Source organism: Giraffa tippelskirchi, chromosome 4 (assembly GCF_054371585.1).
Source record: "Giraffa tippelskirchi isolate mGirTip1 chromosome 4, T2T-mGirTip1v1.2.pri, whole genome shotgun sequence".
Classification (NCBI taxonomy): domain Eukaryota; kingdom Metazoa; phylum Chordata; class Mammalia; order Artiodactyla; family Giraffidae; genus Giraffa; species Giraffa tippelskirchi.
Window position 1 is genome coordinate 154,485,161 of NC_137278.1, and position 144,179 is coordinate 154,629,339.

Genomic DNA, 144,179 nt, shown 5'->3' on the forward strand with positions numbered 1-144,179 from the left:
CTCTTCTGTTTGCTGCTAAGTTGCGTCAGTCGTGTCCGACTCTGTGCGACCCCATAGACGGCAGCCCACCAGGCTCCCCCGTCCCTGGGATTCTCCAGGCAAGAGTACTGGAGTGGGTTGCCATTTCCTCCTCCAGTGCATGAAAGTGAAAAGTGAAAGTGAAGTCGCTCAGTCATGTCCGACTCTTCGCGACCCCATGGGCTGCAGCCTACCAGGCTCCTCCGTCCATGGGGTTTCCCAGGCAAGAGTACTGGAGTGGGGTGCCATTGCCCTCTCCGACTCTTCTGTTTATCTGTTTTAAATTGGTCAGAATTCAATTGAATGTCTTCTGTCCCAAGACATTCTGGAATTAGGATATAAAATTGTGCACCCATATGTAGGCAAGTAGTAGTAGTGCTAGTCACTCAGTCATGTCTGACTCTCTGCAACCCCATGGACTGTAGCCTGCCCGACTCCTCTGTCCATGGGATTCTCCAGGCAAGAATTCTGAAATGGGTTGCCATTCCTTTCTGTAGGGGATCTTCCCAACCCAGGGATCGAACCCAGGTCTCCTGCATTGCAGGCAGATTCTTTACCATCTGAGCTACAGGGAAGCCCAGTAGCTTATGTAGCCCTATGTAGGCAAACAGCTTCATAATTCCCCAGGTCAATAGAGCGCTCTGGTGTTCTCTTTGTAACTGACAATTCTCCTACAGACTCCAGAATTGGTGCAAAAGTGATTTTACTGAAAATTGATTATAATTATGTACTTCAGCATATTCAGAACTTATTTCAACCAGAGAGTTTCAAAAATCATTGTGCCTCTTCTTTTTACTTTTCAAAATATACATATTAGACTACATTTTATTCAATGCTTTTAAGCATAAAGTTCAAACAGAAAAATACACTGGTTTCCCAGAATAAGCCATTAACACAGTCCTTAAATGTCTAGGTAATACTACTGGGCCTATATTTACATATAAATTAGGCCCAGCACATCAAACAAAAATGTCTTGGCTTTTAGATACTATCATTAAATCCTGCACAAAAACTTTATATTATTCACTTTAATAATTAATATGCCTGAATCTGCATTTAATTCAATAAGTCATTTTTCAAAGTGTTTCTTTATTTTTTATGGAATATGGCCCCTCATACTAGCTTAAGGTATTTTCCCAATATTTAAGATATTCTTATATTGTTGCTATTAATAAATTTAAGGGTTTTTTTTCAAACATGGTCAGAATGAAGTTTGGTGACTTGCCTGCATTAAGTAGCACCAGATACTTACAAGCACAAGTTCATCTCTATTTTACAAAGAAGGAAACTAAGGATCAGAGAGAAGAAATGATTTCTCTACCATTACATGGCTAAGAAAGACAGAAAATATCTCCTAATTTACTCAATTTAGTCAAGCAAAACAGCCAAAAGTATGGAAATACAAAAACATAATAACTATTTCTAAAAGAAACTTGGAATTCTGAACTTTGTCAAAATCAAAATTGATTACACTAGATGTGAATAAATATAGTATCTAAAATGGTATCAAAAGGGTCATCATTAAACTGTTATTACAAGATATTGTAATATCTAATTGATTTCTTTCTTGCTAAGAAAAACCATTTAATTATAGCCACCCTCACAGTGTGGTTAAAAATTAAATAATCTCTCAATATCATTCTTAATTATATTTGACTATCCTAATGGCAATATTTATTTTGACACGAATGTTAAAAACAAGGTTGGCCAAAAAACAATATAGCATAGAAGTGGGAACATGAAGATTGAGTAAAACATTCTTAAATCTATATCTTAATGATAGCTCACAGTGAACAGTGTCAGATTCATGATCTCTGAAGAAAATTAATTTAAGTACCAGGGACCAGGCTTGATCACTCGAGAGCTTTTGTACAGCAGAGTTTTATTAAAGTGAAAGGGGACAGAGAAAGCTTCTGACATAGACAGCAGAGGGGGACAGAGAATGCCCCCCTCGCTAGTGTTAGCAAGGGAGTTATATACCTTTTAATTAATTATTACAATAAATCAAAAGAATGTCTCAAGTTTGTGAAAATTTTACCAGACCCACTCCCACAATTTACATTTTAGGATAACAGGCTTAGAACTTAACAATAGAAAGATCCTACCAGACCCACTCCCATAATATACATTCTAAGATTTGAGGATTAGTCAGAAGGTTTTCAGGGAGGAGAAACTGTCCTCAAGCAGGATACATTGCTGTTATATAATCCCTAGTACAGAGTTCAAACTGAGTTGTTTGTTGTTTAATCATCAGTTCCAGGCTTAAAGAAAAAAACCATTTTATGTGACTAAGACTAAGGAATGTAGAGAAAAAAAAAGTTTGTCCTTTCCTCCTCTTCCAGAACCCCAGACCCCTCTCTCCTCGGGGACCCCCAGATTTCTTATCAACCTGCCTAGGAATTGACTCATTAGTAAAAGTAATTTAGAAGTCTTAAATATATGCAGGCCCTTGACCCAGCAATTCAACTTCTAAAAATGCATCCTAAATTAATCATTCTGAGACAAAATAATTGAGCACAAATATATTTACTAATGTTTTATTTATAAGAGTAAAAATTGAATACAACCTAAATGGCAAAACATAGACAATGGTTCTATAAAGTGATGTAGTATATTTATTGTGCAGATCATGCAGTTAGCAATATGGTAATTAAATATACTTCATAATAGTGAACAAGTCCATATGGTATATATTAAGTTTTTAAAAGATATAAAAATAGATATATAAAATGCAATATAATATAAGCAATGAAATGTAAAAAAATCATGGAGAACAGATTGGGAGGAAATTGACAAATACAAGGAAGGAGTGAATTTATGAGAGATTTTCTATTCTTTGGATTTTTAGGCATTTAAAATTTTTTAATAATGATTATTTGAAAATTATAAACCTTCTTTAAAAAAGAAAAAAGAAAAGGTCAACTTTTAGTTCTAATAATGGAGAATTCAGTAATTAGAACCAATCCCTTTGCTGTGGACAATAAAAAGGCTAAGTGAAATATAAAAATATCTGCTGGAAGGCATCTGAGACCTAAAAAAATAGCAAAGAATAACTGAGCTCAGTTCAGTTCAGTCACTCAGTCGTGTCCGACTCTTTGTGACCCCATGGACTGCAGCATGCCAAGCCTCCCTGTCCATCACCAACTCCCGGAGTCTACCCAAACCCATGTCCATCGAGTCGGTGATGCCATCCAACCATCTCATCCTCTGTCGTCCCCTTCTCCTCCCGCCCCCAATCTTACCCAGCATTAGGGTCTTTTCGAGTACATGACAAAAAAACAGCAAACAAGTGAAACAGATCTATAGGAGCTCTAGATAGCTGAACATTTAAAATAAATCTGCTTACCCTGTTCAAGGAGCTAAGAGACAATGTTTCATTTTCAGCGGAAAAAAACTCAAAAGATGCAGAGAAAATTTTAAACCAATACCAAAATTATGAACTAACAGATTTAACAGCCCATTGAATGCAATCAAACAAAAATAAGTGAACTAAAAATCAGAAGAAACTAACCAGAATAAAGAATAGAACACAAAGGAATAGAAAATACAGAGGAGACTGTAACAAATATAGAGAATACATATACCTAACATGCATTTAGTGGGAGCCCTAGAAAGAGGGGAAATGGCAAAGCAATTTTAAAATATAATGACAAAAAATTTCCAAAACTGATGAAAAATATCCATTCATAGATTTAAGAATCCTGTCAAAAAACAAAATGAAGGAAGGCTCAGTATTTTGACGATTCAACTCATACCAGTGAGCTCTATGACCACGGACAAGGCATTTTAATCTCCCTGGATATCTGTTTCATCATATCAATGTGGGGGGGTGGGGTGGCGCGGAATCACTGGATTATATAATTTCTAAAAATTTATCAAATATGTTCCTAATAACAGCTACTATGTTCAAATATAGTTTTTATTATATTATAATCTTACAGGCTTTTTAAAACCCCTGCACAAAAACATATCCCATATCAATCAGCAATGTCATAAGCTTACATTTCTACTAGTCTGTAAAATTCTACTACAGTTATCTTTTGAACTATCAAACAAAGCCAGGTTATTTTATCTTAAAGGATATTATTTAAATGTCCATATGCTATTTGATATCTGAGATGAGTGAAAAGCAACTCTTGGACTTTAACAGAGTAACATAAATTGGATTTATTTATTATACTGTATTACTATCAATTGACAAAGAATTAAGATAAGGTACGCAAAACAAGTAAGTTTCAAGGAAAGAAATCACCAGATAAAGTAAACAATAAAGCTAGCAACATAGATAGAAAAGTAGAAATATTATTATTAAATGCTCCAAATATATCTAAATTCTGATAGTCAATTTAATATAAAATTAAAATATTTAGCAGTGTTAGTTTAAGAGTACCAAGTTATAAACACAAAAACAAAAATTGAAATTACAAGAATAGCAATGTTTTACCACCAAATTATTTAGAACAACTTCTATAATCCCTAAATTACCTCTTATATCTTAAAATAGAGGGAACAGAAAAGAAAAAATAACAGGAAGAAAGCAAATAAATGATATTAATTAATATTCTACTATCATGCTACAGGCAACATGGCTTTTTCAACGTGCCTATTTAAATAAGAAATGTGAACAATGAATCCACCATGTTCTTGAGCTAAAGATAGGGTATATAATATTTCTATTGCCATTAATAAAAGCTGAATAACTTTCCACTAAGCTAGTTCTAACACGTACTGATCTTTTTTAATCAATTCTTTGAGTGTTATAAATAAGAAACTTATTATGTTTAGTGTTGTTCAGTCCCCAGGTCATGTCCAACCCTTTGCGACCCCATGGGCTACAGTACACCAGGCTCCTCTGTCTTTCACTATCTCCCTGAGTTTGCTCAGATTGATGTCCATTGAGTCAGTGATGTCATCCAATAATCTCATCCTTTGTCATCCCCTTCTCCTTTTGCCCTCAATCTTTCTCAGCATCAGGGTCTTTTCCAATGAGTCAGCTCTTCACATCAGGTGGCCAAAGTACTGGAGCTTCAGCTTTAGCATCAGTCTTTCCAATATTCAGGGTTGATTTCCTTCAGGATTGACTGGTTTGGTCTCTTTGCAGTCCAAAGGACTCTCAAGAGTCTTCTCCAGCACCACAATTCGAAAACATGAATTCTTTGGCCTTCTTTAGGGTCCAACTCTCACATTCATACATGACTATTGGAAAAATCATAGCTTTGACTAGATGGACCTTTGTTGGCAAAGTAATGTCTCTGCTTTTTAATACACTGTCTATGTTTGTCATAGCTTTCCTTCCAAGGAGCAAGTGTCTTCTGATTTCAAGGCTACAGTCACTGTCCACAGTGATTTTGGAGTCCAAGAAAATAAAATTTGTCACTGCTTCCACTTTTCCCCTTTCTATTCACCATGAAGTGATGGGACTGGATGCCATTACTTTAGTTTTTTTAATGTTGAGTTTCCACCTAGCTTTTTCACTCTCCTCTTTCACCCTCATCAAGAGGCTCTTTAGTTCCTCTTTGCTTTCTGCTATTAGAGTGATATCATCTGCATATCTGAGGTTGTTGATATTTCTCCTGGCAGTGTTGATTCCAGCTTGTGATTCATCCAGCCCAGTGTTTCTCATGATGTACTCTGCATATAAGTTAAATAAACAGGGTGACAATATACAGCCTTGATGTACTCCTTTCCCAATTTGAAACCAGTCTGTTGTCCCATGTCCAGTTCTGACTGTTACTTCTTGACCAGCATACAGATTTCTCAGGAAACAGGTAAAGTGGTCTTGCACTCCCATCTCTAAGAATTTTCCAGAGTTTGTTTTGATCCACACAGAGAAAGGCTTTAGGGTAGTCAATGAAGCAGAAATAGAGGTTTTACTGAAACTTCCTTGCTTTCTCTATGATCCAGAGAACGTTGGCAATTTGATCTCTGGTTCCTCTGCCTTTTCTAAACCTAGATTGTACATCTGGAAGTTCTCAGTTATGTACTGCTAAAGCCTAACTTGAAGGATTTGGGGCATAACCTTGCTAACATGTGAAATGAGCACAACTGTATGGTAGTTTGAACATTCTCTGGCATCACCCTCCTTTGGGAATACAATGCAATGCAAGAACATTTTCCAGTCCTGTGGCCACTGCTGAGTTTTCCAAATTTGCTGACATATTGCATGCAGCATTTTAACAGCATCATCTTTTAGGATCTGAAATAGCTCAGCTTGAATTCCATTACCTCCACTAACTTTGTTTGTAGTAATGATTCCTAAGGCCCACTTGACTTCACACTCCAGGATGTCTGATTTTAGGTAAGTGACCACACCATCACGGTTATCCAAGTCATTAAGACCTTTTTTGTGTAGTTCTTCTGTGTATTCTTGTCACCTCTCCTTAATATCTTCTGCTTCTGTAGGTCCATACCATCTCTGTCCTTTATTGTGCCCATCCTTGCATGAAATAGTCCCTTGATATTTCCAATTTTCTTAAAGAGAGCTCTACTATTTCCCATTCTATTGTTTTCCTCTATTTCTTTGCATTTTTCATTAAAGAAGGCCTTCTTATCTCTCCTTGCTATTCTCTGGAATTTTGCATTCAGTTGATTGTATCTTTCCCTTTCACCTGTGCCTTTTACTCCTCTTCTTTTCTCAGCTATTTGTAAATCCTCCTCAGACAACCACTTGCCTTCTTGCATTTCTTTTTCTTTGGGATAGTTTTGGTCACAGCCTTCTGTACAATGTAATGAACCTCCATCCATAGTTCTTCCCCCTGTCTACCAGATCTAATCCCTTGAACCTATTCATAACCTCCACTGTTTAACCATAAGGAATTTGATTTAGGTCATAGCTGAATGGACTACTGGTTCTCCCTACTTCCATTAAAGCCTGAATTTTGCAATGAAGAGCTCATGATAATTTCTTAAATTAATGACTCAAATGTAATTTGGTAAGAGTTTTTTTTTTTAATTAGAAACAACAGAAATCCTATCTGATTTCCAACATTTAATGAAATGCAAATTGAATGCTTTACTCTGTTAAACATCAGAAGGGTCAATATATAAGTTATTCTCTAATATTCAAATTCATGCTGTGAATTTTAAATTCTAATTCCATAGTTCATTTCTCTCTTGCCTCACCACTGACAATATCTGTTCAGCCCATCCCTGGGATAAGGTTCATTCTCCCTGGTGATAAAGACATTGAAATCTGGCTTTTTCTAGCTTTCCTGAAGCACTACATTTGTCATTTCCATTGAAGGTCCAGTAGGTCTTACAAATCATGCAAATTTGCAGAAATTAAAAAGCTCTACAAAATTTTTGCAGTATTTTCAAGAAAACTGAGTAAGCTCAAGCTAACATTGAAGGGGAGAGGAAAGCACTGAACAGGATTATGGTCTTTTAAAGTTATGTATGTAGAAGATGGTTTACAACGAAATATCATCCATGAAAATCCAAATGTAACCCTGCAAGATTAGCAATGCAAGCAGTTGATATACAGCAGATACAAATCCAACACAGTTGTTATGCTGTTCTAATTACACGCTTCATACTAGAATGCAAGAGACGAAACATTGCCAAGTAATACACTTCAGGAAAAAAAGTCAGGGGTGGGTCGTCTCACTTAAGAACATTTTACATATAAAATGAATGGCAACAAGTTCAAAGCACTACAGGTAAACCCTATAACAATAGTCTGGACTTAAAAGCTGGGGCACCATATATGTGATCCAAACTCTTCACTCCTCAGGGGGAAGCTGGGATTTGTTGGTTCCCTCCTAACCATAAGGCAACATTCCTGGAGGTGAGGTTTATGCTGAGAGAGTCTCAGCCTTTCTTACCTGTTTCAATGTGGGTGCTTTCTCGGCTGCCCATTGTGTAGGAGTCACTCAAACTATTTCTGAATTTCTCTCAGGGGAAACTGATCATTGTGTGGCTTATATTCAGAGAACATTGGGAGGAAGGAAATTCGTGTTCCTTTTACAGTGACATCTTGGTAACTTCTCTCACTCATCTCTTTATCCCTCTAACCACCCAGTGCAGTTCATGAAAACAGCAGGTGTCCCATGAACATTTATTTAATTAGAAGAGAAGGATATTATAAAATGTACTCAAAACAGAGCTTCAGTAGTGAAAAATCAAACTGGTCACCTTATCAAACAATCTTCTAATTTTACAGATATAAATCTAAACAAAAATAGCTGTAGATATACAAACATAGGTCAGGTTCCTAGAAAACTCATTTGCATGGAAGAATTCTTTCCCCAATATTGATGAATAAATAAAGTATTTCTCTATTTTAGAAAACTGAAGGCAAAAATCCTCAAAAAATTTTAGTAAACAGAATCCAACAACACATTAAAAGGATCATACATTATGATCAAGTGAGCTTTCTCCCAGGGATGCAAGGATTCTTCAACATATGCAAATCAAGCAATGTTATATACCATATTAACAAATTGAAAGATAAAAATCATATGATCATCTCACTAGATGCATAGAAAGATTTTGACAAAATTCAATACTCATTTATGATAGAAAACTGAAATTTGACAAACTCTTTTTTTAAAATTTATACAGAGTTTTAGGGAAAATAGTATAACAGCAATTATATGTAGAGCAGTATACTCAAATAGTTGCAACTATCAAAATAGTGAGAAGTTAATAATTGAATATTTGGATTATACCTATTTTTAATGTGTTTTAAGGGCTAAGCAGGGGTAAGTAAATTAGCTAAGGGCAATAGAATGGGAAAATCCACTATCTAAAAGAAATGCATATATATGGAATTATGTGAGACAGAATAAGAGACACAGATGCATAGAACAATTTTATGGACTCTGAGGGAGAAGGTGAGGGTGGGACGTTCTGGGAGAATAGCATTGAAACATGTATATTATCATATGTGAAACAGAACACCATTCCTTGTTCGATGCATGAGACAAGGGCTCAGGGCCGGGGCAATGGGATGACCCAGAGGGATGGCATGGGGAGGGAGGTGGGTGGGGGGTCCAGGAAGGGGAACACATGTAAACCCATGGCTGATTCATGTCAATGTATGGCAGAAACTATTACAATATTGTAAAGTAGTTAGCCCCCAACTAAAATTAAAAAAAAATAAAAATAAAAAATAAATGCACAATGAAGGAAGATTTTTAAAGTATTATTCAAAAAATAAAAAATAAATAAAAATAAAAAAATAAAAATAAAAAAATAAAAAAAAAAAGAAAGACCCTGAACTTTCACCTCAACTATTAAAACTTGCCTTATAAAGAGACATTATTTCTTACAAAATATAATTTTACTTTCTTTATTGGACTTTTCACCATGAGATTTTAGTAAAAAGTATCTGTGAAGAAGTTATAAGGAGCAGAAGTATTAGTAACATTAAAATGATATTGTTTTCACTGAACTATTTATGACAATATGAAAAATAGCTTTTGTCAGTAATTCTGAAGTAGAAACTAAAATTCAAAGAGGGAAGAGTTATCCTATTTAGTTTTTTACTTTGTTTTATTATTATTTTAATATCTTCCATGTAAGTTCTCAAACTTCAGAGGTCATCAAATCACCTAAAGAGATTTTTGAAATGTGGATTATTGGACTTCACTCCCAGAGTTTCTAATTTCCCTGGTGGCTCAGATGGTAAAGAATCTGCCTGCAATGCAGGAGACCCAAGTTCCATCCCTGGGTTGGGAAGATCTCCCGGAGAAGGAAATAGCAACCCACTCCAGCATTCTTATCTGGAGAATTCCATGGACAGAGAAGCCCCAGTGTGCTATACAGTCCATTGGGTCACAAAGAGTCAGACATGACTGAACAACCAGCACTTTCCCTTTCAGATCTCAGGTGGGACCCTAGAATCTGCATTTCTAACAAGTTTCCAGGTGGTATCTATACTGCTTACTGGGACCACATGGTTGAGGACCACTGTTTTGTCGAGTCGCTAACAAGTTATTATAATAAAGTAGTTTTCTGAAATATTTTCCAAACTAGGAACACTGAGAAAGAACCTACATTTACTTTACACAAGATATTTGTTTAGATTGGTCTACAACATCCATTTGTGTATTTCAAATTCTATGGTACAGTGCCTAGAGAGGACAATGTTTATTATTTTAGAAAACTTGTGATGTATTCTGGCACAAAGTGAAAAATACTTTGGTAAATCAAAAAATTGGGTGGTAGAGCTTTTAGTGGAATGAAGTATACTTTAATTGGTTTAATCACCCACAGGATCTCACACATTTGTGGACATGTAGCTATGGCTCAACAAACACATGTTGACTGATTAAATAATCCCCTGCTGTATGGAGTATACAAGTCTAGGTTTTTATAAATAGAGTTCATTTTAAACATACTTTCCTAAAGCATTTTCTCATGTCCATTACATGGAATCTCTTGAACTCCAAAGTCATCTCTAAACCACCATCTCCTGCATCCAGCCCTCCCCTTCTCCCTCTAGTTTTACCTTCACTTCAGTTAAGTTCCTTGATCTCTCCATTTTCTCACGTCTTTCAGCTACCTATGGCTTCATGTCCTTCCTCTCAGCCCCATGATGAATTATCTCAATCACTCTCATAACATTTTCCACAAGTATCTTGTCTTCTTTTGCCTCAATACCATTCTTTAAACAAAAGCCACATGCTGGATCGCACCAATCATCCAGCATCACCATTTCTGTGTCTCTGCATCTGAAGGAGAAAAATCACACAATCAGGCAAGCTGGTGCATCTGCACGTTTTTTATTTTCTATTTCATCAGAACGAGCTCTCAACCCAACCTGAACTGACCATTCTACACATGGAAGGGGCTGCCTTTCCCATTCTCCTGAGGAGTGATTCCAAACCTCAACCCCCGCCTCCAAACTCCCTCTTCCACCCTCTCACCCTCAGAAAATGATGTTGCCTCCTGCTTCATTGAGAAAACTGAAGCCATGGGTCAGTCTCTTTCTCAGTTTTCTCCCCTTTCTCTCACACTGCCCTTTTACAGAGCAGAGGTACAATTGAGTTCTGTGGTAGCCATCCTCTAAGATGGACCCCAGTGATCCCTACCTGCTGGTGTTCACACCGTTTGTAGTTCCTCCCACATTACACCGGGATTAATATGTACGAACAGAAGTGATAGCAAATGATGGTATTACACCAATGTTAGCTTACAAAAGACACAGCAGCATCTATTTGGGCTTTTACTTTCTTCAACTCTCTTGGATCACTTGCCCTAGAAATCTTGTCATAAGCAGCCCTATGGGGAGGCCTATGTGGTGAGAAACATAAGCTTCTTGTCAACAGTTCAGACACAGCTGCTCCAGCTCTAGTCAAATCTTCAGAGACTGTAACTCTGGCCGCCAGCTTAACTGCACCCTCCCCCAAGACATCTGGAGCCAGAACTACCCAGCTAAAGCAGCTCTCAGATTTCTGACCTTCAGAAATTATGTAAGATATTAAATATTTATCATATAAGCTGCTAAATTTCCAGGTAATCTGTTACTTAGCAACCGATAACTAGTGTAGAGTCTAAGACTAAATCACCCACTTCTCCTTGCCCCTTCAGAGGCATTATTCTGTCATCTTTTCACCTTATATTTCGAGCTTTTCTATTCTGCCTCCTTCCCTGTATGAGACTGCTCCAAGTCTTCCTTTTCTCAGAAAACAAACAAACAAAAAAGCCACTCCTTGGGAATTCCCTGGTAGTCCAGGGGTTAGGACTCCAAGCTCTCACTGCTGTGGTCCAGATTTAGTTCCTGGTCAGGGAACTAAGATCCCATGAGCTGTGCAGTGTGGCCAAGGAAAAAAAGAAGGAAAAAAAAAAAAGAACACTCTTCTATCCCTTATGCTGTCTTTTGTTGCCCCCTTACCTCTCCCCTCATCTTCATATCAAAATTCCCAAAATGATGACGGTTTAGCCACAGTTTCTAAACTGCCGCTGGCTCCTCCACCCTCAGTAGACTGCTATTCACAGGCACAGCTTCACTCAAGTTTCTCACAGAAGCCGTTAATGCTCTCCATGTTGCCAAGGGCAGTGGGAATGGTAAGGAGTTTGGATTTTATTCTAACGGCAGAAAGAAGCAGACAGGAGGCAGCCAAGTGCAGTGGTTAGAAGCACACACCTCATAGCCAAACTGCCTGGGAAGCAGAAACAGCAGTTAGAGAAAGGGCTATATAGTAGCAGCCAGGAGGGAAAAGATGATGACTTACTCCAAGGTTGTGGCAGAGGAACTGGAAAGAAAGACTATGTTTTTGGAGACTGAAACAATAGAACTTGCTGATGGATTGCTTATGGGAGGAAAGAGAAAAGAATAAATTGAAAATGACTTCCAAGTTTGAGGCTGGAATGACTGGTGACAACTGATGATTTTATTAAGATGTAAGGCTAGGGGAAAATAGGTTGGGGAAGGAGAGGTAAATGTGAAGAGTTTTGGCATTATGTTGGAGATGCCTAGCAGACATCCAGATAGAAATACCATGAAAGAAAAATGTGTGGAATAGTATCCTGACCACTAATAACTCCTGACCATTTTTAAAATATGACAAGTGAATTCAAAAACATCTATCAGAAACAGCTCATTATTTGTATATTTCAGCAAGTGTAAAGAAACTACTTTCCATAGGTTCAGCAGTACTTGAAATCCTCGTTTGGTTCATATTTCTTGAAATTAAGGCTCAACTAGGGTTTAATATTACATGAGCAATCAAACACAGAGACAGAGTTCAAAATTGGTGACTTTCAGAATCAAACTCTGCAGGGATTTTAGGCTTCTGATTAAAATATATTGACAACACATAATTTAGGGTTAAGTTTATCTCAGTTCTGGTACTGTAACTTTAATCCCAGAGGAGAAATAAGACCTAGCATATTAAGGCATCCATCAGGGAGTCTGAAAACCAAGATCTAATTTGAGTAAGTCTTTTATTGGATCACCATGTCCTAACACTCATGAAAATAATTTAAACTCTCTCTTTCAGAATGAGAAAAGCAAACACAGAAAAAAATAGAAGAAATAAAGTTAAAATAATAAATAATAAGTAATGTCAGAAGAAATTACAGTAATAAGAAATAAAGAAAAAGAAAAATAAATTATTGTGATCATAAATTCATTTAAAAATAAAAATTATCTTGATATTTGATGGGCACCTAGCTAATACTACCAAACATTTAAAGAACTAACACATGTTTTTCTCAAATTATTTCAAAAATTTAAGAGGAGGGAATATTTCTGAACTTATTCTACAAAGCCAGTATTATCCTAATACCAAAGCCAGGAAAAGACATCACAAAAAGAAAAAAATTAGAGGCCACTGATTAACATAGATGCAAAAATCCTCCACAAAATATTAGCAAACCAAACTTAACAATACATTAAAAGAATCATAAACTATGATCAAATGGAATTAGTCCCAGAGATCCAAAGATAGTACATCTGCAAATCAATCAACTTGATATACATGACTAACAAATTAAAGAACAAAAATCATTGATCATCTCAAGATAACAGAAAAAGTATTTGACAAAATTCAACATTCATTTGTGATAAGAACTCTCAGCAAGATGTGTATAGATGGAACATACCTCAATATAATAAAGGCCATTTATGATCAACTCACAGCTAACATCATAACCAATGGTGAAAAGCTGAAAGGTTTTCCTCTAAGGTCAGGAACAAGACAAAGATGCCCACTCTCATCACTTTTATTCAACATGGTATTGGAAGTCCTAGCCACAACAATTATACAAGAAAAAAAAAAAAAATAGAGGCATCTAAATTAGAAAAAGAGCAGTAAAATTGTCAGTCTTTGCAGATGGCGTATTATATACAGAAAATTCTAAAGATGTCACCAAAATCTATTAGAACTAATAAATGAATTCTGTAAAGTAGGACACAAAAAGTTAGTATATACAAATCTGTTCAGAAATCTGAACTATCAGAAAGAGAATTGAAGAAAACAATCCCATGTACAACTACATCAAAAAAGAATAAAATAACTGGAACTAAATCTAACAAAGGAGGAAAAGATATCTACTCAGAAAATTCTAAGACATCGATGAACGAATTGAAGATGACACAAACACATGGAAAGATATATATCATGTTGGGTCTTCCTGGGTGGTCCAGTGGGTAAGACTCTGTGTTTCCAATGCAGGAGGTCAGGGTTCAATCCCTGGTCAGGGAACTAGATTCCCACATGCCACAACTAAAGATCCAGCATGCCTTAACTAAGACCTGGTACAGCCAAATCAATAATTAAAAAAAAAAAAACATATGCCATATTTATGGGTTGGAAGAATTAATATTGTTAAAGTGATCATACAACCCAAAGCAATCTACAAATTCATACAAGTTCTATCAAAATACCAGTGGCATTTTTCACAGAATAAATCTAAACTTTGTGTGAAAACCCAAAAACATCTCAACTAGCCAAAACAATCTTGAAAAAGAAAAACAAATTTGGAAGTACCACACACTCTCTGATTTAAAACTATACTACAAAGCTACAGTAGTATAATAAAAGCAGTGTGGTATGGGCACAAACTAATCAAACCAGTATGGTATTAGCACAAAAACAAGACACAAAGATCAACAGAAAAGAATACAGAGCACGGAAGTGAACCATACTCGTTGTTTTTGTTCAGCGGCTAAGTTGTGTCTGATTCTTTGCAACCCCATGGACTGCAGCATGCCAGGCTCCTCTGTCTTCCACTATCTCCCAGAGTTTGCTCAAATTCATGTCCATTGAGTCAGTGATGTTATCTAACCTTCTCATCCTCTGCCACCTCCCTCTCCTTTTGCTTTCAGTCTTTCCCAGCATCAAGGTCTTTTCCAATGAGTCGGCTCTTCGCATCAGGTAGCGCAAGTATTCGAGCTTCAGCTTCAGCATCAGTCACTTCAATGAATATTAAGGGTTAATTTCTTTTCGGATTGACTGGTTTGATCTCCTTGCAGTCTAAGAGACTCTTAAGAGTCTCATCCATCACCACAATTCAAAAGCATCAATTCTTTGGTGCTCAGCCTTCTTTATGGTACAACTCTTACATGGTCAATTAAGGTATAACAAAGGAGGCAAGAACATACAATGGGAAAAATATAGCCTCTTCACTAAATAATGTTGGGAAAACTAGACAACTACATACAGAAAAATCAAACTGGACTGTTTTCTCACATCATACATAACACACACACACACACACAAAACCTCTATATGGGCAAAGACTTGAATATAAGACCAGAAACCATAAAACTTCTAGAAGAAACCATAAGCAGCACACTTCTTTGACTTCAGTCTTAGCAATATTTTTTTGGATGTGTCTCCTTGGGGAAGGAAAACAAAAGCAAAAATAAACAAATGGAGCAAATGAAACCAAAAAGTTTTACACAGTGAAGAAAACTATCAACAAAATGCAAAGGCAGTCAACTGAATGGGAGAAAATATTTGCAACTAATATATCTGATAAGAGATTAATATCCAAAATACACAAAGAGTTCATAAACTCAACATCAAAAAAACAAACAACTTTATTTAAAATGGGTTGAGGATCTGAATGGACATTTTTCCAAAGAAAACATGGTTAACTGGCACACAAAAAGCTGCTCAATATAACTAATAACAGGACTTTCTCAGTGGCTCAGAAGGTAAAGAAACTGCCTACAACACAGGAGATTCGCAGGAGACATGGGTTCAATCCCTGAGTCAAGAAGATGCCCTGGAGGAGGAAATGGCAACCCACTCCAATATTCTTGCCTGTAAAATCCCATGGACAGAGGAGCCTGGTAGGCTACAGTCCAAAGGGTACCAAAGAGTCAGACATGACTGAGCATGCACAGAGGCACAAACCACTAATAATCAGGGACATATAAATCAAAACCACAATGAAATTTCACTTCACACCTGTCACAATGGCTATTATCAAAAAGACAAGAAATAACAAGTGTTGGCAAGGTTGGAGAAAAAGGGAAACCCTCATACTGTTGGTAGTATTATAAACTGGTACAGCCACTGTGGAAAACAGTATGGAAATTCCTCAGAAAATTAAAAATAGAACTACCATCAGATTCAGCTATTCCATTTCTAGATATTTACATGAAGAAAACAAATTCCAATTTAATTCTAAATTCTAAAAAAAAAAACAACACTAATTCAAAAAGATGCATGCACCCCTGTGTTCATCAGGTCATTATTTACAATAGCCAAGATATGAAACAACCTGTGTCCACTGATAGATAAACAGTTAAAGAAGGTATGGGGAATATAATATATATACCATACCTCCTATACTACATATATATATATGTATATGTGTGTGTATATATATATATATACACATTGTATACATATATATGTATATGTATATATGTGTATATTATATATATATATATACACACACACATATATAAAATAGAGTATTACTTAGCCATAAAAAATAAAATCTTGCCATTTGTAAAAGCATGGATGAACTTAGAAGATATTATGCTAAGTGAAATAAATCAGATAAAGACAGATACTGTTTAATCTCACTTACATATGGTATCTAAAAACAAAACAAGCAAGTGTTTTATAGAAATAAAATAGAAATAAAGTCATAGATACAGAGTACAAACTGGTAGATGTCAAAGGGGAAATAGTAGGGAAATGGTTAAGGAAGATTAAAAAGTCTGAACTTCCCACTATAAAATATATAAATCACAGAACTGTGATATAGAGCCTAGGGAATGTAGTCAAATCATATTGTAATAACTGTATGATGACAGATGGCAACTAGACTTCTCATGGTGATTATTTTGTAATGTATAAAAATATCAAATCACTATTCTGTATACCTGAAACTACTATAATACTCTAAGTCAATTATACTTTAATAAAAAAGAAAACAAGGAAGTCCACAGTTAGAATTTTCTTTTTGGCACTGCAGTAGTTGAAAGATATAAAAAATATGTTAAGCATAATCTAAGGAAAAGACTTATAAAATAATAAATTAGACTGAAAATTCATAACAATAGATGCTAGAGATAATATTGCAAAAGCACTCATGGAAAATAGCTCAACCTAAAGTGCTATTTCCATCTAAATTAGGATAGAGGAATTCATGAAAAATAAAAACATCTTTAGAACATCAGAGACTGAGAGATTTACACTCATAGACCCTCTCTGAGAGAACTACTGAAGAACATACTTCAGCAAAAAGGAAATTAAACCCAGGAGGAAGGAAAAAAGAGTATGAAGCAACAGTGAGGAAAAAAATTTATATATATGTGGGCAAATATAAGTAAGCAATGACTTATTTATAATAATAATTGACTAATTTGGGCAGGGTATGAAAAACAAGTTTTAACTAACTTAATAGACAAAATTTAAATTCAACAAGGTTGCCACTTTATGGCAAACAGATGGGGAGGAAATGGAAACAGTGACAGGCTTTATTTTCTTGGGTTCCAAAATCACAGCAAACGGTGACTGCAGCCATGAAATTAAAAGAAGCTTGCTCCTTGGAAGAAAAGATATAACAAACCTAGACAGCATATTAAAAAGCAGAGACATTACTTTGCTAACAAAGGTCCATCTAGTCAAAGTTATGGTTTTTCCAGTAGTCATGTATGGATGTGAGAGTTAAACCATAAAGAAGGCTGAGCATCGAAGAATTGATATTTTCTAACTGTGGTCCTGGATAAGATTCTTGAGAGTTCCTTGTACAGCAAGGAGATCAAACCAGTCAATTCTAAAGAAAATCAGTCCTGAATATTCATTGGAAGGACTGATGCTGAAGCTGAAGCTCCAATACTTTGGCCACCTAGTTCAAAGAGCCGACTCATTGGAAAAGAACTTAATGCTGGGAAAGATTGAGGACAGAAGGAGAATGAGGCAACAGAGGATGAGATAGTTGGATGGTATCATTGACTGAATGGACACGAGTTGGAGCAAGCTCCGGGAGATAGTGAAGGACAGGGAAGACTGGTGTGCTGCAGTGCATGGGTCGCAAAGAGTCAGACACAACTGAGCAACTGAACAACAAGGTTGTTGGAAGAGGCTGAGGAACAGAGTTAAACTTTCTAAACCCCTCCCCCAAAATTGTTCCAGAGGAGAATAAAGAGACTGATAAATTTTAAATATTATAAAGTTTAGGATAAATGTCAATTTTAGGGGAAATTGGTATGAAAATAGAATACATAACTTCCAAAACAGCAAATGGAGAAAAAGGAATAAAGAAATCTGGATCATGCTACAGAAGGGGAAAGTGAAAGTGAAAGTTGCTCAGTCATGTCTGACTCTGCAACCCCATGGACTATACAGTCAAGGAATTCTCCAGGCCAGAATACTGGAGTGGGTAGCCTTTCCTTTCTCCAGGGGATCTTCCCAATCCAGGTCTCCCATGTTGCAGGCAGATTCTTTACCAGCTGAGCCAAAAGGGATGCCCATGAACACTGGAGTGGGTAGCCTTTCCCTCCTCCAGGGGATCTTCCCCACCCAGGAATCGAACCCAGGTCTCCTGTATTGCATGCGGATTCTTTACCAACTGAGCTATCAGGGAAGCCCTACAGAAGGGAGAGGGAGTAAGCAAGGAAAAAGCAAAGTAAAATCCATGTAATAAATAAGTACAAATATAGCATTAATAAAAACTAACACAACTGGATTAAATTATCTATTAAAAGGTAATAAATTTAAAACACAAACAAAGCCAGTCATAAACTTCTCAAAGATATTTTTAAAGTAAAATTAACAGAAAAGGGGAAAGTACATACCAGGCAAATACTAATAGCCAAAAGAAATATAGGCTAAAATGTCAATATTAACAAGAAAAAAAAACACTAATAAGAAAAAGAAGGGACACTATAATGATAAAAGTAAAAACTGTGAACCAATAAGTACCTAACATCATATCTTTCTAATATACTCCTTATAGAAAGCAAAAGACTAAGCAGAAAAAGTTAAGGAATATAGAAACAACACAGAAAACTACTTGAACTTACATCTACAAAGAATCTTTTCTCCACAGATATCAAATATGTATTCTTTTCAGGGATACATGATGCATTTACATAAATTGACCAGGTAATAAAAATCAAACGAAGTATTAAAAAAGTTTAAAAAACTGATGACAGAAAAAAATTGATCTGAACACAGGGCTATTAAAGTAGAAACAAATACTTAATGGAGTGCTCACTAATGCATCTTTACAATGTCATAAAATTTGCAAACAAAAGTCCAAAATAGAAAAATAAATAAATAAAATGTGGTGTGTGTATATATATGTGTGTGTATATATATATATATATATATATATACATATATATATAATAGAATATATGGAAATATGACAGATCTCCAAAATACAATAATGAGTAACAAAAGCAAGAGGATGAATGGTAAGGTAAGTTTCATAAATTTATGTTTGTTTATGTAAATATTGAAAACACATGAGAAAACTTCACAGTTGGATATATACGCCTTAAAGTATCAAAACATAAATTGAAAGGATTACTTGCCAAAATAATGATAATGATGGCCTCAGAATGAAGGAAGATGTTGAGGACTGCGAAGAGACTTTATAAGTATGTTCTATTTCTAGAGAGGCAGTAATGGATCATGATTAAGAGTGCAGGTTCAGGGGCTGGACTGCCTGGGCTTAAATCCTAATTATGCCACTCTCTGTGTCCCAGTGTCCTCACCTGTTAATTTTAGTTAATAATATTCCCTACCTAGTAGGGCTGTATGGGTTTAGACAAGCTAATGTATTCAAAACACTAGAACAGTGCTTGGTACATTGTAGCCACTCAAGAAATAAATGTTAATTTTTCTTTTCTTTTTTTTTTAGCTGAGAATTTGTAAAGATGAGAAATTAGAGAGAGAGTGTAGAAAAAACTCTTTGGAGAAGTCTGGCTACAAAAAGCAAAGAAATATAGCTTTACAGCTAAAGCAGTATGTGGAGTCCAGAAGAGTTTATTTAAAATGGGAGATAATTGAGTGTGTTTGTAAACAAATGAAAATGAATCAAATGAAGGGGAAAGATTGATGGTACAAAAAACAGAGGAAAGAGCCTAAGTGACTGTCTTTAACAAGGATAGGGCTTTGATAAGGAATAAGGGTTCACAGCACATGTGGAAAAATAATTCCTTGTGGGAAGGAGAAACAAACTTCCATTATTTCAGAAAAGGAGAAAATGATACAGACAAGGAAGTTTAAGAGGAAAGGCTGATGAAAGTCCCTTCTGTTGATTTTTGTTTTCTCAATGAATTTGAGGCGCAGTCTTCAGTGGAAGTCTAAGAAATTGGAAGATGTAAATCCATGCAGAAATGAAAGATTGAACTTACTAGAGAGAAGCAGCAAGAGAGTGTGCAGAATTGAACTGGCACCGAAGGTAGTAATCATGAAGTGACACTTTTTCCAACCTGCCTGTCAAGCAGCAACACTTGGCTGTGTGGGCATATGCATGGAGATGGTAGAAGGCTGGACCTACATGGAGTGTAGATTTGTCAGGAGCTAAAGTGACGATTCCATTATACTAAATATTATATGATTAAAATTATCATGGATTCAAAGTGGATGAAGAAGAAGGGAACAAAGACAAAAGAGGGCTGAAGGATAGAGAGAATATGGGTTAAAGCTCTCAGGATCTTCTTAGAACTGTTTCTATAGGTAACTAAGGAGGTAAACACAGAGGAGCCTGGTAGGCTGCAGTCCATGGGGTCGCAAAGAGTCGGACACGACTGAGCGACTTCACTTTCACTTTTCACTTTCATGCACTGGAGGAGGAAATGGCAACCCACTCCAGTGTTCTTGCCTGGAGAATCCCGGGGACGGAGGAGCCTGGTGGGCTGCCTTCTACGGGGTCGCACAGAGTCGGACAGGACTGACGCGACTTAGCAGCAGCAGCAGCAGCAGCAGCAGCAAGGAGGTAAACAGGAAAGACAACACTCAGGGAATGAGATGCATGAATTTACTGTGAAATTTTGATTTTAAAATTGAAGCAGTGAGAGAATACATAGCTGACTTGGAGTAAAAGGAATAATAACTGGGGATTAGATGACCAAGACACTGAGTGGTCAGAGTATTGGTTAAGTCAGCTACAGGACACTGACAGTGCTCAAAACTGAGAAGCAGATAAAACACCGTGATCAGGTTTGTGTTTTATCAATAGAAACATCCCAGCTACAACAAGGATGATGGATCTGAAAGGATCAAGACTGGAGAAAGGGAAACCATTCCTGCAAACCTGTAAGATCATGGCAGTTCAGATTAAGATGGTGGGAAAGCGGGAAAGAAATGGACATTTTCAAGAGATGCTGAGATGGCAGAAGGGCTCTGTGTTTTGTGGCAGGAGGTCGGAGTGAAGAAGGAGTCAAGACACCAAGATAAGGTAAATGAGACAGATGCTAACACCATTCTCTGGTAAAGGGGAAAGAGAACGGTGTTAGCCATCTGCCTCCGTTACCTTATCTTACTGCTCTGGGGACCACCTAAACTGGAGAGAAATCACCTAATCAGTATGAATATAAAAATAGCACAGCAAAGACAACAATTACTATCTAGAGGTCAAAATTCCAGCTAAGATTTAGAGTTCAAATGTTGATAATACATTTCAGTGGTTTGATAGAGTTTCTATATAATAGCAGCACACAGTGAAGTCGTTTAAGTCTAGAAGAAAATTTAAATTATTAATAAATTTGGTCTGGACATAATTGCTTTGCCTGAAGATTAAAGGACTCCCAAACATCATAAAGATTAAATATTAAAATAAGTTACTTCCATTTCTTGATAGATGGGTCAATATCTGGTTTTTAAATTTGCATTTAAAAAATCAGTTAAGAAGCATAGCATCAGTGCAACTTGATTGGACTAATATTTTGAAACTCTCACTAATGAAATTAACATGGTGCCCCACAATACACAACTTAAATATTTAAAAAATGAATATATAACTTTGTTACATGCTATGTTTTCTCAATGACAAGTTGATGTTGTGAGCACAGGTTTTAGAAAGAGCTGTGTTTCTAAAAAGTTACTTTCATACATCTTTCATTTGCTGAATCTTAACCTTCTGAATATAATGGAAAAGTCAACCTGCATAGTAAGAACTTCTGATTCATTCAAATAATAACCCAATATCCATGTTAATTACTGTGATTTAATTATGGCATCTTCCCCTTTTCCAGAATATTTATGAATTATTCTTTGTGTAATCCCAAGGTACGTTATTAATGCAAATGAAAGGACAGTTTAGTTATAAATATTAATGACCTGGGCAAAGTAACTTTGGGCCTGGAATTTTATAACACAGTCAATTTTTGTCTTTAATTCCTCATACTGCTTGATTATAGATGTTTCAATCAGGCACAGGTTTTGTTTTATTCTCTTTGATGGAAGGTTAGAAATAATAGTATTATAATAATCAAATTTTTTAAAATACAGCATAATGTAATCCGTGGTAGCTTTTGAAATTTCCATTTGGTTGTAAAATATGTTCTCCTGTAATAATTAAGTACATAATGAGTTTAAGGGCTAAATGCTTTATAACATTTACAAGAAGTAATTTACATTTCTGAGAGGAAGTAAGAAATTTTTAACGTAAATGTAATTAGAATCCGCTAGACCCCTTTTCTATTAGTCTTTCAAAGACAGGTTTCTCTGATACACATTTTTCAATAGCTATTAAAGAAATTCAGTACTTTCTTTCTCCACTTGTAATATAAGTGTTTAAGGGTATATGAAATTCTTCAGGCACTTAACTTTCAGGTTTACATGACAAATTATCAGGATGACTATAACTACTGTAGCTTCAATAATTCATAACTAATTCTCAATTATTATTTTATGCAGCTTTAAACACGGAAGTATATTCCAGGAAAGTCTGCAAATAAATATTTCATTTACCATTTGGAGTGCTAAAATTTAATAGAGATGTCAAAGTCTTGAAGAGCTCTCTATTTAAGGCTAGAAATAACTAATATTTAGTAAATATTTTGGGTAAACAGGATTGCCAGATTCTGAATTAATTTCTCCCCAAATAATTAGAAAGTTGTTAATAACAGTAACAAGTACTTGAAGTTGTATTAAAATTGTCAACCATCTGTGTCATTCTTACCATGACAGAGCATGAGAAATGGGTAAAAGCCAATTATAACAGCAGTGTTCATTCAGTTCAGTTCAGTCTTTCAGTCTTATCTGACTCTTCGCAATGCCATGGACTACAGCCCACCAGGCCTCCATGTCCATCACCAACTCCTGGAGCTTGCTCAAACTCATGTCCACTGAGTCAGTGAGGCCATCCAACCATCTCATCCTCTGTCATCCCCTCATCCTGCCTTCAGTCTTTCCCATCATCAGGGTCTTTTCAAATGAGTCAGTTCTTCACATCAGGTAGCCAAAGTATTGGAGCTTTAGCTTTAGCATCAGTCCTTTCAATGAATATTCACGACTGATTTCCTTTAGGATTGATTGGTTTTATCTCCTTGCGGTCCAAGGGACTCTCAAGAGTCTTCTCCAACACCACAGTTCAAAAGCATCAATTCTTCAGTTCTCAGCTTTCTTTATAGTCCAACTCTCACATACATACATGACTACTGGAAAAACCATAGCTTTGACTAGACAGACCTTTGTTGACAAAGTAATATCTCTGCTTTTTAATATGCTGTCTAGGTTGGTCATAGCTTTTCTTCCAAGGAGCAAGCGCCTTTTAATTTCATGGCTGCAGTCACCATCTGCAGTGATTTTGGAGCCTAAGAAAATAAAGTCTGTCACTGTTTCCATTGTTTCCCCATCTATTTGCCATGAAGGGATGGGACTGGATGCCATGACCTTAGTTTTTTGAATGTTGAGTTTTAAGCCAGCTTTTTCACTCTCCTCTTTCACTTTCATCAAGAGGCTCTTCAGTTCCTCTTCACTTTCTACCATAAAGGTGGTGTCATCTGTGTATCGGAGGTTATTGTTATTTCTCCTGGCAATCTTGATTCCAGCTTGTGCTTCATCCAGCCCAGCATTTCACAGGATGTACCCTGCATATAAGTTAAATAAACAGAGTGACAATATACAGCCTTAATGTACTCCTTTCCCAATTTGGAACCAATCCATTGTTCCATGTCCAGTTCTAACTGTTGCTTTTTGACCTGCACACAGATTTCTTAAGGTGGTCTGGTATTCCCAATATTCGCAGTGTTCATGGAGAGCTGCAAAGTACAAGTCACTATGCTAAGTGTTTTATCACATCATGGTTTAATCAGACCTTGTAACTAACCTATGAAGCGGACACTATTGTTGCTTCCATTTGAGAGACCAGGAGCCTGAGCCTTTGTATGAGCAGTTTGACCATGGTCTCCAGAGCAGGTCTCCAGAAGGCTGTTGGCTTCAACCCTCCCCTTTCTGATCCCAAAGACTGTTGTCCTTCAACCCTCCCCCATCTCCCCTCCAGGTAGGATAGCATGATGGTCAAGAGCATAGACAGCATGCTCTCCTATTTCTTCAGTAGTCATTTTTAAAAATATGGTCTGCCTCATGGTGGTTAAGAAACCTAGGGAATTGCTTAAGTAAACTACACAGGGTCCCTTCCAAGTCTGATACAACCAGAACTGAGAAACTTGATCCTAACATCATGAATACTCTTCCCTTTAGAAGCCAATAGTAACAAAAGCAGATTGACAATCAAGAGGATACAAAGAGAAAAGTGTAGCCACTTTTTCACATGCACCTTTATTCTACTTTGAGCCCCTGATGCTCAGAGCCTCTAACTGTCCAGTCACACCTTTCCACAACTGGATACAGGGACACTGATCCTAAGATCCAGGGAAAGCAGGCCCTCTTTTACAGAAATTTTCCATTATCCTTAAGAAGCACTAGGGATTCCTCTGGCTTCATGGCAGCTACTTTTTATTTCTGTCCTTGGAGAATATTAAATTTTATAGTCAAAATACTGGAATAGGATTTTCCTGCTGGTCCAGTGGTTAAGAATCCGCCTGCCAATGTAGGGTACATGGGTTTGATCCCTGGTCTGGGAAGATTCCACATGCTGAGGGGCACCAAAGCCCAAGGGCCACCTAAACCCATGTGACACAACTACTGAGCCCGTACTCTAGAGTTTGGAAGCTACAACTACTGAAGCCCAAGAGTCTAGACCCTGTGTTTGGAAACAAGAGAAGCCACCACAACAAGAAACCCATGCACCACAACTACAGAAAGCCCATGTGCAGCAATAACAACTCAGCGCAGCCATAAATAAATAAAAACCTGTGACAACCTTCCAAGGTTTTTGTGATTAACAGCTTTAAGTTCAGGTAAAAATATCCTCCTCTGGTCAGTGTGTCCAGCCTATGTGTGAATCTTCCAGGAGCCAAATCAGCTTAGGAAGAGGACCATCCAAACATAGAGAAGTTCTAATTATTAACCTCCTTATTCTGAGCCATCATCTGCTTCCATTTTATTTCCATCCTCTGCACTCAGGCAAATCTCTTTCATGATCAGCCTTTCAACTTTTGAAGACAGCAATCGATTCTCCTTTTAGCCTCAAATGCTCCAACTCATCCCCAATTCCTTCAAGCATTTCTCATTTGGCATGGATAGCCAGACCCTCTACCAATTCCATCAACCTATTCCATTGATGGCCCTCTTAAAATGTGTTCCAGCCCCAGAACTGCACAGAAGGCCACAGACATTGTCGAATGAGAATCAAATATAATGGTGACAATACCACCAAATAGTCAGGACGTCATGCTTTCATGGATGCAACCTGAGATTGTATTGAGTTTGGAGCAGAAAAATCATATAGGTCAGACACTGAGTTCACACAGTGCTGACCATGAATTCATGTTATCGTGTTTACAGTTACTTCATTATGCATGTCCTGTGTATTATCAACAACCTAAGCTCCCTCCAGTTATACAGCTAAACCTTTACTCAAAATTTACTTTCCCATTAATTTGCCCTATGAATAACTAGACTCTCGCCCCTGTATAAAACTTATATCTAACATATATTGAGTTCTTCCTTCATGCAAGAGTTGTGCCTACGACATACATGCCTCATCTTCTGGTACTTCCCTACAGGATAGACTTTCTCGTCACATCCATTTTTCAGACGAGGAAAGTAGGATTCAGAGGGACTGAGTGAGTTTTCCAAGGTCACAGTGCTAAGTTAATAGCAAAGTTGGAATTTAAACCCAGTTATGTTGAAGTCCCAGAGGCTCCACAAATCTTGTTCTTTCTATGTCACAACCACGAGGTCCTCAAACATATTCTGTTTTGTGGTTGCAGCTGCTTGTTTTCTTCCTGCCCATTAAGTTACAGTGCAGAGCCCTCTGGGTCCATTTGGAGATCTGCCAAGCTCTTCTCTGATCCTCCAGGAGTTATCTGGAAATAGCAGGAAGCCTGATCTACCACTATAGAATGAAAACCTCGAACTGTTTGCTACACAGTTAATTCATGCAAAATTAAATACAATAAATTATAAACAATATAAAGAGAGATGCTAGTATAATTAATGCTTATTTCTCAGTCCACAATAATTCTGATCTAGCTACCTGAGATAAACTGTCTCCATGAGGAAATATTCCGGTTTTCTTCTCTTTTCTTTTTGCTTGGGTTTTGCTAGACCTCTTCTGCACTTGCCATTTGCCAACCTATTCTGGGACATTCCCATCATAATGCCTGGGCCTTGATCACCATCTGTACAAAATTAGTAGTATTTACATCTGCAATTGTAAATACATGATATTTATCAACAATATTGCTACGGAGGTTTTCCTTCTTTCCCATATGCTCTGCAAGACAGATCTGACACTAATCACTACTCCTTGCTGGGAATGTGTATCTCTTCAGTTTGTGAGGACTGTGGCTCTTCTGCCTGAGGATCCCTTGTTCATTACTTTCGTGTTCTGTCCCTTCCCTTGACAAGGAGGGAGATTATGTTAACTTCTCTATTTGGTAAAAAAGAATATCTTAAAACCCAGATGCCAGCTAAGACAAAGTTCCCCATTAGGCAAAAAGTCAAGGCCATGATAATTCCTATGGACTAAAACTCAGTATCTTTACTGATGGCAGCAGATTAGAGTTTTGAGTTTAACCATTTATACCTGATGCTCATGTGAACTACTTATACCTCTTCAGGTTGTATAGTATGCAATGATAAGAGTATTTCTCATTCTCTTCCTACATGTTCCCTTTCTTCTGACAAACTATATAGACTAAGAGCTAAAAGCCATAGAAAATATGGCATAAAATCAATAGCACATTACACTGTGCAGTGGACAATTATGTCTTTGGGCAGATAAACATGAATTCTTCCCTTCTCAAAACTCTTAATCACGGCCATGAAACTTTGCAATAGCTGAGAAGTACCAACCTGTGATGTTGTATTGATATTAACATTGTTTAACTGTCATTTAACTCTTACTGATAATTTTTGACGGTTTTTTCATCTATAATAATTTTGTGTATCTTTTAACTATCATGAAAAGAACTATGACATAGTAATGTGGGTCTGGGCTCTGGAGACAGCTACATGGGTATGAATCACTAAGCTTCTCCACTTACTTGTGTGACACTAGGAAAGTTACTTAACTTTTCTGTACCTCAGTTTTCCTATCTGTAAAACGGTGATAGTAATATAATCTGCCTGATATGGGTGGTTGTGAAGATTAAATGATTTAAAGTATGCAAAGCACTTGGGCTTCCCTTGTGGCTCAGCTGGTAAGGAATCTGCCTGCAGTGTGAGAGACCTGGGCTCAATCCCTCGGTTGGAAAGATCCCCTGGAGAAGGGAAGGGCTATCCACTTCAGTATTCTGGCCTGGAGTATTCCATGGACTCTATAGTCCATGGGGTCGCCAAGAGTCAGACACGACTGAGAGACTTTCACTTTCACTTCTCTTCTTTTAATTACAGTATTGTGGTGTTCTTTTAAGGAATTATCCCTCCTCCATTGGATACAGTGGAATAAGATCATTCAGTAAGAAACCCTGTTGGCACTAACCATGGGAGGAAAGGGGTAGAGAGTTATGACCCTGCTGATCCAGTAAGAAGATACTCCTCCCATGAATCTGACCCTGAGCCTCCATTCATTCTAGCAGCAGCACTCTAATGACCCCATGGATTCCTGAAGCCCCCTCAGTCCTTTTCCAGCTCTGAGTCTAGTTTTCCAGTCCTGCTGCTCCTCTATATCCTTCCAACAAATTCTCCTTTTACCAAGAGTCAGTTTCTGTAGCTTTTATCCAAATATCCTTGACCGGTACACATCTCTCTAATGCCACCTCTTATGGACATAGCCTGTGTCTTAAATAGCATCATGCATACTAGCTCACATCATCATCTGGGGAAAGAAAATGAAAACTAAACTGATTATTTCCATCAGCTTTAGCATTTTGCCCAAATGAAACTGTCATGCGAAATTTACCAGCAGCTCTCACAGGGTTTTTCTTAAGTATGGCACTATTTTGTGTTTTGTGTCAATTTATGCAGACAGTCCACCACTTAGGAGTCCTCTTGGAAAGGGAAACCTCCTTTCATTGACTTGCATTCCTATGAGAACCACTCATATTTGAATTCTGAGCTTGAGGCTTATTCATCTTTCATTCTAGAGAGGAAAGGGGTGGCATGAGGAAAAGAAATGAGTTTATGGTCTATTCCCATTTTAAGTAAGAGCAGAGGTTAAAATATTCTTATTCAAATACCAAGATATGAGGAGTGAAAGGTAAAAACAGCTTATTACCTCTTGTTGGTTTAATTCACTTCAAACAACCTAAAATTAGTACATATTTCCAGGCTGGCTGAATTTTTTTCTATCCGGACAACCAGTGACTAGTTATGGAGCCCAAACAAGCCTGTAAGGACAGCTTTCTAGTGGTCTTCCTACTGCCGTCTACCTCTGAGTCTGTAGACTTCACCCCAAGTTCACCCTGAATGAGACAAGAATTTGTGTTAGGTGTGAGAGGCAGAGGCCAGGAAGTCCCAGAGACTGGTGGAAGTGAGAATTTAGCCAGCATTGTACACCTTATTTTGTGTGTGTCAGAATGTTTATATTCATTCAGTACTGTTTCCTTCCTGTCGGGGAAGTGTCAAAGCCAAGAATTCAGTTTATTAACTCAGTGTGATCTGTTTTTCATCTTTTTCCTCACGCCTGAAACATCTGCTGTCAGTTTATATCTCTACTGCCATATATGGAGAACTCTTGCCATTTATAGAATCTGAGGAGGCCATATCCATAATCTTATAAAATAAACCTCATTTTTAGCCACTTGAATATATTTTTCTGCCTCACTTGTGTGACTTTGGCAGAAATATAGCATAAGAGTATTGCAATATAATAAAGCAATTAATACTACTCGAGGCCAACGAAAGATGTAATGGAATGCTTCTTTCACCTCTGATGCATTAGGTGTGGGCTGTAGAATATGAACTATGGTTGCCTTTATCTTTATACTACCAAAGAAAATCATAAAGAATGACAGCATCTGAACAAGTTAACATTTCCAAACCTACTTGTCATTCCAAATGGCAGATGAAACAGAGAAGCAGACTAGAATGGAAGCCAGCAGACAGAAGAAAAGAGTTGGGAGGGAAAAAAAAAACAACACTCTTGATGTCCCTCATTTCTTAAAAAGAATGGTTTTAATATTGTATGGTCTCATGTTCATTACAAAGGAAATTAGAACAATATGCTTTCACACACCAAAAGGGAAGAAGAAGGGAAAGGGGGTAAGTGGGGGTGGAAGTGACTGGAAAGGGAATCTGGAAAGATAGATCACAGACATTCCCTGAAACAAAGGATGAAAACCGGGCTTCTGAGCCATGACAATTTCTCAGCAGCCTGTGCTGTTGTCACATGAACTGCTGTGATTTGTGAGGGTATTTACTTAGGCCTTATTTTTGAGCAGTCTTGGCCTATCATATTTTCCATTTTAAAGAATTGGAATAAAATCTGAGTTTGGAACCCATCAAGAGACACAGCACATTGTATTAATATATTATTTCCCATTATATCATTAAAAATTAGAGAAACCAGCAGCTGCTTGTTCTATTTTCCAAGATGGCAGCTATTAGAGCCTAAATCTGCAAGCAAATGAAATATATATATGTATATATTTATAAATATACCTATGCCAGATTCTTATGGCAAAAGGGACAATATTTAGTGGGAATTTGATTTAGGTGGATGAAATTCCTTCTCCTTGTTTTTTAAAGAAAACAAGAAACATTTCATATGGAATTGTTGGATACAGTTTTGTGAACATATGGTAGTTCTTGGAAAAATAAGCATCTTTCACCTCTGCTCATTCCTTTCTAATGAGATCTTCCCCATCGATATTCAAACCATGGTCATCTAATATCTTCTTTCTATTGTGCATAACATTTATTTTAGAAGTTATAGTCTAATTATTGTGGCAAGACTAACTCAATATTCTCTATCAAAATGTGTACTCTAGAAAATAGAATCAATATGTTCATATTTTACAGCTTCTCTTCTTTTAACTCTTTATTAGCTAAACCAATTATAACAGGCAATTTTAATAATTCTTTGCATTTTACACCCCCTTCTTGTATAACTTGTCACTTTATTCAAAACTCTGATTACTCCAGAAATTAAAGTTATTTCTAGATGTATTTTTTTCACCTAAATAAAATATATAAAATGTGTAATCCAACATCTTAAGTTTAGAGATACATAAAAACACATTGGGCTTCCCAAAGGTCTCAGTGGTAAGAATCTGTCTGCCAAGTAGGAGACCTGGGTTCGATTCCTGGCTCTGGAAGATCCCCTGAAGAAGGAAATGGCAACCCACACCAGTATTCCTGCCTGGGAAATCCCATGCACAGAGGAGCCTGGTGGGCTACAGTCCATGAGGTCACAAAGAGTCAGACACAACTTAGCAACTAAACAACAACAACAAAATCACATTAGCAAGACCATGTAGACCAGTGGGAAAAGGCCCAGACTTTTGAGTTGAACAGAATGAGCATCACAAGCTCTATGAACACTATCTGATGTTACTAAACTTCTCTAAGCCTTTGTTTGCTAATAATTAAAATAGACAGGGTAATGCTTATATCTAAAGATACTGTAAAGTGTAAATAAGAAGATGGAGTAACATGCTTTATACAGTGCCTATCAGATAATATTTATTTCAACAAAGATTAATTGGATGAGCAAATCTCACACCCAGTTATAAACCCAAGAAAAAGAGTGCACATTCCCACAAAATATTTCCACAGGAATGTACTTAGCACTTTATTCAGAATAACTAAAACCTAGAATCAACCTAAATGTCCATTAACAGGAGAACATATAAACTATTTGGATTTTTAAGCATTAGAGTAACATGCTGTGTATGATCAGCAGGCAAATAACAACATTTAAACTGAAGTACATAACACATAGTACCAAATTCCTTCATTTCGGTCTGCATGCTTTCCTGTACAAAAGTCCTTTGTTAGATTGAAAAAGAGTGGGATTCCCTCCCCATGTCCTCTACCTGCCTTTTGTCTGTAGAAAAACACTAGTCAAAGAATAGATTTAATCAGAGAAGAGAGAAAACGTAGAAGCAAAGGATAAGAGTCAAACAGGATAAAATAATAATAATTTAGTCATTAAGCAAAGTTTCCTTGAGGAGGAACCTTTAAGGGCTATAGAAAACATTCTGAGCCGTCTCCTTTGAGCTGTGTGGTAGATACTGAAACCATCACCAGGTGGAAGAAGTTAACTACCTTCTTCTGACCAGACTGTAGCCATGACATAAGTTGCCACACTTCTGAGAACTGGCCTCAAAGGAATGGGAACAAATCAACCCTAGAACTAAAGATTATCTATACTCAACACAATCAGGATGATTCTGATCAGACCACGGCACAACCAATTTCAAGATGACTGTCAGAACTGACTGTGCTATTTCTGCACATAGCCCCCTCCTGCCTGTAGCCTACACATCCCTGAAACTCCCCTTTATAAGTTCTTGCCCACTGACTCTCAGTGGGGTGTTGGCCCCCGGACATGAGCCCACCTTCTCCCCCAAAATGCAAGTCTTGGAAATAAAGAAAACTTTCCTTTCTACCAACCTTGCCTCTCAAGTATCGACTTTCAGTGGTGAACAGCCAGACCCCACTTTCAGTAACAAGATCCTAGAATGGGCTTGATGAAGCTTCAGCAACATTTGCTCCAAACCCCTCATCAACATGAAGCAACATGCTTAGCAGACATGGGTATAAGCAGAGTCAAGGCAAGTACCCAGGTGACCTGACTCCTAATTTATTGCTCCCTCTACTGCTCCACAATTACACTCATCTCACATGCTAGTAAAGTAATGCTCAAAATTCTCCAAGCCAGGCTTCAGCAATACGTGAACCGTGAACTTCCAGATGTTCAAGCTGGTTTTAGAAAAGGCAGAGGAACCAGAGATCAAATTGCCAATATCCGCTGGATCATCAAAAAAGCAAGAGAGTTCCAGAAAAACATCTATTTCTGCTTTATTGACTATGCCAAAGCCTTTGACTGTGTGGATCACAATAAACTGTGGAAAATTCTGAAAGAGATGGGAATACCAGACCATCTGACCTGTCTCTTGAGAAACCTGTATGCAGGTCAGGAAGCAACAGTTAGAACTGGACATGGAACAACAGACTGGTTCCAAATAGGGAAAGGAGTCCATCAAGGCTGTATATTGTCACCCTGCTTATTTAACTTATATGCAGAGTACATCATGAGAAATGCTGCGCTGGAAGAAACACAAGCTGGAATCAAGATTGCCAGGAGAAATATCAATAACCTCAGATATGCGGATGACACCACCCTTATGGCAGAGAGTGAAGAAGAACTAAAGAGCCTCTTGATGAAGGTGAAAGAGGAGAGTGAAAAAGTTGGCTTAAAGCTCAATGTTCAGAAAACTAAGATCATGGCATCTGGTCCCATCACTTCATGGGAAATAGATGGGGAAACAGTGGAAACAGTGTCAGACTTTATTTTTTTGGGCTCCAAAATCACTGCTGATGGTGATTGCAGCCATGAAATTAAAAGACGCTTACTCCTTGGAAGGAAGGTTATGGCCAACCTAGATAGCATATTTAAAAGCAGAGACATTACTTTGCCAACAAAAGTATGTCTAGTCAAGGCTATGGTTTTTCCAGTGGTCATGTATGGATGTGAGAGTTGGACAGTGAAGAAAGCTGAGCGCCGAAGAATTGATGCTTTTGAACTGTGGTGTTGGAGAAGACTCTTGAGAGTACCTTGGACTGCAAGGAGATCCAATCAATCCATCCTAAAAGAGATCAATCCTGGGTGTTCATTGGAAGTTCTGATGTTGAAGCTGAAACTCCAATACTTTGGGCACCGCATGCGAAGGGTTGACTCATTGGAAAAGACCCTAATGCTGGGTAGGATTGGGAGCAGGAGGAGAAGGGGATGACAGAGGATCAGATGGTTGGATGGCATCACCGACTCGATGGACATGGGTTTGGGTAGACCCCGGGAGTTGATGATGGACAGAGAGGCCTGCTACTGCTGCTGCTGCTAAGTCGCTTCAGTCGTGTCCAACTCTGTGTGACCCCATGGACGGCAGCTCACCAGGCTCCGCCGTCCCTAGGATTCTCCAGGCAAGAATACTGGAGTGGGTTGCCATTTCCTTCTCCAGTGCATGAAAGGGAAAAGTGAAAGTGAAGTCGCTCAGTCGTGTCCGACTCTTAGCGACCTCATGGACTGCAGCCTACCAGGCTCCTCCGTCCATGGGATTTTCCAGGCAAGAGTACTGGAGTGGGGTGCCATTACCTTCTCCGCAGAGAGGCCTGGCGTGCTGCAATTCATGGGGTCGCAAAGAGTCGGACACGACTGAGTGACTGAACTGAACTACTGCTCCACGAGGCAATACAACATGGTGTAAAGAGCTCTGGAATCAAACCATGGTTCCACCACTGCCCAGCTATTTCATCTCCGTGTGGCTTCAGTCTCTCTTAGCCTGTGTACTCCCTATGTTGTAGAGATGCTAACAGAACTGTGTTGAAGATTTGCTGTAAGGGTAAATGAAACAATACAAGTCACTGGTACAGTAATCAATCAATGAAAATCAAGTGTACTTTATCCTTTAAAGCAAAATTCCACCTGTTATCAAGTAAGATGGGAGCCGAGTCACAGCCAGTTCATGAAAGCCTGTCTTCATACCCCCAACCAGAAAATTCCATAACATTCTACTTGAAAGTTGAATGTATTTAAATATGAATTCTCATTGGTCCTTTCCAAGAAAATAGCCCAGGTTCTTCTAAAAGCAAATGTCTTTGAATAAGTTTGTAAATATTATATTTTATATTCTAACTGAAGGGGTTGATTAATTTCTTTTATCAAGGAATATATTTGCATCTTAAAAAGCATACTAGATTACCTAGTATCAAACCATGGTTTGATTCCTAGGGTGGAATTTATACTTTTATCAAGTTATTGAGCTTAAATGTTTTGAAAACTGAAGGGATACATGGAATTAGTAGGAGGGTGGAAAACACTTTGAAAATACCACCCAAATAAAGAATATATATATATCAGTTCAGTTCAGTCGCTCAGTCGTGTCCAACTCTTTGCGACCCCGTGAACCGCAGCACACCAGGCCTCCCTGTCCATCACCAACTGCCAGAGTCCACCCAAACCCATGTCCATCAAGTTGGTGATGCCATCTAACCATCTCATCCTTTGTCGTCCCCTTCTCCTCCAGCCCTCAATCTTTCCCAGCATCAGGGTGTTTTCCAATGAGTCAGCTCTTCTCATGAGGTGGCCAAAGTATTGGATCTTCAGCTTCAACATCAGTCCTTCCAATGAACATCCAGGACTGATCTCCTTTAGGATGGACTGGTTGGATCTCCTTGCAGTCCAAGGGACTCTCAAGAGTCTTCTCCAATACAACAGTTCAAAAGCATCAATTCTTTGGCACTCAGCTTTCTTTATAGTCCAACTCTCACATCCATACATGACTACTGGAAAAACCACAGCCTTGACTAGATGGACCTTTTTTGGCAAAGTAATATCTCTGCTTTTTAATATGCTGTCTAGGTTATATAGTTGTCATCTAAAACCATAAATGAAAGCTGGCAGCAATGCCTCCCCTTACAAAATGCCTCCCCTTTCATAAAATCAGAGATCCTACAAATGGTCCCATTTCTTTACAAACTCTGGAGTTGTCCTTTGTTTTTACTAAACAAGACCTAAAGCCAATTGGTGCACAGGCCACTCCCTGATGCTGAAACATCAGAAACGGTATTGCTTTATTATATGACACTTTTGGAGTCTATAATGGGTGGTGGAAGGCAGCAGTCAAAGTCCCTAAAGGGCATCACCAGACATGTGTGGTCCTCTGGATGGACCATGTCAGTCCATTAAGAACCAAATGCTTTTCCTTGTCAGAGTATAATTTGATGGTGGTAAAGGCTTTATACATCCTTTGTTGTTTCTGAAAAGAAATAGGAAATATACTATTTAGATTCTAAGGCAACTAAAATAGAAGCATTTTGTGGCAGATGGGATTTTTATGAGCTGTTTGTCACCATATACCAGTCTTGTTAAGAAGAAATCGTTTTCTGCTTCATTACACTAAGATAGCTCTGTTTAGGGTTCCACTCAGCTGTGAAATGATTTTAAAACTTCTGTGAGAAGTAGAGATAGGATTTTTTATATAATAAAAGATTGTTGACAAAAATGTACTAAAACACAAAAAAGTGGTCAAATGCACTATTTTTGTGTCGGGGAAATAGAGATATGCTGAATCTCCTACTTAAGTTTAATCTACTCATTTATGCCAACAGAGAAAACTACATAATACTTTTATTTTCTTCGCCTAAGAAAGGTAAGAGTTCCTTTTATGATTTTACATAGTCTTCATGGCATATATCATATAAACAGAAAGGAAAGAGTACTTGAGGAGCAGTTTCAGCTTAAAATATGTAAAAAGACAAAAATAGTAAATACATTAAAACATATTTTAATGGCTTTATTTTCCTGAAAACTAATCTACTTTTAGGTTTCTTTTCATATTTGGCCATGTGTTTAAAGGATAACCATTGGGAAAAAAAAAAAAAAAGGATAACCATTGGGACCAGGAGGAGACTAAGCTTGTTATTTCAAAGATTATAAATTTATCATATTACCTTCTGGCTCTAATTCCCATTCAGTGTAATTTGCGGGAGTCAGGAGGGCTTAGATCACATTCTGACCCAGTCACTTACTTATGTAACCTTAGCTACATCAATTAACCCTTCTGAGCTTTAGCTTCCTTATCAATAAAAAGGTGATTGGCAATACAAATCTGGCAGTATCATTGATTTATTACCCCAATAATGCTGCTTCCCAAGTGGCGCATGGTAACGAATCCGCCTGCCAATGCAGGAGACGCAGGTTTGATTCCTGGGTCGGGAAGATTCCATGGAGAAGGAAATGGCCACCTACTTCTGTATTCTTGCCTGGAAAATTCCATGGACAGAGAAGCCTGGCAGGCTACAGTCCACGGTGTCGCAAAAAGTCAAAGACAACTGAGCACACACACAGCACAAAGCTACACAAGAAATAACCACAAAATCTCAGTGGTAGACAGTGGTAAACATTTGTTTAGCTGGTGAGTCTGCTGGGCTTGGTTGGTTTAGGCTGCGTGCAACCAGGCTTAGCTCTGCACACTCATGTGTCTGCAGCATGGCTGGCCTGTGCATGTCTGTAGGTTGGTTCTGCTAGGGCTTGGCTTGCAGTTGGCTGATCTAGGATGGCCTCAGCTTATCCAGTTAGGGCAATCTCGCCCTGCTTCATGTGTTTCCCATCCTCCAGCCAGCTAAGCTAGTCTCATTCTCATGACATGGTAAAGGTGCTAAGAGAGAACAAACCCAATCACACAAGTTTTTTTTAATCCTTGCTTGCATCACATTTGCTTACCTCAAATGGCCAAGGCAAGTCACACATCATAGTATAGAATCAGGTGGAATGGTTTGACACAGTGGCATGGCAAAAAGTGAAGAACTGGGCCATTAACACCATCAATCTGCACAGTTGTTGATGTCTGTAAAAACTGAGGCATCTTATGAATGTTTACAAAGCCATAAGAACAGCACTTGGTACACAGCTAACTGAAAGTGTTAGTCACTCAGTTGCAGCCAACTCTTTGCTACTCCATGGACTGTAGCCCGCCAGGCTCCTGTGTCCATGGAACTCTACAGACAAGAATACTGGAGTGGGTAGCCATTCCCTTCTCCAGGGGATCTTCCCAACCCAAGGATCATCCCAGGTCTCCTGCATTGCAGGCCAGATTCTTTACCATCTGAGCCACCAGGGTACCCAACAGGGCCTCAGTAAATGCTTGTTTCCCTCCCTCCTAAATGCTCCCAGTCTCTTGAAGCCCCATCTCAATTAATCTCCTGAGATTTTTGTCTCTCCAAAAGACCAAATGAAAACAAAAATTACTATATACAATTCTTGTAGTTCTTTCCTTCTCAAACCAGGGTACTCAGCCTCAGAGAGATAAGAAACTATGTGACACATCTTTATTAGATATTTATGCAAATCTGGGGAAGTGAAATATTTTTATGCTGAAATACATGCAGATATTGTATGGACTGCTTTGGGCTCCACTGGAAGTGGGCAGCATGTAACATGGTGTCTCTGCTCTGCCCTTTGGAGAAAATAATGTGACAATCTAGAAAGCTGAACCCCTAAACCTGAGCCCATTCTGCAGTAGCCAATGCTCCCTATAAACCTTCTGTTTCTGAAATTTTTCCTAAAATCCAAGGCTTCACCCAGTAAAAGAAGCTCTGAAACAAAGTCAGATAGTAAGAGAGGAAAAGCACACCATATTCACCTTGCAAGCAAATAAAGTTTGGATAAGCAAAGGGTAGGATTCTGGGGAGAGCCTATTTAGAGGAAAGCAGGAGTGCTTTTTCCTCAGAAAGAAGGAGCAAGCACACTGAAGGAGAGACAATGGATTCCCTAGTCCTTGGTGGTTCTGTGGGAGCTTCCACAGTTCCCAGAAAGCTGCATAAGACAGTCTCAACCCATCCCACCTCACACACACCACTCAGGCTAGTCCTTAGCAGGACCAGACCATCTACTCTGGCAGTGAAATGCTATGGCTTCAAGTGCTTTGATGTATGGACCAAAAAGGCCACAGAGACAGAGGTGAGCGACAACCAAGCCCTTCTGGAGATGAGATACAGCCCCAAGCAGCCGCTCCTCATTCACCAACCTCCCAACTTGCTTCAAGACTCTCTCCTATCATGAACGTACTTGTAAATTCTGAATTTTACTTCATAATGTCCCCTGCAAGTTTCAGTGAAGTAAATATTTTTTCTTTCCGCTCTTCGAGAACAGATGCACTGGGAAAAAGCACCAAATAACTTTGCCTGTGTTTTGCCCGGATGCCAGAATGAGCAGTAAATTCCAAAGCTAGAACAAAAGAACAAAATAAACCTGGAGAAAGCAGGAAGAAGGAATTAAATGGTAAAAATATTTAATGGTAAACTGACTGGAAGATAGAAATAGAAAACTGGAAGAGGACAAAATTTATAGCATTTGTATCTAAAAGCTATTCATCAAAAAGACACATAGAATAGAAAAATCTACACAATCAAGGAGGAGATCCAGCTTGCTACCTATGCTAATGAATCCAGTTTATCAAGCATTAAATATCAGAGCTCAATAGACATTGGGAGCACAAAAAAAGAAACAACTTAGGGAAGAGGAGAAATTTATTATTTATTAGTAGTAGAAGTATAATCAGTATCCTCAAAGTTATTAGTATTCTCAACTGATTGTGAAGAAAAATGAACAATCAGGGACAAGAAAGAGCTTTCAGAGATGAAAAATGTGATTGCCAAAATTTTAAAATTTAGTTTGTATGGAATAATCTGATTTTGTTAGTAGTATATATGTTTGCATTCAAGGAAATCTGAAGTTTATAACCCAGACCATTGACAAAAAAGTGTCTCTGAAAACTGGAATAGGATTAGTGACCTGAGCAGGGGATAAACTTTTACTATTTCATTCAGTGTTTAAGAAGAGATGCATGCATGCATGCTTAGTCACTCAGTCATACCTGATTCTTTGATACCCCATGGACTGTACCCCACCAGGCTCCTTTGTCCATAGGATTCTCCAGGCAATAATACTGGAGACTGGAGTGGGTTGCCATTTTCTCCTCCAGGGGATCTTCCCAACCCAGGGATCGAACCCATGTCTCCTATGTCTCCTGTATTGCAGGTGGATTCTTCACCCACTCTGCAACAAACTTGAAAGGAACAGAAATCCCTCTTAACTCTGAGCAAGCTACTTAACACACAGAAACACACACACACACACAATGGAGTGTTATTCAGCCATAAGAGGAAAACACTGCCATTGGCAACAACACAGACGGAACTTGAGGGCATTGTGCTGTGTAATATGTCACACAGAGAAAGACAAGTATCTACGTCATCACTTACATATGGAATCTAAAAAAAAAAAAAAATCCAAATTCATAGAAATAGAAACCAGAATGATGGTTTCCAGAACCTGGCAGTTGGGGGAGATAGATGTTGGTCAAAAGGTACAAACTTCTAATTATGAGTAAGTTCTGGGGATCTAATGTACAGCATAGCGACCACAGTTAACAATCTTATATTATTTACTTGAAGGTTATATACTAAGAGAATAGATCTTAAATGTTCTCACCACACACACACCCACACATGACGGTAGTTACGAGGCTTGAGAGAGGTATTAGCTAATGTTATGCTGGTAATCATTTTGAAATATATGAGTGTATCAAACCAACACTTTGTACACCTTCAACTTATGCAGTGCTACATGTCAATTATATCTCAATAAACCTTGGGAGGGGGATAAGTGTAGCTCTCAAACACATTAATTTATATAGTTATGCCTCTAAGAAACTGAGCATTTCTGAAACTTGATTTAAACTGATGGCCCAATGGGATAGAAAGAGCATCTGTAGATGCCCTTCATTCAGATCATTCTTACACAGAAGCAAGTTCAGACCAAGTTCATACTGCTACTGAGAGATCCTCCTCACCCTGTGCAAAATTCTGATCGTTCTGGGTAGGTGCAATTATGTAAATCTAGCATATCTGAAGTATGCTAGAGGAGTTTGAATTTTAAATAATCTTATGGTGAACCTTTCTGTAAAGCAAATTATTAACTCTTAATTTTCTTGTTTCGTAAAATCAGATTTTGATATGTGACATGTTTAAAGCTGTATAAATCTATAATTCTGCTTCATAAAGTGTGTAATCTTCTGCGACTGCAAGCATCAACATTCATGGTTCCATGAGATATGAAACCTCATGCACTGGATTAAGCAAATGCCATTCTGCATGCCTAATTAAGGGCAGAGATGGTGGCCTGCTGTTTCCCTTCTTCAGCCCCGCTCCATCTAGGGACTCTCGATCACCTGAGGAAATTATACAGACATCCCTGTTTCTGTACCTCCTGTACTCAAAATCAAGCCCTGTAACCGAATTAGCTCCATTCTGCTCAGAACTCTGCATCTTCTCTGCTCAGAACTCTGCATCTTCTGGCTTTTTTAAAACTGTCTCCCTTACTACTCTTAAGTTTGTATTTTCAATTATTAAAGAAAAGAGACCCCTTATCAAAACTGCAACTCCTCTCATTTAAAAAAAGAAAGAAAGAAAGAAACCTATGTCTCTCTCTTTTAGGCACAAAGCCAACACTTTTAGAGGCCGCTCCAGTACTCTTGCCTGGAAAGTCCCATGGACGGAGGAGCCTGGTAGGCTGCAGTCCATGGGGTCTCGAAGAGTCGGACACGACTGAGTGACTTCACTTTCACTTTCACTTTCATGCACTGGAGAAGGAAATGGCAACCCACTCCAGTACTCTTGCCTGGAGAATCCCATGGACGGAGGAACCTAGTGGGCTGCTGTCTACGGGGTCGCACAGAGTCGGACACGACTGAAGCGACTTAGCAGCAGCAGCAGCAGTTTGAGTTAGGTGTGGGGCTGAGTTGCTGAAACATATTGCATTCATGTGTGCCATATCCTTAAAATGAAAACACAATAACACTGACTTAACTCAGAAGCCCTAATCAGGACTTCCCTGGTGGTCCAGTGGTTAAGAATCCACCTGCTAGTGCAGGGGACATGGGTTCAGTCCTTGGTCTGGGAAGATTCCATCTGCTGCAGAGCAACAAAGCCCATGGACCACAACTACCAAAGGCCATGCACCTACAGTCTGTGCTCCGAAACAAAAGAAGCCACTGCAATGAGAAGTCCACACACAGCAACTAGAGAGTAAGCCCAGTTTGCTGCAACTAGAGAAAGCCTGAGCAGCAACAAAGACCCAGAGCAGCTAAATATAAACATTTTTTTAAAGCCCTAATCAATATAACTCAATATTTTAATTCACTGAAACAAAAATGTTTTAAAAGCTAATTTGAGCTAGAATGTCCAATAAAGAAGCAAATGTTAGTGAAGCAAAGGGGACTGAGGTGGCAAAGGAGAAAAAAAGTTACATATTATAAAGGCACAAGATGGCATTTTGATGGTCAAGAAATTCCTTCTATTGTGCCAGGTGCCTTAAAACCACCATTTCAGATATCTATGGGTGCTATTATGGAAAAAATAAATGTCACTAGGCCACTTTGTATTATAAGCTATGCATTGTGATTTTTAAATTAAATTAACTAGCTTTTAGTTTTTACATGAAAAACATTTTAAACCTCAGACTGGCTTAAAATCTCTATTAGTATATGACAAATGATGCGTTTGTGAGCTGACCTTGATTTTGAGAATTGCCTTTAAAAAATCATTATGAGAAGGAGAGGACCTGAAGGAATTCCTTCCGACATATTAATAGCTCTCACCAAGACAATTAGGTCATGGCTGAATCAAGTCAGAAGCACTTTCATCTCTGGAATATATTGAATTTTTTAAAGAATTTTTCAGTCATACATTTTGCAGAACACCTTCAAATGCAAACCATGACTCTCTCCTTAGAGACTGGGTTCTTTTGGACATTTCAGAGAGTCAGGGGCCAGAGACAATTTCTATTCTATTGCATCTCTGCTAAGCACTTCAGCTGGCAAATAACATGGCCATGGGTGTTTCAGGGAATAATTCAAATGACAATGTAGAAATAATGAGGTTCTGAACTAGGGCAGTATCCATAGGAATGGCAAAGAGGGAATGAGTCAAGAAATCCTGAAGATGCAAAATGAATATGGTTTCTTAACTAACTAGATGCAAGAAATAAGGGGCGTGACAAAATTTCTAGGTTGAGTGAATAAAGGAGAAGGAAAATTACACTTAAGGAAGGAAATGAATTCCACATAGACATGTTGAGTTTTAAAAACTTTTAGTGCACACAACAAATAATTGTAAATACAGATCTGAAGTTCAAGAAAGAGAAATACATCCTAAAGAATAAGATCTGGGGATGTATAACAAAGTTCAACCCAGGAAGGAATAGGAAATTCCCTGAGGAAAGGAGTGAGGAAGACAGCTTAGAATAGAAGTTTGGAAATGGCTAAGTGCAATTAGCAGGCAGGAGAAGATAAGCCATTCCTTCATTCAATAAACAGTTTGAATGAAACAACCTCTCTCTTCTACTTTGTAAACAGAATCTGTTTGTTGGGTAGGTGGGTTGGGAGGAGATGCTACAGAGTCCTCTGTCCTGCTGTAAGACTGGTGTAGGCTGATAAACAGCCAAAGGTGGATGAGCTCAATGAACACAGCAAGTGCTGTGAGGGCTACGTTGGAAGTCTCTGCAGAGGGTCAAGCGTAAACAACTTCAATCACAAAGTCGAAGGAAGGGGGTGAAGTTAGTGCACCACCCTACTTCTCCACACTGCCTCACCATTGCTAAACACCACCACCTCTCATCCTCTTCTCACGCTTCAGGGCTTTCTTCCAAAAGTCAATAAAGCTTAGATCAAAACATCAGGTATCTTTCAGGTAAAGGGGAGTATCTACCTGTTTAGGACAGTAAAATCATTCAGAGTAAAGGACCAAGGCTTCCTGTAGTAAATGCACACAGGAAACACATAAACACACACCTCTGCAAGTGTATTCACAGCTTCCTTCCTGGCCTCATTGAAGTTTCCAGAATTTCTTTACACCACCACCTCCTTCTCCCGCTGCTCCATTCTCTTTCTCTTCCATCACTGTAGCTTAATTCTAATGTATCCCATGCCTTTTTTTTCTTCATGTATCTGAATGGTCATCTCCAGATAAGCTGCTCTGCACTTATCTCTGGCTCTCCGTCCCTCCATTCACTCCCAGCTCCTACTCTTATTTCTTCTTCCATACCTATGATGACCCTAAAAAGCACAGAAGGTCTTGGCATACCGTCAACACTTAAAACCTACACAAATCAGCCAGCCAAGTCTGTCAGGCAAAGTGTTCCTCCTATACCAGCTGCAAGGAGGGTACATAGAGTAGTTAATGTGGATATAAACTCTCATATTAAAAATTCAGAGTGCACTTGTGGCCCAAGCCAAAGGAACTCCAAAAATACATCAGAAATAAGCAGCCTTCAGAGAGTCATACTGCTCTGAAGATATACATAATTTCCTGAAGTAGAATCTTCCTTTTATGAGCTAAAGCATAAATCCCCATTTTTGCCAATTGTTCAGAATTATCAGGTCAGAATAACTACTTTAAGTAAACATTCATAATGTTTTCATTATTTGATGTGTAAAGAGCTGTTCTGATTCAAATATATACCCTATAACTTTGCAAATCATTGTTTTCATCATTACTGTTCATACGCTTTTACTACAAAAGCTCACTGTTGCTGATCTATGGTATTTTTCTTGCCATCAGATTATTTGCTAAAGCTATCTAATCCTTTTGCCCTCTGTATAATATTTCAATTTAGAAAGAAATATCAATATGTTGACTCCTGTGCTGAGAATACTTTTTATAGTGAAAAATCTAATGACATATTCAATCACCCTATTATTGTTATCAGTATATCTGGATCCAGTGGTAAATGTCTTGAGAAAGCTCAAGTCTTGGGGAAAAAAAGTGAGGTCATCCACAGGGGATACATATATAGTGATTATTACTGGGCTCATGTTTTCAATTTAATCACTCCCTATGATCCATTTGCCCTGAGGATATCACTGTTGAAACAAAATTATTTCACTTATACTCCTGTTAATGGGAACTGTAATTCTAGTCAGCAGCCCTTTGTGTTACAAAAGACTAAACCTCTTCCTAATCATTCACAAGGTTTAGGAATGAATTAAAATTCAAATAAAATTTCTCTCATAAGGTAATAGAGCATGTGACCCTTTTATGATAAACTATAATGCTGGGGTGCATAATACAATTGTTTCATCATTTGCTATTCCCAGAAGTAAAACATATAGTAATAGTAATATATGCTGCTCTATGTATTTCATACAACACTACCTAGTAACACATCCTTTTATTTTCTCGACAGTGATTTAAAAGTATTACAAACTTCTATATTCAAGAAAGAATATCTTCATAGTCTTAATCTTTCAATCTCTCTAGCATAATGTTCCTTAGAATTATTCTTTATCACAAGACAAAATAGGCCCCCCAAAAAGTCCAGGTAATCTTCTGTTTCCTTTATTCTTCTATTTACTTTGCTTCAACAAAGCAAACACCGTAGGATCAGAACTGAGTAAAATGAGACACCTTTGAAGTGGCTTTCTTGTTGTCTCAGCCCACCAGTCAGAACAAAGACACTTTTCCACTAGTTGTGGGTCCAAAAGACAAGATTCTGAGTGCCTAAATCCAAGAGCATCTATCAGTCATGATAATCCACAGCAGCTACTTCCTCCAGGACCATGCCCAGTTCACTTCCATATTTCCCTGAAGATACAAGCAAGAAGACACTCCACGAAAATGTGTGTAGTGGCTGGACACTGACCTTGCCTCCTCCCACCTATGGTGAATGGGGCCAGGCCAGTCATGAGCCTCAGACTCTCTCTTGCCTTTGGCACAGGTCTGGATGACGACCTGTTTCCTCCACCCCCACCTCTCCTGCCATCTGGGTCCCACTGTGGTCCCGCTTCTTCCCTGGGGTGCCTCCAGGTTAGAGGCAATCCTAGCACCAGCTTCCCAAGAGAAAAACAGGCAGAAGTACAGATAAGTGAATGCCTTCGGGCCAGCCCCTGATCAAAGCAGGATCAAACTGTCCACTTCCTGCTTCCTTTCCTCGCGTTGATCCCCAATCCCCACTCAAACCAGGCCTGGCCTGGCCTTCCAATTCTCTGATGACCTGCCAATGAGAAATACTCCTGGCACATTTTATCAGAGTTTCACCTCACCATAACTGCCTGTGGAAGGGAAGAGAGGAAAGGGAAGGGAAGAAATGAAAGGGAAGAAGATAGCAAGGAAGGAAGTGGGGGTTGGGAGAGAAAGCAAAGGTGGGAAGGAGGGAAATGTATGCTGAAAACACACCCAGCTCAGCAACCTCAGATAAAACCAGCCCTCATCCTCAAGCGTCTTTCACTAGATGGGATGGGGCTGTTAGTAGCTGTTGGTAACTCCAACAGAGCCATCTTTTCTGGGGTGGGTCTATGGTTAGTTTCCTTGCTCACTGAATATGTTCAAAATTTTCAAGCTATTTTTCTTTCATCAAACTAAAAGGGAAAACAAAAAGCAATAAATGATAAAATGGAAAACATTAGAAATTTTAAAAAGGAAACATTGACCTCCCAAGGTAACACTAGTTTGTCAAAACCAAACTATTTTATATATTTATTAAAATTATACTTCAACTGGAATCCATTTTAGACCTTGACGATTCCAGGAATCATTCAACCAGGATGTCTAGTTGAGAACTAAACTTAATGAGTGTCATTGGGGATAAAAGAGGAGGAATCAGATACCCACTCAATCAGTCAGTTTAACAAAGGAAGAAGAACCAGCCAAAACCGTGTGTGTATGTTAACAAGGAATTGATTTATGCAATTGTGAGGACCAGTTAAATAACTCCATAGGGTCGACATTCAAAAAAAAGAAGAAATTAAAAAGCTGTTACCTGTGAGCACAGGCTGAAGCTCCTGTCCAGAGGCAATCACAAAGAAAGATTACAAGCGGAATGAAGCCCCTAAGGCACAAGCTGAAGCTTACTGCCCCCAGGCCATTAAGAAGGGGAAAGTATAAGCTGGCTGCAATCCCAAGATCCAATGTGTGTTAGTTGTTAAGTCGTGTTTGACTCTATGACCCCATCAACTGTAGCCCGCCAGACTCCTCTATCCATGGGATTTGCAAGGCAAGAATACTGGAGTGGGTGGCCATTTCCTTCTCCATGGGATCTTCCCAATCCAGGGATCAAACGTGCATCTCCTGCATTGCAGGCAGACTCTTTACTGTCTGAGCCACCAGGGAAGCAAAATCCAGTGAAAAAGAGCAAATGCAGACTCAGCAGCTGCTGGAGTCTTGAGTCCAGGGAGGGCCTCTTTGAAAGGGCTCACTTGACTAGCCCAGGCCCACCCAGAGTAATCTTCCTTTTGATTAACTTCAATTCAACTGATTAAGGACTTCAAACTTCAAACTCCTTTGTTGTAGCATCTAAATTAGTGTTTGATTGAATAGCTAAGGACTATTGTTCAGTACAGCCAAGCTGACACATCAAGAAGCTATCATACCCACTGTCCCCTAAAACTAATTGGGGAACTCTACTAGTCTACATTTATTCAATGCATAAGCATTTACTTTATGCAAAACCCCATGCTATACACAAAGGTTCATATAGTCAAAGCTATGGTTTTTCCAGTAGTCATGTATGGATGTGAGAGTTGGACCATAAGGAAGGCTGAGTGCCAAAGAATTGATGCTTTTGAACTGTGGTATTGGAGAAAACTCTTAAGAGTCCCTAGGAATGCAAGGAGATCAAACCAGTCAATCCTAAAAGAAGTCAATCCTAAATATTCATTAGAAGGGCTGATGCTAAAGCTGAAGCTCCAATACTTTGGCCACCTGATGCAAAGAGCTGACTCATTAGAAAAGACCCTGCTGCTGGGAAAGACTGAAGGCAGGAGAAGGGGACAAGAGAGGACAAGACGGTTGGATGGCATTGCCAACTCAACGGACATGAATTTGAGCAAACTCCGGGAGATGGTAAAGGACAGGGAAGCCTGGTTTGCTGCAGCCCATGGGGTCACAAAGAGTCGGACACAACTGAGCAACTGAGCAACAATCATGCTATGCACTAGAGGAAACTGACTTTATTGTACAGAATCCTACAAAAAGGCTTCTGAAAGTGAGGCACCAGCAAGAGCAGAAATATCTAGTGAATCACTTTGCTATACAGCAGAAATTAACACAACATTGTAAAACCACTATATTCCAGTAAAAATTAACTTAAAAAATAATTTTTTAGATTAATTTTAAAAAACAGAATTAAATGACAAGGAGCAAAAGATTTAAAAATAAGATATATACAGATTTTTTAAATTATATTAGGAACCAGTGCATTAAAAAAAAAACAAACCTGATTTCCATTAAAATAAAAAGAGAGGAAAAGACATTCACATTGGTATGGCATCAAAGTCATGTTTACATTGGCATGGAATAACATTCTCAGAGTACAGACTATGGCTTAGTTTTGCTTTTCCCAATGAAGTTTTCTCAAGTTTTAAAAATTTATAAATACATAAAATATGTTAAAGAGAAAAGCATACTTAAGATTTCCTGAGAGGAACCACTCCAATTCCAGACTATAAAAATTAAATTTAACCCTCAATAGAACTGCATGTTATAAAAACAACATGTCTGTCATTGTTGTTCTGGTTGTGCTCAAGAAATGAAAGATAATGCAAAAACACAGCACAGAAAAAAAGCGAGAAAAGAACAAAGTCATGAAGATTTTGCATATAATTAGCTGTGAAAACTGTCACACTTACGAATACTGATCCCTGTGTGCTTAACAGTGTAACCTGCATAAGAGTGGGCTTCCTGGAGTCCAGCCTGAGCACATGGTGTATCCTAAGTCTGTCTCTCCCCTCCCAGCACCTCTTCATCATACTCCCAGATTTATTCACTCTTATTGTCTGTCTGTCTGTCTCCCTCTCCCTTCCCCTCCTCCACTCTCTCTCTTCTTCCCTCCCTGCTTCTGCTCTTAAATCTCCTTGTCCTCTCCTCTCCTTTAGAACATAGAGCGTAGGCTAAGTCGTTTCAGTCGCGTCTGACTCTTTGCAACCCCACGTTCTATAGCCCACCAGGCTCCTTTGTCCATGGAATTCTCCAGGCAAAAATGCTAGAGTGGGTTGCCATTCCCTTCTCCAGGGTATCTTCCCAATCCAGGGATCAAACCCACATCTCTGACATCTCCTGCTTTGGCAGGCAGGTTCTTTACAGCTAGGGCCATCTGGGAAGTCCCTGACATAGAGTAACCGAGATTATTCCTAACTGCCTTTCTCCTCACCAATCCCCACCCCACACCTCATTCAGCACAACAAAGGCCCTGTCTCAGGCCAAGAGAGCAAAGAACCATTCCTCCATGGAAGGTAAGGGGAGTGAACAGTTGCAAATATCCATTACTTTATATAGTTTTTTCCTGACAGAGCAGTAAATCTCCAATGCATTTGCAAGTAATGAATCAGAACTAGTTCTTTCATTTCTCAGACACAGGGGGGAAAAAAAAAAGACAGAAAAAAAAAAGATAAATATACCCATCCCAGGTGTCACACTGAAATTTAAAAAAAAATATGTTTTATTTGCTCATTTGCTGAACTGCTCTTAAGATTTTTATTTCTCTAGATGAAATGCCAGGTATTGGGGACCAAAAAAGATACAGGTTTATTCTTTATTGGATTATGTTTAAAGTAATAGAAAAGGAATCTTATGGCTGGGAATGGTTTTGAGATGGAAAAAAATAAAAATACAGAGTTGATGCCCAGCATTATTCGTGCCTGAGATGAAAACGAGATTTGTTACAGCTGATTCTCAATTATTCAGGAGCTGACTGGGCAATTTGTGAATTAACTGGAGTCTCTGCTTCTCTTTATGCCTCCCCTTCAGGGCTCTTGGCCACTGCACTGCAGGTCGGGACTTTTGCAGGAAGGCAAACACAGAGGAGAGAAGCCATCAGTCCATTCTGCTCACCTGCTACTTTCTAAAAAGCTTAGTGAGATTGAAAAAATAATAAAATTAGATGTGTAGATGTGGGGGGAGGGCACTTCAATTACCTCTGTTATTCCTGTCCCTCATTATTTTTCACATTCAAGCATAGGTTTCATATTCAGACACGTAATTTCATCATCCAAATTCATTACCCAGGCTGAATTAAAGGAAAACTTTATATCAACAAGTTAATATCTAGTGCAATAATTTCAACATTATAAGTCAAAGGAATAAGGTTCAATAAAAATATTTAACATTTTTATTCTAGAATTAAGATGGCCCATCCTACTTATTCATTCAAGATTTTCTCTCGAGATGTTTATTTCTTAAGGTGCAAAACCTTCACTGTTCATTCAAAAAATTGTATTTAAAAAATTTTAAATGTTTGTCAAAACCTTTAATGCCTGCCTTATTCAAGCACAAAACAATATATACACAGTAATGAAATACAAGAAATGAAAAGTCTTGAGAACTCAGTTTAGAAATGTGTAAGGAAAATAGACTGAAAAGAAAGATGAAGATTTCTTTGCATGTAAAAATTGGTGTCAGAGTTCCATAATGCTGGGTGCTTCCCTGTTGACCTTATCAATGTGTGTACAGGTGATATGTCTCACTCCTGTATTCATTCATTCATTCATTTAGTAAGCATTTCTTGACTATCAACCCTATGCCAGGCACTGTGCTAGACACTGAGGATACAGATATGAGATAAGACACATGGGAAGAATGTGAAGGGCTACAAATAGGAAGAATGGTAGCTGTGAGGGTTTTGAACAGCATGTTGACAGAAGCTGGTTCAGGAAAATGCCCAAGGACCTCAGTAAAGTGTTTTGTTGAGTTGGTTATGAAAGAAAGGGGACTCATGTACCTGCAGCAGGGAGATTGTGTGCGTGCAGACTCTGAGCTTCTGTGAAACCCCAAAGCACATAGTGAGCCCTATCCAGAAATAAGCTGACAGGAAGAGAGAAAAACAGTGACAGCTAACCTGCCTTGGACCTCTGCTCCCAGCAATGGTCTACATTTTCTTCCCAGCAATGGTCCACAGTCCTCCTGATTGTGTCTTTGCTATCATATATAATAGCTCCCTGCTGAATCTACACACAAACAGTTGCTTCTCTATTACTAACCCAGACCATGAAGGAAGCAGCAAGTCTATCTGGGGCCTCCACGCCACCATCTGGCGGGGACTGTCGTGGTTCCTCTGGCTCTTAGCCAACCCAGTACCTGGTGTATGAGAACCGAGCCTAAACATCTGAGTGGCCCTGCTCTGACCTCCCACAGTCTGCCCAATACCACTGCCTTCTCCTATTCAATAGTCATTAATTCAGGTCTTCTTTCTATACATATTTACTGAGCACTTAGTATGTGCCAAACACCATACTGGTGCTAGAAATTTAGAGATAAACAGAACTTAAGCGGTCCAGTCTTCCTGGAACATTCATTCAGGAAGACAGTTTCTAGAACTGGAGCTCCTATCCTCAACTCAAACTCATTTGGCTCAACTCTGAAACCACACTCTCATTAGCATTCTGCCCTAGGAGGTGCCATGCTCCCTTATACAGTCATGCTGTTGCTGTTTAGTTGCTAAGTCATGTCAGACTCTTTGAGACCTCATGAACTGTAGCCCACAAGACTCCTCTGCCCATGGGATTTCCCAGGCAGGAATACTGGAGTGGGTTACCATTTCCTCCTCTGGGGGATCTTCCTGACCCAGGGGTCAAACCTGAGTCTCCTGCTTAGCAGATGGATTCTTTAGTACGGAGCCACCTGGGAAGTATACAGTCATGACCAGGCAATAATATGGAGTTGTGGGAGAAGAGAGGGGGAAATGGTGATGTGAAATGAAATATTTTCTGCTCTTCACTCTACTAGTAAACAAGGCTTTTCCAAATGCAAATTTCTAGCCCAGGTGAAACAAAGCCAGCTATTTGGAAGCCATCAGCTACTTCTTCCCTGGTAAGCTCTAAGGAGCTAGGCAGGGATGAGAGAGGTGGCCATCTGCCATGTTCACCATCTCTTATGGTAAACAAGGAATTAGTAGGTGAACAATAAAGAAAGCAGAATTGGCCTCAGATACTAGATGCATGTGAAAGAAATGATTTCGGCAAGCCCGGATGCTTGCATCTTCCCAGACATAGAAGGCTGCTAAATCTCTTCATGTGAGAAATTTAGTTCTCCCTTAATTAACAGTGGGCTCCCCTCATGTCTCAACAGGTAAAGAATCCACCTGCTATGTGGGAGACCCAGGTTCGATCCCTGGGTTGGGAAGATCCCCTGGAGAAGGGAACAGCTATCCACTCCAGTATTCTGGCCTGGAGAATTCCATGGACTGTATAGTTCATGGGGTAGCAAAGAGTCAGACACTACTGAGTGACTTTGACTTTCACTAATTAACAGTAATTTTTTCATATTCAGATTGCCTGCCCCTTGCAGCAAACTTGTATATAATCTGGCCCCTACCTTCCTTCCTCGGAGTCAGCTCTCTCGAGGTCACCTGAGATACTGTCTTTTGGGCTCCAGTCCTAACATTCCCACTGAATAAAACCTAACTCTCGACTTTTAGGTTGCACATATTTTTCTAGTTGACAGAGTCATTTTCACTTTTAGCTATGGAGAAGGTTGTATCACCAAGCCAAGAGAATGATCTGAAAACAAATCCGAATGTACTTGGGACACATGGGCCATGAAACTGAGTCATCTACATGACCAAATCGGAGAAGAGTTTCTGATAACAGCTCAGGCAGCCACCACGCCAAAGGTAAGAGATAGGTCCAGCAGACAGATGGGAGAGGAAATGGAAGAAGTCTAACCCAGCATAGTGGAATAGCCAGGTCTTCTTATCTGCTATGTACCTCAGCTTCTCCATCTGTAAAATGGAAACAAAAATACAGGCATACCTGGGAGATATTGCGGGTTCAGTTCCAGACCACCATAATAAACTGAATATCACAGTGAAGCAGTCACATAATTTTTTTTTGTTTTTTAGAGCATATACATGTTATGTTTATACTATATTAAGTCTATTAAGTATGCAACAGGCTTACCTCATGGCTCAGACGGTAAAGAATCTGCCTGCAGTGTGGGAGACCTGGGTTTGATCCCAGGTTTAATTAATATACCTTAATTAAAAAAAATACTTTCTTGTTAAAAAATGCTAACCATCATCTGAGTCTTAAGCAAATCACAATCTTTTTGCTGGTAGAGGATTTGAAATACGGCAAGAATTACCAAAATGTAACACAGAGACATGAAGTGAGCAAATGCTGTTAGTAAAATGCTTGATGCAAGGTGGTCACAAACCTTCCATTTGTTGTTAAAAATACAATACCTGCAAAGTGCAATAAAAGGAGATCTGCCTGTGGTATACTCATGAGGCTGTTGTAAGGATTCAATGACTTAATGCATTTAAATTATGGTGCCTGAAACACCATAAGCTCCCTAATAAATGTTAACTTTTACTGTTCCTCTCCCTGGGGAGGTCAGAGAAACCACCGAAGAAGGTTTCTTTGAGCTCAGCTTCAAGGGACCTTTCTCTTCTGCTCCACAGACTACATGCTGCATGACATACTCATAAGAAAACAGTTAAGGTGTGATAGCTTCCCTTGGTAGATAATAAGGCTGACAAGCAGTCAGAATCTTCAGGCAAAGTGACATGAAGAGCTCCTTGATAAACTATGAGATATTAGGAATGTTGACTGTAAGATGGGCAGGAGGAACTCTCATGGAGCCAGGCAGAGGGGCTGGTGGTGGGAAACCCAGCCAGCTTCTCACTTCACAGACCCAGCCTTGGCCCTCCTGGAATGGAGTTGCTAGTAGCTCATCTTCCTAAAGAAAACCTTTTCTTTCTAACTGCCCACCATTTAAAGGGATCAATCTGTTTTGAAAGTTGAGTGACGCCAACTTACACTTCCAAGTTTTTGCTTGGCCCAGTCTTCTATACGTTGCTTTTTTCAACTCTGTAAAATGTTTCCCTTCCACGAAGCATTTTCAGGCACTTCAATTTGTTTGCCCTGTAAATCTCTGGCTTTTTGTCTGCTCCTCAGTCACCTGCTTTGTTATGGATCCAATTTTGTGGCTCACAAACAAAATCTGCCCAGAATTGTCCTGGGAAGCAGCCCCCACAAGGCTGGCTGGGACTTGAGAGCTTTCATTTCCAACCCTGTAGAGAGCGGCAATGACTCAGCATGGAGACCAGAAATGAGGGGAAAGGGGGAGGGGCGCATTTAGTGGTCAGGCTTATAAGTGCAGTTTGCCCTTTTAGCTGCAGTGATCCCTTCGCTCTTTTCTGGGGCTCTGAAATACATTTTTGACCTCATATCTTAATTGGCATATCAACATAAATTTACTAGAAAATAAGGCATCTTCTAAGGGGCAGTTTGAATTTTTGCTTTATTCATTATACCTATTTATATTATTTAAGGTGATTCTGTTCAACTGTGGTTTTGCAAATAGATGGAATCATTTCCAGAAAAGTAATAATAACAAATCAATGTCTTATTTCAAAATTATAAAAGCATAAGCCTCTTTTTAAATAACTATAGTTGCACATCAAGAAATCTAAACAAATGTGTAGTTAAGAATGATTGCTATACCTTGGGGACTTGGCTTCTACAAAACAGATTAGCAAGATAGGAGCCTCATTATGCATGAAAGTCATTTGTTTTTCCATGAATCCAGCACAGCACAAGTTCTGGGGTTGCAATTCATAAAGAGAACGAATGTGAAGACTGAGAGCTGTTATGACATTAATCTTCATGAATATGGAAACAAGTGAATTATTATCTTTCTCTTTACAAGGTGAAAAGAATTGTTGCAACAAATTTGAATCTTGGTGTTTGTTGGAAGGTGAGAGCTGAAGGGCCTTAGTTAGTCTAGCCCCTCTTTTCATAGGAGATTCACCCACCTTTAAATGGTCAGTCAGTAGCAAAACTCCCCAAATCAGGGATCTTTTCATTGACCCAAAAGGGGCCAATTTTCTCCTAATCCCACTTTTTCTAAGCAATCAAGAGGCCTCTTGGGACATCTCTGATGGTCCAGGGGTGAAGATTTCACCTTCCAGTGCAGGGGGTTCAGGTTCAATCCCTGGTCAGGAAGCTAAGATTCCACATTCCTCATGGCCATAAAACCAAAACACAAAATAGAAGCAATATTGTAACAAATTCAATAAAGACTAAAAATGATCCACATCAAAAAAAAATCTTAAAAAAAAAACAGGCCTCTTCAACATACTTAATATGGGATCTTAAACTACATAGAAGTAATCAATTTTTGACTGCTTGTCTTGAGCTAACCCACTTTTTGGTATTTATCTTCATTTTGCCTATATTTATGCTACACAAATTCCACTGTCAATAAATTCTCAATTCTGTTAATGTCCAGAATTATGAATCTGAACCTTTCTGTTCAGGAGCTCAACAAAGGAAGGCTGTGCCCTCATACATTCACATCTGAGATTTTAAAATTCCACTGAAAATCCACTGACATTCCAGTAAGTATAAAAAATTGCTGTTTCTGGGGAGCTGTTAAGGTCTTTTTGGAGAAGCAAGATTCCTTTAAAAAGAACTAAAAAATATATTTTTTAAAGTAAAGCAGGCAAACAAATGCTTTAGAGTCCTTCAAAATGCCTTAGAGTCCTCTCTCATTTGAACTATTACTAATTATCCACATGTATTCTATTAATTTATGTCAGCCCTATTAACCTGTTAAAAGGATTTAGCAGAAGAAAGGCATTTATAAACTAGACTAGAAATCAAAAGACTTCAAATTTAAGTATGATATTTCCTTGCCATGGAATACAGTGAAAGGAGAATGGTATAATGATGAGAAACCAGCCTGCCTCCCAAGTCTTATTTGACCACCTACCACTTGTGTGCACTTAAACATGTTTTAATCCCTGGGCCTCAGTTGCTTCCTTGTTAGTAAAAATAAGCATAATTCCTACATCAAGTGTGGATGTAAGAAACTGGATAATATATATGAAGCCAACAGAAAGCCGGACTCATAATAGGGGCTCAGTGAGTGCTAGTTTGTTATCTCTTCCAGGGCATCCCTACTTTCACTCTCCCTAGTCTCTCTGTTCCTAATCCGGATAACCTATATTACAAGAGAACTGTAAGGACTGATTTTAGGATGATGCACAGAAAATATATAGAGCATCTATGTTGCAAAAATCATATATAGAGCATTTATGTTGCAAAAATCCTTCCATAGACAAAAGAATTGCTTAAAGAAAAATACATAACAAAAAGATCTCCTTCCAAGACAAGACATATGGAGAAGGCACAGGTAATAGAACTAACTGGTAACTGCAAGGTGAGAACTGGTTGAGGGGAGAGAGAGCCTTCTTCTGGCTTAAGCAACTGAGTGACCAAAGATGCCTTGAACTGAGGTGAGCAAGGTAGAGGATAGGACAATCAGAGGGGTGACAATGGGTTTAATTTTGGATGGTAATGGGTTGAGTTCTAGTCCGGGCTATGGTCTGAATGTCTGTGTCCCCTTCAAATTCCTATGTTGAAATTCTAATCCCCAGGTTGATGGCATTAGGAGGTGGGTCCTTTGGGAGGTGATTAGGTCACGAGGGCAGACCCTCCTGATTTAGATTAGTGCTCTTATAAAAGAGACTCCTGAAGAGCTGTCTAGGCCCTTCCACCATGTGCTGTGTGCTCAGTCGTGTCCGATTTTTTGCGATCCCATGGACCGAAGCCCACCAGGCTCCCCTGTCCATGGAATTCTCCAGGTAAGAATACTGGAGTGAGTTACCATTTCCTTCTCCATCCACCATGTCAGGACACAGCAAAAAGACACCAAAAAGGAACCAGAAAGTGGGTTCTCACCAGAACCTGACATGCTGGCACCCTGACCTTGGACTTCCAGCCTCCAGAACTGTGAGCAATAAATTGCTGCTGCTTATAAGCCACCCACTCTATGATATTTTGTTACAACCACCCAAACAGACTAAGACAGACATGTTGGGTTTGTGCTTTATGATTCTCTAATCAGCCCCCTAAATAGACGGTGGTCTCTAAACAAATGTTTCAAGCATGTGCATGCCCTTAAAATAACTTAATTTACAAGAAACCCTTTTTATACAAAGAAATCATTTGATGAAGCAACTCCTTGACATATCTGTTTTGTGAATTCCAGTCTCAGTATATCAGGTTTTCCTCCAAGAAAAGCAAACCTGCACATATGTTCATTATGGTCTTTAAGAATAGATTTTCTAATTCATTGCTCCAGGAATGATGACTGCCAATTCAGAAACCTGAGTCGTATATCACAACTTTTATTTAATCCTGTTTATCATTTCAAAATTAAGTTGCTGTCTTTGGAAAAGTTGCTGTCTTTAGGAAAAGGAGTACATCAAGGCTGTATATTGTCACCGTGCTTATTTAACTTATATGCAGAGTACATCATGAGAAACGCTGGGCTGGAGGAAGCACAAGCTGGAATCAAGATTGCCAGGAGAAATATCAATAACCTCAAAGAAGGCTGAGCTCTGAAGAATTGATGCTTTCAAATTGTGGTGTTGGAAAAAGACTCTTGAGAGTCCCTTGGACTGCAAGGAGGTCAAACCAGCCATCATAAAGGAAATCAGTTCTGAATATTCATTGGAAGGACTGATGCTGAAGCTCCAATGTTTTGGCCACCTGATTTAACGACCTGACTCATTAGAAAAGACCCTGATGCTGGGAAAGATTGAAGGCAGAAGAAGGGGACGACAGTGGATGAGATGGTTAGATGACATCACGAACTCAATGGACACGAATCTGAGCAAACTCTGGGAGATAGTGAAGGACAGAGGAGCCTGGTATGCGGCAATTCATGGGGTTGCAAAGAGTCAGACACAACTTGGTGACTGAGCAACAAAATCTTATGAAGGTAGTGTTTAAATGTTTGATAGACTCTCTATGGGTGCACACACACCCATGAATGTGCTGTTCTTTCCTATAGAAAGTGTGGAGTGTCATGAGTTGCTTGTTTTTAGTATAGATCATATTTTAAAAACTACAATTATTTATTTTGTAAAGATTTAGCATTTAAACTTCTTTTTTAGATTAATATTGTCAGTCAACATCTGTAACCATTAAGAAGTATAATGGTAGGAATCGGGAGGAACAAGATAGCAGAGGAGTAGGTGCACGTGGAATACATCTTTCTCCATGGATACATCAGGAATACATCTTCAGACATAGAAGTGCATGCAGAACACCAGCTGAGAGCGGACAGGAGTACCTGAGCAGCAGAAAAGAATATATGCTGCTGCTACTGCTGCTGCTAAGTCGCTTCAGTCGTGTCTGACTCTGTGCAACCCCATAGACGGCAGCCCACAAGGCTCCTCCCTCCCTGGGATTCTCCAGGCAAGAACACTGGAGTGGGTTGCCATTTCCTTCTCCAGTGCATGAAAGGGAAAAGTGACAGTGAAGTCGCTCAGTCGTGTTCGACTCTTAGTGACCCCATGGACTGTAGCCTACCAGGCTCCTCCGTCCATGGGATTTTCCAGGCAAGAGTACTGGAGTGGGGTGCCATTGCCTTCTCCAAAAGAATATATAGACCCACGCAAAACTTGGTAGCACGAAGGAACTAGGGGGAAAAACTGAAGTATGAAGTAGGACTGAACCTGCCCTCAGTGGGTAGGGGAAATGAAGCAGGGGTCCAATCCCCACATCAAGGCGTGTGAGTCAGAAGAGAAACATTTAAGGCTAAGAGGGAAACAGTTGATCTGTGGCAGCCTAAATGGAATGAAATCAGACAGTCCTTGCCGCAGCCATATGTACCCTAGATGGCACAGTGGTTGGGAGCTGTAGTTAAGAGATCCTCCAATTAAAAATAAATTTTAAAAATTAAAAAAAAAAAAGAGATTGTGGAGCAATCCCAGGGCGAGGGCTGCTGTTGACAGCAGAGAGACGACTTGAGGAGATGTGAGGGAGGAGATTGTGGTGGGAAATGCCTGTGGAGGAAAGCCGGGCAGCCATGGCAGCAAGGTGATACTGCTGAGTCATGCGTAGGGAGGGAGCCATCACCATAGCCTCTCCCCATCCCCTTGCCCCCTCCCCCCACACGCCAGCATTGGCAGCTGAGCAATAGAGAGGCTGGCCCATCAAACGCCTGACCTACTGAACTACAGAGTAGGACCCCACCCAGGGTGCCCCTTTAAGTGCCTGACACACCAGTCTACAGAGTAGGACCCCAGCCAGGGGGGCCTCTCTATGTGCCTGACATGCCAAACAACAGAAAAGGACCCCAGGCAAGGGAGCCCTCTAAGTGCCTGAATGGAAGAGCTATGGAGAAAAACTGGCCAAAGAGGCCTTCTGATCGCCAGCTACAAGAGGCTCAAAAAAAGACTCTGATAGGGCCAGAACTCCTGCGGCAGAGGCAGTCCTGTGTCCCTACACACTTGGCACCACCAGGGTCCCCACAAGCCAAGCAGCAGTGCCACCTTCACTATCAACTCTCCCTGGGGCAGAGCTGCCACAGGCAAAAAACATTTTACATCTATCTACGCACACAGGATCACTTCAGTCATGTTCAACTCTTTGTACCCTGAAGACTGTGGCCTGCCAGGCTTCTCTGTCAGGTAAGGGAGTTCTCCAGGCAAGAATACTGGAGCGTATTGGCCAATACTGATTGCCACACCCTTCTAGAGCACTATATTTCCTGCTGCCCTAGCTGCCAACTCCCCTGAGTACCTAGTGCTGCCAGAACCCTGTGACCCAAGCAACTGCACCACCTCCACACCTGGCCCTCACAGGAGCAAACCCAGGTCCTCCAGGGCAGCCTCAGGTGCAAACCCCAGTGGACAACCCATATCCAGAGGTGGAAATAAAACCACAGTTGAAACCCAGGGGAAGTGTGATTAAGGAAGAAGACCCAAAACCCTCTCACCAGCTGTACAAGCTGCAGATTAAATCCACACAATCAACTAGGAAGATTCTGTGTCTGTGGAATATATAAAAGGACATTGACAGCTCCCACAAAAGAAAACACACTAGTTCTGATAGCTGTGGACATTGGAGGCAAGAACACAGAGGAGAAGGACCAGATTAGAATCTGAGCTGCCCTCACAGCAGGTCCAGAGATCAGCACAGTGTTAGAGGGTATCCTAGGGAGGTGACGTGGACTGTGACTCCCAGAGAGGGAAAGGACTCTAACAGCAGGGACTCAAGAAGAACATTTACTATTCTTATGTTTTAACTTGTTCTGTTTTGTTTTTTGGGTTTTTTTGAACTTTTGTTTCTGCCTCCCCTCCCCCCGCCCTGACTGTGTTGTAGTTGTCAATTTTATTGGCACTATGAAATCTAACTAAGCTTTTGAGCTTTTTTTCTTTCTTTTTTTCTCTCAGTCACATTTTTTATTGTTATAAACTTCTGCCTCTATATTGGGCTTTTGCAGTTCTATGAAGTTTTCCTTTTTTTTTTTAATTTTAATTTTTAAGCCTATTATTATTTTTCTACATTTATTCCTTTGTTTGCTTTTCCTACTGTTCTTTTCCCCTTGCAGTTAACCTTTAAGATATATAAATCTTCTTTATCTACCTCGATTTAAATTTGCATATCTATTCTTTATTTCTTTTCTTTCTTTAGTTTAGTCTCAACACATTTGTCAGTTTTATTTTCGTTGCTTTATACCCCAATTGACACCTTGTTTTAGTTTTGTTTTCCAGCTTGTGCTTTAGTTAGTTTTGTTCTGGTAGACATAATTATTTGATTCCCTTTGTTCACCAGGTCAACTACTGTACTTTAGTTTGTTGGACTGCTTTGATTTTGTTTATGGGTGTACATGTATATATGTATATTCAGTCACACTTTTTATTGTTGTTATAAAGCTCTGCCTCTACATTGGGCCTTTGCAGTTCTGTGGAGTTTTCCTTTTTTTCCTTTTCTCTTTCTTCTTTTTTTCTCTATTTTATCATTTTAATTTTCTTAAATCTATTATATTTTTTCTACATATATTCCCTTGTTTGCCTTTCCTACTGTCCTTTTCCCCTTACAGTTAATCTTCAAGGTATATAAATCTTCTTCATCTACCTTTATTTAACTTTGCATATCTATCCTTTCCTTCTTTTCTTTCTTTCCTTTCCTCTCAACATATTTGTTAGTTTTGTTTTCATTGCTTTATTCCCCATTTGGCAACTTGCTTTCGTTTTGTTTTCCAGTTTGTGCTTTAGTTAGCTTTATTATTAACTGGCAAATATAATTTTTTATTTCCTTTGTTTGCTGGTTGAGTCCACTATACTTTATTTTTGTTGGACTGCTTTGGCTTTGCTCATGGGTGTATATATATATGTGTATATTCCATTATTTTAATTATTATTTGCCTGATTTTGTAACTGCCATTTGTCTGGGGTTCATCTTTGGTTTCTTGTTTTGGGATACTTGTTTTAATCTCACTTAATGCCATAACAAACCACTTGTGGAATCTTCATTCCTGACCAGAGATCAAGCCCTTAGCCTTTGGAGTGGGAGCACTTACTCCAAGACCCTACATTACCAGAGAACTAACCCCAGGCAGTATCAAATAGTGAGAACTCCCACAGAAGAAACCACTTGAATGCAAGACCCAGCATCGCTCAAACACCAGTAGCACCCTGTTCAGGATGCCTCATCTAAACAACAATAAAAAAAATACAAACCCAATCTTTAGCAGACAAGATTACCACCTCACTCAGCCTTGCCCATCAGAGGAAAAACAAACAAACAAAGAACTCAGCGCAAATCTCACCCTGTAAGAAGCTTACACAAACCACTGGACCAACCTTGGGAGGGCAGAAACCAAAAGGAAGAAAGAATTCAACCTGAACCCTGGGAAAAGGAGACCTCAAACACAAGAAGTTAAAACAAAACAAATGTAAAGGCAGAGAAATACTGCACAAATGAAGGAACAAACTAGAAATACACAAGCCCAAATAAATGAAGAGGAAATAGGCAAACTACCTGAAAAAGAATTCAGAATAATGATAGTAAAGATGATCAACAACCTTGAAAACAAAATAGAGAAAATGCAAGAATCAATTAACAAAGACCTAGAAGACTTAAAGAATAAACATGAAGAGACAAACAACAGAATTACTGAAATTAAAAATACTCTAGAAGGAATCAACAGCAGAATATCTGAAGCAGAAGAACGAATCAGTGAGCTGGAAGATAAAATGGAAATAACTTCTGAAGAGCAGAATAAAGTAAAAGAATGAAAAGAACTGAGGATAGTCTCAGAGACCTCTGGAACAATATCAAATGCACCAACATTAGAATAATAGGGGTCCCAGAAGAACAAGAAAAAAAGAAAGGGTATGAGAAAGTTTTTGAAGAGATGATAGTTGAAAATTTCCCCAACATGGAACAGGAAATAGCCAATCAAGTCCAAGAGGCACAAAGAGTCCCATACAGGATAAACCCAAGGAGAAACATGCCAAGACACATACTAATCAAACTAACAAAGACTAAACACAAAGAAAGAATATTAAAAGCAGCAAGGGAAAAGCAACAAGTAACATGCAAGGGAAACCCCATTCACTTAACAGCTGAAATTTCCACAGAAAATCTGCAGGCCAGAAGGGAATGGCAAGATATATTTAAAGTACTGAAAGGGAAAAGTCTACAACCAAGATTACTGTACCCAGTAAGGATCTCATTCAAAATTGATGGAGAAATCAAAAGCTTTTCAGACAAGCAAAAGTTAAGAGAATTCAGTACCACCAAACCAACTTTACAACAAATATTAAATGGATTTATATAGTCAAGAAATACAAGAGAAGAAAAAAGATCTACAAATCAACATGAAACAATTAATAAAATGGCAATTGGAACAAATATATGAATAATTACTTTAAGTGTAAATGAATTAAATGCTCCAACCAAAAGTCACATACTGGCTGAATGGATACAAAAACAGAACCCATATATATGCTGTCTACAAGAAACCCACTTTAGATCTCAAGACACATATAGACTGACAGTGAAAGGATGGAAAAATATATTCCATGCCAATGGCAAGCAAAATAAAGCTGGAGTAGCAATCCTCATATCAGACAAAATAGACCTTAAAATAAAGAAGATTGCAAGAAGTAAGGAAGGACACTACATAATGATCAAGGGATCAATACAAGAAGAAGACATAACAATTGTAAATATCTATATACCCAACATAGGAGCACCTCAATACATAAGAGAAACACTAACAGACATAAAAGGAGAAATTGACAGTAACACAATAATAGTTGGAGACTTTAACACCCACTCACATCAATGGGCAAATCATCAAAACAGAAAATTAATAAGAAACCACAAGTCTTCAATGATAAATTAGATGAGATGGATCTCATTGATATCTTCAGGACATTCCATCCAAATGCAGAAGAATACACCTCCTTCTCAAGTGCACATGGAACATTCTCCAGGATGGACCACATCTTGGGTCACAAATTAAACCTCAGTAAATGTAAGAAAATTGAAATCATATCAAGCATCTTCTCCGACCACAGCACTATGAGACTAGGTATCAATTACAAGAAAAAAAACTGTAAGAAACACAAACACATGGAGATTAAACAGCACATTTCTAAATAACCAACAGGTTACTGAAGAAATCAAAAGAGAAATAAAAAAATTTCTAGAAACAAATGACAATGAAAACACGACAACTCAAAGCCTGTGGGATGCAACAAAAGCAGTCCTAAGAGGGAAGTTTATAGCAATACAATCCTACCTCAAGAAACAAGAAAAACATCAAATAGACAACCTAACTTTACACCTAAAACAACTGGAAAAAGAAGAACAGAAAACTCCCAAAATTAGTAGAAGGAAAGAAATCATAAAGATCAGAACAGAAATAATTGAAAAAGAAATGAAAGAAACACTAGTAAATGTTAATAAAACTAAGAGTTGGTTCTTTGGAAGATAAACCAAGTCGAAAATCCTTTAGCCAGACTCATCAAGAAAAAAAGAGAGAAGAATCAAATCAACAAAATTAGAAATGAAAAAGGAGAGGTTACAACAGACAATGCAGAAATACAAAGGATTATAAGAGACTACTATGAACAACTATACAGCAATAAAATGGATAACCTGGAAGAAATGGACAAATTCTTAGAAAAGTTCAATCTTCCAAGACTGAACCAGGAAGAAATAGAAATTATGAACAACCCAATTACAAGCACTGAAATTGAAGCTGTGATCAAAAATCTCCCAAAAAACAAAAGCCCAGGACCAGATAGCTTTACAGGAGAATTCTATCAAATATTTAGAGATGAGCTAGTGCCTATCCTTCTAAAACTCTTTCAAAAAAAATTGCAGAGGAAGGAACACTTCCCAACTCATTCTACGAGGCCACCATCATCTTGATACCAAAACCAAAAGCAACACAAAAAAAGAAAACTACAGGCCAATATCACTGATGAACATAGATGCAAAAATCCTCAACAAAATTTTAGCAAACAGAATTCAGCAGCACATCAAAAAGCTCACACACCATGATCAAGTTGGATTTATTCCAGGGATGCAAGGATTCTTCAATATGTGAAAATCAATCAATGTGATCTACCATATTAACAAACTGAAAGATAAAAACCATATGATAATCTCAATAAATGCAGAAAAAGCCTTTGACAAAATTCAGTACCAATTTGTGATTAAAACTCTTCAAAAAATGGCATAGAAGAAACCTACCTTAACATAGTAAAGGCCATATATGATAAGCCAACAGCAAACATTATTCTCAATGGTGGAAAATTGAAAGCATTCCCCCTAAGATCAGGAACAAGACAAGAGTATCCACTTTCACCACTATTATTCAACGTAGTTCTGGGAGTCCTAGTTATAGCAATCAGAGAAGAAAAAGAAATAAAAGGAATCCAGATTGAAAAAGAAGAAATAAAGCTGTCACTGTGTGCAGATGACATGATACTGTACATGCTATGCTATGCTATGCTAAGTCGCTTCAGTCGTGTCTGACTCTGTGCGACCCCATAGACGGCAGCTCACCAGGCTCCGCCGTCCCTAGGATTCTCCAGGCAAGAACGCTGGAGTGGGTTGCCATTTCTTTCTCCAGTGCATGAAAGGGAAAAGTGAAAGTGAAGTCGCTCAGTAGGGTTCGACTCTTAGCGACCCCATGGACGGTAGCCTACCAGGCTCCTCCGTCCATGGGATTTTCCAGGCAAGAGTACTGGAGTGGGATGCCATTGCCTTCTCTGGATACTGTACATAGAAAACCCTAAAGATAGTATGAGAAAATTACTAGAGCTAATCAGCGAATTTAGCAAAGTTGCAGGATACAAAATCAATACACAGAAATCACTTGCATTTCTACATACTAACAATGAAAATTCAGAAAGAGAAATTAAGGAATCAATCCCATTCACCATTGCAACAAAAAGAATTAAATATCTAGGAATAAACTTACCGAAGGAGAGAAAAGAACTGTACACAGAAAATTATAAGACACTAATGAAAGATACCAAAGACAACATGAACAGATGGAGAGATATTCTATGTTCCTGGGTAGGAGGAATCAATATTGTGAAAATGACTATACTACCAAACGCAATCTACAGATTCAATGTGATCCCTATCAAATTACCCATGGCATTAGTCACAGAACTAGATCAAAAATTTTCACAATTCATTTGGAAACACAAATGACCTAGAACAGCCAAAGCAGTCTTGAGAAAGAAGAATGGAGCTGGAGGAATCAACCTTCCTGTCTTCATATTATACTACAAAGCTACAGTCATCCAGACAGTATGGTACTGGCACAAAAACAGAAATATAGACCAATGGAGCAAGATAGAAGCCTAGAAATAAACCCATGCACCTATGGGTACCTTATTTTTGACAAAGGAGGCAAGAATATACAATGGGGCAAAGACAGCCTCTTCAAAAAGTGGTGCTGGGAAAACTGGACAGCTACATGTAAAAATGAAATTAGAACATTTCCTAACACCATACACAAAGATAGACTCAAAATGGATTAAAGACCTAAATGTAAGACCTGAAACTATAAAACTCTTAGAGGAAAACATAGGGAGAACACTGAATGACACAAATCAAAGCAAGATCCTCTATGGCCCACCTCCTAGAGTAACAGAAATAAAAACAAAAGTAAACAAGTGGGACCTGATTAAACTTAAAAGCTTTTGCATAGCAAAGGAAACTATAAGCAAGGTGAAAAGACAACCCTCAGAATGGGAGAAAATAATAGCAAATGAAACAACTGACAAAGGATTAATTTCCAAAATATACAAGCAGCTCATACAACTCAATACCAGGAAACCAAACAACCAAATCAAAAATTTGGAAACCAAATTAAAAATTTGGAAAAAGACCCCAGTTCAGTTCAGTTCAGTCACTCAGTCATGTCCGACTCTTTGCGACCCCATGGACTGCATCACGCCAGACCTCCCTGTTTATCACCAACTCCTGGAGTTTACCCAAACTCATGTCCATTGAGTCGGTGATGCCATCCAACCATCTCATCCTCTGTCGTCCCCTTCTCCTCCTGCCCTCAATCTTTCCCAGCATCAGGGTCTTTTCAAATGAGTCAGCTTAACAGACATTTTTCCAAAGAAGACTTGCAGATGGCTAATAAACACAGGAAAAGATGCTCAACATCTCTCATTATTAGAGAAATGCAAATCAAAACCACAATGAGATATCACCTCACACCAGACAGAATGGCCATCATCAAAAAGTCTACAAACAATAAATGCTGGAGAGGGTGTGGAGAAAAGGGAATGCTCTTGCACTGTTGGTGGGAATATAAATTGATACAGCCACCATGGAAGACAGTATGGATATTCCTTTAAAAACTAGGAATAAAACCACCATATGACCCAGCAATCCCACTCCTAGGCAGATACCCTGAGGAAACCAAAACTGAAAAAGACGCGTGTATTCCATTGTTCACTGAAGTACTATTTACAATAGCTAGAACAAGGAAGCAACCTAGTTGCCCTTCGACAGATGAATGGATAAAGATTGTGGTACATATACACAATGGAATATTACTCAGCCATAAAAAGGAACACATTTGAGTCAGTTCTGATGAGGTGGATGAACCTAGAACCTATTATATAGAGTGAAGTGAGTCAGAAAGAGAAAGATAAATATTTTATTCTAACACACATATACGGAATCTAGAAAAATGGTTCTGAAGAGTTTATCTACAGGGCAGGAATGGATAAACAGACATAGAGAATAGACTTATGGACATGGGGAGAGGGAAGAAGAGGGTGAGATATGGAAAGAGTAATCTGGAAACTTACATTACCATATGTAAAATAGATAGCCAATGTGAATTTTCTGTATGTCTCAGGAAACTCAAACAGGGGCTCTGTAACAACCTAGAGGGGTGGGATGGGGAGGCAGGTGGGAGGGAGGTTTAAAAGGGAGGGTTATATGTACATCTATGGCTGATTCACGTTGAGGTTTGACTGAAAGCAACTAAATTCTGTAAAGCAATTATCCTTCAATAAAAATAAATAAATAAAACCGCTGGGAAAGAAAACTCTCAGTGAACAAAATGAATCTACCAAATGCATATTCCATGACTCTCACGTACATTTCTACCCTTAAAGAGTATTTTTGTCATGGACTTTTTTTACCCTTTGTGTAATTTATCTATGTATTAGTTGGAGGAGTACTTGTCTTTAAAATTGTTTGTTTTCTGTTAAGTATTTTACAATCCCCGTCCTGAAATCTAAGCTCAGAGGAAATAAGCAATTTTAGTGGAGGGCATGAAGATATATAATTTCCTTAAGAATCCTTGGAAAACTTTTTATTAAATACCACCTAAGCCTGAAAAAAAAAAAAGAAAAGAAAAGAAGCATAATGGTAGGAATCAAAGACTTGAAAAAAATTTTTTAAAGAAAAAAAAAAGTCAATTTAAGTGGTTGGTTAATGTGAATATAAACAATGAACTAACATACTAAACTCCTTATTTTGGTTCTTTCAAAAGTGAACACTACACACATTAGTCACATAATAGATTATAGATAAGGGAAATCTAATTTCCTAGAACTAAACCAAATCAGAAACATTCAAAAATTAGTTATCTTACTGTTTGAAAAATAGTCTAATACAGAAATGATATTACTTACTTTCATTTGATAACGACATATATTTTCTAAATCTGAAATAAATTTTTAAGGAAAAAAATAGAAAAAGAAAGTCTACTTTAGCTCTTTCATTTGAAAGATTTGATAGTACAGTAATGAAGGCAAAATGGAAAAACTGGTATAAAAGCTAAGTGAAACAGTAGAACACGGAGACATGCAACAATGAGAAGATTCATTCCCCAGTTATGAGGAAGCAGCCTTGTTTCAATGTTGGCAAAAATTATTTGCTGTCATTAGTTTCAGGTTAGAGTAATTTTCTTTAGAACTGTACAGTGATGCTGGGAAATCATTTCTGAGGGGGATGGGTTAGACTGGAGGCCTATACTAAAATGCACTGAGTGCCCAATCCTGGATTATCCTTGGAACTGGGGTGGGAGTACCCTATGCTCTGCCTGCCCAGCCAACCTGGACATCCAGAAGTTAGATAAGAACTCTGTGCAGTGTTAATATGCTGTTACACACACACACTCTCTCTTTCTCTCTCTGACTCTGTGATTTATGTAAAAATACTGTAGAGGTTTTGAAGAGGGAAATATCACCCTTTAATGAGGTTCTTTTCAGAGGAGATGAGATAGAAATTGAGTTTTGAATGATGGGTGCTATTTAGCTAAACCATTATGGTGGGAGGGTTTTCTTGCAGAGGTAACAGAATTGAGAAAGTTAAGATGAGCACACACTCAAATCTTTGGAGCAAAATGTATTTATAAATGAAAAAGTTACAGTTTCATAAAATAAGCAGCTTACAGGTTTGAACTTGTGAGTTGAGGGCAAAAACGTATATAGGGTCAAATATTAAGAAACCTTGTGTTGGGGTGGTGTTTACAAGAGTCCTAAAGTAGGTACAAGGAAAGGATAGGGTTCCCTGCTTGCTGCCTACACATCCAATGACTCCTGATGCTTTCTCATCACCCTAAGGCTTTTTTCCAGGTCTCAGAGCTGTAAAGAAGGCAAAGTTGTAAAGGTAGGTTAAGACTGTCTTGAGTCAACCCCATGTCTTTTCTTTCCAGAGCCTTCCTTTTTCTCTCTCCTTCTCATAGACTCCCACTGTTCCATGGTAACTGTGCAGACCTTCTCTCTGGTTTGTCCACTCAACTCTGTCCTTAATAGCAGTACTGTGTCTTGGATGTTTGGTTATGAGCAAATACTGTCACTCAAAGATTGACTCCCGTGTGGCAGGCTACTGGGGGTGGCAGCTTTGGCTGGTAGGGAGGAAGCAGGTGGGCTTTCCCATTCCTCACAGGACACCATCTTGGAACCAGTGATACACTGAAGGGAATGTTGGGAGGAAGTCTGGTCACGGTGGGCACTGCTTGCCTTTACACATCATAGGAATGAGACTGTTCATTCCTTAGGGAGAAGTTAATCAGCCTTCTGAGTGTGGTTATATTTTGTGCCTCTCATGTGCAATTCTCTGAGCCTGATGGTGGGAGGGGAAAGCTAAGAGCCTGAAACTTGTCACCTTAAGTATCCAATCATAATTGATAACCAGAGTGCACTTTGTGTTTGAGACCTATTTGATGTTTGAGAGATTTTGGAATATAAATGTTTTTCAGCTCTTTGTCTTGACAGATTGAGATGATTAATGATATGTGATGTCTAAGGAGATGAAATGAACAAGGCTACAACGTGTGGAGATTTTTTGACAGGGGACTTTTAGAAGGCATTAGAGAAGCATGGATCTGTTTCTTTAACTGACACCTTGGTTTTCTGTCTTTCACCCTGACTGACAATTAAGAGGCTTCCCCATCTCCTTGCCAAAGAGCTCTCAGGGGAGTAAACCAATTGTGTGTTGCAGTGGCTGTGGCTTAGGTTTAGAATCTTGCTTACTTTTAAGTCAAGTGGAGCTTTAGTTTCAGTTATTTAACTGTGAAAACTTAAAAATTGTGTTTGGAAAAGATTTCCTCCCTTCTATTTAAATGTCCTTTCTGCTTAAAAGTTAAGCTTGTTATTTTAGAGAAAAATGATTTTCAAGCCTCATGAAATAAATTCCGATGTTTGCAATTCTATGATGATTTCACTGGGGATTAAAATCTCCCATTTTGTAAGGAAACTTCATTCACCAAGGTAGCAATCTTGGTGGAAAGCTTTTTGATGCATCAACTGAGTTCATGATTATTAGCAAGAAATGTTCTTTCAAAGCATCAGTCATTTTAGGTGTGGCTGGAGAGGTGAGCAACGTCACCTGTTCATTTGGATGCTCTTCCAGTTATAAAATGGGCTCATGGTCTTAAATTCAGGAGCGTACTATAATATCCTACTTTAATTTATTGCTTCTGAGTGGGATAAATGAAATTCCTCTGTTCAACATATTTCTCGATTCTATTAGTTATAACCCTTACTGCCCTCCCCCTGTCCCTGCCAAAGACAAAATGCATTTTTGATATTTTCCCAGGGAGACTATAAAACTCCTGTGAAAGCTTTCACGTGTTCATTTACTCACCAAAGAAATTGTTGGGTGCTTTTATTTTGCAAGGCATTGTGAAAAATACTAGAAGAAAGAACTGGGCACGGATTTGCCTTTAAGTCAAAGATCGATAGGGGAGGTAGACACACACACACAGAGTATTTTCATAGCCCTCTACTTTATTCTGCACTGAGTTGGAACCAAGGCAGTTGCTCAATCAGTGCTTTTTGGCTGGCAGTTAACTAGAAGAGACTGTGGCTATCATCCTGTCCAATTGATCCATACCACTGGGGAGGAAAATACTCAGAAAGGCTTAGCGACATGCCCAAGGCAACACAGCTAATTAGATACCAAGCCAAAGACATCTGATTCCAAGTCTGAGGCTTTTCTGTTTTCTAAATAAGCTGCTTTTCCTGATTTTGAAACAGAAAAGAAAATTTAGTGGCTCAGTTGTGTCTGACTTTTGCGACCCCATGGACTCCTAGCCCACCAGGCTCCTCTGTCCATGGGGATTCTCCAGACAAGAATACTGAAGTGGGTTGCTATGCCCTCCCTCCAGGGGATCTTCCCAACCCAGGAATCGAACTCAGGTCTCCTGTGTTGCAGGTGCATTCTTTACCATCTGAGCCACCAGGGAACTGCTTCCAAATTCATCCTTCAGATTCACAGGCGGAGGTGAATAAATCACTGACTTCCCTTGAGGATTTCGCCATGCTCAAAATTAAGTTAGAAGTTGGGGATTCTGGACTGAGTTAATACAAAGAGATCATGTTTGACTTTTGTATGTTACAAAGTCTCATTCAAATATGTAACAGTTTCTTCTTCATTTTGTTTTATTTTTTTGCATCTCACATTTTTGTCCTCAGAGAAGAGATTGGTAAGAAGTTTGAAGATGAGTGTCGGTTTAAGGGGCTGCCAGCTCTGGTACCAAAGTTAATTATTTTTCAGTGTGCAAATAATGTGATTGAGGCGGGCAGGAGTGTGGAGAGAAGAGGGGAAGCTTTTCAGGAAGTATAAGTATTCACAATCATTTCCACATATATTTTTTTGCCTTTAATTTAAAACCAGGTTGATAGAAGGGTGGGAAGGGGAAGGAGGCAGGAGAGAGTTTCAGGAGGGAAGGGACATATGTATACTTATGTCTGATTCATGTTAATGTATGGCAGAAAACCAACACAGTATTGTAAAATAAGTATCCTCCAATTAAAAATGAAATAAAATTTAAAAAATTATAATCAGGTTGAAATTATTCCTGGTTTGCAATCAATCTTTTTTCATTGAGCAGTTATTGCTGAATTCTTCAATTTCAACTTATTTTTCTTATACGTGTCACAGTTGGTCTGATGCTAGACTAATGTGTGTGAAATTGATTTCTGATAACCGAAATATCTAGATCTATTTGGGAAAATATATTCTCTGTATTTGCATGTTTTCCCAAATGTAACACAAAACCCGTATATTTAAAATACATAAAAGATAGATCCAAAGCACATTGCAAAAGTCAAAAGGGGGAAATCAATACTCTATTAGTGATAACATTACACAGAATTTCTATTCTTAAATAAGAAAAAAAAAAACCTTTGATTTTATCTTTTGTCAAAATAAATAACTAGCTTTATTTTAAAATCAATTCCCCCCTTTTACATTTAAGTTCTCAAGCCATTAAACTGTATACCAAATGACAAAAAAGGAATTGAGATAATTAATACCATCAATAAGTTGCAATTATCATGTGCTATAGTTTTTTATAAAATCAATTCTCTCAACACCGTCTCTCGTGGAGTGAAATGCACAGCTTAAATGAGTACAGTAAATTCAACACAACCTTGCTATTTGAGAAGTTAATATTGTAAGAACTACTTTTTCTTTTATTGTCAAAATAAAATGGCTATCTAATTAGAGATAAGGAGTGTCCAAAAAACATTATCCAATTATTGGCTAAATAGGCCTTTGTCTCCTGCTCTCTCAACTCAGATTGTCTTCACAGAGAGGCATATAGGTTTGAGCGTAAGGTGTAGGAGACAAACGCAGTCTTTGCACAGCTTGCAGCCCTTTCCATTTATCCCTCTCCCTTGCTTGCCTCCTGTGCTCTTTTTTCCCAAGGGTGACCAGGGTTAGCAGAGTGACTTCATTTGGCAGGGAAGGAGCAACACAGGTCCTTCTTATCCTTGGTCCTTCCTATCCTTGGCTTTTCAGCTTCAGGAGGAATCGGACAAAGTAGCTTCTGAAATCAGCTATGAACTTAGAGAAGCTTTGTTTTCAGTATGTTTCTGCTACTGATTTCTGCCAAGGCAGATACCTATAGCATGTTTGATACTTTGAAGAGATAAGTCTTTTAAATAATCACGTTTTGCTTTTGGTAACACCTGTCCTGTGAATATCTTTCAAAATTCAGAGTACTTGGAGTGAAATCTCACAGAAGACCATGCTCTACCTTAGGCCGCACTTGGATCAGGTAGAAGGCCCTGCGGTGTTTGATGAGAGGTCTTTTCACAGGACGGAGGGGTCCAAACCTGGCCATGTGTGCTCTCACTTCACATCATGCCTGAGTACACCAGAGATTCCAAGGGGCAGGAAGAGGTGACCCCCCACCTCCAGGACAAGTGAGGTAATCAATGCCCAATCCTCATGGTGCTTCATGCCATCTCTTACATGAGGACACAACGGCCCATGATAAGAAACACTTAAAATAATACAAATGCTTTATATATGAGGGGGAAGAGATCACCAAAAATATTCAGAAAGTGTTAGTGCTTTGTACTTCTCTGAGAAGGCTTTGTCGTGGGACTGTTTTATCCATCAGCTAATGAAAAAGAGCTTAATGGACAACAGTCTTTTCAAGGGCCTACAGCAATGTTTGAAACTTCTCTCTTTTTTTCAAAATTAAAAAAGCTCAATTTGATAAAATTGATATTCAGTTCAGTTCAGTTGCTCAGTCGTGTTCAACTGTTTGTGACCCCATGAACCACAGCACGCCAGGCCTCCCTGTCCATCACCAACTGCCGGAGTCCACCCAAACCCATGTCCATCAAGTCAGTGATGCCATCCAACCATCTCATCTTCTGTTGTCCTCTTCTCCTCCTGCCCTCAATCTTTCCCAGCATCAGGGTATGTCCCAATGAGTCAGCTCTTCGCATCAGGTGGCCAAAGTATTGGAGTTTCAGCTTCAACATCAATCCTTCCAATGAACACCCAGGACTGATCTCCTTTAGGATGGACTGTTTGGATCTCCTTACAGTCCAAGGGACTCTCAAGAGTCTTCTCCAACACCACAGTTGAAAAGCATCAATTCTGCGGCGCTCAGCTTTCTTCACCATCCAACTCTCATATCCATACATGACCACTGGAAAAACCATAGCCTTGACTAGACAGACCTTTGCTGGCAAAGTAATGTCTCTGCTTTTAAATATGCTATCTAGGTTGGTCAGAACCTTCCTTCCAAGGAGTAAACGTCTTTTAATTTCATGGCTGCAATCACCATCAGCAGTGATTTTGAAGCCCCAAAAAATAAAGTCTGACACTGTTTCCACTGTTTCCCCATCCATTTCCCATGAAGTGATGGGACTGGATGCCATGATCTTAGTTTTCTGAACGTTGAGCTTTAAGCCAACTTTTTCACTCTCCACTTTCACTTTCATCAAGAGGCTCTTTAGTTCTTCTTCACTTTCTGCCATAAGGGTGGTGTCATCCGCATATCTGAGGTTATTGATATTTCTCCTGGCAATCTTGATTCCAGCTTGTGCTTCCTCCAGCCCAGCATTTCTCATGATGTACTCTGCATATAAGTTAAATAAGCAGGGTGACAATATACAGCCTTGACGTACTCCTTTTCCTATCTGGAACCAGTCTGTTATTCCATGTCCAGTTCTAACTGTTGCTTCCTGACCTGCATACAGGTTTCTAAAGAGGCAGGTCAGGTGGTCTAGTATGCCCATCTCTTTCAGAATTTTCCACAGTTTATTGTGATCTACACATTCAAAGGCTTTGGCATAGTCAATAAAGTGGAAATAGATGTTTTTCTGGAACTCTCTTGCTTTTTCAATGATCCAGCGGTTGTTGGCAATTTGATCTCTAGTTCCTGTGCCTTTTCTAAAACCAGCTTAAACATCTGGAAGTTCACGGATCAATAACTTCAGATGTGCAGATGACACCACCCTTATAGCAGAAAGTGAAGAAGAACTGAAGAGCCTCTTGATGAAAGTGAAAGAGGAGAGCGAAAAAGTTGGCTTAAAGCTCAACATTCAGAAAACTAAGATCATGGCATCTAGTCCCATCACTTCATGGCAAATAGATGGGGAAACAGTGGAAACAGTGGCTGACTTTATTTTTCTGGGCTCCAAGATCACTGCAGATGGTGATTGCAGCCATGAAATTAAAAGACGCTTACTCCTTGGAAGGAAAGTTATGACCAACCAGACAACATATTAAAAAGCAGAGACATTACTTTGTCAACAAAGGTCCATCTAGTCAAGGCTATTGTTTTTCCAGTGGTCACGTATGGATGTGAGAGCTAGACTATAAAGAAAGCTGAGCGCCGTAGAATTGATGCTTTTGAACTGTGGTGTTGGAGAAGACTCTTGAGAGTCCCTTGGACTGCAAGGAGATCCAACCAATCCATCCTAAAGGAGGTCAGTCCTGGGTGTTCATTGGAAGGATTGATGTTGAAGCTGAAACTCCAATACTTTGGCCACCTGATGCGAAGAGCTGACTCATTGGAAAATACCCTGATGCTGGGAAAGATTGAGGGCAGGAGGAGAAGGGGACGGCAGAGGATGAGATGGCTGGATGGTATCACCGACTCAATGGACATGGATTTGGGTGGACTCTGGCAGTTGGTGATGGACAGGGAGGCCTGGCGTGCTGTGGTTCATGGGGTTGCAAAGAGTTGGACAAGACAGAGCGACTGAACTGAACTGAACAGCTTTCTTTATAGTCCAACTCTCACATCCATACGTGACTACTGGAAAAACCGTAGCTTTGACTGTACAGATCTTTGTTGGTAAAATGGTGTCTCTGCTTTTTAATATGTTGTCTAAGTTCGTCATAGCTTTCCTTCCAAGGAGCAAGTGTCTTTTAACTTCTGGCTGCAGTAATTGTCCGCAGTGATTTTGGAGCCCAAGAAAAGAAAATCTGTCACGGCTTCCACTTTATCCCTTTCTGTTTGCCATGAAGTGATGGGACCGGAAGCCATGATCTTAGTTTTTTAATGTTGAGTTAAATTGGGTTTTTAAAAGTTTGTGTTATCCTCACACACACCCTCCCCAGCATTATGATGGGCCACATAAATGTTACTATTTAAATGTAGCAGATAGATTTCTTACATTTTAGATACTTAGTAATACTAGTTCTAATTGAGTGAACTTCTGTTATTTAACCACTGACTTGAGTCTATCAATCACTGATAATATGTTATCTCATTATATTAACCTCAAGAAGTGAGTATTCAACTTTTTATTTTACTGATTAAGAAACTGAGGATCACAGTGGCGTTCCTAAGTGGCTGAACTGAAGTTCACAGTTAGTCATAAAGGCCATGATCTTTTCCCTATACCACATGCCCAAATTAAGCCTCTCTTGCCAACAAGTTTGTGAGGGCAGAGATAATATGACACCCAAGAGGGCACAAGGAGAAGATTAGAGGATAATTGATACCTTTTCTAACACTTAGCCCAAAAAGATCCTAAGAGACTTCAACCTAGTCATGAAGCTGTAGATTAAAAATTTACAAAATATCTAGTTTAGCATAGGATTACAGAGTCACACAGTTACTTACAGTACTTGTTCAACTATATGATGAGCTCTAGGGTATTTTCCAGAACAACTATCTACTGAAAACAACTGTTCTTAGTTACTCAGTTGTGTCCAACTCTTTGTGACTCCATGGACTGTAGCCCATCAGGTTCCTCTGTTCTTGGGGATTCTCCAGGCAAGAATTCTTGAATGGGTTGCCATGCCCTCCTCCAGGGGATCTTCCCAACCCAGGGATCAAACTCAAGTCTCCTGCATTGCAGGCAGATTCTTTACCGTCTAAGCCAGCAGGGAAGCACACCGAAAAAAACTAGCAAAAGCAATATATAAAAAAAAAAAAAAAGAAAAAAGAACAAAATAAGTCTCTTTTGAGCGTGCTATAGTGCCACCTTATCTGTGACACTAAAATTTAGAGACATAGTAAAGGCATCAGTTCTATACCTGCCTGCCTACCTGTTCTATACCTAAAACAGCAGAAAGGGAAAATAAAGAGAATGAAGGAGTGTGGCCTCAGAATACAAGGCACAATCAGACACTCCTTACAATGTTGCTTTTCCTAATTCAATCCCTGCCTCCAAGCCCTGGAGCTTTGGCATAACCCTGTCCTGTGCCCTAGAAATCTAGACTTGACTAAACAATAGTCCTGGCCTTCCAAAAGCTCAAAGCCTAATGAGGAAAACAAGATGGGAGATAGAAGTACACAGATCATTCTACTTGTAAGTGACATCATCCATGTCATAAAGAAAGATTTAGCAGGGTTCAGAGGCAGCAACAATGACCCTGTGAGTGCCATTTGAGATAAGTCGGTGGGTAGGATATCAACAAGTGGAGAGGTGGGGCACAAGCAAAGGCTGACAGGGTGGGCATCTTCCAGAAAAGGCACTTGGTTCCTGGGCAGTTGAGGTCAGGTTGACTGGTACTACACTGTGGAGGGCCTGGCACACCACGGTGAGGATTCTGTGTCTAATGGATGACCTTTGAAAGAGCTATATCCATGGAGAGGAAATATCTAAAATTAAACCCCAAAGTGTGATTTGCATTCACGAATGCAGTGGCCAGCCCTCCCACTCTTTCCTTTCTTCTTGACAGGCTGCTGCCAACATCTGAAACTTGACTCAACACCTGACAAGTCATTTTCTCACTTTCTATCCTCCTTGGAAGATTTAATTAGTGATACAGTCAAAGTAAAATAAACAAAGGGGGAAAAAAGATATTAAAGTGGTGGCAGAAAGTGTTAATAGCCAGAGATCAGCCTAAGGAAGGGATCAAGGGATCTTGTAAGTAGGCCCACCTGGCCATCACCCTCCCCCAACACTCACAATCTGCTGCAGAAGGTGAAGGTCAAATGGTGAGGAAAGAGGAGGTTCCAGATTTCTCAGGGATTCAACAGATCCATAGTCAGTAAGCACTGTAGTTAAACACACAGATCTGAAGTCAGATAGATGCAGTTTGGGTATACACTTACAGGCAGTGCGAACCTGAGCAGGTTACAACCTCTCTGGCCCTCAGTCTACTTGTCTGTAAAATGGAAATACTGGTAGTGTCTGCTTTACAGGGTTCTTGAAGAGAAGAAATGAGATGATGCAAGAGAAAGAACTTATCCTAGTGAGCCCTGAAAATAACTTCTCTTATCATCACCTAAAACTTTCAATAACTTTACATGGAAGTAGAGTTCAGCTACACTAGTTTCTGCTGCGCTCAGAGCAGGGAATCACAAACCCTCCTTACCCCAATGCATGCATGAGAGAGAGAAAATCAGAAAAATTTCACTCTCAAGTTGTTTGGCTTTTTTTAAGAAGAAAAAACCCTCCCCAGAGCCCCATGATGAGTACCTTAATGCCATTCTGGGGAAGAATTAGAAATCAAGACCCACTTAAAAGGGACAGGCAGAGTAAAAAGAGATAAGGGTTGAGTTTTGTGGCGATCTGGCATCCAGAGTGCAGGACTAGAAAAAGCGAAGTTAACTAAAGTGAGATTCTAAGGATGTGAAAAGTACATGTGTGTGTACCAGAGAAGATGTGTTTTGATCACACACACACATACACATGCTGATTAGAGTGGTACTGGGAAAGCACAGCTCACATCTATCCCACTTTATTATTTGGAACATCTAAAAGATGTCAAGGGTTTGAGACAACCAGGATGCACAAAGGCCGGGAATGGTGGGGACGTCTGCAGTCACAGGGTTCCAGTTGGTTCACGTCAGGGGATGCATAGGAGTATCAGGACTAGACAATTTACCTGGAGAAGTGGAGCAACGATGCTGTTTAAAATAAACGAGGACTATGGGACTTGTGCCTGCCCCCATGAGTGGGGCCACACTTAACCATAGGCTCCCTAACTCCTCTGACACTGACTCAAGGAATTCAGTACCTAGCGTAGGAATCCTACTGTACCTTGGCTTTTCTGAAAGTGCCCAGAGCTAAAGACTCTGGAAAACGAAAAGTCCCCCAAGAATGACCACCTACGAAAATTTTAAATGCTTCTTCAGGCTACTCTACAGAAATGATCGCACAAAGAACCAAAATGCAAATGGTCACTAACAAGTATTTCACCAGAGCCCAGTGTTTGACTGAATGCCATCTTTTTCAAGAAGTGTGATCTGTGTATAAATAGAGCCTTAGTCTTGTTCACATGAAGCATTCAAACATTTTGACAAATTAACTGTCATCTGCCAAGCCAAAGGCCAGGAGCTTCCTTGGGGAGGAAGCGGAGGACAATTAGCAGTTTAACAAAACACAGCTGTAACACAGAAAAGCCACCTTCATTCTAAGCTCCTTCACCTTCCATCAGAAGAAAACAGAATACTGCTAAAAGTGCACCCAAGACTCCTACCCTTCAGGTCACAAAATTAAAGAACATTTCTAACAGGTCCTGAAACACCCACAGTATCAGAGGAAGACCAACAGCCTACACCCCCATTCGGCACCCAGCACTTTGGTGCTCTGAAACCTCAATCTGTGGCTGCAAATTTGGGATTTATTTAGTTAACATCCCTAATGTACCCTTTCCTGGGTGAGGTAAATATATCAGTGTAGTTCATCCATGGAAAGGAACTATTGATTTTTATTATGGAAAAGCAGACTGGGTGAATTGTACACTTGGATTTAATTACTTTTGTCAGCAGTCCAATGACTTCAAGGATAAACCTGGACCAAGCACTTCCAGCAGATAAATGGAAAATCTCCAACAGCTCCGACTTTGTATGGGAGGCTGTGACCTCAATTCAGCTGAAGTCAGATTTTACCTTGGGTAGTGTGTTTATGAGCCTGTGTGAGGAATGAAGAATCAATTATTAAAACAAAAGATCTTAAACTTGGAATGAAAACTCACAAGTTAACATAGTGGTTTTAGCTTTTATATACTGTAGCTTGTGAGAACTAGAAGAGTCCCTTATCACCTCATCCTGTTCTTTCATTTTACAGATGAGGAAGATGGGAGAATTGGTGACTTGTCCAAGGTCACCTCCCTCCTTTGAAATACACTTTCCACTATATGACAGTGACCTTCAAGTGAAATTTGCCCAGTGAAATGCCACTCCCAGTGCAGCCTCTTGCTATGGGTACTAAAGGACTCCAGGTACTGGAAAATTAGCTTCTCCTTTCTCTGATAAAAAGGATATTGTGGCTGTACTAGTTTGCATTCCCACCAACAGTGTAAGAGGCTTCCCTTTTCTCCACACCCTCTCCAGCATTTATTGCTTGTAGACTTTTGGATAGCAGCCATTCTGACTGGTGTGAAATGGTACCTCATTGTGGTTTTGATTTGCATTTCTCTAATAATGAGTGATGTTGAGCATCTTTTCATGTGTTTGTTAGCCATCTGTATGTCTTCTTTGGAGAAATGTCTGTTTAGTTCTTTGGCCCATTTTTTGATTGGGTCGTTTATTTTTCTGAAATTCAGCTGCAGGAGATTCCTTAAAAAACTGGGGATAGAACTGCCATATGACCCAGCAATCCCACTGCTGGGCATACACACCGAGGAAACCAGGATTGAAAGAGACGCGTGTGCCCCAATGTTCATCGCAGCACTGTTTACAATAGCCAGGACATGGAAGCAACCTAGACGTCCATCAGCAGACGAATGGATAAGGAAGCTGTGGTACATATACACAATGGAATATTACTCAGCCATTAAAAAAAATACATTTGAATCGGTTCTATTGAGATGGATGAAACTGGAGCCCATAATACAGAGTGAAATAAGCCAGAAAGAAAAACACCAATACAGTATACTTATGCATATATATGGAATTTGAAAGATGGTAATGATAACCCTATATGCAAGACAGAATAAGAGACACAGATGCATAGAACAGTCTTATGGACTCTGAGGGAGAAGGTGAGGGTGGGACATTCTGGGAGAATAGCATTGAAACATGTATATTATCATATGTGAAACAGAACGCCATTCCATGTTCGATGCATGAGACAAATGTTCAGGGATGGGGCAATGGGATGACCCAGAGGGATAGGATGGGGCGGGAGGTGGGAGGGGGGGTACAGGAAGGGGAACACATGTAAACCCATGGCTGATTCATGTCAATGTATGGCAAAAACTACTACAATATTGTAAAGTAATTAGCCCCCAACTAAAATAAATAAATTTATTTAAAAAAAAAAAAGGATATTGTGCTCAATACCCTGGTTTAACTGATAAGGACCTCTGCATTTACAACCAACCTGTATTCAAAGTCTTTGTAAACAGTGGTTTAGAATTTGAACTCTACTTTCCCTATAGAAATAATATTAGAAACTGTGGGTTGGTGCCAAGACAACTCATAGAATTGTATTTAAATTAGGATTCAGTGCCAGGGGGACTATAGAAAAATATAATCAATAGCAAATACTTTTGCAATTCTTCCAATTAATGATTAAGAAAAAAATAGAAAAGCTATCCATTCCAAAGTAAATTATCAGCACTTAGTTATGTTGAATGGAGAAGGCAATGGCAACCCACTTCAGTACTCTTACCTGGAAAATCCCATGGATTCAGGAGTCTGGTAGGCTGCAGTCCATGGGGTCGCTAAGAGTCGGACGCGACTGAGAGACTTCACTTTGACTTTTCACTTTCATGCATTGGAGAAGGAAACGGCAACCCACTCCAGTGTTCTTGCCTGAAGAATCCCTGGGATGGCAGAGCCTGGTAGGCTGCCGTCTCTGGGGTCACACTGAGTTGGACACGACTGAAGCGACTTAGCAGCAGCAGCAGCAGTTATGTTGAATATTGATGCTTTTTTTAAAAGCAGTTTTAATAAGTATTCATTTAACAAGAATATTCTGAGTACCACCAGACTGAGTGCCTACCTCTAAGAAGCAACCGAAGCCTGGAAGGGACAAGAAAACAAAGAAAATGAGAAGGTTAGAGACATGTCCTAAGGTACAAAAGGAACACAACTGCTTGGAGAGATTAGGAGGGCCCTTGCAGAGGAGGCGACTTCTGATTCAGTCCTCAAAGGATGAGCAGGAGTTTGACAGGAAGATGAAGAAAGGAACATCACTCCGGGAAGCAGACAGAAATGCGCAGAGGCTATTCAGATGAGAATTTGAGCACTCTTGGGACTAATTAGTTCTCATTTCACTTAAGAATGTGGAGCATCCCTATTTGCTAAATACAGATATTTCACTAGCACTGCTCATTGAGGAACTGAGGAACACTGCTCATTGTTCCTCAGTCATAATAAAGACTAGATTTAGCTATGAATGAAAGAAAGAAAGAGCAAAGGAAGAAAAGGAGCAAGAACTGAAAATGCAATAGGAAGACCCAGCTCAAATGTCATGTGTTTGCCATCCCTGTAAGATGCCAGGGTCTTGACTCATTTGCTTTTGAAATCTTCAGAGCACAGTGTGGGGCCTGTATTAGGTATTTAGCAAATATGTATTTGAGTCAAAAGTCAAAAATTTCCACAGTGAGATATCACTTCATAACCACAAGCGTGGCTGTAACAACAACAACAACAAAAAAAACAGGTAATAACAAGTATGAATGTAAGATACAGAGACATTGAAACTGTTATATATGTTGGTGGGAATGTAAAATGGTTCAAGAACTTTAGGAAACAGTTTGGTAGCTCCTCAAAAGATTAGGCATAGAGTTACCATATTACCTCACAATTCCACTTCCAGGTATATAATAAAGGGAAACAAAAACACACCACACAACAAGAAATATACATTAATGTCAACAATAATGGCAACAGTATTCATAATATCCAGAAAGTGGAAACAACCCATCAGCTAATGAATGGATACATAAAATGCGATCAATCCATAAAACAGAACATTATTCTGCCATAAAAAGAAACGAAGTACTGACACATGTTACAACATGGATAAATTGCATTTTTTATAATTAAATTATACTTGACACACAATATTATTTTCAGGCATGCATGTGTGCAAGCTAAGTCACTTCAGTCATGTCTGACTCTTTGTAACCCTATGGACTGTAACCTGCCAGGCTCCTCTGACCGTGGGATTCTCCAGGCAAGAACACTGGAGTGAGTTGCCTTGCCCTGTTCCAGGGGATCTTCCAGACCCAGGGATCCAACCCTCATCTCTTAGGTCTCCTGCATTGGCAGGTGGGTTCTATACCTCTAGTGCCACTTGGAAGCCCAATTACAGGCATACAACACAGTAATTCTATTTTTTATACCTTATGAAATAATCACCACTGTAAATCCAGTTACCATCTACCACCATACAAAGTTATTATAACATTATTGACTATATTCCCTGCATGTACCTTACAACTCTGTGACTTCTTATTTTCTAGTTAAAAGTTTGTACCTCTTAATCTCTTTTACCTATTCTGTCTGTTCCCCAGCCCCACTCCCCTCTGGCAACCACTAGTTAATTCTGTAAGTCTGTAGCTATAAGTCTGTTTCTATTTTCTTTCTTTGGTTCATTTGTTTTGCTTTTTAGATTTCACATGAGTGGAATCACATTATCCATCCACATTGTCACAAATGGCAAGATTTCATTCATTTTATCTAGATAGATAGATAAAATGAAATAATACAACCACAAAAAAAGAATTGTATATAAATATATAATATATACTATTTATATATGGGCTTCCCAGGTGGTGCTAGTGCTAAAGAACTCACCTGCCAATGCAGGCGATACAAGAGACGCGAGTTCAATCCCTGGGTCAAAAAGATCCCCTAGAGGAGGGCACGGTAACCCACTTCAGTATTCTTGCCTGGAGAATCCCGTGGACAGAGGACCCTGATGGGCTCCAGTCTAAAGTGTCACATAGAGTTGGATATGACTGAAGCAACTTGGTGCACACACACACAGATATAGATATGTAATCCCAGCTATAGATATATAGATATTCCCAGAAACATAATTGCTGGATTTTACAGTAGTCCTATGTTTAGTTTTCTGAGAAACCTCCATACTGTTTTCCATAATGCCTGCACCAGTTTGCATTCCACCAACAGCACACAAGTGTTGCCTTTCTCCATATCCTCATCAACAGTGTTGTTTCTTGTCTTTTATAATAAGAGCCATTCTGCCAGGTGTGAGGTGACAAAAGTATTGTGGTTTTGATTTGCCTTTCTCTGATGAATAGTGAGCACCTTTTCATGTGCCTCTTGACCACCTGTATATCTTCTCTGGAAAAATGTTTATTCAGGTCCTTTGCAAATGTGTTAATAAAATTCTTTGTTTTTTATGTTGACTTGTATGAGGTTTTTTGTATAGTTTGGATATTAATCCTTTATTGGATATACCATTTGCAAATATCTTCTCCCATTTGGTAGGTTGCCTTTTCATGTTAGTGGTTTGTTTTTAGTTTGACACAGACCTGTTTGTTTATTTTTGGCTTTTGTTGAGTCACTCAGATTCCCTATTCTTCCCCAGAGTTTGATGAGCTGCTTTATGATTGTTTCTTTGAACTCTTTTTCGGGTAATTTATTTATCTCCATTTCATTAGGGTTTTTTGTTGGGTTTTATTAATATTTTGTTCTTTTATTTGGAACGTATTCCTACTCCTCAATTTGTGTGACTAGATATACAAGCTGGATTTAGCAAAGGCAGAAGAACCAGAGATCAAATTGCCAACATTTGTTGGATCATTGAAAAAGCAAGAGAATTCCAGAAAAACATCTACTTCTGCTTCACTGACTATGCTAAAGCCTTTGAGTGGTGTTTCGTTCAGTTCAGTCGCTCAGTTGTGTCCAACTCTTTGCGACCCCATGAATTGCAGCACGCCAGGCCTCTCTGTCCATCACCAACTCCTGGAGTCTACCCAAACCCATGTCCATTGAGTCGGTGATGCCATCCAACCATCTCATCCTCTGTCGTCCCCTTCTCCTCCCGCCCCCAATCCTACCCAGCATTAGGGTCTTTTCCAATGAGTCAACCCTTCGCATGAGGTGGCCAAAGTATTGGAGTTTCAGCTTCAACATCAGACCTTCCAATGAACACCCAGGACTGATCTCTTTTAGGATGGATTGATTGCATCTCCTTGCAGTCCAAGGGACTCTCAAGAGTCTTCTCCAACACCACAGTTCAAAAGCATCAATTCTTCAGCACTCAGCTTTCTTCACCGTCCAACTCTCACATCCATACATGACCACTGGAAAAACCATAGCCTTGACTAGACGGACTTTTGTTGGCAAAGTAATGTCTCTGCTTTTAAATACGCTATCGAGGTTGGCTATAACCTTCCTTCCAAGGAGTAAGCGTCTTTTAATTTCATGGCTGCAGTTGAGTGGTGTTAGGGAGCATTTAACAGGAGGCTTCCTGTGTGCTGTTTTTTGATCTGTCATGATTCCTCTGTTCCTTATTAATCCTTCAATATTCGAGGATTAAGAGGAGCTGGCAAGCCGCTCCCAGGGACTGAGGAATGCATGCATTTCCTTGGTTAGCTTTTCCATATGGTGAAAAGTAACTACTTACAACCCTCTTCCTTTCTGATATGGAAAGTGATTATTTACAACCCTCTTTGACATGAATTCTAGCCTTATGTTTCCTTGATAATTTGTAAGATTTTTGATCCTTATCTTTGCTGAAAAAGCTACCTTGTAAGACAGTATATATACCCACACTATGTTGAATAAAACACCCTTGTTCCATCAGAGCTTGGGTCCCTGTGTCTTTCTTCATCTTTCTCTCTCCTTCAGGCTTATTCTTTGGAGTGCAGAGGCCTGCTGTGCTTACTTACTTGCCCGGGTTTTCAAGACCTCCTCAAAAGGGAGCCCTGAGCCTACGTAAGTGGCACAAACCCTTTGTCTTAAGGTTTTATTGGTTGTCTGCGTAAACCAGGGAATATCAGCCTCTTTCTTTCTTTTACTTTCTTATTGTCGACTCCATACCACCAGATTCCAGTCCATTAAAGGACCTCAGCAAGTGGCGCCCAGAACAGGGGCCTGGTACACCTGGCACTTCGGGCGGAGTGACTTGGAAGCCTATTGAGGCTGGTAAGTACTAAAGACATGAGTGTAATGGCTGGAAAGCCCCATCACTTTTCTACTTTACTCATCATTGATTTAAAGTTCAGGGACTTTTGGTTTCGTGCCAGCGAATAGAGGCTTGCCTTCAAACAGTGGTTGAATGTAACCCTTGGTTCCCTGATGAAGGCAGTTTTGATTTAGAAATTTGGTACCGGGTCAAAGAGAATGTTGAACGAGCTGCCAGACAGGGGAAAAATATACCAATAGATTTCTGGCCCTTATGGGCTCTTATTAAAACTGTGATTCTGCCATTTCAAGGTAATTCTGGCCCTCCTGATATTCAGCAACAGGCAGAACACTTATTACATGAATATAAATTAAATGATGAAACCTTACAAAAGGCCCAATTAGAACAACATATAATATTTCAGAATTTTCCTACGAACCCTGCCCTGGTTGCTCCAAGCGCTCCTCCTCTGCCAGCAGGCGCAAATCCAAAAGTCTCTCCTTTGCTAGAACTTAATGATTCTGGCAATGACTCCCCTAAGACACCTTTTGACATTAAAATTGACAACACCTTTCTGAATAACAATGATGAGTTTTTACCACATACTCTTAATTGTAGAAATTTGCTACCTATCCACTCTCCTTTGTGACAGAGGCTTTCTGAGTTGCTGGCTTTGCAATCGCAGGTCTCTGAAACCGATGGTTTTTCCACCTTTCCAGTTTTAAGAAATCCTGATGCTCAAGGGCACATAATACCTCATTATGAGGCTATTAACTTTTATCACATGCAACAAATAAAAAAGGCTATAACTATGTATGGCCCACATTCACCTTTTACTAAAGTACTTCTAAATTCTATAACATCCTCTATTGGAAATTTTATTTCCCATGATTGGCGAACTTTAATAAAGGCTCTCCTTAAACCAGGAGAATATCTTCAATGGATAATGTGGTTTCATGATATAGCCAGAGATCATGCTAACAGAAATGCTTGAGCTGGTGCTCCCCAAAATCAAATTATTTTTGAGATGTTAACTGGTACAGGGCAATTTGACTCTATAGAAGCTCAAATACAGTGCCCTCTTTTGTTGCATGAACAATTGAAAACAGTGGCCCTTGAGGCTTGGGATCGAATTACTCCTCAAGGGGAGCATACAGGTAGCTACACTAAAATATTGCAAGGACCTAATGAAATGTATGCTGATTTTTCAGCTAGATTAGAAACTGCTATTTCCCGTACTGTAATTGGAGAAGAAGCTAAAAGACAACTAGAGAAACTACTTGCTTATGAAAATGCAAATCAGGAATGTCAAAAGTCTATAGCTCCTATTCAAGAGACAGGGACTATTATAGATTATTTGAAGACTTGTCGCAATCTAGGATCAGAAACTCAAAAGATGCAAGTGTTAGCTGAAACAATGGTTGCCACCTTTAAAAAGGGAAATGAAGGATGTTTGACATGTGGAGATAAAAACCATTTAAAAAGGGACCGCCCTAAGAAGGCTAATAAAAAACCTCCCCAAATCTGCCCTCACTGCCGTAGAGGAATGCATTGGGTCAAAGATTGTAAATCTAAATTTGATATTGAAGGAAAACTTATTCTGGGAAACTCCAAACAGGGGACCCCCCAGGTTCCCTTCAACAAAAACCAGGGGCAAATTCCATCTTTTCCCTCAAACCCTCAACATCCGGCAGTGCTGCCATCAATATACCAGCCCTAAATGACTTTCTCCTTTACTCTCAAGCAGTCCCCTCTAGAATACCTACCAGACCCCTGCCCCCACAAACTTTCGGTCTTTTACTTGGCTGATCTAGTTTGACTTCTTAAGGAATTACTGTTCACCCTAGAGTAATTGATTCAGATTATAGAGGAGAAATTCAAATTATGATGTCATCTCAGATTTTATGGCAATTCAAAAAGGGGGACAAAATTGCTCAATTACTTCTTTTACCTTACATTTCTATTAACTCCTCTAAAGACGTACTGATGGGTGGATTCGGCAGTACAGATCAAAAACAATCCTTGTGCACAGATCTGAATTTGCCCAACCAAATATAAATATCAAAATTAATGGTAAAAAATTTTCTGGTCTCCTCAACACTGGATCTGATATTACTATTATTTCCAAACATTTATGGCCCAAATCCTGGCCTACACAAAAAATTTCTTGCCAAATTGCAGGAATTTCTCAAACTAAAGTACAAGAGGTTTATCAAAGTACTCAAATATATCCATGTGAGGGACCAGAAGGCCAACCTGCAACATTAAAACCTTATGTGATAGATGCACCCCTTATTTTAATAGGAAGAGACTTACTTATGCAATGGCAGACTCAAATTTACATTCCACATTTTTCCTAGGGGCCACTGCCCATTTAACAAACAATGCAATTATTAAAATAACTTGGAAGAATGACGAGCCTATTTGGACAGAGCAGTGGCCCTTCATGAAAGAGAAATTACAGGTGGCTAAAGAACTTATGGATACAAAACTAGAATTAAAACATATTGAGGAATCTTGTTCTCCTTGGAACTCTTCTATTTTTGTTATAAAAAAGAAATCTAACAAATGGCGTCTCCTAACAGACCTTAGAAAAGTTAATGCATCTATGAAACCTCTGGGTGCATTACAACCAGGAATCCCATCACCTACCACCATTCCTCAAAAATTGGCACATTATTATTACTGATTTACAAGATTGCTTTTTTAATATACCTCTACACCCTTTAGACCGAGAGAGATTCGCTTTCTCTCTCCCTTATCCTAATCATATGGGACCTCATAAACAGTACCAATGGACTGTGCTGCCTCAAGGGATGATGAATTCTCCCACCCTGTGTCAGTACTATGTAGCCAAAGCCCTTGAGCCTGTAAGAGCACAATTTCCTAATGCTCTTGTTATTCACTATGTGGATGATAAATTGTTTTCGGCTCCATCTATCTTAGAAACTCAACACGTGTTTGACATAGCTCAATTATGCTTCAAAAACTCTGAATTAATCATTGCCCCTTAAAAAATTCAAACCTCTACACTTTACCATTACTTGGGGTTTGTTGTTAATCAACAACGTATTACTCCCCAACTAACTCAAACCCGTACTGATAAATTATCAACCTTAAATGATTTTCAAAAGCTCTTAGGTGATATAAATTGAATTAGACCCTTTTTAAGCATTGCTAATTATCAACTGAATAACCTATTTAATACTTTAAAAGGAGATCCTGATTTAAATAGCCCTCGTTCACTTTCTCAAGAGGCATGAGAGGAACTCTATTTAGTGCAAAATAAATTACAAAAACAGTTTCTTACTCGCATCAGACTAGATTTACGTCTAGAATTATTTATACTCCCCTCTCTCCATTCTCCCACAGAACTTCTTGCCCAACAAGAACACCCAATAGAATGGATCTATATCCGTTTTAGGGGAATAAAGTCACTTACACTCTACCTTGATTTAATTGCTCTAATCATTATCAATGGTTAGATATCAAATAGGTTAGATATCAAATAGTCATTATCAAATAGGACTAAAACTCTAATTGGCTCTGATCCTCATAAAATTGTAATACCAATCAATAAATCTCAATTTGAGAACGTATTACAAACATCTACTGACTTCCAAATAGCTTTTCTGGAATATTTTGGAGAAATTTCATTTCATTATCCTTCTGGTAAGCTGTAGAATTTCTTCAAAAATACTGAATTTATTATTTACCGCGTTATCAGCTCACAGGCTATACCACAAGCTGAGGTCTTTCGTATAGATGGAACTAAAAACGCCAAAGCTTCATTCTGGTCTCTTAAGGAATATAAAGTCTTTAATATTAAATTTCATTCTGCTCAACAAAATGAATTGAATGCTCTTATTCAAGTTATTTGTCTACATCCTTATCCCATTAATATAGTCTCTGATTCCTTATATTCAGTTTTTAATTTAAAAATATAGAAACCTCCACCATAAACTCCAATCAACCTATTATTCAACAACTTTTTTTCGAACTGCAATCCATTATTAGAAACCGCACTTCTCCCATTTATATTACCTATATTCGAGCACACTCCTGTCTTCCCGGCTCTATGACTCATGGTAATGAACAAGCTGATAAACTTATTTCTTTTGTACTCCAGTGGAACAGCATGCTCTGTTGCACAACAATGCTGGCTCCCTACACCAGCTATGGAAAATCCCATACCACCAGGCTAAAGAAATTATTAATAATTGTTCCACTTGTAGACCCTTACATCTTCGACCCAACGCACAAGGTATTAATCCTTGCTTTTTGAAACCTAATGAACTATGGCAAATGGATATGACTCATTGCCCTGAACTTTCTCCCTCTTCTTTCTTACATGTCTGTATCGATACCAATTCTTCTTTTATTTGGGCCACACCTCTTCGCGGTAAAGCTGCACAACATGTTATAACTCACTTACTAGCTTGTTTTGCTGTAACGGGAACTCCTAGTTCTATTAAAACAGACAATGGCCCTGCCTATATTTCTAGACACTTTAAACAATTTCTACAATCATTTTCTATTAAACATATTACAGGTATTTCTTATAATCCACAGGCACAAGGCATAGTCAAACGAGCACATCACACACTAAAATTGCAAATAAAAAAATTTAAAAAGGGGGAATACACAGGAACACGACTGTCTTCCTTATCTAAAGCAGACTTCACTAGATTTCAACATAAGATATTTTCTAAACCTATAACTATTGTTAATACAGCTTTATTTGTTTTAAATTTTTTAAACTTACCACAGGGAGATATCCTAACAAGAGCAGAAAAACATTTCAAGGAATTGAAGGACACTTCTCTTCCTCTGCCCATTTTGTACCAAGACAGGTTAACAAAACAATGAAAATCTGGGAAACTAATCTTAAAGGGAAAAGGGTATGCTTGTATTTCCCCAGATGGATCCAACGAACTTACATGTCTTCCTCTTCAGAAGATTCGACCCAAGGGGACCCCCAGCCTTCAAAATAGAGACGAAACAACAAAAACCCCAGGAGGAAGAAATTCCAGTATAGGCCATGGCGGCTCTAAAGATCTCTAGGAAGCACCGCCCTTGGCAGCATCAACCTTATGATCTCCCCACTTGGGGACAAATAAAAACCCTTACTAATCGAGCTGAAAATTTGGTCTTTCAACAGGGAAGGCCACGGAATTCTGAATACTTTTTCCTGGCAATGCTCAGTCTGCTTGCCTGTGCCTCCCCCTGCCCGAGCCAAACTAATTAATCACACCCAACCCCTCCTTTACTACAGGTGGTAGAACGGTGGGAGAGAGGACCAATTGTTTCTACTAACGACTCTATACATTTGCCTTCTCCCTGGAGCATTAAAGGGCCCTCGCACCCTGAAGAAGAAAGGAAACTAATTAATATTTCTCTAGGTTATGAAATCTTTCCTTTGTGCATTGGCCCAGCAGAATTATGCATAAACATTGGCCGACAAACTTGGGCTTTTTCCCTGCCTCCCAAAAAGGACTCTCAGACGTTGCTTGGATTGTTTACAGCCCTTTCTTTGTCTGTGAACCATGTTTATACTACGGAGACTTTAGGAAAAGAGTTAGGGAAAGAACAAAAAACATTATGCAAAGGGTTCCCTGTTTGTTGGGACAAATGTCAAGCCAGATCAGGAAAATTAATTTGTGGCTAATCATACTATTGTCGATTGGAGACCCCATGGTATGTGATTATCTAACTACTCAGATGATATTAACAGCACTGTGTGTGACTATGCTACTCAAGTCACATGGAAGGTTACCAACAATATGATGGAGCATTACCATGACAAAGGACTTCTTGGGTGGCTTGATGGGGAAATCTCTCCACTTCGCCCTCAAATCGTGCTTGATAAACAGATTGGGTCTGAACAATGGGGCATCTGGAAACTTGCTGCGAGCACCAAAGCACTTGAGACTTGGACCGGACATTTCACAGGGACCAGCCATGGTTTTAGTAACTATTTCTTTTGCTATAATCAATCCTATTTTATACAGGCCTGTGTCCCACTTCCTTTCAATATAGCCATAGTAAACTTACAATTTAATAAGACTTTGCTTTCTGTAACTTGTACTAATTGCAAACTATATACTTGTCTTACTCAATTTTGTGTTACTCCTGTTCAATTTAATCATAGTGCCTACAACTGGGAACAAATCAAATTTCATTTATAAAACATACATGATAATGCCTCTCTGAATGTACAATTACTGCAAAAAGAAATCTTTGCTACCTTTTCTAAACACTTGCCTTCTTCCACTAATTTAGAAACTTTAGCTGTACAACTAGCCAATTAATTATCTGGGCTAGACCCATGAGGTTGGTTTCAAAGTATTATTCACAGTATCAGGTCTGGAACTATAACTTTGGTGATTGTCTTGGTGATTATATTTGTTGTTTACCATTGCCTTTCTATAAGAATGGTTTATATTAAACAAACTCAAATGGTCAGGACCTTTTTTACAAATATAATAAAATAGGGGGAATTGTTAGGGAGCATTTAACAGGAGGCTTCCTGTGTGCTGTTTTTTGATCTGTCATGATTCCTCTATTCCTTATTAATCCTTCAATATTCAAGGATTAAGAGGAGCTGACAAGCTGCTCCTGGGGACTGAGGAATGCATGCATTTCCTTGGTTAGCTTTTCCATACGGTGAAAAGTAACTATTTACGACCCTCTTCCTTTCTGATATGGAAAGTGATTATTTACAACCCTCTCTCTTTGACATGAATTCTAGCCTTATGTTTCCTTGATAATTTGTAAGATTTTTGATCCTTATCTTTGCTGAAAAAGCTACCTTGTAAGACAGTATATATACCCACACTATGTTGAATAAAACACCGTTGTTCCATCAGAGCTTGGGTCCCCGTGTCTTTCTTCATCTCTCTCTCTCTCTCCTTCAGGCTTATTCTTTGGAGTGCAGAGGCCCACTGTGCTTACTTACTTGCCCGGGCTTTCAAGACCTCCTCAAGAGGGTGCCCTGAGCCTACATAAGCAGTGCAAACCCTTTGTCTTAGGGTTTTATTGGTACTCTGCGTAAACCAGGGAATATGAGCTTCTTTCTTTCTTTTTCTTTCTTATCATCAACTCCATACCACCAGGTTCTGGTCCATTAAAGGACCTCAACAGAATGGTGGACCACAACAAACTGGAAAATTCTTCAAGAGATGGGAATACCAGACCACCTTACCTGCCTCCTGAGAAGTCTGTATGCAGGTCAAGAAGCAACAGTTAGAACTGGACATGGAACAACGGACTAGTTCCAAATTAGGAAAGGAGTACATCAAGGCAGTATATTGGGCACCCTGCTTATTTAACTTATATGCAGAGTACATCATGAGAAACGCTGGGCTGGAGGAAGCACAAGCTGGAATCAAGATTGCCGGGAGAAATATCAATAACCTCAGATATGCAGATGACACCACCCTATGGCAGAAAGCAAAGAGGAAATAAAGAGCCTCTTGATGAAGGTGAAAGAGGAGAGTGAAAAAGCTGGCTTAAAACTCAACATTCAGAAAACTAAGATCATGGCCTCTGGTCCCATCACTTCATGGCAAATGGATGGGGAAACAATGGAAATAGTGACACACTTTATTTTCTTGGGCTCCAAAATCACTGCAGATGGTGACTGCAGCCATGAAATTAAAAGATGCTTGCTCCTTGGAAGAAAGGCTATGACCAACCTAGACAGCATATTAGAAAGCAGAGACATTACTTTGCCGATAAAGCTCCATACAGTCATAGGTATGGTTTTCCCAGTGGTCATGTATGGATGCGAGAGTTGGACCATAAAGAAATCTGAGCACCAAAGAATTGATCCCAACATCAGAAAAGACCCTGATGTTGGAAAACATTGAGGGCAGGAGGAGAAGGGGATGACAGACGATGAGATGGTTGGATGGTATCACCAACTCAATGGACATGAGTTTGAGCAAGCTCCGGGAGTTGGTGATGGACAGGGAAACTTGGTGTGCTGCAGTACATGGAGTCCAGAGTTGGACATGACTGAGAGACTGAACTGAACTTCTATGAATTAGGCAAAACAGCTACTTCTGGTCATGAAGGAGTGGCCTTGTGTGGAAGCATCACTTGTGTAGACTGCTTGTGCCTGGAGGCTTGGTCAGGCTGACTGAAGCTGGAACAGTCCATGTTGTGGGCAGTCCCTGGAGAGCACTGCACCTGAGGCTGCCTTGGTGGGAAGCAGGGTTGGAATTGGAGTGGGTGTGGTCTAGGGGGCAGCCCTGGGGGACTCAAACAATGGCACTCACCAGTGCCCCCTGCCCCAGAGAGGGCTTTCATTTAGCAGAAGCACTAAGGTTAGTAAATGGAATTTTTTTTCCCATATAGTCAAAGTATTGTTTAAAATGCTGCTTTTCCAACCTAGATGTCCATCAGCAGATGAATGGATAAGGAAGCTGTGGTACATATACACAATGGAATATTACTCAGCCATTAAAAAAATACATTTGAATCGGTTCTATTGAGATGGATGAAACTGGAACCCATTATACAGAGTGAAGTAAGCCAGAAAGAAAAACACCAATACAGTATACTAATGCATATATATGGAATTTGAAAGAAGGTAACAATAACCCTATATGCGAGACAGAATTAGAGACACAGATGCATAGAACAGTCTTATGGACTCTGAGGGAGAAGGTGAGGGTGGGACATTCTGGGAGAATAGCATTGAAACATGTATATTATCATATGTGAAACAGAACGCCATTCCATGTTCGATGCATGAGACAAATGCTCAGGGCCGGGGCAATGGGATGACCCAGAGGGATTGGATGGGGAGGGAGGTGGGTGGGGGGTCGAGGAAGGGGAACACATGTAAACCCATGGCTGATTCATGTCAATGTATGGCAAAAACCACTACAAAATTGTAAAGTGATTAGCCCCCAACTAAAATAAATAAATTTACTTAAAAAAAATAAAAATAAAAAAGAATTCACCTGCAAAAAAATAAATACATAAATAAAATAAAATGCTGCTTTTCACTGTGTCTCAGGGTGGGTGAGTCTGCACTCAGGCCCCTTAACTCTATCCTATGCTATTCCTGTTTGCCATGACAGGGTGGGGTTCCCACGGGTACTATGTCTTTTTCTTTCTTACCAGTTTCTATGTGGTCCTTCCATGTGCAGTAACTGGCCAATCAGCCCCCAGATCTTCTTCAGGAAGAATTGCTCCATAGGCAGGTGTAGATTCAGTGTACACATGGGAAGAGGTAAGCTCAGGGTCTTCCTATGCTGTCATCTTGAGCAACCCCCACCAACATGGATGAACTTTGAAAGCATTAAGTGAAAGGAACAAGTTAAGAAAGGCCAAATACGGTCTTTTCCATTTATATGAACTATCCAGAATATGTAAATCTATACAAACAGAAAGTGACTAGGGATTGCCTAAGGCTGAGGCTAAACTCAACATTCAAAAGGCTAAACTCAACGTTCAAAAAGCTAAGAACCTGTCTCATGAATTCATGGCAAATAGATGGGGAAACAATGGAAACAGTGACAGACTTTATTTTCTTGGGCTCCAGAATCACCGTGGGTGGTGACTGAAGCCATGAAATTAAAAGACACTTGCTCCTTGGAAGAAAGACTATGACAAACCTAGAAAGTGCAATAAAAAGCAGAGACATCACTTTGCCAACAAAGGTCCATCTAGTCAAAGCTATGATTTTTCCAGTAGTCATGTATGGATGTGAGAGTTGGACCATAAAGAAGGCTGAGCACCAAAGAATGGATGCTTTCAAATTGTGGTGTTGGAGAAGAATCTTGAGAGTCCCTTGGACTGCAAAGAGACTAAACCAGTCAATCCTAAAGGAAGTAAACCCTGAATATTCATTAGAAGGATTGATGCTGAAGCTGAAGCTTCAATACTTTGGCTACCTGATGCAAAGAACTGACTCACTGGAAAAGATCCTGATGCTGGGAAAGATTGAAGGCAGAAGGAGAAGGGGACAACAGTGGATGAGATGCTTGGATGGCATCACCAACTCGATGGACATGAGTTTGAGCAAACTCAGGGAGATGGTGAGGGACAGGGAAGCCTGGTGTGCTGCAGTCTATGGGATCACAAAGAATTGGACATGACTGAGTGACTGAACAGCAATGAAGGCTGAGGGATTGGGGGAAATGGAGAGGGTCTCTTAACAGTTACATGGTTTCTTTGGGGGTTATTAAAAATGTTCTAAACTTGATTATGGTGATGGTTTCACAATTCTGTGAATATACTAAAAGCCACTGAACTGTACACATTTTTTTTTTGGCTGCACCTTGTGGCATGTGGGATCCTAGTTCCCTGACCAGGCATCAAACCCATGCCCCCTGCGCTGGAAGTGTGGGCTGTTAACCACTGGACCATCATAGAAGTTCCTTTTTTTCTTAGTTTTTCTTTTTTTAGGTGGATCATTTATAAAAGTCTTTTATTGAATTTTTTACAAAACTGCTTCTGTTTTATGTTTTGGTTTTTGGCCATGAGGCATGTGGGATCTACTTCCCCTACCAAGAATCGAAACTTCCAACTCTGCATTGAAAGGCTAAGTATTAACCACTGGTCTGCCAGGGAAGTCCCTGAACTGTACACTTTATTTTTTTAATAATTTTATTTATTTATTTTTGATTGTGCTGAGTCTTCATTGCTCCACAGGCTTTTCTCTCATTCTGGCAAGCAGGGGCTACTCCACAGTTGTAGTGCATAGGTTTCTCATTGTTGGCTTTTCTTGCTGCAGAACACAAGCTCTAGGGCCTGGGGGCTTCAGTAGTTGTGGCACACCAGCTTAGTTGCTCTGAGGTATGTGGGATCTTCCTGACCCAGGGATTGAACTCATGTCTCCTGCATTGGCAGATTCTTTACCACTGAGCCACCAGAGAAGCCCAACTGTACACTTTAGATGGATGAATTATGTGATATGTGAATTTTATCTCAACAGGGCTTCCCCAATGACTCAGTGGACAAAGAATCTGCCTGCAATGCAGGAGCTGCAGGCTACACTGGTTAGATCCCTGGGTCAGGAAGATCCCCTGGAGGAGGAAATGGCAATCTATTCCAGTATCTTTGCCTGGAAAAATCCCATGGACAGAGGAGCCTGGCGGGCTACAGTCCATGGAGTCGCAAAGAGTCAGACACAACTGAGCACACACAACATGCTTTTTAAAATAGCCATGAGGTAACCACATCTATGAAATTCCTTTATCCATTCTTTCAACAAATGTTTTTTAAGCCCACACTCTATGCCAGGCACAGCTAGAGATCTGATACAGAATAGTAAGCAAGACAAAGTCCCTACCCTTAAGGTATTTACAGTGGGGGGAAGAGTGGACAATAAGCAAAACATTAAGGGATTAGGTAAACACAATTAATTGAAAACAGGCCCTTATATACTCGCCTCTCTCCTACATCCCAGTAAAATGACTGCCAAGGACTAAAAATGTGTTAAAAAGCAGAGACAAAGAGAATAGGAAATAACCCCAGACAAAACACGACATGAACTTTTGTAATAGAGAAAGAAGATGGACAAAAGATATCTTAACATGTCCACTGGGAAGTCACTAAAGGCTTTTAAGCAAGTAGAGTGACTTGAATTAATACTGAGCCCATTACTCTGGCTGCTCTGTGTAGAACAGATAATAGAGCAAGAAAGTAGAAGGCAGGAGAACAATTATATGTTATTGCCATAATCCAAGTAAATGGTGATGCCCTTTGGACAGTGGAGACAGAAAAAGTGGTATTGAATTTGATATATCTTGAAAGTAGAGCCAACAGGACTTGCTAATAGATTGACCATAGGGAAGGAAGAGAAAGAGGAATCAAAAATTACCACTAGATATTTTAATTGAGCAGCTAGGTAGATGATGCAACATTTACTCAAATGAAGATGGAGAAGGAAAGTTTGGGGGATGGGGGCAAGTAATTAAGAATCAAGCATTTTGGACATTTGAAGTCTTAAATGCCTATAAGATATCCAAGTGTCCAAGATGGCTGCCAAGTAGATATTTTATGTGTAAGTTGGACTAGAAATAGAGATGTGGGAGTCATCAGCACATATATACTATTTAAATGCAAGGAGCTAAGAGGTAAAGAGGGCCCAGATCTGAGCCCTGAAGTTTTAAGAGGTGAGCCACAAGCTCCAAAATTTTGTTCTTTACATTTGTTTGTGAAATAGTTTATTCTACAGAAATTTTCGATTACCTTCTAATATTTCTGCTTTCAATGACATCCTGGGCTTCCCTGGTGACTCAGATGGTAAAGAATCTGCCTGCAATTCAGGAGATCCAGGTTCAATCGCTGGGTCAGGAAGATCCCCTGGAGAAGGGAATGGCTACCCACTCCAGTATTCTTCCCTGGAAAATCCTATGGACAGAGAAGCCTGGCAAGCTATATAGTCCATGGGGTTGCAAAAGAGTCAGACATGACAGCGACTAACACACACACACACACACACACACACACGATATCCTAAGAAAGACCTTCTCCATTTGATATGACAAAATTTTCCTCCTACACATCCTTCCAGTATATTCAGCATTTATATGTATATCTTTAGTGCAGAGACGGGCTAGAGATCTGAATGGATGCAAAAGGCAATAAGCTGGTGCAATCATAGAACTCACTTCATTTTATTCCTATCTCTCAGGGACCCAGGCCTTTGCTGTCTGGTGTCCAGCATCTTGAAAACCATCCTACATCTTTTTTTTTTCTTTCCACATTTAATATAATGAGGATATGCAAATATATAGAGTAATTTCATTTTTAGTTTTGGTTTTTTATATTTTTTTGGCCATGCCACATGGCATGTGGGATCTTAGTCCCCAGACCAGGGATTGTGTCCCCTTGCATTGGAAGCTCAGAGTCTTAACTACTGGACCACCATAGAAGTGCCCAGTAATTTCATTTTTATACAAATAAAATATGCAAACATAAATACATACATACTGATAAGTGTGCACACAATTCACAAGTTCATACAAAATGAACTGGAATGATTTGTATCAAACTATTAACAGTGCTACCCCATACAAGTAAAGGAATAAAGGTAAAATAAGGATCATTATTATTTTACTTAAACTGCCTTTCAGGGTTTTAATTTTATAGTGATTATATATTATCTTTATAAATTATTTCAAAATAATTAAAATATTGATAAGAATATTTTAAATCATTGCCCCTCACTACCCTCTTCAATTCAGTGGATTGTGTTGAAGAAGAAGTGTTTATGACTGACTAGCTCACACACAGTTCAAATGACATTGTTCCCTTTACTTTGTGATTTCCCATTAAGGCTTCCTAGACTGTATCTGTCTTCCATGTTTTGAAAGGCTAATCATTTAATCCAAATAATATGAGAAGGAGGACAATTTAAATCAATAATTGTACACCTTTAAATTCTGCTGGAGAAAAATACCTACATCAACTGTAATTTGAAATATAGCTATGACTATTACCATCCCCACTGAAACATTCTCGCTGGTAGAAAGGTTATTTTGTCTCCAGAGAAAATACGGAGGCTGTCAAGCAAATTTCACCACGTGGTACAACCCATCCTCACCATATCCAAAAAGCTGATTTCTTGTTTTGAATACTGTATTTAAGTTAGCTGACAGCTTTTGCATTGCAAATTGATGGGGAAGATTCTTGTGCAAGCAAATGTCAATCTTGTTTCCAGAGCTTAGGACCCAAAATGTAAATTCCACTATATATTCTGAATGCATATTCTGAACTCTTTAAACGAAAGAGTTCAGCAAGAGAGATGGGTCTGTATGTGAAGAAATGCTTCTTAATAAAGGCCTCTAAGTGGCATATCAACTGCTCTAGCATTTTACAAGGAAAACAGTTTCTCTACTCACAACACCAGGCACAAATGTGTAGGTGGGTGTTCCACACCAAGTAATTCTCCAGTTATCTGCAGGCATCAACTGAGAGTCCTAAAACGTAATTAAATTCTGACACTAACTACCCAGAGTTACCCCAGACCCTACAGGTTAATGGCTCAGTCCCATAAGACTGCCCCCTCCTTCAGATGCCAATCTCAAGTACTGGGTTCCCAAGTTACCCACACTTCTGTCTGACTTGGCTACAAATCAGGGGTACCCACAACCCCTTCTCAGGTTCCGTAATTTGCTAGAACTGCTCACAGAACTCAGAGAAATGGGCTACTTATGTTTACTTATTTATGACAAACGAGATTACAAAATATACAAATAAACAGCCAGATGAAGAGGGTACCACGGGGCCAGATCAGGAAGGATCCTGAGTGCAGGAACTTCTGTCCCTGTGGAGTTGGGACGCACCGCTTTCCCAACACATGAGTACTTTCAGCATCCTAGAAGCTCTCTGAACCCTACAGTTTAGCGATTTTTTATAGAGGCTTTATCACATAGCCACAATCAGTTATTAACTCGATCTCCAGCCCTTTCACTCTTCCCGGAGAATGAGAAGTGTACTGGAGTTCCAAGCTTCTAGTCATGGCGCGGTCTTAGGTGACCAGCCCCATCCTGAAGCCATCCTGAAGCCATCCTGGAGCCCACCAAGGGTCATTTCATTAGAGCAAAAGACATTCCTACCACCCAAGAATTTTCAAGTGATTTAGGAGCCCTGTGCAGGATCTGCCTATCACTCCCATCAGTCGAGAAAAGGTTTCAGGAGTTCTGTGTGAGGAACTGCAGACAGAGACCAAATAGTGTGACCAATACGACAAATTGGTCAGCACATAATATAAAATATATCAAACTTTTTCTTTCTACAGCAGAAAGATGACATGAGGCTCTCTGGAGGTGCCTTCAAGCTTTATGCTTCATTTAAATCCATCACGTATTTTGTACTCCTATAAACATACACACACACACACACCATGCATGCTCATCTCTATTCCTGAATTTTGATCTTCAAACTACTTTAGATTTTCAGTAGATGATATACTTCCAAAAGTGCCAGAGCTTTAGCTATCAGGACTGTGGAGAAAACAGAATTCAGTACTTTGAGATTCAATTGACTAACATAAAAAAACACCTAAAACTGTGCCCAGAACCTGGTAGAAGCCAGGGACGATATTCAAAATATTTTAGCATCAGTATGATGTGGTCACTCACCAATCACAACAAACACCAGAGGTAAACACCAGTAGGAATACACCACAGCATATTGGCTAAATGATCAGAGCTGATAAAAACTCATCCAACGTTTGGATTTTTTTCTTCTGTGTGCCTTCGTTCACATAGGATTTGTTGAACCAGAATTAATATTTACAGGACATTATTATAACAGTATATAGGCTTTCTTAATTGAGTTATATAATTATATTTACATTTTGTTCATTAATCTCTTATTGATACTAGAGGACTACAGAAAACCATCTCCCATGAGCTTGGAAATGAGAGAAATAAGATCTCCCTTTGACAGTTAGACTAAAAAACAAACTTGTACCAGGAGTTACCAGGCATAATGGCTGAAGAAATGTCCTCAAATTAAGTAATCTGAGGGGAACTCGAAGTCAAATTCATTATCATGTTAAAGCTGTGGAATACCTAAATTCCCAAGCAGAGAGAAAGAGAAGCAACAGAAAACATTCAGAACAATGGAAAAAGCAAATCAGACAATGGCCTAGAGCAGGGTGCCCTGACCAGCATATTCAGAGTATACTGGGCCAAGTCAAGGCTGCCCCTAGAGGTAGGGAGGCTCCCGAGAGATTTTACTAAAGGATTTTTCGTGAGATTGACTAAATCCCTTTCATTATGACGTACTCACTGATTTGCTGAGGAATAGGGGAAAATGACCTGGTCATATAGCCTTAAGCAGACAGCTCATTCTGGTTCCTATGAAGTTCTTTCTCACTCTCAATTAGTAATTTGATATTGCAGGGCTTAAGTGCTGAAGTCAGCCCCAAGTGCACTTTACTTAGTACAGGTCAGCCGCCAGTGCCCGACGACCTCTCAGTACTCATGAGAGAGACAGGTGGTAGGGCCCACTGCTACAAATTACAAGATATTAAGTCACTTAGTGACAGTGAAAGTCGCTCAGTCATGTCCAACTCTTTGCAACTCCATGGACTATAGCCTACCGGGCTCCTGTGTTCATGGAATTCTTCAAGCCAGAATAATGGAGTGGGTAGCTATTCCCTTCTCCAGGGGACCTTTCCAACCCAGGGATCAAACCCAGGTCTCCCACATTGCAGGTGGATTCTTTACCATCTGAGCCACAAGAGTCACTTAGATCTGGATTTGAATGCTAGTGCTGCTTTTTCTAAGACAGTGTGAGATTCTAAGGTGAAAGTGAAAGTCGCTCAGTCCTGTCCAACTATTTGCGACCCCATGGACTCTACAGTTCATGGAACTCTCCAGGCCAGGATACTGGAGTGGGTACCCTTTCCCTTCTCCAGGGGACCTTCCCAAGCTAGGGATCAAACCCAGATATCCCATGTTGCAGATTCTTTACCAGCTGAGCCACCTGGGAAGCCCAAGAATACTGGAGTTGGTTTCCAGTGGGTCTTCCCAACCCAGGAGTCGAACTGGGGTCTCCTACATTTCAGGAGGATTCTTTACCAGCTGAGTTTTACACATTGATGAAAATGTGTATAGTTAATTCTTCCCACATAAGGTTATTGGAAAATTCAGTGTGGCAAAGTTTGTGAATTGCTGTCATCATCTTTAAGAGTGAGTCTCTGGTCTTTCAGACCAGAAGACACATCCCCATGACCAGCACCCCACACACCCCTGGGAGGTCCACCCACATCACACCTTTATCTGTCACCTTCAAATGTCTACAAACATACTGAGACATATCTGCCTGGGGTCTCCTGGATGAACTCTGAGTTCACATATGTCTTTGTATCCCCAGGGTCTCTCTCGCAACGGGTTTGCTTTGTTCTCTTGAATTGTCTTAAATTGTGGGAAAACAACACTACATCAACAAGGAAGCACATCATTAGAGTTCTGACCACACATTTACTAATACAACAATTGTTCTCAGCATAGTGACCATTTAGAAATGGAGAGGTGTACAGTATGACAGGTAGCTATGCTAATATTCGTATTTGTCTAATTTGATTTTCATAAGAGACTGTGCTGTCTCATTACTCAGTTCAGTTCAGTCACTCAGTCGTGTCCTACTCTTTGTGACCCCATGGATTGCAGCATGCCAGGTTTCCCTGCCCATCACCAACTTCCAGAACTTGCTCAAACTCATGTTTATCGAATCGGAGATGCCATCCAACCATCTCATCCTCAGTTGTCCCCTTCTCCTCCTGCCTTCAGTCTTTACCAGCATCAAGGTCTTTTCCAGTGAGTCAGTTCTTCGCATCAGGTAGCCAAAGTATTGGAGCTTCCGCTTCAGCATCAGTCCTTCCAGTGAATATTCAGGACTGATTTCCTTTAGGATTGACTGGTTTGATCTCCTTTCAGTTTAAGGGACTCTCAAGAGTCTTCTCCAACACCACAGTTCAAAAGCATCAATTCTTCAGTGCTCAACTTTCTTTATGGTCCAACTCTCACATCTATACATGACTACTGGAAAAACCACAGCTTTGACTAGATGGATCTTTGTCAGCAAAGTAATGTCTCTGCTTTTTAATATGCTGTCTAGGTTGGTCATAGCTTTTCTTCCAAGGAGCAATCATCTTTTAATTTCATGGCTGCAATCACCATCTCCAATGATTTTGGAGCCCAAGAAAATAAAGTCTGTCACCGTTTTCATTGTTTCCCCATCTATTTGCCATGAAGTGATGGGATCAGATGCCATGATCTTAGTTTTTTGAATGTTGAGTTTTAAGCCAGCTTTTTCACTCTCCTCTTTCACTTTCAAGAGGCTCTTTAGTTCCTTTTTGCTTTCTGCCATAAGGGTGGTGCCATCTGCGTATCTGAGGTTATTGTTATTTCTCCCAGCAATATTGATTCCAGCTTGTGCTTCATCCAGCCCAGCATTTCGCATGATGTCTCATAACTATTGCCCCTTTATTTCTAGACTTTAAAAAAAAAAGTATCAAAATGTTGTAAAGCAATTATACCCAGTAAAAATTAATAAATGAAAAGAACCATAAAAAAGGAAAAAAAATTTAAGTAACTTACAAGAAAAACAGAGTCAGAAGTGAAACAGAGATCCTAGGATGCTTCCGGTGTGTTTTTGACAATATCACACCCCCACCACAACCATACACACACACACCTCAATTAGTTGCTATAAATCTGAAGCTACTGCTATGAATCTAAACAATATTTGACACAAAAAGTCAGTTGGCGAAAAAAGAAAAACAAATATTTAACAGAGGAAGAGAATAGAAACTGAGTCAGTTTCTTCCCAATGTTAAGAGCCTATACTAGACCAGGGTGACTGCCGGGTGACATTACTCCCTTGTTCTTGATTATTCCATCCACAGGAAGGGTGTTCAAGGGTATGAATCTTGGATCCACTCTGCCCCCAGGGCACTGGAGTGATGGCTCTGATTAGTAATTTGAAGAGATTTAATGAAGTGTGCGTGCTCGGGTCTGTCCCGTCTCCTTGGGAAGTGGAGATATTTGAAGGAGTCTGTGTTTTCTGCTACGCATCCCTCAAACACGGAGGTCTCCCCAGACCCAAGGCTGCCATGACTGCAAGAGCCACTCTCTCCAGTTTGTGTATTCATTTATCAGGATTTTTGACCCTCACACCAAGTCATATATTCTAAACAGAACTTTACTGGTAATTGAGGTGATCCTCCACTTGATTCCTTTGTTTTATTCTTAATTCAACCAAAACTCAAGCAGATCAGAAGAATGCCATTTATTGAACTACTCAAACACCCCTACATAGAAACTCTGATATTAGCAATGTCATCTTGGACAAGTTGGTTAACTACCTGGTAATCTGGGACAAATTACATAATCTCCCTGAAACTCAGTTCCAACATATATAAGGTACACTAAATACTACTCAGATTAAACAGGAACAAGAATATAGGGTTCCCAAACTTTCAAACTGAATCAAACATCAGAATCAGCTAGAGGAATTGTTAAAACTCAGAGTGCTAGACTCCACTCTTAATTCTCCACTCCTAGTTTCTGACTCAGGAGATGAGGCTTACAATTTGCTGATCTTTCTGAACAGGAAACTACACTTTGGGAACCACTGAGATTACACATACATGCACACACAAGCATATACACGTGTGTGTGTGTATGTACATATGGAGACAGACGGACAGAGAGAGAGATCTTATTAATACAGCACCTGTTCCATGGGATGCCCTCAATAAAGTAGTACTCCTGCCAGTTTCGTTTTGATACAAAAAGAAAATACCTGAAGGCAGTGATTCTCCATCAGGGGTGATTTTCTGTGCATACACACACAACTGCAAGTATGTTTGGCAGGCGCCTTTGTCACAACTGGAGGGTGGAGGGACAGCTACTGTCATCCACTAATCCACTGAGTACAGGCCAGAGATTCTGCTAAACATCCCACAGCACACAGCAGGGCCCCCTCACTTCCCCCAACAAAAAATTATCTGACTCAAAATGTCAGTAGTTCCAAAACTGAGAAATCCTGCTCCAAGGCCTCGCCTAAAACCCTGTCTAAAACTCATTGTCAATGCTAAAATGTTTTTCATACACACAAACATTCTCACCATCTGATAGGTACTTGACCGATTAGAGACCCATTAGGCCAAGAAGAATAGTCCAAAGACCTTTTGAAATTGTCCAAATGAAACTTAAGATTGTTCTATCGGATTACATTAGATATGTCAACAGAATAAGGACTTTAATAAAGGAGAAGAAGGAAGAGTAAAGTTCTGAGAACATAGGTATATAGTGGAAGAGGTTTCCTTAAGATTAAACTATAAATTTGTGAATAAAGGCATGTATATGCAAGTCAGGTATAAAATCATTGTTTAAATGCAGAAATATAAAACAAATTATATAAAAGTTGTCTGCTCATTAAATTTTCATGCTTGGCATGTTTAGAAATGTTAAAAGCTAAGGAAAAATCTTTTTCTCCCTGAAATTTTCCTGAGTAAATTTTCATTATCAGCAAATAAACAAGATGCAATTTTAGTAGTCAGCAGTTTTAGGAATATAGAATAGTTTGTACTTTTTTTCATCTATTTGGGAAAATTAGATGGGCCTTCCAACATAATTCTTTTGAGTGATCTTTTCTTGTTCACAGAAAAATGTGATTGGAAAAAAATCCAATTTTTTTTAAGATCTGGGTTCTGACACATGGGTTTTCCCTCTTTCTCTGTCACAACCTCTCTGGGCCTCAGTTTTCTTACTATGTAGAGCACAGGTTCCAGAAATTACAAAGTGGCAATGCATGGGCAAAACAAGTCTCATAATTGCCGTTTTTTTACCTTACTAGATTTTTGTAAACTTTGCCTCTTTGGGCATACATGTTTCACCCCAGCCTAGTTTCAGTATCCACCAGAAATCCAGGGAAGTCTTTGAGTCAGGCCAAGTCAGGTATTTACTAGCATGAGGCCGCTTTAGCCTGGGAAAGACAGTGACCTGTCAGATTGGACTGACACTACCCCAGGTCTCTGATCCACAAGCCATGAAGAAATAATCTCCTGGTTGCTGAACACAAGGTAAAAAGAAGTCACTACAGGAAGAGACAGTTCAGTGAACAGTCTCAGTCTGGAGCTATTGTTTGCCAGGAACTGAAGAACTTTGACAGTAGAAATGCAGACTCAATTTCAAACTGCCTTCTTTTGTCCCCCCAGGAAAATCTTCAGACTCCCCCAGATAAAAGAGCTGTAATAAATTTTAAAAGTGGCCTAAGTTTTTTTAAAAAAGTACTACCAACCGAGATTCAGAAAAAAGGGAGAGACAAATGACCTAATTTCGTGGCCCCAAATCAGACTCTAACCAGACTGAGGCCTGGCAAACATGGATGAGGACAGAACTATTTCACATCTACCAAAGGGCCCAAATTTACATTTGTTATGCACTCTCTAAATTGAAGAGGAGAATGAAAAGCTGGCTTAAAACTCAACACTCAAAAAAACAAAATCATGGCATCCAGTCCCAGCACTTTTTGGCAAATAGAAGGGGGAAAAGTGGAAATAGTGGCAGATTTTATTTTCTTGGGCTCCAAAATCACTGGAGATGATGAATGCAGCATGAAAATTATGCTTGTTTCTTGAAAGGAGAGCTATGACAAACCTGGACAGTGTATTAAAAAGCAGAGACATCACTTTGCTGACAAAGGTCCCTACAGTCAAAGCTGTGGTTTTTCCAGTAGTCATGTATGGATGTGAGAGTTGGACCATAAAGAAGGCTGAGCACTGAAGAACTGATGCTTTCAAACTGTTGTGCTGGAGAAGACTCTGAGAATCCCTTGGACTGCAAGAATCAAACCAATCAATCCTAAAGGAAATCAACCCTGAATATTCATTGGAAGGACTGATGCTGAAGCTGAAGCTCCAACACTTTGGCCACCTGATGTGAAGAGCCCACTCACTGGAAAAGATCTTGATGCTGGGAAACATTGAGGGCAGGAAGAAAGGGGGCAACAGAGGATGAGATGGTTGGATAGCATTACCAACTCAATGGACATGAGTTTAAGCTTTTACTCGGGGAGATAGTGAAGGACAGGGAAGCCTGGAGTGCTGCAGTCCATGGGGTAGCAAAGTCAGACAAGACTTAGCAACTGAAAAACAACCCTAAATTAAGTATAAGGTATAATCAGTGTCAGAGTTATATTGAAAGTATTAATTTATCAAAAGTAAATATTTGTAATAGAGCCCAATTTTCTGAGTCTTATTTTGCTATTTCTTTACCTCTTAACATAGAAAGAGCTTTAAAAAATTGGCCTGCAGCTTTTCCCAACCTCTGGGGAAGTCTGTTCAGAGTTAGATACTGAGGCAAAGCAAAGGAACAGCTAATGGACCATAGTGCTAAACCAGCACGTTTGCTGAGAGCCAAGGGGTGAGGATGGGGGGAAGTGCTGCTTTGATAAGTGCTTATGCGGGAGGCTGGCTTTAGCAGGGGAAGGTAACCTGCACAGCGAGATTGGAATAGGAACGAAACTGTGGGAGTCTGGGCCCTGCTTATCCTATGTTCCTCAGCATTTGTTGTTGCTGTTGTTTAGTTACTAAGTCATGTTCGACTCTTTTGTGACCCCATAGACTGTAGCCTGCTAGGTTCCTCTGTCCATGGGATTTCCCAAGCAAGAATACTGGAGTAGGTTGCCATTTTCTGATTGTCCCCGGACAAACAATGCCTGCCCCCGCATCTGGTCCAGCTGTCCTCCAGAGAGAGATCAGGGCAGGATAGGAAGCCTGTGCTTGTGGGAAGAGCTGAAGAAGGTAAGTGAGGACTAGCCATCCCTGGACGGTTGCTTCTCCACATTCAACCCCCAGGGCCAGTGAATAAGCATGCAAAGGAGAGCATCCCAATGTTGCTTCTTCTTGGGAAGGAGGGGCAAAGGGTGAAACTCTGACCTGGCAAGCTGTTTCATGGGTAGGAGAAAAGATAAAACCAAGAAGAAATGTGAAATGTAAAATATACAAAGAATGTAAGTGGAAGAAATAAATGGCAGAATGGAAACATCCAGGGGACAAATCAGAGATTGGAAAGAATAGATTATGGTAACCTTCCAAACAGAAGAAAGAAACAACAAAGAAATAGATAATATAAAACAGAGGCTAACAAGGGTGGAGGCTAGCAGGAGAAGTGCTAATATCCAGATAACAGGAATCCTAGACAAAGAAAAATATAAAAATAAAGATTTATTTATTTTTTATTATTTTTGTGTATATTTGAAATTTCACAAATAGAAATTTTAAGGCAATTTAAAATATCTGAAAAAATAATGATGATATATTTCATGATATTAAAAAAAAAGAAAGACCTCAGATTGAAGTGTCACAAGGTTATGTTATTTCTCCAATAAGGAGAAATTAGAAAAACCTTAGTCTCTCTGAAACTTAAGACTGACAAAAACGAAAAGAAAAACCTTAAATCTTAGAGAAAGAAAGAGCAATCAACATCAAATGGAACCCAAAAAATGGATAACATTAAATACAAGATAATGGAGCAATATTTTCAATATATACCCCTATTATATATTACCATTTATACTCTTCTTAGAGTTTTTCCAATATACAAAGATTGTTTAATATTAGAATATCAGTGAGTATAATTTACAACATTAATGAGTTAAAAGAGAAATACCACATGACCATGGAAGTTAAAAGGGCAAAAAATGTATTTTTTAAAATTCAACATTGATCCACAACTTTATAAAACTCAACATCAATCTGCATTCTTAACCTAAAGGAGATCACAAACCAAGAGGTTCTATCATTCTAAATGGAGCCGTTACTGGATGGGCAAGATGTCCATAGGGCTCTAGCACTAACGGATATTGCTGCTCCAGAAGAGAGAGGGTGTGGGCATCTCTGAGGAAAGTGGGGAGCTTTACATGTGCAAGAGACAGCATGAGAAGATGGGGCAAAGGGGACTCATAAATGCAAACATAAAGATTAATATGGGAAGGGGCCTACTCTAAAATATTCCCTAGGGTAAATACTGTCGCTTCTCTCCACCTCACCCTTCAGAAGCCAGTTCCAACATCATTAAATCTTTTTTGTTTATTGAAGTATACCTGATGTACAATATTATATGTTATAGATATACAATATAATGATTCACAATTTTTAAAGGTTATATTCCATTTATAGTAATTATAAGATATTCCCTGTATTGCACAATATATTTCTGTAGCTTATCTTATATGGAACAGTTTGTATCTCTTAATCCCCTCTTTTTTTTTTTTTTTTTCATACTGTTCATGTGGAAAAGATCCTGATGCTGGGAAAGATTGAAGGCAGGAGGAGAAGGGAATGACAGAGGATGAGATGGTTGGATGGCATCACCAACTCAATGGACATGAGTTTGAGAACAAGCTTCACAAGTTGGTGATGGACAGGGAAGCCTGGCATGCTGCAGTCCATGGGGTTGCAAAGAGTCAGACACGACTGAGTGACTGAACTGAACTGAACTGAATCCCCTACCCCTGTATTGTCATTAGACCTGGATGGATCTGCCTTCCCTCATATTCATTACCTGCAGTGATGGGTCAGAGGCTCTAGGCAAGGGTCAAGAGAGTCTTAACTGAGCAGCCCAGGACCTCTGAGGGGTCACCCCTGGGAACTGGGGGCCTTGATTGAGCATGCACGTCATTTGAAGAAACTTTGGTGCTCAAACTTTAGTCTCTGAAGACACTAGAAAGACCTTCAAGTGTCAGGTTTGCTGTTGTCTTTTATGTTTTCATTACTTTTTTTCCTATAACTTAAATCTAAGTGCATAATGTAGAACTGTGAGAAAGAAGATGGACTCATTGTGCTTGAGATGGTACTTTGGGCTCCAACTTTGTGAAGAGGTGACTGTTCTCCCCCAGACAGCAGCTGAAGTAGCATAGGTTTGGAAGCTACAGAGCATGCAGTATAAAATAAAAACTCGAGGGGAAAAATGTGTCCCAAGGAGCTTATGTGTGTGTGCTAAGTCACTTCAGTCATGTCCAACTCTCTGCAACTTCATAGACTGCAGCCCGCCAGGCTTCTCTGTCCATGGGATTCTCCAAGCAAGAATACTCAAATGGGTTGCCATGTCCTCCTCCAGGTGATTTTCTCAACCCAGGGATCGAACCTATGTTTCCTGTGGTTCCTGAACTGCAGGCGGATTCTTTACCATTGAGCCACCAAGGGAGCCCCATGGAGCTTATAATCCGTGTTTATGAATTCATGCACCAAAGAAAAAAATGTAGCCTGGAAGAGGGTGCTTAAATCTTAGAAGTCTAGGATCTGCTAAACTGTTTCCTTTGTTCATTTTCTTTTCGTAATTGTGAGGCTTTTAAGACTGGATAAGATAAAGAAAACTGAGCATTTACCGTCTATGTTATTAAATACCATGTTTATTTTATAAGAAGAAAATTTCCATTATTGGGCCAATGTATATTAAGAGAAAGAGAGAGAGAAGCCACTGAGGGCCTCTCTTCAGAGACATCTAGAATTTGGCACTACTTACCACTGGAGTGCTCCAAGTTTTTAATCAAGTTGCATTATATTTTATAGGACATTATTTGCAGATGAAAATTTCTAACTCTGCAAAGCCTGAGTAGGGAATTTAACAGCACTGTAACAGGATGAGTTATTTCATATATTTGAAATTTTAAAGAAAAAAAAGCTCTAGAACAAAGAAAAGAACCATAGATTTCATTCAGGCACAACTGTGGTGGCATTTAGATATTGCAATAAAGAACGAGTAGGTTTTCACCAAATAGACCAGATAGGGAAGAAAATGTTCAGAGAAGAGGACACTCCTCCATACACAGCACAAAAAGGTAAAACATACTCAGGGCCCAGCACGTGGTGCAGGGCAACAGGAGCACAGGATGCTCTCATAAACCCTGAACAGTGAGGCTGGAGAAATAAAAGGAGGGCCATGTCATCAGGACCCTCATATGCCCCTTTATCATTCAAGAACTTTCCTGCCACAAGTGAAAAAGGACCCAATTCCAACTAGCTTAAGCAAAAACAACAACAACAAAAAAGATCCAGGTGTAGGCTTCAGGCACAGCTGGATTCAAGGTTCAGACAACATCCATAGGTTCTTCCCAGCCTTCTGCTGGGTTGGCTTGATTCTCAGACTCCACGTGGAAATTTCCAGAATCAGCTCCAGAATCTATCCAGGGCCCAGACTAGAGTAGAATGGGGGAAGCACTCACCACCTCAGGCACAAAATTTAAGGGGTTACCCCAAAAGTCAGTAATCAAGATAAATAACATTCTAATGCAATATTTTAAAATTGAACAGGCAAAGAAATCTGTGATGAACAAAATATCAGAAGTTAAAATAAAGATAAGATCTGTATGACTGATTTTTCCTTTCGCCTCAGGCTCCGCCATTATGATAAAGACAGAATCATAATGGTGCTACTGACACTAGAAGTTTGAAAGGATGCTGGGGTTGGGGAGGGCACAATGTGATGACCACCACATCATAGTTAGAAGTTTCGTCTTTATCTGTAGGCAGTGGGTGATCATGGAAGACTCCAGGCAAGGGCCATAAAGACAATGGATGGAAAGACGTTTTGGGAGGGATGGAGGAGGAAATTCAAGGACAGGAGTTAAGATACTTTTAGCCCAAAAAAATACACGATAAAACACAGACATAAAGCAGTACCAGTTGGGGATGGGGATGGGTGATGGGAGGGAATACGGGGATATGGGAGATGGAACTGAGAGCTGGTTAGGAATATCAGTAGAACTTGGAGAGATGGGAAATGTTAAATAGTCAGGGATGGTTCTCAAGTTTCTGGCTCTAGGGGCTGGCTGAATAGTAGCACAATAAACAAGATTAAGATTTCAGGACATGGGTAAGTGGGTGATCAGCTAAAGAGAGGCCAGGATGAGGAAAAGATGAAGTTCTAGATAAGATGACACTGAGGTGGAATATCCAGCAGACAACAGGGTAATGAATCTCACAAGAGAGGCCTGGACTAAAGAAGTGGTTTTTGAAACCATGGTGTACAGAGGGGGAAGGGAAGAAGACTGATGATGGAATTGCTATCATTAGGAGTTCTCTCCAGTGAAATTCAAAAAATTAATCCTGGCCCTAAAATATTTTCCTTATTGATCTTATGACAATTCCTAAAAAAAAAAAAAAAAAAAATTAATCATTTTTCTGTCTTGGATTAAGTCACCAATAGCATTTTGATGTACTACTAATTCTGTCTATATAGCTTTATACAAGTTCACAGAGCTGGAAGAAACACCTAGAAAATAGCCATAGGGAACATAATTTCCAAAAAGTAGAGGGGAAAAGGAAAGGGAAGAGGTGCTACCTACCGGGTTGGTGACCACCTTAAAAAACCTTGATCTATATTTGATTTCTCAGGTTGGGCCTGAGAGAATTACAGAGTTATAAAGGTTCCCTGATACACCTTTTGAACCATCTGATTAAATTGGAGAGTTTAAGAGAAATAGAATATGCAAAGAAAAAGAAGTCTCAAGGTGGGGTCTGGGATCTGGGCCTAATGTAGTTTTCTGTATTCTTTTCTCTCTCCCTTTAAGTTAGAAGTGGAAAAAAAAAAAAAATCAGTCATCTCTGGAAGTCCCTTACTGGTGCCCACCGTAGGAGAAATGTTAGAAGTAAGACAGCATTATTTGACTCTTACCAAAGGGGCAGAGAGACAGGAGATGCACTCATCTTCTGTCTTTGAACCAAGGGGCCTCAGTCAAGTATCTGAAATATTTGAGTATTCCATCAGGAAATACCCAATTCAGTAATAGTCTGCAGTGAAACTTTTTAAAAAGCCCAATAAGATCTACAAGGAGAGAGATTACTTTCATTTGCAGCTAAGGCTGGAGTCATTATTTTTTATAGTGTGAGGTTTGGCGGAATTTAAAAATCTTTTGTTATTCTGCAACTTTAGCCTGTTTTTAATTAAGACACCCATGTCGGTTGAAAAATGTGGCATATTTGCATAGAAATAACTATAGCAAACCAAAACCTTCATTTTAAGCCATTTTAATCACTTTCCCAGACACGCTGGTAATTACTTCTGGTTGACACCACTGAAGTGCTTTTCAGCAGCACTGAATATATTCATATCAATTGAAGTTTTCCCTCATGCACAAAGATGAGTGAGGTGCCACGGATAGAGCTGGGAGTGGGCAAATCACATTTTTCATCAGTGCCTAATAATTAGCAGAAATTCATTATTCTGTGTTTGTTTGAGCCTGAACAATATCAGCTTGTAATTACTGGTAGCTTAGGGCAAGGTAAATATTTGATGTGATGCTGGTAAATCAGTTTTTAGTGATACAAAGAGTTGATCCTGTATTTCTCTAGCCTTTAATAAGATTGTGAGCATTAACCACAAAGGTGAGGCTAAACCTCCCCCATCTGTTGTACCCTGATGCTGCAGACAAATAGCAGGAAAGAGACTGCTCGTGGAACACCAAGCTAATGAACCCCTGGGGGACTGAGGCTGTCTACTTGGGTTAAAAACAGGAAATTGCTTTTAGCAAATTCAGTGCAGGAAAAATAGCTTCAGTAGCCTTATTGCTAACGTCCTAAGGCCTGTTACAGGGCTAAGCTTTGGCCTAGTTTTGATTTAAATCTTTAATTTTTTTCTTTTTTGAGTCTGAACACCTGACACTGGAGGCAAATTTAAGCTTTCTTGGTTGGTTTACTAGATTTTTTTTTAAGTCTTAAAATTAAACAATATTCTTTAGGTAATAAACGCAGCAGGTAAGTTCCAGAAGATCCAGAAGAATCTTCTCCAGTGGTAAATATACAGGAGCTAATAAAAGTGCACAGAACTTTGTAACAATCTAAACATGAATACTGACAGTTAGTTCATTTATCCCACTACAGCCCAGCAAGGCAGACAGAGCCAGTGATGTTATCTCCACTTTTAGAATGAGGAAATTGAGTCTCAGTGAGGTGAAGGCCCTGACAGCAGGCCACAGCTTTAGTCAGCAGTGGAGTCGGGCTGAGCACAGACCATCTCTCCCCTGGTTTAGAGCTCTTTGGTAATTTCATCAGTTACCTGTGGGTCTGTGTCACACCCAAGCCAGCAGGGATGGATTCAGAACCAGAGATGCTGCCTCTGTCAAGGCTCGGGAGCACTGACAGCAAGTTACACAACATGAGGGAGACACTAGGTATGTAAATAGTTCCCCAAAACACCATGTAAATATTCACCTAACTGGATCAAAGACAAACCAGAGAAAAGCACTGGTTTAGAAAGCAGACTTGGTGGACATCCACTGAAGCCTCTTGAGCACAGAGATTAGACTTCTCTCTTCTTTATAGCCCACAGCCCAGCACAGTACCCAGTCAGAGGCTCAGCAGCTCCATGCCGTATTCATGTGCCCAGCTGGGGGAAATGGGGAAGACAGGAGCAGAGGAGTCAGACAGGGTGTACCAATCCAGTCTCCAACTGACATCAGATTCTTCCTATACGAAGTTCTATCAAACCTTTCCTGTGCTCATAAATCATCAAGGGTTCCATGTTACCTGCCACTGGCCTGGCATTCAAAACTCTCATTAATAACTTCTCTCTTCCCTGTAGATACAGCCAAAATGGATGGCTGCTCTTTCCCAAACATGCCCAGTGAGTCTCACTTCTGTAGAACTGGCCCCCTTTGATGCTATCTCTCCCTTTGACATCCTACCCACCTGTTCAGACTCATCTCAAAGACTGTCTCCTGTTTAAGACCATTCTGGTTCCTCCAGTTGAATAAGATTCCATTCTCCCCTGAACTCCCATGGCTGAACTTTTCCATTTACCCTCTTACTCTGCCTTAAATAGGTTGAACAGATGAAACTGCCAATGTTCATATGTTTCAATCTAACATCATTTTCCCCATGTTAGAGAACTTCTAGAAGACTGAAACTATGTGTATTTCTCTTGGTCAGTGTCCTCCAAATGATTGGACTGAAAAAGATGAACAATAATTTTCAGTCAACAAAAAAATGTATGGGTTGGTCCTTAAACTCCTTGGGTTTTCTTTTACATTATATTCATTATGTAAGCATATCAGGACTCAACACCACCACCACTCTCACTGCCTCTCTCTCTCAACCCTGAACCCATTTTAGGAATTCCACCTCCCTAATAGTCCCCGTGCTGAAGACAATTGACTAATACATCTAATTACATTCTGTAGAAACAAAGATGACCTTCATATTTCATTTGTTCTTCTATTCAGCTAACATACATTGAGGATTGTCATTTCGCCAAACACTTGGAGCCACCAGACAGATAACTGAAATACTGTCTGTTCCAATGCCAGCCCAATGGTGAAGATAAGCAAGAAAGCCAGAGATTTCCATAGAATGCAGCAGGTGCCATGGAAGGGGTACACAGGGTCCTACTGGGGACACGAAGATGGGCTCTTGATTCATTCTATGGAGGGGAAAGGAAAGGGGAATTCAAAGAAGGCTTCCCCAAAAACCTAACTGGGCCTTGAGAGAAAAGTTTACTGGGTGGGAAAAAAGCAGAAACTTTTTTCCAGGGGGAGAGAATAATGTTCAAAGGCAGAGACCCATGTCAAAACACCCATTTTGATGGAATAATGGGTTTGCTGGGCATTAGAGAAGGGGGTACGGCAAGAGAAAAGACTGGAGAGGTGGGCAAAGGGTAAATGATGGTGGACCTTGTGTGCCAAGTCAAGGAGCTTCAACTTCATCCTGAAAATGACTGCAAGCTGTTAGAGAGAGGAGAGAGAGAGAGAGAGAGAGAGAGAGAGTGTGTGTGTGTGTGTGTGTGTGTGTGTTTATAAATTATAAACGTATGTGGAGAGGGATAAGTAGAGATTCTAAAACACACAGCAGCTAAAGATTGTGTATTATGGTTGACAGTATGGAACACTGATTTGCAAATTAATATTTGTACACAGAATGATAAACTAGCATTCGTTCTGGAAAGGAGTTTAGAGATCATTTATCCAATAACCACATTTTACACATGGAGAGATGGAAGGTCTTGCCTCTAGTCATAGGCCTTGTGAGCATCCAGGTCAATAATTATTGCCAATAATAATCTTTTCTTTTTATCATTAGCATATGTGTCAAAATTGTGTTTGAATTAACAAGAATTTTATTTGACCTGTATTTAACATCAACAACTAAAGAGGTCAATATCTCAAATACTTTATATAATAAATTGAATTCAAATATAAGCTATATCCAGATAGGAATAAAATGGATTTTTCACAGCAAAATCAGTGTAGTCTTTCTGGGAGGCCACATACTTGAGTCATTGACATCAATGTCAATAACACATACAGTGTCATTAACATTGATGTTGGCAATGCCCACAGCAACTTTGGAATTCATTTTTGGGAAATGCCTTTGAACATAGAGAGGTAGTAAAGAGCAGTGACTGAGTGTTGGCCTCCTGAGCCCAAGTGTCTGCGGTCGATTTTGGCTCTGCCCTTCATGAGATGAGTGACCTGGGACACTGATTACTGCTTTGTGTCCCAATTTCCCTATGTATAGAAAAAGAAAAAATACTGGTACCTACCTCTAGGGCTGTTAGGAGGATTAAATGAGTTACTACTGTAATGGGTTGAGAATAGCCTGGAACACGATAGGTGTTACATGGGCATATGTTAAATACAATAAAGCCATATATAAACCCCATGAAACAGTTGGCAAGATGAATTTCTAATTATGCTCTGGTTAAAGCTAACAAACAGAATACTAAACCATAGAGAAATATTTCTAAAGCAATTTTATGCTGTAGATGTTAATGGCATTAGTCCATCATTAGCTACTATTTGTAAAATAGGAATATGTATTCCGCTATGTATTATTCATTGTTATTGTTCATTATTTAATGCTAGCAAATCTTTTACACATCTGTTTACATGTTAAAAGCCCTCAAAGGACAAAAGCCATGCCCTTCAAACTTGCCCTCTAAGGTGTCAAATCCAAGTGGGCACTTTCTGGTAATGAGGATTAAGCTGACCAAATAAGTTCCTTTGCACCCTTTATGTGTCAGCTTTCCTTGGCTTTTTGGTGCCTATGTATGTTTTTCCTTTTCATTTCATTACTTTTTCTTTTGACGGGAGAGGGATAGTGAGTGAGTTTACCACTATCCTCAGGTAGATTTGAGGTATTTGTAATATCATTTTATTCCCACTAGGTGCAGTCAGCTTTATGACCGCCTTTTTGCTAACACAGTCTTCAGTAAGTCACTGAAGACCTGGGGCAGGTTTAATTTAGAGACAAGACTGGGAGAGACCTACAAATGGGAAGAGGCCATGATTTCACAGCAGCACAACTGTTTCCCATCTGATTAAAAGGACCTGCTCGTTGACTCAGCCCAGAGAGCCTTAAATTCACACTCTAATCAATGTGATGAAGTAAACAATACAAAATAGAATGCTGGCATGAATCTGAGTGATTTCATACTTTGTGAGAAACAGCAGCTCACCAAAGCACACAAAGAAAGGGGAACATGTCAGGAAAAAACCATACATATAGAATTAAAACAACTTTAATGGATCACCTTCCCCCCAAAAAAGACAAATTGAGTTATTTCAATTCCACTTCTTGTTTATCTACTCCATAGTCAAATGCTTTGTTGGATAAAATCTACATGTACTTTCTGAATAGCAGAACATTGTTTGAAGAGAAAACTGGCAAAGGAAAGAGTTAAATCTCCCTCACAATATTCCTAAGAAATAAGAAAGAGACAAGATCAACATGCTGAGGATCAACCTAAATATAACATTCGTTGAACTGAAAATGAAGTGCCGGCTCTGGCTAGAATAAAACCTGAGACAGAAAGGTCCTCCTTAGTATGTCCACATTCACCATAAAATATATTAAATAATAATAAGTTAAATAATATCCTTGTGAGGGACAGTGAAACTGGTGAGAAGCTGGATCTGTTCCAGAATTATAGAAGTATTGTCAGAGCCCTCACCAAAATAGCCCAGCCAGGAGGTTCGTGGTCCCCTGAAGATCTGTGGCACAGGTGACTGGGTTCATCAGTAAAGATAGTATAAAAGAAACGTCCTCTTGACGTGGAAATGCTTCCATACAATCTATTTGAACTATTACCAAAAATGTATTTTTTTTCCAATAAGCTTCCAAGTATTAAAAAACAAGGTCAGATAACAAGAATTATGCAAGAGATGAATTAAGCCAAGGAGGTGGGACTTTCTCTGCTGTTAGTACCGAGTTAACATACCTGATATGGCAAGTACAACATATGTGTTGTCACTGGATAGTCTCCCCCACAGCATGGGTTTGGTGCTCCAGAAGCGTCTCTACTGTCTTCATAAGAAAGCCTCAGATTTGTACCAAAGCTGAAGATATTAAAGCATAAGATATGCATTTTCAGTGTGTCAGAGAAATGTATCAATAGCAAATTGCCTAAATTCAAAGAAACAAAGAATTTTCCTGATGATGACATTACATCATCTTCTTTTCACACCAGCTGCTACACACATTCAAAGGTCACATCTTTGAGGAATTAAGAAACTCGCCTGTTTCACATCAAAAACTGAAATGCCAAATGAAATCCTTAAAGAAAAGATCAGCAATTCTATTTTTTTTCAAAAAATGTCCCTGCTATCAATTCATCAAAGATGTCCAAAAAGAGTGATTTGTGATCCAGATCTCTTTCAACAGAAAATATATACATTTCCACTCTGTTTCATGACTGACAGAAATAGCCAATATTAATACACTTAATTATTTATAGTTTGACCTTTACTTTTCACAGAAATTCAAAGAGCAGCTCTCCTTATAAATTCAAGATAATGACCACACTAACTTTTTGAATATAAATCAACTTTTTAAAATTAATGGTGTACCGACTACCATTTTGATTTCTTGTTGAATAATGAGATGAGAGAAGATCAAAACTGGGATTTCAATATACCAGAAAATCTCTTTAACTTCATTTCTTCAATAAGTGTGTACTCAGTTCCTCCTATCAGCAGGGCATTGAACACATATAACATGAGAAAGAAGAGTTAGATAAATTATATACAAAACTGGGACTTCCCCGGTGGTCCAGAGGTTAAGAATCCACTTGCCAATGCAAGGGACACAGGTTTGATCTCTAGTCTGGGAAGATTCTACATGCCACAAGGCAATGAAGCCCACGCATCACAACTACTGAAGCCTGTATGCCGAGAGCCCGAAGTCCTCAACAAGAAAAGCCACTGCAATGAGAAGCCCACACACCGCAACTAGAGCAACCTCCGCTCAGTGCAACTAGAGAAAAGCATGCACAGCAAGGAAAACCCAGGACAGCCATAAATAAAAAAATAAATAAATAAGAAGTAAAAATATATATTTATACATGTACAAAATAGTGACTTCCATTTAAGAAGACAAAATTTTACTAAGGAGGCCAAAGAATTTGCCTAATAGGTAAAATTATTACATGAGGCTAAAACGCAAAGTGGGCTTTCCATGTGGCACTAGTGGAAAAGAATCTTCCTGCCAATGCAAGAGACTTAAGAGACACAGGTTCAATCCCTGCGTCAAGAAGATCCCCTGGAAAAGGAAATGGCAACCCACTCCAGTATTCTTGCCTGGAGAATCCCACGGACAGAGGAGCCTGGTGGGCTATGGTCCATAGGGTCACAAAGAGTCTGACACGACTGAAGGACTTCATGCACATGCACATGAAAGGCAAAGTAGTATAAGTACAGGAGCAAAATCATTTGATACAAAGAATGTCTCTAACAGCTGAAAGAATGACAAATAAAGGAATGATTGCTATTGAATTTGGGAGCAGGCAGGCTGTTATCCTGGGGAAGATTTTTGAGCAAGTTAAATTTTGAATAGAGTCTAGAGGGAGGTGGCTTCTCAGAAACTTGCTTTCCTAGAATGACCTTTTGTTCATCACTCTCTTTAAGCCACAATTGTTCATTCACTGCAAAAATAAAATACCTGAAACCTGTCTTCAAAGAACACAGCAGAAGAAACAGACCACTCCTGGGCATATTTCTGGAAAAAATGAAACACTAATTCAGAAAGATAAATGCACTCTAATGTTCAGAGCAGCACAGTATACAATAGCCACGATATGGAAGGAATCTAAGTGTCCATCAACAGATGAGCGGATACAGAAGATGTGGTACATATATACCAAAAAATATTACTCAACCATAAAAAAGAATGAAATTTAGCAGTAAAATAGATGGGGTTAGAGCATATTATGCTTAGTGAAATAAGTCAGACAGAGAAAGACAAATACTGTATAATATCACTTATATGTAAAATCTAAAAATTAATACAAGTGAATGTATCAGGCAAAACACAAGAAGACTCACAGACATAGAGAACAAACAAGCGTAGGAACAAACTACAGTGAGAATAGATATGACAGGGGGCACATTAGTGATATGGAATTAAGAGATAAAAACTACTATCTATAAAATAGATGAGCAACAAGGATATATTATACAGTACAGGGAATTCTAGCCATTATCTTGTAATAACTTTAAATGGAGTATAAATGGTAAAAATACTGAATCACTATGCTGTAGGCCTGAAACTAATATAATATTATAACTAAACTACACTTCAATCTAAAAAATTAATATAGTGAGAGTGGTAACAGTGTAGTCAGGTTATAAAAGAAAATTAGTTCTACCTGACAAGTGAGAGATGTTTTCAAAATGCAGAAACTAAATGGAATGTTGAGAGAGGAACAGAAGTTTCCATAAAAAGAGTGGGGTGAGAAAGCCATACCAGGAATAACAATCATGCAAAGTTTGCAGGGCTCCACTGAAAGCAGGAGGAAAGGGGGGTGACAGAGGATGAGATGATTGGATGGCATCACCAACTCAATGGACATGAGTTTGAGCAAGCTCCAGGAGATGGTGAATGACAGAGAAGCCTGGCATGCAGCAGTCCATGAAGTCACAGAGTTAGACACAACTAAGCAACTGAACGACAACAATTGAAAAAGACCCTGATTCTGGGAAAGACTGAGGGCAGGAGAAGAAGGGGGCGGCAGAGGACGAGATGGTTGGATGGCATCACTGACTCAATGAACATGAGTTTGAGCAAACTCTGGGAGATAATGAAAGACAAAGAAGCCTGGCATACTTCAGTCCAGGGGGTTGCAAAGAGATACAACTTAGCAACTGAACAATGGTAGAAAAAGAGCATGGTTTTCCAGAGCCTGAGAGCAGAGAGTCAGGGACTATGGAAGATCTGACAGAAAGCTGACCTGGGCCAGAATGTAAAGGTCTTTCATATGCAAGACTTCTATTTCCTCTTCAGCACTAAACACACTTCAAGAACAATAACAATTTTATTTATTTATTTACATTTTTTACCCCCAGCATTGTTATTCAGTCGGTCTCTGGGGAGCCAAGAAGGAAAGAACTATCAGATACTCACAATTTATTGTTTGGTATTGTTCTAAAATTAATCCTTGTGACAGTGAAAGAAGCGTGAAAGAAACAAATGTGTTTTATGTTAGATGTTGACTTCTAGCACTAATTTCAGTTCTTAAATAGGACAATCTTTATTATTCAGAAAAGACTAAGTGTATAATATGGGATAGAGATTGCATTTATTAGCAAGCATTTCACTTAATCAGCCAGATAGTTACCACTGGCCAGACAAGTGCTTATGAATTATGGCATTGCTTTTGGCAAAACTATTTATCTGCGTGACATGATATGTCACTTTTGAACTTCAACTTGACATCCATAAAATTACATTTTCATCAAACTGAAAGATCAAGCTTTCCATGCTGACTCACTTGGGTCAACATTTTGCAAATGCCTGGATTTACCACTTGAACCATAAACCCTTTGTGAATAATTCTGTGCACTGATGTTTGATAGCCTAGGGCACAGATCATTTCTGAGCAGAAGAAGGGGTGTTAAAGCAAAATGCATTTCCTTTCTGCATGCCCAATGACTTCCTCCAAAGAGTATTCTCATCAGGTCATTTTGAAATCACTGGATAAACACTAACTTTGTGGAGCCCTGAAAGAAAGTAAAGAGCATCCATGGTGCATCATTTACTTCTTAGGGTTAGGAAAGAGCATCACCTCCACTGCCAGAGGATATTCACTAGTGTACCAGGCACTTGCCACAATTCGGGGTACATGTGTGCTAAGTCGATCCAGTTGTATCCAAATCTTTGAGACCCTATGGACTGTAGTCTGCCAGGCTCCTTCTGCCCATGAGATTCTCCAGGCGAGAATACTGGAATGGGTTGTCATGTGCTCCTCCAGAATATCTTCCCAAACCAAGGATCAACCCACATCTCTTAACATCTCCTGCACTGACAGATGGGTTCTTTACTACTGAGCCACCAAAGAAGTCCCTGGTGGGGCTTCTTAAAGTTTCCTTCTTTAGGTTAGACTTAATTTTAGGTTCTTTAAAAATATGCAATGAGGAGAAAACCTCAAAACTGATCAAAAGACCTAGAAAGAATCATTAGTTATTCTGCCTTTAATTCTCTACTCAAAACAAACAAACAAACATAAAGACATCCCATGCAACATTCAGGTGTTACTGCTCTTTTCTGAACCCTGTTTATGAGGTGGATTCTTTTTTTCCTGTGAACAACACAGATTTGGACCTCTCACCCTGGCAAGTAAATATAGCAGTTTGGCCCTCAGGTGACTGCTTAAAAGAGGAAATGACCCAATGCCCCTGTAATCTTGTTGGACAGAAATGACTGGCTGTGATGAAATTCAGTCACCACTCAAATACCCCACTTGAGAATTATTAAATGAACAGGCTCCCCACTGACCTTTACTAACCACATTAAAGAACAATCTGGCTCCATTTTTGAAACAAGATTTTTCACAGCAGTTTTGCAAGAACAAATAACCCATTTGGTGCAATAATGTAACCTTTGTCTTCCAAGAAAGGTGCAAACTAGTTTTGGTACTATTTACACAAGAACAAACTGTTAGCTCCAAATCTTGCCCAAGGCAAAGGAAGAGAAACATTAAACATGGTGATTGTTATGGTGACTTCACTAAAGGCTGAAAGAAATGATGACAAAAGTTCTTGTCATCTTCTCTTGCAGGTAGCAAGTTTGAAGGCAAATCTTTGGGAAGTGCTCTGACCCTGGTATCATGTAAAATTGGAATGCTATTGACAGAGTTGACTGGGCTAACCATAACCATAAAGGTGGAAGAGAAGTGTCTGTGGTTTTAGAGATGTCTGCAAGAACCACACAGATTTTAACTAAGATGGTACTGAATTCTTAGGAGAAGGTTGGACTTAGTGTTAGGTATTCAGCACTTACAAGAATCTTTTTTTGGCAAGACTTGTCATAAACCAGTTTCAATAATATTGGTATAGACCCTGCAGAGTCTCAAAAGTTAAAAGGCCAAGCTACTAAATCAGATGACTGAGAAAAAGATATATCACGTTTACTTTCTGTTGCAACTGAAAGAAAATTCCATCTAGCCTAGATTAAATAGCAAAGTAGACTTACTAGCTCACTTAACTAGAAAGTCCAAAGATAAAGAGACTTTAGGTTAGACTTGATGGACCACTCAACCATATGAGAAAAAGAAATTTCCTTCCATCTCTCTTCTCTGCCTCCCACAGGGTCAGGTTTATCCTAGGCCCAGCTCTCTTATAGTCACAGGGAGCTCCCAGGGTTCCATGCTTCCTTATTCAAGCTTGGGACAATGGGCAGTTTTCTGGTACCACCCAAAGAACCTCAGGAAAGCTCTCTTTCCAGAAGATTCTAGAAATATCTCCTTAACTCTCAATGGTGTGAATTCTGTGCTTATCCCTGAACTAATCAATTTGACAAGTAACCAAGGCATATATCTTGTCATGTCCTAGACTTTAAGTCCAAGACTTAGAATTTTTTTCATCTAATGATCTGCCCTTGATTTAGGGGCCTTCACCCTGGGCCAATTCCAAGCAGACTGTGCTAGGAAGGCTCCACAAAGAGACTTTTCTCCAAGGGCCCCTCCCAGCTTTGTCCTCCTAAGAGCAATGCCTGCTTCTGCTCTCCAACAGGGAGCACGCAGCAGGAGGTGCCTGGGAGGAGTCTGAGGAGTCTGCTTCTCTCAGCTCTGACCTCATCTGCAACTGCGTTTTTACTTCCTTGTGTTTGCTTGCACTAACTTTAGCCTGGGAAAGGGACTTTTGAACCCTGCTTAAACCATTTTGGATTACAGACTACTGCATCAAAGGCCTTCCTGCAAAGTTGTGGGGTTTTTCTCTCTCTCTTTTCAACTTCAGGCTAAGCAAACCCCTTTGAGTAAGACCTTAAACTAAAGCTTACAAGGAGTCAAAATCTGCCGACATCCTCAATTTTCTCTACCAAGTTTCTTAATGCTCTGCCTTTGTAGACAAAAGATCTAAGAACCAAATTATAGGGCAGGTCTTAGGTCAACCAGCTGTTCCATCACTAAGCGTAATAAAAGATAATTTTCCAGGCTTGGATAATAAGACCTCAATGCTCTCTGCTCAACTCCCCAGGATCAGTCAATTCCACATTTTCAGGTGTATCTGTCTATCTAAAATGCTCCTATTAACAGTAGCAAACAACAGAAATAGATTTGACAACTCTTAACAAAAGGGAATTTGTTGGAAAGTATTGACGGCCTATGAAACAACCAGAGGTTGGAGGACTAGGCTTAGAAACCAGATGAAGTGAAGTAAAGTTGCTCAGTCATGTTAGACTCTTTGCGACCCCATGCACTGTAGCCCTCCAGGCTCCTCTGTCCATGAGATTCTCCAGGCAAGAATACTGGAGTGGGTTGCCATTTCCTTCTCCAGAGGATCTTCCTGACCCAGGGATCAAACCCACATCTCCTGTGTCTCCTGCATTTCAGGTGGATTCTCTATCATCTGAGCCACCAGGAAAGCCCAGAAAATGGATAGTCTCTCTACTAATTAGGATATGGATCTCACTTCTTTAGTAGAGGCCAAACAACAGTGACTTAACCAACACAGAAAATTTATTTCTTTCCTGTGTGGGGAGAAGGGAACCAGACTGTAGGCTGTTCTACCCAATCTTCTTCCACTTGGTTTTCCATTCTCTAAGACATCATCTTCATCTATAAGGTGGCATCACCAGGACCACACCCAGGCTCCAGCCAAGGAAATAGAGGGAATAAAGGGTAAATACTGCTGCTGCTGCTGCTAAGTCGCTTCAGTCGTGTCCGACTCTGTGCAACCCCATAGATGGCAGCCCACCAGGCTCTGCTGTCCCTGGGCTTCTCCAGGCAAGAACGCTGGAGTGGGTTGCCATTTCTTTCTCCAGTGCATGAAAGGGAAAAGTGAAAGTGAAGTCACTCAGTTGTGTCCGACTCTTAGCGACCCCATGGACTGTAGCCTACCAGGCTCCTCCATCCATGGGATTCTCCAGGCAAGAGTACTGGAGTGGGGTGCCATTGCCTTCTCCGAAAAGGGTAAATAGCTTCCTTTTAAAAATTTGACCTCAAAGTTGTACACATCACTCTTACCTACTAACTGGCCAAAATTAATCACCTGGTCATATCTAGCTGCAAGGGAAGTTTGAAGAATCTGTAACCAATATTTAGGATGTAGGATGTCTTTTTCTTAAAAAAGAGAAAGTATATTGAAGAATCTGGTAATCTCTACCACAGTAATCCAGTGTTATGACTTGAATGGTTGTGTCTTCACCTCCAGAAACTCGTATCTTGAAGTCTTAATGCCCAATGTGATGATGGTATTAGGAGGCAGGGGCTTTGAGGGAGATTAGGTCATAACAGTGGGGTCCTCCTGAGTTGGATTAATGCTTTTATAAAAAAGACCCACAGAGGTCCCTAGCCCCTTCTACCATGTGAGGATATAAGAAGTCTGTGACCCAGCAGCAGGCCCACACTCAAACTTGCTGGCACTCTGATCTCAGACTTCCATTTTCTAGAACTGTGAGAAAGGTTTCTATTGTTTATAAGCCACCCAGTCTATGGTATTTGGTTATAGTGGCCTGAACAGAGTAAGACTCCAGAAGCTCTAGAGGATCAAGACACCATCTTCAAACAAGAACAATCACCTAGACTACAACCAGCCCTCCTGCAGAACACTGCCACCACCACCAGGAATAAATTCCACCTGACCCTTCATCTTTGAGTCACCCACTTGAAAACCAAGGTCCGGGTCAAAGTACCTGATTGTTCAGGCTAAGTCTGTGCTCATGTCCTGGCAGCTAAGAAGTGATGAGATGGAAATCCTGCCTCCCACCGAGAACATACCTGATCAAGGATTCCTCAGGAATGAGAAGGAAGTTTAGATATTGGGTAACCAAACAAAAATGACACCTGTCCACTACAGCTGAGGATACTGTTTCTCTCAGATATCATTTATCAAAGCATTTTGTTAGTCTGCTCAAAATCAACGGATATTGAAGGGATGTGACCTTGGCTCAAGTTTACTAGAAAACAAGTAAACGTAACTTCAGTAACAACAGTGAACTATTGTTATGTTAAGATATTAAGAACTATCATCTTCTTTAGGAGGTACATAGAAATGTTTGAGGGGAGGGTTTCATGAGTCAAGGAAGGAGTTTCAGTATCCCTATAGACTCAAGCTTCCACATATGGGTGGGGAGAAGCTTCCTATTTGCTTCAGCAAACATAATCTTTTTCATCTAAATCAGCCTTAAAAATCATCACATTCCATGTCTCCATGAATGAATCTCTCTGAAAATCTCACTTAAAGTTTTTGGTTAATCAAGAGAACATCATCGTTACAGAAAAGCGATACTTTCAATGAGTAGGATATCAGGCTTGATAAAGATACAGAGAGCTTATTAAAAGAAAGATCTTTGCCCTTACATACACTTGCAGCTGGAGGAGGACACTACTGTCATTTGGGTGAGACAATGCTCAACTGTGCAGGACTATTTCATACATATCCCATAACACTGTACAATACTTAAAATTCCAGGCCACTTAGGCATTAATGCCAGTGCATCTCATTATAACATACTTCACCATCATTATATACTGCCACTATGATAACAAAGATGTCATATCCTTTTCAAATGTTCCCTAAAGTTTCCTACTGCTAGTTGGTTAGAATTTAGCTGGTGAGACAACATATACAAAAAAGACCTAACACTCAGGGAGCAGTCAACAAAAGTTGGGAAATAATCCACAGTGGCTTCCAGAACAGGGCCTGGAAATAAAGGTCAAATGAATTGAATGAATGAACAAATGAAGATGGGACTTAACTGGCTCCCATGGAGTGGAACAGTACTATACAGAATGCTGACAGAGAATTTAAGGAAGAGTAAATAGACCTACAGTTACTATTTCTATTAAGAAACATGCAGAAAAGTATGGTCTGGATGGAAGAAGGCCTTCAATGTCAGGTGGGAATTTGAGTTTCCCAGTCTGCCACTTAACATGCAATTTTGGACAAGATAATCAATTCCTTGCATTTCATATTTTTTTAATCTGTGAGATGAGGGTACATGCCTCATATAGTTGTTGTGAGGATGGAATGTTACAAAACCCAACATGGTGCTTAGTACACAGGTGGCTAATAATGAATGATAACCGTTACTATTCCTATTATGCCATGACAGCAAGCTAGATTTAAACTTAAAATGTTTAAAGGGAGTCAGTGCAGTAAGGAAAACAACATGAACAAAGTGGTGTGAAGAAAAGGGTACTAGAGAACAGAAAAGCTAGAACTAGAGACCTGTTAATCCAGAGTGTTGCATTTCAGCACTTTTCATTTAAAACAACAGTTTCATTACAAGTTTTCTTAGTTTCCTAGTCACGAGGCTATGTTTTTTCAAAGGCCTTATAATAAGGTATACCCCATGATATTAAGAGGATTTACAAATCAATTTGTGATTCTGGGTCTTTTTTACCTTTTTATGTTTATAATATTTTCTACTTTTTTACTCTATTTTTTCAATTTATTTTCTGTTGAAGTACAGTTGATGTATAATACTATATGGTATAGGTGTATAATACAGTGATTGTACTAATCATTAATTTTCTAATTTTCACTATAAACCATTTTAATCTGTTTTATTTTGAATAGTTATTATGCACATATTTTAATATAAAAAGATTTACAGTGAAGTCAATTTTGAAAGCTAGGAACTCTTTAATACCATCTTCTGATCATTAGCTGACATTTATTGAACAGCCTAGGTGGATTTAGCAAAATCTTGCCATTAATGTCTGTCTCAAACCACCAGCAATCCACACGGAGTCATTAAGAGTGAACAGGTGGTACCTCCAAGAAGCTGATGCATCTTCCAGGACAGGAATCAATGGTACCCAGAGAAGCAAGAAAGAAGAGAGGGCCATGGCTGTGTTCACAGGCTTAAGAACTCAATTACTTTCTCCATCACATTTCAGTTCATGTCCCATCAGAGAGAATTTCTTTCACTCTTGGGTAATTATGTGAACTGGGTTAAAATAAAAAGCCATTTATTTAAGACAAGGTTTTAAGGCATGGCTTTAAGTTTCTCTGTGAGTTTACATGCTCCTTTGCTTATAAAATGCAATAAATATTTGTTGATGTGATATGTTATACAAAATACAAAATGAAAGTGAAAGTCACTGAGTCGTGTCCAATTCTTTGCGACCCCAAGTCCATAGAATTCTCCAGGCCAGAATACTGCAGTAAGTAGCCTTTCCCATCTTCAGGGGATCTTCCCAACCCAGGGATTGAACCCAGTTTCTCCTCCATTGCTGGCTGATTTTTTAGCAGTTAAGCCACAAGGGAAGCCCAAACTATAAGGTGACTAATAGCAAACAGTGACTGTTAAATCTACAAAGCAGCTGTACTCAACACCATTCATATAATTATGCTCCATAGTAATAGTTACAACTGTATCATACAATATTGGAGGCAAGTTATCAACAATAGTGATTTTTGCATGCAAATGTTTAATTTGTCCTCCTCTTATATTAATAATATGGCAGAAAAACAACTGCTTGAAGAGTTTTAAAATTCCATAAAATGGTAATTGAGATGAATGTAGGTTTTTAATTGCATGCACATAGACACAGCCTTACACTGAAATTTTGGTATGTTCTATGAATTGGAAAGTTCATGTTCTTATACTTCAGCTATAATCTGGTCTCATTTATCAAAAGATTTCCCACCTATCCTGAACAACTGAGTTTAACTGGCCAATATGCAGCTAACATCAGTAACATTTGGAGGCACTTTTTCAGCAAAGGATTTTTTTAATCTTCAGTTCAGTCACTCAGTCGTGACTGACTCTTTGAGACCTCATGGACTGCAACAAACCAGACTTCTCTGTCAATCACCAACTCCGGGAGCTTGCTCAAACTCATGTCCATCGAGTCTGTGATGCCATCCAACCTTCTTATCCTCTGTCATCCCCGTCTCCTCTTGCCTTCAATCTTTCCCAGCATTCAGGGTCTCTTTCTGAAAAGTCAGTCCTTCACATCAGGTGGCCAAAGTATTGAAGTTTCAGCTTCAGTCCTTCCAAAGAATATTCAGGACGGATTTCCTTTAGGATGGACTGGTTGGATTTCCTTGCCGTCCAAGGGACTCTCAAGAGTCTCCTCCAACGCCACAGTTCAAAAGCATCCTCTTCAGCTTTCTTTATGATCCAACTCTCACATCCATACATGACTACTGGAAAAACCGTGGCTTTGACTAGATGGACCTTTGTCAGCAAACTAATGTCTCTGCTTTTTAATATGCTGTCTAGATTGATCATAGCTTTTCTTCCAAGGAGCAAGGATCTTGATTTCATGACTGCAGTCACCATCTGCAGTGATTTTGGAGCCCCCCAAAATAAAGTCTCTCACTGTTTCCCCATCTATTTGTCATGAAGTGATGGGACTGGATGCCATGATCTTAATTTTCTGAATGTTGAGTTTGAAGCCAACTTTTTCACTCTCCTCTTTCACTTTCATCAAGAGGCTCTTTAGTTGCTCTTTGCTTTCTGCTATAAAGGTGGTGTCATCTGCATATGTGAGGTTATCGATATTTCTGCCTCAATCTTGATTCCATCTTGTGCTTCATCCAGCCCAGCATAATTTATATGCAGCCCGGACTCTGCATATAAGTTAAATAAGCAGGGTGACAATATACAGCCTTGACGTACTCCTTTTCCTATTTGGAACCAGTCTGTTGTTCCATGTCCAGTTCTAACTGTTGCTTATTGACCTGCATACAGATTTTTTAGAAGGCAGGTCAGGTCGTCTGGTATTCCCATCTCTTTCAGAATTTTCCACAATTTGTTGTGATCCACACAATTAAAGGCTTTAGTGTAGTCAATAAAGCAGAAGTAGATGTTTTTCTGGAATTATCTTCCTTTTTTTGATGATTCAACGGATGTTGGCAATTTGATCTCTGTTTCCTCTGTCTTTTCTAAACCCAGCTTGAACATCTGGAAGTTCACAGTTCACATACTGTTGAAGTCTGGCTTGAAGAATTTTGATCATTATTTTGCTTATATGTGAAATGAGAGCAATTGTTCAGTAATTTGAATATTCTTTGGCATAAACTTTCTTTGGGATTGGAATGAAAACTGACCTTTTCCATTCCTGTGGCCACTGACGAGTTTTCCAAATTTGCTGTCATATTGAGTGCAGCACCTTCACAGCATCATCTTTTAAGATTCGAAATCGCTCATCTAGAATTCCATCACCTCCACTAGCTTTGTTCATAGTGATGCTTCCTAAAGCCCCCTTGACTTCTCACTCCAGGATGTCTGGCTCTAGGTGAGTGGTCACACCCTCATGATTATCTGGGTCATCAAGATCTTTTTTGTATAGTTCTTCTGTGTATTCTTGCCACCTCTTCTTAATATCTTCTGCTTCTATTAGGTCTATACCATTTCTGTCCTTTATTGTGCCCATTTTTGCATGAAATGTTCCCTTGGTATCTCTAATGATCTTGAAGAGATCTCTAGTCTTTCCCATTCTATTGATTTTCTCCATTTCTTTGCACTGAACACTGAGGAAGGCTTCCTTATCCCTCCTTGCTATTCTTTGGAACTCTGCATTCAGATGGATATATCGTTCCTTTTCTCGAAATTTGCCTTTCACTTGTCTTCCTTTCTCAACTATTTGTAAGGCCTCCTCAGACAACCATTTTGTTTTTTTGCATTTCTTTTTCTTGGGGATGGTTTTGATCACAGCCTCCTGCACAATGTTATGAACCTCCATCCATAATTCTTCAGGCAATCTATCTATCAGATCTAATCCCTTGAATCTATGTGTCACTTCCACTGTATAATTGTAAGGGATTTGATTTAGGTCATACCTGAATGGTCTAATGATTTTTCCTACTTTCTTCAATTTAAGTCTGAATTTGGCAATAAAGAGTTCATGATCTGAGCCACAGTCAGTTCCCAGTCTTGTTTTTGCTGACTATATAGAGCTTCTCCATCTTTGGCTGCAAAGAATATAATCAATCTGATTTCAGTATTGACTATCTGGTGATGTCCATGTATAGAGTCTTCTCTTGTGTTGTCAAAAGAGGTTGTTTGCCAAGACCCATGTGTTCTCTCGGCAAAACTCTGTTAGCCTTTGCCCTCCTTCATTTTGTACTCCAAGCCCAAACTTGCCTATTATGCCAGATATCTCTTGACTTCCTACTTTTGCACTCCATTTTTTAATCTTACACCCAGGGAAAATAAATATGTAAAGGGAGAAAATGTTTCGACCTTCCCTAGTTTAAGCTTTTGGATTGTCTCTCTCTGGAACTTAACCACAATTGTTTTAAAAAAAAAAGAATGAAAAAGAAAAAAAACTAGCTTTTATTGAGGTCTGAGCTCAATATCGTTAATCATCAAGGAAATGTCAATCAAAACCACAATGAGATATCTTCTCACACCTATCAGAATAGCTATTGTCAAAAAGTATACAAATAACAAATGTTGGCAAGGATGTGAAGAAAAGTGAACCCTTATACACTGTTGCTTGGAATGTAAATTGGTGCAGCCACTGTGGAAAACAGTATGGAGGTTTCTTAAAAAACTAAAAATAGAACTACCATATGACCCAGCAATTCCACTCCTGGGTATATATCCCCCAAAAAACAAAAACATTTATTTGAAAAGATACATACATTCCAATGTCCATAGCAGCATTATTTACAATTACAAGACATGAAAACAACCTACATGTCCATTAACAGATGGATAGATAAAGAATATGTGGTAAATATACACAATGGAATACTACTCAGCCATAAAAAATAATGAAATTTTGTCATCTGCAGCAACATAAATAGACTTGGAAAGCATTACACCAAGTGAAATAAGTCAGACAGAGAAAGACAAACATTGTATGATATCACTTATATGTGGACACTAAAAAAAAAATAGAATAAAGTAGTGAATGAAACAAAAAAAGAAGCAGACTTATAGCTAGAGAAAAAAACTAGTGGGTACCAGTGAAAGTGGGAATGGCAATATAGGGGTTAAGGACTGGGTGGCACAAACTATTGGGTGTAAGGTTGCCTTAAAGATGTATTGTACAGCACAGGAAATATAACCAATATTTTTTAATAATTGTATATGGAAAATAACCTTAAAATTGTATAAAAATAAAGAATGTAAAATAAAAATTTTAAATAAAATATTAAAGTTTTAAAAAACTAGCTTTTATTGAGCACTTACCATGGACCAACCAGGTACTATGAAAAGTGCTTTCCATACTGCGACTTCTTAATCCCTCCCCAGTGATCCTTTACAGGTGAAGAGACTATGGCTCAGAAGTAAGGGACCTGCCTAAGGTCACTTGTCTACAAGTGGCAGAACCAAAATTTAATCCCTACCTGTTCAACTCCAAAAGCCTTTGTTCATGACAATTCCTCTCTGGCTCCAACTCATGTGAGCCTGAGCCATCCTGAGAGATAAGTGGCCCGATCAGCAACTTCAATAGGCCAGTGCTGCTGTGTATCTTTCAGGCTATCTTGGGGATGCTGTATGTCTCCTATGAATGTTCATGTCCAATAAAAATCACGTCTTAGAGAAAAAGATTAAATGATTATACTATACACTTTATGTAGCACTTATTGTGTCAGGAACTGTATAAATATAATGCATGTTTATTTTTAATCCTCAAAAGCCTACACATTAGGTATCATTACCGTCAGCTCTAATTTACAGGTAGTAATTTAAAACAGAGAAATTAAGTAAACTGTCTAGGGTGACATGGCTGGCAAGTAGAAAATCTGAGATTCAAAGGCAGACAGGCTAGTGCCAAGGGCCAGGTGCCAACCGCCTACATGTCCTCTCACAGAGACCAGGCTATTGTTTTCACATCTCCCGCTGACTCTGGATGAAGCAAGGACCAACGCTTGTGGAAGCAGATTTACTATTTGAGGTTTGGAAATACACTTCTTGGCAAAGTGTTTGGGGATGCAGAGATAAATTATTCAATTCAAAAAATATTCTGTTTGTATGCTCATGTACCTTTTTGTACAAAACACTCTAGACTTGTATTTTCTTTGGTAAGACCTAAAGAGGAAATAAAAATGTTATGACCATAATAAAAGGGCTTTTTAAATATATGTAGACCCCAAGACCTTTCTTCTAGTCAGATAATATCTAACTGACTATAGGAAGATTAACAAGTGGAAGACAATGCATTTGAATTACAGAAAATTAATATTTAATTTGGTGTCCATGTCATATTCTTGGGCACAGGACAGGGTGATTTTTAAAAGCAAAATAAGGATATAGTGCAGTTCACAAAGCACTCAATTGTTGTGAGCCCCCTCTAGAGCCAGATTAACACGAGTTAATCAGCTTATTAATTAAATAATTCAATCACCTATATGAACCTTTTTCCTAATATGATCTCATAACCTTTGGCCCCATAGAAATGGAACTCATTCAAACTAATTAAGCTGCTGCACATTGGCTATGTCAGGCAGAAAAAAAAGGAAATTTCTCATCCAGCAATGTTCTAGTGCAGAAAAGAGATTCTAGAGACTGGGAATGAAGCCATTTAACTGAATGCCCCCTCTCTCCTGATTTAATTGTACTGCACTGAATTGACTAACAAGACCAAAATGAGAAAACCCATCCAATTATTAAGAATTGGGTGTATCCATTGCCCTTCATACACCATTGACTTGATTCACTTTGGAAAGTAATGCAGATACAAGAAATTCAAATATTTAAGCAGACTCTTTTCCCTGGGAGAGAAAATGTTCTTGTCACAGGGCTGAGATCATCCTGAAGCACAAGAAAGTGTGCTTGATGCTGAAAACTGCAACCCTGGGAACTTAAAGGCAGCCTAGGGCTTCCCTGGTGGCTCAGTGGTAAAGAACTTGCCTGCCAATGCAGGAGACATGGATTCAAACCCTGGGTCAGGAAGATTCCCCTGGACAAGAAAATGGCAAGCATTCCAGTATGCTTCCCTGGGAAATCCCATGGACAGAGGAGGTAGGGGGCTACAGTCCTTGTGGAGTCGGACATGACTGAGCAACTGAGTATGTATGCATCCACGCACTTGGCAATGAAAATTTAGCCTGAACACAATGGCAAAAGCCAGTAGTAATAAAAGGTGGCCTAATGACAAATAGATTCAAGGGATTGGATCTGATAGAGTGCCTGAAGAATTATGGATAGAGGTTCATGACATTGTGCAGGAGGCAGTGATCAAGACCATCCCCAAGAAAAAGAAATGCAAAAAGGTAAAATGGTTGCCTGAGGAGGTCTTACAAATAGCTGTGAAAGGAAGAGAAGTGAAAGGCAAAGGAGGAAAGGAAAGATATACCCATTTGAATGCAGAGTTCCAAAAAATAGCAAGGAGAGATAAGAAAGCCTTCCTCAGTGATTAATGCAAAGAAATAGAAGAAAACAATGGAATGGGAAAGACTAGAGATCTCTTCAAGAACATTAGAGATACCAAGGGAACAAATATTTCATGCAAAGATGGGCACAATAAAGGACAGAAATGGTATGGACCTAACAGAAGAAGAAGATATTAAGAAAAGATGGCAAAAATACACAGAAGAACTATACAAAAAAGGTCTTCATGACCCAGATAACCACAATGGTGTGATCACTCACCTAGAACCAGACATCCTGGAATGCTAAGTCAAGTGGGCCTTAGAAAGCATCACTACAAACAAAGTTAGCAGAGGTGATGGAATTCTAGTTGAGCTATTTCAAATTCTAAAAGATGATGCTGTGAAAGTACTGCACTCAATATGCCAGCAAATTTGGAAAACTCGGCAATGGCCACAGGAATGGAAAAGGTTAGTTTTCATTCCAATCCCAAAGAAAGGCAATGGCAAAGAGTGCCCAAACTACCGCACAATTGCACTCATCTCACACGCTAGGAAACTAACTCTCAAAATTCTCCAAGCTAGGCTTCAACAATACATAAACCGTGAACTTCCAGATGTTCAAGCTGGTTTTAGAAAAGGCAAAGGAGCCAGAGATCAAATTGCCAACGTCCATTGGATCATAGAAAAAGCAAGCGATTTCCAGTAAAACATCTACTTCTGCTTTATTGACTTTGCCAAAGCTTTTGACTGTATGGATCACAACAAACTATGGAAAATTCTTCAAGAGATGGGAATACCAGACCACCTGATCTGCCTTCTAAGAAATCTGTATGCAGGTCAAGAAGCAACAGTTAGAACTGGACATGAAACAACAGACTGGTTTCAAATAGGAAAAGGAGTACATCAAGGTTGTATACTGTCACCCTGCTTATTTAACTTAGATGCAGAAATGCTGGACTGGATGGAGCTCAAGCTAGAATCAAGGCTGCCGGGAGAAATATTAGTAACCTCAGATACGCAGAGGACAGCATCCTTATGGCAGAAAGCAAAGAAGAACTAAAGAGCCTCTTGATGAAAGTGAAAGCGAAGAGTGAAAAAGTTGCCTTAAAACTCAACATTCAGAAAACTAAGATCATGGCATCCGGTCCCATCACTTCATAGCAAATAGATGGGGAAAAAATGGAAACAGTGACAGACTTTATTTTGGGGGGCTCCAAAATCACTGCAGATGGTGACTGTAGCCATGAAATTAAAAGTTAACTTCCTTGGAAGAAAAGTTATCACCAACCAAGACAGCATATTAAAAAGCAGGGACATTACTTTGCCAACAACAGTCCATCTAGTCAAGGCTATGGTTTTTCCAGTGGTCATGTATGGATGTGAGAGTTGGACGGTGAAGAAAGCTGAGCACCAAAGACTTGATGCTTTTGAACTGTGGTGTTGGAGAAGACTCTTGAGAAGACTCTTGTCTTATTAACTTGGACAGCAAGGAGATCCAACCAGTACATCCTGAAGGAAATCAGTCCTGAATATTCATTGAAAGGACTGATGCTGAAGCTGAAACTCCAATACTTTGGCCACCTGATACGAAGAACTGACTCATTTGAAAAGACCCTGATGCTGGGAAAGATTGAAGGCAGAAGGAGAAGGGGATGACAGAGGATGAGATGGTTTGATGGCATCACTGACTTTTTATGGACATGAGTTTGAGCAAGCTCCAAGAGTTAGTGATGGACAGGGAGGCCCGGCGTGCTGTAGTCCATGGGGTTGCAAAGAGTAGGACACAACTGAGTGACTGAACTGAACTGAATAATAATCCAAAGAAATAGCAGTGCTCTAAAGTGTACAATGTATGGTTGCAGAAACAGAAATAACTGTCACTTACTGAGAGTGAAGTACTTGCTAAACTTGGGGCAGGAGGGCGGGATATAACATATTGAGACAGACACAGTATTAGTAATCAGACACAGTATTAGTAATCAATCCATGTGAACTAAGATCTGGTTCTGACACCTCTGCCTGTGTGACATTTTGAGGTTTACTTCCCTTTGTAAGACGGGGTCAGTGACACTCATCTGACTGAGTCACCGTAACAATCAGGTAAGATAATGTATATGTGGCAGAGATTGCTATATGTACTCCCAACTTTTAGCTAGACACTTGGCTCCTTGGAATAAACACTATTTCCCAGACTCCCTTGCAGTTGAGTGTGGGTATGGACTACGTTACGGTCAATGGGAAGCAGACACCTGTGTACGTGGTAGTTTTCATTCACCCCCTTTAACTCAGTCATCCTCATGGTAACCTGGTGATCTAACTTGCAGGAGAAAGGGATGAAAAAGAGGCAGAGCAGACACTCTTGAGGATGACTGATCCCCCTTATTCACACTCCTGGCTAATACCCAGGATGTGAGTATGAGAGGATAGCTGAGGATAACTGTCTCTTCCCTGGAGGAAGAGACATAGGCAAGATTGTCCTCATGGAGAGCAGTGATCTCAAAAGAGGAGACCTTTTGCCTGAGTCCACAGTGTGGCCAAAGAACATAAGGTTTCTTGACACCTTCAGTAATCCAAAGTGATGCGATGGTTGATCAAAAGTCAGGATTTGTAAAGGGTTCTCTTTACCAGGGGCAGCCAACAGTAATTTATGATACTGTTTTCGTTTGATAAAATCACTGTGTCTTTAATCATGAGTTCAAAGTGCTTGCAAAACCTCACACGATCCAACTTTTGCCCACCTTCAGAGGTTGATACCAGTCATTCAAATGTGCAGTTCCCCTCATGTGTCAAGCTATATGTTCCCACCCCTTGCAATGACTCACATCCCTGCCACCTGCTGAACCTCTACACATCCTTCAGAACTAAGCTCGGATGTCTTCCCTTTGTAAAGCTTCTCATGATTTCCACAGGTGAGAGAAATGCCCCTCCAACACACTAGCCATTGCAGCATTTTGTTCACATGACTGTCTTCCCCACCTGACCATGAGCTCTTGCAGAGTAGGGACCACACACCTTTGTATTCCCAGCATTTGGGACTTAGATATCTTAGACTCGAGTTACAGATACATTAACTAGCACTTAATCAAAAATTAACTGGCTGTCTAGCTAAAAGGATGTCTTCATGATCTGAATGGACTCAAATTAATCCCCCTTCAAAATAAATCAGATCCTGGATATCAGGAACATCATACCCCAGAGTGATACGTATTATATTATCAAATCTCTCAAACTAATTTTAGTAGGGAGGACCAGGATACAAAAGTTTGAGGACAGTTAAATACCTACATACCCTGCTGCTGTTGCTTCTCAGTCACTTCAGTCGTGTCCAATTCTGTGCAACCCCATGAACTGTATCCTACCAGGCTCCTCTGTCCCTGGGATTCTCCAGGCAAGAATACTGGAGTGGGTTGCTGTGCCCTCCTCCAGGGGATCTTTTCAACCCAGGGATGGAACCCATGTCTCTTATGTCTAATTTATATTAGCAGGTGGGTTCTTCACCAATAGCATCACCTGGGAAGCCTACATACATACTCTACGACCCAACAATTTCACTCCGAGGTTTATACCCAAAAGAAATGAATATGCATGTCCACACAAACAGTTGTACATGAATATTTGTAGTAAAACTGGAAACAACCCAAATATCTACCAACAGGTAAGTAAATAAACAAACTGTGGTATGCTCATATAATAGCATATGAATATTACAAATAAAAAGTGGAAAGCTATGAATACATGCAACAGCATGGATGAATCTCAAAACAATATGTTGACTAATTATTCCATTTGCATGAAGTCAAACAATAAACCAAAAGAATATATCTACAGTGGTTGTCTTGGGTGGAAGGATTTGACTAAAAAGGGGGCACATGGGAATTTTCAAAGATTAAAAAACGTTTCATATCTCAATTTGAATGATGATAATCCAGGTGAATATATTTCTCAGAAGTTGTTGAGCTAAAGATCTGTGCACTTTACTACATGTGAACTATTCCTCCATAAAAAAAAGTTTGAGGACTACTGCTTTATAAAAATCACACACTTCAAGAAGTAATACTATAGACATTTTCCCCTGGGAGGTGGGAAACCTGGACTATAGCTCTATTTGAGACATCACCTCATAGGAGGGAATATACGGTGCTAGAGCCAGCATAACGACAGTGCAAAATATAAACCCTTAAAAATGACAAACTGTCAGTCTATTGAGGCATCAAAGAGGAAAAACTGCTGTTCAAAAGCCTTCATTAAAATTTCACTTTTGCTTGCCTGTCCATAATAGATCTCAAATCAATTCTTTCATGATGAATCAACTATTATAATATTGCCTATTATATTTAGCCTCTTTTTTATGAAAGTGGAGAAAAATATTTTAACTTGAAGAGGCAATCAGGGAAATGTGATTGCAAATGACAGCAAACAAAGGCATTTTATGAAGCTGGAGTGATTGGTAAGTGCTTTGAGATCTGTGAACTAAGAGCTATGCAGCCTGAGCCTGGTCACTGAATAAGAAAATGCCTTTATTTTCAATAATCTGCCCAACTGATACCAGTGGTCAACACATTTACCCCCAAACCTATACTTTATATTTACTCCTCGGATGCAATTCAGTGTTTCTAAGTCTTTAATACTGAATATCCTCCTTGGTGTCCTGGTAAATATTGCAGAAACAGGAACTCCTTTACTGGTGTACACACACACACACACACCATATTTATCTTCCACTCACTGAGTGTGCTCTAGAGTTATGGTCCATACTCTCCCACTTGTTAGCTCTGGAAACTTGATCAATTTATTTAACCTCTGTTTTCCAGATCTTTCATCTGTAAAATGATATAATAGCAGAGAGTATTTCAAAATCATTTACAGGTTAAATATATTATGTGTTTAGCACAGGATCTAGCTCAGAGCAAGCATCAGTAAATGCTAGAAAAAAAGCAACCACACAGTAGAACTTATCAAGTATAAAAAAAAGATACTGATGATGAAAGGGGGAAAATTGATTTCCTAAAATCATGCAGATGTTTGATGACAGAACTGGTACTAGAACAGAAATTTCCTGACTTCCAGACCAATGGTCTTTCCAAAATCCCTGCTCTTTTCTCTTCTGTCCCCCAACTTTTACTATGCCATGACTAAGAAGACACTGTGATGATCAGAGTCAAGAGACTCACATTCTACTCCCAGACTGACACCTCCCTGAACTTCTGATTTCTCTTCTATAAATGAAAAGATTGGAGACAAGACTGCAAAGATTCTGACCAGCAAAAGTATTCTGTGATTCTATTAGCAAATCTAAACCCTGCACCATTTTTATGGATGCAGAGTGGGACAGAAATCAGTTACACCACCAACTGTAGTCTTCTGCTCTGACTGATCACTTGTCCAGTTGTCCAGTCTTTCACTCATCACCTTCATATCTCCCTCCAAAGTTCTCACCCTCTGCCTGGAGCAATGTGGGCAGGAAAGTAATGAGCACAGGTGAGGCAGGGAAAGGAGATCTAAGGAGGCTCTCTAGGAGACTAGAGAGCATGTTCCTCATAACTGATGGTTTATACAACAGCCACCTATATTAAAGAGAAACCAGTAATTCTATTACTATAAAGGCATATAGTGTGTTTTTTTTTTTTTTTTTTTTTTTTTTTTTTTTTTTACTGGCATAAATCAGGATTTGTTTTTTTTTTTTTTTTTTTTTTAATTTTTTTATAAATTTATTTATTTTAGTTGGGGGCTAATTACTTTACAATATTGTAATAGTTTTTGCCATACATTGACAAGAATCAGCCATGGGTTTACATGTGTTCCCCTTCCCGGACCCCCCACCCACCTCCCTCCCCCTCTCATCCTTCTGGATCATCCCATTGCCCCGGCCCTGAGCCCTTGTCACATGCATCGAACATGGAATGGTGCTCTGTTTCACATATGACAATACACATGTCTCAATGCCATTCTCCCAGAACGTCCCACCCTCACCTTCTCCCTCAGAGTCCATAAAATTTTTCCATGCATCTGTGTCTCTTATTCTGTCTCGCATATAGGGTTATCGTTACCATCTTTCAGATTCCATATATATGCATTAGTATACTGTATTGTTGTTTTTCTTTCTGGCTTACTTCACTCTGTATAATGGGCTCCAGTTTCATCCATCTCAGTAGAACCGGTTCAAATGTATTTTTTTTAATGGCTGAGTAATATTCCATTGTGTATATGTACCACAGCTTCCTTATCCATTCATCTGCTGATGGACATCTAGGTTGCTTCCATGTCCTGGCTATTGTAAACAGTGCTGCGATGAACATTGGGGTACACGCGTCTCTTTCAATTCTGGTTTCCTCGGTGTATATGCCCAGCAGTGGGATTGCTGGGTCATATGGCAGTTCTAGTCCCAGTTTTTTAAGGAATCTCCACACTCTTCTCCATAGTGGCTGTACTAGTTTGCATTCCCACCAACAGTGTAAGAGGGTTCCCTTTTCTCCACACCCTCTCCAGCATTTATTGCTTGTAGACTTTTGGATAGCAGCCATTCTGACTGGTGTGAAATGATACCTCATTGTGGTTTTGATTTGCATTTCTCTAATAATGAGTGATGTTGAGCATCTTTTCATGTGTTTGTTAGCCATCTGTATGTCTTCTTTGGAGAAATGTCTGTTTAGTTCTTTGGCCCATTTTTTGATTGGGTCGTTTATTTTTCGGGAATTCAGCTGCAGAAGTTGCTTGTATATTTTTGAGATTAATTGTTTGTCTGTTGCTTCATTTGCTATTATTTTCTCCCATTCTGTAGGCTGTCTTTTCACCTTGTTTATAGTTTCCTTTGTTGTGCAAAAGCTTTTAATTTTAATTAGGTCCCATTTGTTTATTTTTGCTTTTATTTCCAATATTCTGGGAGGTGGGTCATGGAGGATCCTGCTGTGATTTATGTCGGAGAGTGTTTTGCCTATGTTTTCCTCTAGGAGTTTTATTGTTTCTGGTCTTACGTTTAGATCTTTAATCCATTTTGAGTTTATTTTTGTGTACGGTGTTAGGAAGTGTTCTAGTTTCATTCTTTTACAAGTGGTTGACCAGTTTTCCCAGCACCACTTGTTAAAGCGATTGTCTTTTCTCCATTGTATATTCTTGCCTCCTTTGTCGAAGATAAGGTGTCCATATGTGCGTGGGTTTATCTCTGGGCTTTCTATTTTGTTCCATTGATCTATATTTCTATCTTTGTGCCAGTACCATACTGTCTTGATGACTGTGGCTTTGTAGTAGAGCCTGAAGTCAGGCAGGTTGATTCCTCCAGTTCCATTCTTCTTCCTCAAGATTGCTTTGGCTATTCGAGGTTTCTTATATTTCCATACAAATTGTGAGATGATTTGTTCTAGTTCTGTGAAAAATACCATTGGTAGCTTGATAGGGATTGCATTGAATCTGTAGATTGCTTTGGGTAGAATACTCATTTTCACTATATTAATTCTTCCAATCCATGAACACGGTATATTTCTCCATCTGTTTGTGTCCTCTTTGATTTCTTTCATCAGTGTTTTATAGTTTTCTATATATAAGTCTTTTGTTTCTTTAGGTAGATATATTCCTAAGTATTTTATTCTTTTTGATGCAATGGTGAATGGTATTGTTTCCTTAATTTCTCTTTCTGTTTTCTCATTATTGGAGTATAGGAATGCAAGGGATTTCTGTGTGTTAATTTTATATCCTGCAACTTTACTATATTCATTGATCAACTCTAGTAATTTTCTAGTAGAGTCTTTAGGGTTTTCTATGTAGAGGATCATGTCATCTGCAAACAGTGAGAGTTTTACTTCTTCTTTTCCTATCTGTATTCCTTTTATTTCTTTTTCAGCTCTGATTGCTGTGGCCAAAACTTCCAAAACTATGTTGAATAGTAGTGGTGAAAGTGGGCATCCTTGCCTTGTTCCTGACTTTAGGGGAAATGCTTTCAGTTTTTCACCATTGAGGATCTCATTCAGATATGAAGGAGAATTCAAAAGCTTTACAGACAAGCAAGAGCTGAGGGAATTCAGCACCACCAAACCAGCTCTCCAGCAAATGCTAAAGGATCTTCTCTAAACAGGAAACACAGAAAGGATGTTTCAACACGAACTCAAAACAACAAAGTAAATGGCAACGGGATCATACTTATCAATAATTACCTTAAATGTAAATGGGTTGAATGCCCCAACCAAAAGGCAAAGGGTTGCTGAATGGATACAAAAACAAGACCCCTATATATGCTGTCTACAAGAGACCCACCTCAAAACTAGGGACACACACAGGCTGAAAGTGAAAGGATGGAAAAACATATTCCATGCAAACGGAGACCAAAAGAAAGCAGGAGTCACAATACTCATTTCAGATAAAATAGACTTTAAAATAAAGGATGTGAAAAGGGACAAAGAAGGACACTACATAAAGATCAAAGGATCAATTCAAGAAGAAGACGTAACAATCATAAATATATATGCACCCAACATAGGAGCACCACAATATATAAGGCAAATACTAACAAGTATGAAAGGGGAAATTAACAATAACACAATAATAGTGGGAGACTTTAATACTCCACTCACGCATATGGATAGATCAACTAAACAGAAAATTAACAAGGAAACACAAACTTTAAATGATACAATAGACAAATTAGATTTAATTGATATTTACAGGAGTTTCCACCCCAAAACAATCAATTTTACCTTTTTCTCAAGTGCACATGGAACTTTCTCCAGGATAGATCACATCCTGGGCCATAAATCTAGCCTTGGTAAATTCAAAAAAATTGAAATCATCCCTGCCATCTTCTCTGACCACAATGCAGTAAGATTAGACCTCAATTACAGGAAAAAAACTATTAAAAGTTCCAACATATGGAGGCTAAACAACACGCTTCTGAATAACCAACAAATCACAGAAGAAATCAAAAAAGAAATAAAATTATGCATAGAAACGAATGAAAATGAAAACACAACAACCCAAAACCTATGGGACACTGTAAAAGCAATACTAAGGGGAAGGTTCATAGCAATACAGGCGTACCTCAAGAAACAAGAAAAAAATCAAATAAATCAACTAACTCTACACCTAAAGCAACTAGAGAAGGAAGAAATGAAAAACCCCAGGGTCAGTAGAAGGAAAGAAATCTTAAAAATTAGGGCAGAAATAAATGCAAAAGAAACAAAAGAGACCATAGCAAAAATCAACAAAACTAAAAGCTGGTTTTTCGAGAAGATAAACAAAATTGATAAGCCATTAGCCAGACTCATCAAGAAACAAAGGGAGAAGAATCAGATCAACAAAATTAGAAATGAAAATGGAGAGATCACAACAGATTCCACAGAAATACAAAGGATCATAAGAGACTACTACCAACAGCTATATGCCAATAAAATGGACAACTTGGAAGAAATGGACAAATTCTTAGAAAAGTATAACTTTCCAAAACTGAACCAGGAAGAAATAGAAGATCTTAACAGACCCATCACAAGCACGGAAATCGAAACTGTAATCAGAAATCTTCCAGCAAACAAAAGCCCAGGACCAGACGGCTTCACAGCGGAATTCTACCAAAAATTTAGAGAAGAGCTAACACCTATCCTACTCAAACTCTTCCAGAAAATTGCAGAAGATGGTAAACTTCCAAACTCATTCTATGAGGCCACCATCACCCTAATTCCAAAACTAGACAAAGATGTCACAAAAAAGGAAAACTACAGGCCAATATCACTGATGAACATAGATGCAAAAATCCTTAATAAAATTCTAGCAAACAGAATCCAACATCATATTAAAAAGATCATACATCATGACCAAGTGGGCTTTATCCCAGGAATGCAAGGTTTTTTTAACATCCGCAAATCAATCAATGTAATACACCACATTAACAAATTGAAAGAAAAAAACCATATGGTTATCTCAATAGATGCAGAAAAAGCCTTTGACAAAATTCAGCATCCATTTATGATAAAAACCCTCCAGAAAGCAGGAATAGAAGGAACATATCTCAACATAATAAAAGCTATATATGACAAACCCACAGCAAACATATAGTGTGTTTTATGAAAATAAGCAGTAGACAAAGTCTGGGAACTAAGTTCAATTCTGACTGCAAGAAAATGTATTCTTCTTCTTTCTCTACCATGAAAAAATAGTGCTCATTTAGAGTAACAAGTTCTGTACACACGTTTTATAAGAACTTCCAGGTGTAAGTAAGCATGTGAATGCCATAGGTTAAAAGAAGAATAGAGGTGAGCTACACCACTGTGATGAGCTAGAAGCCAACTGGCTTTTAGATAGCTTAC